This window comes from Epinephelus lanceolatus, chromosome 8 (assembly GCF_041903045.1).
Source record: "Epinephelus lanceolatus isolate andai-2023 chromosome 8, ASM4190304v1, whole genome shotgun sequence".
In the NCBI taxonomy this organism is placed as follows: Eukaryota; Metazoa; Chordata; class Actinopteri; order Perciformes; family Serranidae; genus Epinephelus; species Epinephelus lanceolatus.
Genome location: NC_135741.1, coordinates 4265734 through 4409912, shown reverse-complemented (window position 1 = coordinate 4409912; position 144179 = coordinate 4265734). Strand labels below are relative to the sequence as shown.

The window sequence follows — 144179 nt, the reverse complement described above, 5'->3', positions numbered from 1 at the left end:
GTGTACTATAACACACTGCACGGGATAAAACGATGGATTATCGCACACGACACTCGTTTTTGTTCAGGATCCGAACCGACACCGTATGACCGCTGTGTATGGCTATAATCAGGCTGATATTGTGTAGTCTAAACTATTGTATATGAGAAAAAAGAGCTTTAAATCCTCACATTTGAATGCTTGAAAGTTTGTTTGCAAAATGACAAACTATTAACTGATTATTAAAAACAGCTGGTGATTAATTTTAGGTGCCTTATTTGTTAAACATAGTGTCACGCTGTTTGTCACTTATGACAAACAGCAGATTTAATCTTAAATACTGTTTTAACCATGAATGCTACGAGTCCATCTGTAGAACCAAAACTGCAACCAGTAAATACACAGATAAGAAATAAACTCACAGATAAGTTCCACTTTAAAGTACAAAAAAAGATCAGCTGGAGTTACTGCTCTGCAGGTGACACTGCAAAAGTCTTGTTAATGTAAAATGTATTTTAACTGCATTAAGAGCAAAGAGGACTCCACGCATTCATTCACTGCTTGTTCAACACTACTTTCAGCTTCAGGCCACCATCAGAGACCAGATGTCTCTCAGCAGCAAATGCTTTCTTTGTTTTGTGTGTTCTGTACTGTACTCTGCTTTTGCACCTGCTAAAACATGTGACATATTTAGATACTTTGAGTGTTCAAAGTTAGACCTTGAAAACTGAAACCAGATCGCAGGATATCCACAGGTACAGACTTTTGCGTGTTCAACAACACCAAAAATAAATTGCCAGATCTTTCATACACCTAAGATTATTACAAAACTTATCTTCAAAATGTATCGTGTACCATTTATGCAATAACGCAGATTATTTTGGTTACCACAGAGTTAGAGTCTGAAACCATGAGGCCACTTCCTAATAATTACTTTCATTTATGGCTTCCTGTCTTGATTCAGATGGTTTTTTGGGACAATGAACCGCTTTGAGGCCCAAGGCCACCTGATGGCACCAGGAAATGACAATGGAGCTTTCCTCATACGACACAGCGAGAAAGACAAAGTTGGATACGTTCTTTCAGGTAAGACGAGATGAAGAGGGCTGACTGAGGATGACAAGTGGCGTGCTATGTCATTGGCTTAAAATAGAATAAGGGAAGAGCAAAAAAAATGTGCAGGATGTGTTTTGTAAGAGAGTGAGATAAGGGGGAAGAAATTTGTAAAATGTAAGAAGAAGAGTCGGCCTTAGTTTGTGGCAAGAAAGGTATGAGGAATCCAAGAACTTAGGAAGAGATTCCCACATGCACACAATCAAACGCAGTGTTATTGGAGAACATAGATACTTAATTTATCCCTTGCTGGGACTTTGCCTGTCACAGCAGCAGTACACAAATACACCATATAAAGAAGGGCGCAAAAACAAATCTCAAAAGTACTGACATAATTTCTTTTAAGGTATGCCCTTGCAATAAATTAAACTATAAGTTAGTAATTGAAAAAGTTAAAAAAAAAAAGATTAATTGCACTGTGCTAAAAGATACAGAAAATGTAATTGTTAAGTCCAGTATATCACATTTTTCCTTACCTTACTTCCTGTCACAGGAACAACCAGCTTGTTTGGCCATTCTCACTATAAGAATAAAAATTTAAAAACACGTTTGATAAAGTTAAATATAATTCTAGCTGCAAGGCACTTGGAGAAAACAACCTGACCCAGAGATTATTGCAGTTCAGCTGAACTTCAACTTGTCTGTTAGTTAAAGACATAGCAAGACGTTAGGGGAAATACACGTATTCGCTTTCTGGCATAAAGTTAGATGAAAGATCAATACCACCCTCGTGTAGGATAAATATGAAGCTACAGCTAGCAAAAGGTTAGCTTAGCTTAGCACAAAGATTGGAATCAGGGGGAAACAGCTACCCTGGTTCTCTCCCAAAGACAGAGTCCAACTAACAGAATCTCTTAAGCTTATTCAGTGATTAACACTGGGGATGCACGATATTAGATTTTTTTTGCCGATATCCAATATGCCAATATATAACGACTTATTTGGCCGATAACTGATACTGATAGATATATCCATTTTTTTCCGATCCTAATTTTAGTGATCATCAAGTCTCTTCTGTGGTAGAATTAACATATTATACATGCATACTCTCATCATGACAGCCCACCAGCAGATGGAGACATGAAGTAAAATGCTTGTCAATGTATGTTGGCCAATACTGAGAGTTCATTTTAAAGCTGATATTGGCCGATACCGATGACGTGCCGATCTTATCGCGCATCCCTAATTAACATGTTATAGTTCTGGTCTTTATAGGTTTGCTATGCAGTAATTGTTGGTTCCTTATTGTAAACAGTATTGCTAGTGAAATTGAAAGACACCTCTAGATTCACTCTGCTTGGCATTTTTTTTTGCTTTGCTATATTTGCAATTTTTCAGCACTGTGTCCATGATTCTGCACAACTTCCTCTTGGATGCAGGCTAGTTACAGCCGGGCACCTGGTCGTTACGTTTTTATAAAGCCATAACCTCACCTGTGTACTGAGCCCAGGAATGTCTGAACACAGCATAATAAGAACAAAATAAGTCATAGTGGGTCTTAAGCGATGACGGAGAGGGATTACTTTCATATGAGAGAATACATTGTTTTTTAAAAAAATAAAATACAATCCTGCATAGTATACCTCAAATCACAGGTACGTTACATTTGTACAACTTTTTGTAGCAGATATGTTGAAATTTAATGTTTCTCAAGAACACTGTAGTGAAGGTGTGGTTAGGTTTAGGTACAAAACCACTTGGTTATGCTTACAAAAACATCATGTTTCAGCTTGAAACACTTTGGTTTGGAGGCACGTAAGCCGTTGAAAAAGAAGGGACAGGTTGGTGAAAAACGCTCAGGTTTGGTGGCCTCAACGATGCTGGAAAACACCCCCGTGTGTCAGTTAAAAAACACCCAGGTTTGGTGCTACAATCACTGGTGGAAATGCTGCACTGGTTCACCAGAAAACAACCAGTGTTGTTGTTTGTTGGTCTGTAGTGTTCTACAGCTTGGCAGCTGTCTCACTTAGGTGTCAGTTCCTTCAAGTTGACTAAGAGTAGAGTGGCACATATCCAAACAGAAAAACAAATAAAAACTAAAGAAATGTAATTTGGATGTTACTGTGCGACACCCAGACATGTGCTGACTTATAGGTGTGATCGCTGTGTTAACTAGAAAGTGGTAAAATTCTCTTCTTTCCATCTACGTGCCTGTCTGTGTATTACAGTAATAAGGCATTTTCCTGATGCCCTTTTAAAGAGCAACAGCACAAGCGTAACCACAGAAAATGTCAGTATTTATGTTTTCCATTATTTCATGCAGCGTACTAATCCGCACCTTTGGACATAACCTACAACAGTGGCTTCCAAAGTGACGATAGCCAAACCTGCAAAACCTGCAATAAATAAGATTCAGGTTGTAATAAACTGGCAGAAACTTTCATCAAAGACAAACATTTGGAAGAACAGTAAAAAGGGAATTTAAATTTAATGTCCCTCAGTCTTTTTCATTTCTTTGGGATCTACTGGGGCTGTTTGTGTAGCAGATTGAACTACAACACTTTGTTTACGATTATTAAGATAAATCTAAAGAATATAAATACAGGAGGGGCAGGATCTTTTGTGTCTGACTTTTTTTAACCACCTTTGCTTATGTCTGAATTGTGTTCATCTTTCTGCAGTGAGGTCAGCCAGTCGGGTGAAGCATTTTAAGGTCCTCAGTACAGCTGACAATAATTTTTACGTGGAGCCTAACCAACAGTTCGACTCTCTGATCGATTTGGTGGAGCACTACTGTGTCAACAGCCTGAGCAACAGCGGCACACTGGGAATCCCCTGCAAGAGGGTAGGACAGCCTCTGTTGACTCAGTTTCTGTCTTTTGCTTGTTTGTTCCTCTTATTTCTGGTCATGTAAAAACAAGAAGTGTGGACAGAGAGTTAACTCAGATAAACTTGTTGCCAGAGTGTTGTATATTGTTCATTATTCTGCTTCCTTCTGTTTGCATTATGTTGTTTTTTGCAACTGAGTCTGAACGCAAAATTCACAAATAAATAAATAATAATAATAAATAAAAATGAAATCATGCAACAAAGATGCAGAAGTTGTCAGGGTGTGAATGGATCAAAACTACAATGCATGAAAGACAAAAGCCGCACCAAGTCCCACATGTGTGTCAAAACTTCTACATCAGCTTTTCGCAGTGATGGGGCAATGCCAAAGTGCAGAAAAACCCTGTTACAAGTCCTGTATTCAAAAATTTACTTGAGTAAAAGTACAAAAGTAAAAGCATCAAAATATATGGAGGCAAATCAAATCAAATCCCACTTCAGCCTTAAGCCTATTTCTCTTCTACATGGAGTAACTTAGGAATACATAGTGTCAAAGATCTATATATTAAAGGTACAGTTGCCTCCTTTACAAAACTACAAAAGAGAAAATCAGTAATAGAAAACTATCTTAAAACATCACCAAACCAAATTAACTCCATCTCCTACTTGTATGACATCCTATTATCATCCGTCTCTCCATCTTCTAAAGGTTATAAAGCCAGTTGGGAAAAAGAAATAAGTATTCAAATACCAGATGACATATGGGAAGAAAGCTTTGAACATATACTCGAATGCTCAAAGAACGCCAGTCACTATCTTACACAATCTAAAACATTAAATGTCATTTCTCAGAAGCAACCCTTCATGACTTTGTGTTATGCCCTACAGTTGCATTTTTTGGTTCCATGTCCTCAACAGCATCTTAGAATCATTAATATTTCACTAAAACCAGCACCTATGTCAACATCAAGACAACGCTCCACTGCCCAACAAACATTCTTCTCTTACTGTATCATTAAGGCAAAAAAAGCTATTACTAATGTCATGGAAAGAAAACAGTTCCAGCCTACAGTATGTGACTACATGACCACGCTACATTTGGAAAGGTTAAGATACATCTTAAAAGGGCAGACTCCCACAGTATTTCTCTGACAGCCTCTCATATCCCATCTTGCACAAATGTCCTTCCATCGGGCAGTGCGTTCCAACAGGTAAGCCGTTAATAGTTTCAGTTACAAATCTACGCTCTCGTCAAAGCCACCAGACTACGTTGACAGAAACTGTAATTTTAGGTGGCTGAGCACAGGAGCTGCTGGTCTGCTGCTGCCTCGATCGGTTAGTCAGTTTGTTATTGTGTGAATTTGGAGTTTAAAGGGGTTGGTTTGGATTCACCCCAGTCACACAATAAGACAAATAAACAAACAGATCAAGGCAGCCATACACCAGCAGCTCTTGTGTTCAGTGATGTTAAATCACAGTTTTTCTCATTGGAGTCTGTGTTTGAAGAGAGTGATATAACGACCTCAGTTCCCTGACAGAAATCACTATCTTAGCGCATACTTAAACTGATTAAGAATTTTTTTTAGCAGGCTATAATATGTTGTGTCGCTGCCCTGGTTCACAGCACTACATTGCTTAGTTTTGTTGGCGGTACTCCTCCCTGCTTCTCCAAACTGGGGACTACCGACTGACATTGACTGTAGGTGATACACTAACTATGGATAAGTAGCCTATACAACCTCAACCTAAAAAGATCTGAACTATTCCTTTAATGTTCAGCCACTATAACAGCTTCTGTGTCAACTCAAAATGTCAGCAGGACAATTTGTCACTCACTTGGTCAGGGCAAAACTAAAGAGGCTAATCTCCGTCCCAACAACAAATCAGGAAACATGAACATAATGTTCGGATGAGTCATTCCTGCTCTTCATACTGGTCTCTCTGTTGTGCTCCTAATGAAGTGATGACGGACATTTTTAGTACAGAAATTGTGTACAGCGTTCACTGGGGCACCTGACAATTGTATTGTTTTACCGGAAGAATTGCAAACCTGTCCTGTAAGCCATGAAAGTGCTCTGTCATCACAGCAAGATCTTTTCACCTAGAGCAGAAACTAGTAGTCGATTGACAGGAAAATAATTATTTTGATAATCGATGATCCACTTAGGTCCTTTTTCAAGCAAAAATGCCAAAACATTTCCCAGTTTTGCTTCTAAATTATGAGAACTTGCTCATTTTCTTTGTCGTATTTGATAGTAAACTGAATCTTTTTGGGTTTTGGACTGTTGGTTGAACAAAACGAGACATCTGATGACTCCCCATTAGACTCGATGTATTTTAACACATTTCATATTTCAAAATTTTACAGTGATTCAGAGATTGAATTCAAAGATTGTCCGTTACATATGTATTTAACTTTATAAGTTATTTTTCTGAAAACTGTAGAACAGTCAATGGTATTCACGGCCAAGTGTCAGACATACTCAAATCCTGCCTTTATGCATGGATGTATAAGCTGCATTTGTGTCCCTTTATAATCTACAACTGTGTGCCTGCGTTTCCTCCATCAGAAAAAACCCGCCACACAAGATCTGAATCATTTTACAGTGGATGAGTGGGAGCTCCCGAAAGAGGAGTTCACCCTGGAGGAGGAGCTGGGCAGCGGCTACTTCGCTGACGTCTACCGCGGACGCTGGAAGAACCACATTAACGTCGCCATCAAGATCATCAAAAGTGGTACTTTATCATCTCTGTTAATCCGAGGCTGATTTAAAGTGGAAATAGAAAAGCCTTCCGTGTTAACTTATCAATTTACAGTAAATGGTAATACACAAATGCAGTGGAGTGAAAAGAACAAGGTTTCCCTCTGAAATATAGTGGAGTGCAAGTGTAAATTAAGTACAAGTAAACTTTGGTAAATGTCTTTAGATACTTTCCTCCACAGCTGGGAAAGAACAATTTGTGGTTTAAGGTGCAACAGCTCAATTTATTACTCTGCTTTTGCTCTGGTTCGCACTGCAAAAGTTTGTTGCAATGATTTGTTGATCGATAAAAGTGTTGATTAGTATTTAGAGTTTAAATTTCAGGCTTAATCAAGATGAGAAGCTTTGAAAGAGGATTACAGTCAGTCAGACAGTGATTCACAGGTGTGCATATCATTTAACAGATACATTTTACTTCCTGTTTGATTCCCATTAACAGAAGTTCGTCTCATACCCCTTTGACACCGAAATTAGCAGGCGCGTGCCGGTATTTCAAACACAGGTAAACCTGCTAAAAATAGACTATAGACTCCTTTATCATTGCCAGGAGAGCAAAGGTGTGTAAACGGACCTGGGGCAGATTGCCTTTTCATTTGGATCGCTGTTTGAGTGCTGCCTGAGCAAAGACAGACAGTATTTTGTGGTGGCACAACACTGCATCTTGCTGGTTAAGAGACTAAAAGTAGCACATTCACCTGAATGTGGTGTTTTGATCAATGCCGATCAGATCTGGAGCTGATAATTACCTGTGACTACTGCAAAGTCATTCGACCTGAGTGTGAATGCTGATTGTAGTCTTTCCCATTACATTGAAAAGCTTGATGTTAGCAGGTGTTGAGTTTTTTTGTGCAGTGTAAAAGGGGCATAAGTGAAGCTTTGACAATGTATTATATCACAGGTAGTGCTGACACAATTTGTCCAAAAACAACAACTTAGATCAATCAAATTATTGTTAAAGCAATTTCATCAAGCAAAATTGGTGCTCTTAAATGTGAAGGGGTTTTGATTTTCCCTGTTTTACATCACTGTAAATTGACTATCTTTTGATTTTGTCTGCTGGTCTGGAAAAAAAAAAAAACAATTTGAAGGCATTCTCTTGGCTTCTTGATGGGCAAATTTTACAATTTTGACATTTTATAGACTTGCAGATGAACCAAAAATTGTTAGTTAAAGCCATAGTCTCTATATACAGACTCTACATTCAGTGAATGTAGAGTCTGTAGGCAAACCCTGGAGATCTTGCCTCCGGAAGAAGAGCGGAAGAGCCCTGGTGTCTGGTTGTAGGCTGTTTGAAGTCCGCAAGATGTTGACTAATCACGTTTGAGCCGGCTGTAGTTGTTGCCAGGTTAAACGTAAACGGTCCGTGCGGTGAACTAACAAGGTGGAACATAATTGGCGTCACTGCAAATCCATCGCACTGGTTCAGCATATTTACATATATATAAATGGAAGTCGGAAACGGAAATTCGCCTCCTCCACCCAAATCAAACCGGAATACCAAAAAATCGGGGGTCTGCCCCCAGAGGCTGTATCGCCGTCTGCCGGAAGTCAGACACCGAATACAGCCGATGGGTTCCGAGAATGGTTAAAGCCCTAATTGCAAGCTCTAAATGTTTTGAGTTTTTGCACGAGGCATCTGCATTGTCTACAACATGTTAGACCACATTTAAGTGAAACTGGATGAGAGACAGAATAAGAATGTAGACATCCATCCATCATAGTAATCCCCACTGATAGACCTCTTTGCTGTCATACATAATTGGCTTTACAGGCAGTGTTGTTATGTGTGGAATTGCAGACACGATTGTATTGTTCATTAAGTAACTGCCCCTGTGTTGTGCAACTATCAGTAAAACTCTTTTCTATTTGAGTAAATATATCATATTGAATGAGCTAATGTTAATCTCTGTCTTTCTGATGTTTAAATAGTCACAATGTAGTTTTCATCCAGGACAAATGGATGTCTCAAGCTGAGATTGAACCATGGATGTTGTGATAATTTTTTGTGCATTAAATCAGGCAGACACTTTTCAAATGACACCACATTTGAACCGTGAAGTGGTTGCCCTCAACTAATTTTAGAATCCAGGTCAGATATCTGCAACATGCACTTTGTGGTCACGACACCTGATTATTTGCCTGAACAACTTTTAGACTGTCGGCTGGATTTCTGCCATGCCAGAAATTTTGGATGGCTGTCTAGAGCATGAGACAAGACAAAACTTTATCAATCCCACACTGAGGAAATTCATTTAACAGCAGGAAAATAGAAAACAAGGTAAAATGAGACAAGATGAAAATACAAATATGATCAGAATAAAATATGAAATCTATGTACACCATTCACTTATACAGATACTGTATGTCCACGATTAATAGCTGCAAATAATCATATCTTGATAGATATAAAGGACAACTATCCGTAGTCCAGTATATTTGTTTTCATCCAGAACAACTGGATCAATTGTGTGTAACAAACATTTGTAAAAGTACAGTGGGAGTGGTCAGGTGAGCCATTTTAGAAGCATAAAGCAAAGCCACAAAATGAACATGTCAAGAAGCTCCCTTATCTGATTAACCTTCCACTGTACAGTAATAATGTAAAACGCTTATGTGTGTCATCATTTCCAGGAATCATTGTTCAAAGGCTACCTTTAGACTGAAACTCAGGCCAGTTTATTGTTAATGATTCTTGATATAGTTTACGTCGAGCTAGTTTACAGCAGGAAACAGCCCTTCAAAATAAAAGCTCTGTGCCAGAAATTCACTGTACTTTGAAATAAAGTGTGTTTTGTACAAATCTGACACATTTACAAGTCACTTGTGGTCCATTCAGAATGGACCTGCAACCTTTTTTTAGACCATGACCCACCAGTTGGGAAACACTGGTATATGACCATTTCGACATAATAAAACAGGATTTTTTTAATCGTTCTATTTGTCTGTAAGGTCATATTTGTGTCGTAAACCTAGTTATTAGATTTGAGGTCCTTGAGACAAAAATGGTGGAAAAGGAGATACTGCTTTAAGAATTGATTAAACAATTGAACACTGACCCTATACAATGTCACAAAATTGTTTGTTCTGTCCAACCAACAACAACAACCTCTTTATATTTTTGGGTCTCGTCTCGATTCCTGTAGCTGCTCAGTCAGCAGCAGTTGTAGTAGGCTGCATTAGGTATGTTAGCCTCACCCTCTGCACTTTCAGTGGTGGTTTCTGAGGTGGACCACTCTGTCAGAGTCTCTTCTTCGAAAAGTTAGAAAACAATCCATTGTGGCTCACAAGAATGTCCATACAGTACACTTAACGTACGCTGACTAGTTTACCTTGACATTATGAACACACTAAGTGCTGCAAAGGATTCATGGGGAACAGTTAGCCTCTACTTAATATTGTGTACTGAAAATTAAATGCTTTTTGTTGTTGTTGTTGTTGTTGTTGTAAATAGGCCAATTTATCTTTGCTAATAATGTGTTGAATTCATCTTAATGTGTACATGTGACAACGCCTGAACGCAACACAGGTTCCACTCCATTAGTGCCCTGCTCGGTTATAATTGTCCCGGATTCGGGTCAGCTTCGGTCTGGAAAATGCGGCCCGAGCTGTGCTCTAGTGCGCTCACCTGTGTGTGTGTGTGTGTGTGTGTGTGTGTGTGCGCGCGCGCATGTGTGTGCGCATTGGGGCGAAACTCTGCCATGCGCGATACAGAGAGCAGAGAATTGTAAACACGCGACCATGTAGAGACAGAAATGAGAATGCAAATAAGATAAATAACATGAGGCTATTTAGTTTAATAAAAGGACAAGGTATAGACCTGTTCTAGAGGCCTGGATATGAAGCGTCCGTAGCGCCAAATAATATAACGGTAGTTTCTAAAGAGCTAAGAAGGGAAAAAAATAAATAAATAAATCAGCAGCGGTGGTCATATTTCAGCAGTGTCGGTGTGCCGCTGCTAGTTGCATATAGGGGACACACTGCTCTTTTTGGTATGAGTTCTTCTGGGTCATCGTGTTCTTTTTCAGCAACGTGTACAGTTGCTTCGCTTTCAGAACTCTCTCCGGCAGCCATTCTCGCCTCTATACTTTTCTCTATGCTCTTACACTCGCCGGCTCTAGAACGCCTGCGGTGTGCAGCGGTGAAACGGGTCCCCACTGAAACTCGTTGTTTGGGCTATTCACCAGTATTGTGGTATATGAAAAATTCATAACAAAACGAAAATAAATACCGGTTTTCAGTACGAACCGGTATACTGCCCAGCCCTACTTTCAGACACATGTTAGTTTTTAAAAACAACAACAACAACAACAACAACAACAAAAAAAGACCTAAATTAAAACTTAAATTATCCAACAGTAATTTGGCGCCTCCCTGCAGTAACTCTGAGGATCTCCTAGGGGTCACGGACCCCCTGTTGAAGACCCAAGGTGTTATAACATAGTAAGTATATTATGCATATATTAAATACATATAACACATGTACACTAAATGTGTATTATAATAATAATAATAATAATAACTGAATAATATAATTAGCCATTTAGCTGTGCTACATAAAGCAATAAATGGACCTATATAACGCCTGAAAAGCACCTCTCTAGCCCTCCGTCCACTCAGAGCGCTTGAACATTACATATCACACTACCATACAAGTTGTACTTACACACTGATGCAACAGCCATTGGGAGCAATTTGGGGTTCGGTATCTTGCTCAAGGATACTTCAACATGGCATGCGGGGATTGAACCGCCAATCTTCCAATTAGTGGAAGACATGCTCTACCGCCTGAGCCACAGCTGTTACACATTATGTTCTTCTTTCTTCTTAAAAAGTCTGACAAGTGTAAAAAGTTTGAGAAGCTCCATGGTCCAATTTTCCACACGGCTGAAAACAACGGACACCATGTTCTCTGCATCTTCTGAGCATCTGCAGCTCCATATGTTTCTTCTCTTTCTTCATCTTTTTCATTCTTAGTAGAAGCGGAAAGTAATGTGGCTTTTCTCTCATTTTGTCAACATCGTCGTTTGTTATTTTAATAAACTTTACCAACAAATCCAAAGATATTTCCAAGTTTGCACCATGCATTGTATAATCACTACTTATGATTAGCATGATTCAATTAAAAACAGATAAAGAAACAGTCGCAATAAAATGGTGCCACATGAACATCTCTGCTCTAAAATCATCCACTTGTTTACGAAACAAAGAAAATCCCACTGCTACAAGTGTGTCATGTTTGTTAAACAATCAGATTTCACTGTGGTTTCCATGGTTTCCTTCTGTTTGTTTCTTAATCTTCTGTTCCTCTTTTATGTCTGTTCCTCTATTTCATCTATCTTATTTTTCTCCATCCTTGTAATTCTCTCTTTGTCTCTCCAGACTCGGAGTTGAACCACCGTGAGTTTCAGAGGGAAGTTCAGATCCTGAAGAGTCTCCGCCATCGTCACCTCATCTCTCTGTTTGCTGTCTGCACGGCCTCTGCGCCTTACTACATCATCACTGAGCTGATGGAGAAAGGCAGCCTGCTCAGCTTCCTCAGAAGTAAACCTCAGTTTACCTTCCTTCTTCTTCTTCCATCTTATATGACAACCAGAGTTTTGTGCCCCAGGATTAGGTCAGAGGGTTAAAGCTTGTGCATGGTTACTTTTTGCCAGCTGTGGTGTGATCAGTCTGTCTGTTTTGAAGGTCATAACTTCAAAGCTTGGGGTCTGATTCTCGGTGCTGATTGTTTTCTCTGTTATGATTTTTCCTGTTTCAGGTCCAGAGGGGCAGCGTCAAGATGTTGCGTCACTCATTGACATGGGCGCTCAGGTGGCTGATGGGATGTCATACTTGGAGGAGAAGAACAGCATCCACAGAGATTTGGCGGCACGAAATGTCCTGGTGGGGGAGGACTACATCTGTAAGGTGGCCGACTTTGGACTGGCCAGAGTGATAAAGGTAAGGGAGGAAGGAAGACATATGAAGAGTCTTCTTCAAAGCCAAATCAAGCTTTTTAAGACAAAAATTTCTCATTCAGGAGCCGTTCTACATCACAGAAGATAAGAAGATTCCCTATAAGTGGAGCGCTCCTGAGGCCATCAGCCATGGGAAGTTCTCCAACAAGTCAGACGTCTGGTCTTTTGGTGTCTTGCTCTATGAGATTATCACATATGGAGGTGTTCCATACCCAGGTTGGTGAAATGACATGATTTTTGGGCTCACACGTGTTAAAATTATAATTAATGGCACTCAATCAATTACAATCGCTTTCTTTCCTGTAAGAAAGCTTTCCATTCCTTCTCACTCGACAAAGCCCCATGTGATGTCCTTAGTTGGGACAAACTCTTAAGCCTTGTTTTCAATAAGCAGTCTGGTTCAGTTCAGTTTGAAACACATTAGAACATTTATTTTTGCTTTTCAGTTGTCAAAAGTGATGGATCGACCAAAAGAATCGTTCCATATGCCCCCCGTTTATGTTACCCCTCTATTGAGGTACCCAGAACACTGATCCAATAAAAGACGGTGATGCTAGAAACACTGCAGTCCTGTTCCTGCAGTGGCAGGTTTACATACGTTAGTCAATAATAAATTAAAATTAAAGAAGCAAACAGTATTTATTGTGGTGCAAGTGGACTGCAAGCACATGAATGCCTCTTTCTTTTTTAACTGACAAGAAGTTTGGAATGTAAAATGTCTAAAAGTTTAATTGATTGTAATAAGTCATGCCCACTTAAAGCAGTCATTACCAAATTTTCAGTCATGACCCTAGATGGTGCAAACCAAATTTCGTATGAATCCTCTAGTGGAATTTGAGAGGTAAACTTTTGGGATTTGTAGAATCCTCTAGTGGCAGAATATCCCAAGACTGCTTTGGTTTGGTTACTATTGCTTACGCCATTTTTGATTTATGAGTGTTTATATAAAATGGAACTGAAAGACAAATATTTAATGTATTATTCCCAAATGGATTGACAAATCAAAATTTTCTTGATAACTTTAGACCAGCAATGTCTGTAGACAATCCTGCAAAAGTTTCAGGACATTTGGACCAACAGTTGAGTTTGCAATAATATGATTTAGACAAAAATTACGGAAAAGTAGCAAAATTTGAAGTTGACCAAAAAGAAGAAGAAAGAAAAATAATTATAACCAAAAAAAAAAAGTCTCCAGCAGCAAGTGTCGCTGCCTACTGAAAGGCTTTTTTGTTGCCTTTTCATCTTTAGTAGCTGTGCAATGATTAGATATTCAAGTAGATGTGTGGTTTATGCAAACTTTCATGCAAACATGCAACCTGTTCCGTGGTCAATCAGCGAGGTGCTGACATTGTTGGTAAAGAGGCAATACAGCGATAACAGCATGGAGAAGTGACGCGGCTATTACAATCTGGTAGCAATCTCACCTACATTAAGAGTACTGTCTACGGTGAAACAAAACAATTCTTTAGTTTATGTACACATCCATACAGGTTGCGTACAGTCTAAGGGTACAGTAATAAAAGTGTTAAGTGGAAACGCTGCTTTATGGTATCTTTATTTATACACTGTTCTCAGCATTCCTTGAATCATTTGTTGTTAGACAACTTTAAGTCACACAGAACAAACAACATGATTATTTCTGGTAAAGGACACAAACTTTTTAAACGGTCCAAGTACAGTGTTTTCTGTTTCTTTGTGTTTTTTGTGTTTTGCTTTTTTAAACCAGTGGTGGAAACTTTTATTTGTTCTTATTCACTATTGTATATTGTGTTTATAATATTGTTTCTTTAGTTCTGACACCCCTTTGTCTCTCACACACATTAGATTTATTAAGTCTGTCTCAAAACAATAATCACATACCCATATGAACATTGAAACAGGCTTTGTTTGCTGTAATCATCCATCTTATCCATACTGATCGATACAAAATCCATAGCAACATAGCATCATCTCTGTCACATTAAAAGGCCTGAACTAATTGAGACTGTGATCTTAGAAGAGTTAATCCTGCCGCCCTCATAAGGCGACTCATAGTAAGACTAACATGCTGCCCATTTCAACTTCCAAAGTGCTTTAATATAAATAACAGCACTTGAGGTTTCACAAGATGATGACATAAAGAAACAATTTCCGTATAAAGTTGCACCATTTTGATAGATGTGTTTCGGGAACTGAAAGTCAACCACTGTGCTTAACAAATATATTTATACATTGTGTGGTCTGTGGTTTAGCAGAGAGGTGCACAGTTGCTGCGTAAAAGCAATGATAAAGGACAGACTGTATCTATGAGTTTTAAGGGCCAGTGTAGAGATGCACCGATCCAGCTTTTTCAGTTTTGATACCGATCCCGATGCTGTGGCTTTGAGTATCAGCCAATACCCGATACCATGGTTGACCTAAAAAGCTATATACCTTTACATGTAGAAGAGAAAAGACTAGAGGCATCAGGCATTGATGACTACACAGTTCTTTCCTAAGATAAAATGAAACAAGATGAAACAGATTAATGCAATGATGAACGCAATGATTATTTTTAGCAAAAATAAACAATTGTGCAACAGCAGTTGAAATAGTGTGAAATACCTCCATACAGCAGATTCTCTCCTTCGCTCCATGACGTATGACGTAGCCCGCGTCGCAATAGATTTAAAGAGAAAGGATCGCCTCAGGTATAGGTTGCATTTTCCGATACCCGATCCATCTATTTTGATGATATCGGATCAATGTATCTGTAGGCCAGTGTGTAAGATTTAGAGGAATTCAATGGTATCTAGCAGTGAGGATTACAGATTTCAACTAGCTGAAACTCCTCCTGGTTAGAATTCCTTCAGTATTCACTGCTCAGGAGTTTTTTACTGGGAGCTGATTTATCCGCAAAGGTCTCTTCCTCTCTAAAACAAACAGACAAGGACATTAAAACTGGTAACAAACACTGAATAAAACAGTTTCATGTTACAAATCAGTGTTTCTCCTACTCTGTTTGGCATGTTGGAGATGGCCAACTTGCCCAGCACCTGCAATTGAGTGCTCACCTATTTTCTCCGATAGCATAATGTTATTGTTGTCGAATGAAGCAGTTTCATGTTACAGACCGTTAGCAAAGCACCTGTTAGCATGTGCTACAGTTTCAAGATTAGTGTCACCAATTCAGTATATGACCATATGTCTCCCCGTCTGACCTTGGACCTTTGACTACCACATTCTCATCAGTTCCTTTGAATGTCTAGGTGCACTTTTGTGCACCTGAAGAAAGTCCCTAAAGGCATTCTTGAGATATTGCGTTCACGAGAATGACATGGATGTAAGGTCATGGTGACTTTGACCTTTGACCACCAAAATCTTATCAGTTCATCCTTGAGACGGAGGAACAACCTGAAAACACAATGCCACCAGCCACAGCTATCTACTGCACATGGGGCATGAAAATCTGTGTTTTTCTGACGCCCTTGCTTACTATGATGGCCGATGCAAAAACTTAAATGTCCCTATCTAGAGTCAGTGTTTGGTTTGTCTGTTCTGGGCTACTGTAGAAACATGTCGGCGAACGCAGCGACCTCTGTAGAGGAGGACCTAATTTCTCAAACATGCTATCATAATTATACTCAGAAAGCCTCAAGGTGTATCTACAGGTATTTCATCGGAAAGAAATATTTAACCTCTCATTACTGTTTCTGCTCTCCCTCAGCCTTTAGCACCCAGGAAGTGTACCAGCAGGTAACCAATGGCTACAGGATGCCAGCTCCGACCAAATGTCCCGACTTTCTCTACAAAATCATGCTGAAATGCTGGAGCTTCGAGCCCGCCAACAGGCCAGATTTCAAGTACCTCCGGCTCAAACTGGACAGCGCCTCCTATGAGTTGGATCCTGACTTGTCTGACATGGTGCAGGGATCGTGATCAGTTTTTCACTGAGGACTCTTTTTTTAACAAACTGATTTTACAGACTTTTGCATGGAAAAACTTGTGAGTGTTTGCAGTCGGCAAACCTGCAAAGCCTGATGTATTTTGTTCCGTCCACTAGGGCTGCAACTATCAATTGTTTTTATTATCAGTTACTCTGATAAATTTTTTTTTGGAGCTGTAACCTTTTGAAACGAACTGGCAACAATATCTATAATCAATAAGCCATTTTAGCTGGGGGGTTTTTGGGGTAAACTCCAATAATTTCCTGTTTCCAGCCTGTACAATGTGAGAATTTGCAGGTTTATTAAGTCCTCTGTGAAAATAAATTAAAATATCTTTGGTCCATATCCTTTTGGTTCACTGGTAAGACAAAAAGACATTTAGATATTTCATTTGAGCTCTAAACAAACTGTCAAGGACAGACCAAACAATTAATCAGTTAAGTGCACAGTATGTAATTTCTCCCTCTGCCGGTCTCTCGATCAAAACATTAACAAAGACGGACTTTGATGACACCCTGAAATAGCATGGGATTATGGGAGTTCTTTTCTCCAGTGTTAAATAACCATTCAGAAACGCTTCTAAATCTATTTAAACAACCACCAGTGCCAATGAAAATCTATCTGATGTTTTATTTGTGTTATGTTTAGTCACCTTTAGTCCTCCATGTTAATGAAACTGTTAACTTGCTAACTTATCATTAGTATTAAATGAGTCAATAACCTATACACTGAAGGCTACAGCTACTATAGCTAGCAAACCAGCTAGCAAACTGAATAATGGGGTGGCCCAGTACTGTTATCTGTGCTCAGAACAGGTCACAAAATAACAACAAACTAGCCAATCCAGGAAGCTCCCGTGCTTTGTAAGATATTTATTTTTTTAGTTTTAGTAATTTAGTAATCTTTATTTCGAACATGCAAACAAATGAATAAATAAATAAAAGCAGAAGAAAACAAAACAGAAACAGTATTTGTAACAAGAACAAGTGTAAAGCTACTGAATTAGAAAAATAATGTATAAATAAATAAGTAATAATAATACAAAAGCAAACAATTTACAATACAAACAAAAAAACAAAAAAGGGGGGTCTTGCACGAAGTGGTCTTGCATTTACATGTCCGAAAAGGAGTGGGCTGAAGCAAAAACGTATTTAATCCCATATATGTGTATGTATATGTATATATATATATATACATACATATACTGTCATATTAATTATCAATTTAACTAATCTAAATATTTAATTCAGATATTGAAAAACAAAACAAAATCAAAACAGATAGACAGTAACTCAGAAAAGAACAAATAAAGTAAACAAATACACAACACCCAGCTGTGATCAATCCCCTTCATCCCTGTACCTCGTGAAAATCAAATTTTTGTACATCTTCTTAAAACACTTCATACTTGGACATCCCTTGATCTCCTCACTCAAACTGTTCCACCGCTTCACCCCACAAACAGAAATACAAAAACTCTTCTTTGTTGTGCGCACCCTATAATTTTTGAAATTAAATAAACCCCTTAAATTATAACTCCCTTCTCTTTCAGTGAACAGTTTTGAATATTATGTGGTAGTTGATTATTTTTTGCTTTGAATAATATTTGTGCCGTTTGAAAGTCCACCAGATCTGCGAATCTGAGTATTTCTGACTGTAGGAATAATATATTTGTATGATCCCGGTAACCAGCCTTGTGAATAATCCTTATTGCTCTTTTTTGGAGGATGAATAATGAATGTATTATATTTTTGTAATTATTGCCCCATACCTCTGCACAGTAACTTAAATAAGGTGAAACCAGTGAACAGTAAAGAATCCATAGTGAATTGTGATCTAGAAACTGTTTGGCTTTGTTTAATATTGCTATACTTCTTGATACTTGGAATGTATGGTTCTTATATGTGGTTTCCAACTGAGTTTTTCATCAATAGTTGTTCCAAGAAATTTGATTTCCTTAACTCTTTCTATAATAACCCCATTTATTTGAATAATTATTTGTGTTTGTCTTGTTGTTACCAAATAATATTACTTTGGATTTGTTCAAGTTTAATGATAATTTGTTACTGTTGAACCATATTTTTAATTTACTTATTTCTGTTGTGATGTCCTGCAATAATTCCATTAAATTATCTCCAGAAAAAAAGGATATTTGTGTCGCCAGTAAACAAGACAAATTTCATTACTTTGGATACATTACATATGTCATTGATATAGAGTATAAAAAACTTTGGTCCTAAGACTGACCCCTGGGGGACACCACAAGTTATGTCCAAGCATGAAGAGGAACAATCTCCCAGCTTCACAAACGGTCTCCTGTTACTTAAGTAGCTTTTAACCCAGTTTAAAACTATACCCCTGATGCCATACCGTACCAGTTTTTTTTATTAATATGTCGTGATTTATTGTGTCAAATGCTTTCCTTAAATCAATGAATATTCCAACTGCAGTTTTTTTCTGCTCTATGGAATTGGTGATTTCTTCAATTAATTCTAATAAAGCCAGTGATGTTGATCTGTGTGCTCTGAATCCACACTGACTGTCAGTAAGTAGTTTATGTTTATCAATGAATTTGTCCAGTCAGTTATTGAAAAGTTTCTTAAAAAGAATTTTGGAGAATTGCGGAAGAAGTGTGACAGGTCTGTAGTTTATGAAGTGGTGTTTGTTCCCGGATTTATACAGAGGAATGACTTGCTGTTTTCATTCTGTTTGGAAATGTACCGGTTAGGAATGATAAGTTACATACATATGTGAGTGGTTTTGATATTCCGTCAATAACTTTTTTTCAGTATCATCATATCAACGTCATCACAGTCAGTAGATGTTTTGTTCTCACATTTCCTAACAATATCAACAATTTCTTTTTCGTCCACAGCTGTGAGGAACATTGTTTGATTGTTTTCTATCAAATTGCCCAGTTTTATATTTGGGATAATGTATGTACCATAGAATTGGTAATCACACAACCCAACTAACAATATAACATACCAACATTCTTTTGTCCAACCAAACGAACAAAACCCAAATTTAATTTGATATTCGATATAATAGTTGACATTTTTATAAGAAAAAAAAAAGACTTTAGACAATTAATCAGTTTTAGATGCTGATAAATTTTCTCTTTTCAATTGAATAGTGCCAGTTTCACCATCCATGCTGCAATACAAATTTTGAACATCTGTATTTCCATGACAACTGGCCAAAAGCTTCACAACTGGGCTATTAAAGGAACCCTGAGCTCAGACTGTCTTCATTTAAAACTCTGTCAATTAGGTCAGTCTTTTTCTCGGCTTGACGTTCCGACAAAATCAAAATGTTTAATATTATCGTAAGTTTTCAGTCTTGGCTGAATTTCTATGGCATGAACATTGTCAACAACCAATAGCTGAACTCAAAAAACGGGGGGGTGTAGGGGACTCCAGGGAAGAACAGTAATGTGAACAGGTCTTGCTTCTCTTGTACAGTGGAAAAGGAGGACACACTAGTGGAGTTGTGAAGTAAATGAGAGTCAGTGTTCAATCTAGCACTTATTGTTGTGAGAAATCTTAATTTTTGTCATTCCCATGGTCTCCTTCCACTGTAATACCACAGCTAACCAACAGAGACTAGTAGAGAGTTGAGGTGACAAAACCAAAATGTAAAGTTTGTACATAAATACAGTTTATCTTTATGGATTATGAAATACAGTTGACATATGATGCCTTTCATTTTGCATTTCTCTATTAGTCATTACTTGTTAATAAACCTGTTAATAAACTTGCCTCTAAGGTGTCTGCAATGTTAATATTTGGCCAGCAGGGGGCAGCACAGTCACAGTATCTGAAGCTCTTCTACCTTTCTTTTTATTGTACAAATTAGTCTCAGTTCAGTCGCTCTCGTTCAGTACATACCCTTCCAGTGTTTCATCAGTTTCTCTCAGACACAGACATAGCTGCTGTTCACTGGAAATGAAGCAGCAAAACTGATGAGTCATCACATGAATCATGCACTGGCATCTTTCAGGTACTTTCTGCATCAGTGCCACAGATCAACATGGAGTAAACATGCTCAGTAGTCTTTCAAACAGAGACTGATTGTTTCTTTTGTTTTATAGAAGTATTTTTAGACTCCTGAGGAAGTAAATTCATCCAGTTTAGAGGGACGTGTGCTTACATTTGTGTAATACAATGTTATCTCCTACTTCCCTTATCTGTTGATCATCTGATGAAACACTTGGTAAGACCGTTTTCAGTGTCACATCCGTAACTGATTCACTGCAGCAGCACTTGTGAAACATCACGTAGTACTGGTGTCATCTGGTGTCTTATCGAAGCACCTGCCTCCCCTAAACTGTAACTGTGACAGTGCTGAGTGAAACCCTCATGTCTGACCTGATGTAAACACATTATGACTCACTGAATATTATGTGCAGTCGTCTGTGGAGGATTATTTTTGTATTCTGCCTGTTTTTATGTCATTTAATGGCCAATGATGTCATGAATATATACATAATGTCATAATAACGAATAAGTAACTTCAACTGTTTGTTTCTCATTGATTTTAAAGACATGTTCAGTGTACGTGTGTATTTATGTGTGTTAAGGAAAGTGTCTCGCAGCCATAAATACACTCTTATCATTGTGTGTGTGTGTGTGTGTGTGTGTGTGTGTGTGTGTGTGTGTGTGTATCAGTTAACTGGGTCAGTAATGCCTAACATACATGTGAACCCTATATTTTCCGTCTGCCTCCCTGCTGTTCATGTTTAAACCTGTTTTGTTGGCCATTTTTAAAATACAGGACTGCCTAACACTTTATCAATACTGACTTCAATCAGCACTGACAAACTATTGATCACTTGTTACAAGATATTAACAAAAGCTCCGGAAGAAAAAAGAAAGGAAAGAAAGAAAGGAAAGAAAGAAAGAAAGAAAGAAAGAAAGGACAGAATGAAGGAAGTAAGGGAGGAAGGAAGGAAAGAAAGAAGGAAGGCAGAAAGGAGAGAAAGCTATATATATGGAAGAAGAAAGAAAAAAGAGAAAGAAAGAAAGAGATGAAAGGAAAGGAAAGGAAAGGAAAGTTAAATAATGGAAGGAAGGAAAGAAAGGAAAATAAAGAGAAGAAAGAAAGAATGGATGGAATAAAGGAAAGAAAGAAGGAAGGAAGGAAGGAAGGAAGGAAGGAAAGAACGAAAAAAGTAAAGAAGGAAAGAACAGATGGAATGAAGGGAAAGAAAGAATGAAAGGAAAAGCAAATAATGGAAGGATTGAAAGAAAGGAAAAGAAAGAACAAATGGAATGAAGGGAAAGAAAGAATGAAAGGAAAAGAAATTATGGAAGGATTGAAAGAAAGGAAAAGAAAGAACAGATGGTGTGACAGAATAGACTCACAAGTCAGTCATTAGACGCTTTGCTTAACTACAGACTGATGACTTTCTCCCTGATTTTGTGTTTAGATGGGCGGATACGATTTCAGAGATTAAAAAAACTCCCTACGTTGCAGAACCAATAGTAACTCTGCAGGGCGGTCCTTCGGTGGCTCGCTGAACTCTTGTGCTTGTAAACATAGTCCCACTAGAAACACGTGTAGCGGTACAAAATGGCTCAGCCGTGCTCGCAGAAAACTCCGTCAAAGTTAGTGGATGTTTGTCGCGTTTGCAGCGACACATTCTCACCAACTAAAAGAAACAAACATAATCTTTTACAAGGCCATGACTCATCCGTCCAGCCGGACTATAGAGTGATTCGCCCTGTAAACAACAAGGCGATTCCCTCTATAGTCCGGGTAGAAAACCAGCAGAGCTTTTAGCTATATATATAGCATATGTATCACATTTTTCACATCACTGTATCACCGTTTAGACTAATCCGATGTTTGTAAAGTCTATAAACACAATGATTGAACAAACATTACTATTTCTGTGTGCACGTTTAGCTGGGCTAACCGTTAGCTGTTAGCCCTGTTAGCCGTTAGCTGTGTCTGTAATAGGTAATAACTCATTAAACAGTCCGTGAAAAAAATATCTTTTCCAGCGGATATCTTAGTTACAACATGATTGAGCTAGCAAAGCAGTTTTGTGTTGTTATGTGTGGTATTTATTCAGTTTCGGGAAATCACGATGTCTAGAAAGCATCAGCTGACATGGACAGCTAACACTAGCAGCAAAGCTAACATCAGGACGTCATCTGTTAAAAGCCTCCCGTTGTCGGATACGACATGAAAATACTCGAGTTAGCTCGATCATGTTGTAACTAAGACATCCGCTGGAAAAAATATTTTCTTCACGGATGAGCACACGTTTGATAAAACGGAATTTAATCTCTCGGCATCCATTTTCAAGCTCTCTGTGCGTTTGTTTCCTTGCGGACGAAAAAATGGGCAGCGCACATTTCCGAGAAGGCATGTCCTTTTCAAAAATACAAGAGGCGTTGCTTTGTTGCCGGCCATTTTCGCCGGTGTGTTAAACACACTTTAGAAAGGAGTGTCCCCAGACTATCAGAAGGCGGAGATCTCTGATTGTCTGGTGGCGAGACTAGTGACAGAAAGACAGAAGGCAGAAAGGAGAGAAAGCTATATGTATATGGAAGAACAAAGAAAGAAAGAAAGAAAGAAAGAAAGATAAATGAGATGAAAGGAAAGGAAAGGAAAATAATGGAAGGAATGAAAGAGAGGAAAAGAAAGAGAAAGAAGGATAGAACAGATGGCATGATGGAAAGAAAGAAAGAAAGAAAGAAAGAAAGAAAGAGAAAGAAAGAGAAAGAAAGAATGATGGAAAGGAAGGAAGGAAAGGAAAGACAAAAGGGAAAGAAAGAAGAAAGGGAAGAAGAGAATGAAGAAAAAAGATAAAATATGGAAGGAAAGAAGGAAGGAAAAGGGAGATGAGGAAAAGAAAGAAAGCAATATTATATTACGTTTGTAATAGATTAATCTGCCACTTCTTTATTTTGTCATTTTTCTTAATGTTTTAAAAATGTCCAAAAATAAAGGAAAACACTCATCATAAGTTTCAGACTCCACAGTGACAGGAGGAACACTGAGAGATTCAGTTTACAGAGATTTAACACAGACAAACAACAAATCTGAACATATAACAAGCTGAACACTGAGAACTTAATAAATTACTCTCAGATTAATAAATAAAATATAAATGATTCATCTGTGGCCCGTTTCAGCTTTAAACTTTAGGAAAATTAAAATATTCAATTGTGTCTCTGGTTTCTTTTCCTCCTTTTCATACACACTAGTCTGATTTTTCTCAACACACACACTCTTTGTCCTCCACAATGACACCTCTGTGCTCCAGTGATGATGCAGCATTTTTAAAAAGTACACACATGCGCAAAACACCCCGCACATACATGACACCACATGTAGGCGGCCACACAAGTGTCACTTACATACAGTGTGTACAGTAGGTCACTGAGGTCTGTTGGGTCAGTGCCAGGACTTGCTGGTGTAACAAAACTGTGTGGGAACATGTGTGTGTGTTTGTGTGCATGCTATATGTGACTCCTGCAGAGTTATGCTGCCCTGTTAACCCACTTCAGCTATATGAATGGAGGTCGGTCAGAGATAGAGCCAGACCTTCAGTTTACTCCGAGGCGGACCCAGTAACCTCAGAAACAGCTCAAAGCCTTTTGGTGTCGAAAGGATGGTTACCATGTTTAAAACAGCCGCACAGGTCATAGAGACACCTCACACAGAATTCAGTTCCACACCTGTGCGAGGTTCACTGAAAAGCAGGAAACAATAGAAACAATATTTCTGCTGCCTCAGTTATCTAACTGCTGAAACTAAAGTTAAAATATCGCAGATACAGTGGCTGCCATCTTGCACTGGTGACTTGGTGATAACACGGCTGATGGCGAGCACACCAACTGGCACAGCTGTCAAATCTTCCTTTTACAGCATCTAATAACTAATTAAAATCAAACCTATCAGAAACATGAACACTTGGTCTTACATCAGCCTGATAAGAACTACCTAAAATGACCAAGACCATCTTCGGGAAAAATGTATTTGTCGTGAACTTTGAGTTTTTAGTTTGGCCCATGTACCATCTGCTAACTTGGACAGGGCAGGGTTTATGAGCTATACTGCAGCCAGCCACTAGAGAACAATTGAGATATTTTGGCTTCACTTTTAGGAAGCTGTCATGTCGTCCATCTTTATTACACAGTCTATGGTGGGAGCTATGGAGCTTGAGCTGTGAGAGAATTAGCCTAGCTTACCATAAAGACTAAAAGTGAGGAAAACTGCCTCCCTGGCTCTGTCCAAAAATACCATGGATGTATTAAGAGACCTGGACACAGCATTGGCAGCTGGGCTGCATTCCTTTCTATGAAAGCGGCTCACATGAAGCCAAAATTGCTCGAGGTCCACAGTATGAAATTACTCGGATGGTCAACGCTACTTCCACGTCACTGGGCCCATCAAGCAGGCGCACTGGAGACCTACGGTGGCCAAGCAGCTGACTTCTGGTTTAGCGCTCCGTTAACTTAAATGGGGACAAAATAATTTAATCTTGCAGCTCTTCTGGACTTTCCAGCTGTTAACTGACCAAATGAATTACATCTTGATAGGGAGACGAGAAATTTCGTGAGGGGTGAGACGCCTTAAAAAAATGTATCCACTGATTTATAGACATCTCTTACCCAATGTAAGTCTATGGGAAAAAGTCTTTTTGGGTCCAGTGGCGTCACGTGACAGACCCCTGAAATTGCAGTACCACTGTTTGGCCACTGTGAAAATTGGCTTTAGAGCCCGGTGCACCACCTGGTGGCCTGAAAAACACCAACATGCTACATTAAGACACTGAACATGGTAAACATTACACCTGCTTAGCATCAACATTTTAGCATTGTCATTATAGGCATGCTGATGTCAGCATTTAGCTCAAAGCACTGCTGTGTCTTACTACAGCATTGCAGAGCTTCTAGCGTGGCTCAAAGGCTATGTTCAGACTTACGGCAATTCAGATTTGTTTCTCAAATCAGATCTTTAAAACACACTGTGATTTACAAGTGATCAGATCCGATCTGTGTGTCCAGGCATCAACTACCTATATGGATGGATTGCTGTGGTAACAACATAGGCGTGACGCAGCTCTCCGACACAGAATGCGTGACGCCCTCCAAACAATTGCACTGTCAAGTCACAGTGTAGAATTTCTCAGTGGCACCCAACAAACTGGCTGGTATACATTGCAATGTTCTGTGTTGTACTTCCATCGCTATGGATTTGACATCATCGTGGTTGTGTCACATTACAAGTAATGCAAAATACACTTTGAAATTTGATTTGAGTGCCCAGAGCGTCGAGACTGAGACACATCTGGAGAAATCTGACTGAAATCACATTTATACCTCCAAATGAGGTCTGGATCTAATTTGCAAAAATCACATCATTTAGTAGAGGTTTGGTGTCTATACTTTCTAAAATCCATCTGGATACAATCTGGACATACCAAACAACTGATCTGTGTAAATGTCACCAGCCACCACATCAGCTAATAGCAAAATTCAATTGCAACAACCAGGACTTAGCCAATAGAGGGCAGTCGCTAAGCATACAGAACCTCCAAACAACAAACCAGCTAAATATAGAGCTACTGGTAGCTCATGTATTTTAGTGTCTACACTTGTAATGTAGCATACAAAAGTTGTAACTTCTTAAATTATACAATCACCACCTCAAGTGTCTCTTGTTCTGTCTTTAAACTGATCATGTCAGAAAACCGAAAGCTGTCAGGGAAAGTCCCAGTAAACACAAAGTGTGACCTATATTAAATTTGTGATCATGAGCTCAGGGTGTGTCTGGCCTTCGAACAGGTAAACAGCCAACACTGTGTTTTGATATCACCCGGGTTCAGGCTGCTTTGAACCTGTTCACCCTGAGACTGCTGGCAGGCACCACGGTAGAGTGCCATTTAAAGTAAACACACAGACACGGCTGAGTGTACAATATGTGAGAGCAAGAAAAGTCGGTTTGGGACTGTGGTCCAACTCTATTTTAAAACTAATCCTAACTGATAACTATAAACTCATTCTATAACCTTAAGATTTCTATTTATATATGGATTTACTGACATTATCTGCAGTTGACAGTGGATATATCACCATATCTGAACAGTGGAAGTCCCACTGAGTCTATATATGTGTGTGTGTGTGTGAGGTTCAAATGTTTGAGTCCACAAATTTCTTATGTGGAACATGTTCATCAGCTGAGAGTTCACAGTTTTTGACTTGTGATTATGTACACTGATATTAATGTCTACTAATTCCTAAACACACCAAATCTTTCAATGGTTTAAAAAAATGGACACATGACAACATCCTTTTTTATTTCAGTCACCTCCTCAAAGCGTTTCTGTAATTTAACCCACCTGAATGCCAGTAAACTGTGTTCTCACATTCCCTTGGATTCTGGCAAACAAAAGATAAACTTATAAACATTAGTTTCAGAAAAAAAAACATTTGCTTTGAGTTTTATTAAAGCTATAGTGCGTAACTTCTACATGTCCGTAAATGTCCGTTTCACCCAAGGCACAACTAGAGGAGATGACACAATGCTGATTAAGCCGATCGGCTCCTCTAACATATCGCGGTATTTTTCAATATATATCATTTTTAGTTTGCGTGTCAACCAGTGACATTTCCGCACTGGCGCACAGGAAATGCTGTGGTTTACCTCACAACAAGAAGGGAGGGGGAGGAAGAGTGGAGAGTCTCATAGCAAGAGGTAGAGCGCAGGTAGAAAGAGAAAGCAACATGGCGGCCGAGACACGGTTCAGAAGTGAATCCTACCACAAAAAAAAAAGCCTGGACGTTAGGTTGAAGGTCTATTCAGGTCTATATATAAGGTCTATATATACATATATATATATATATATATATATATATATATATATATATATATATATATATATATATATTTACTGCTGCCAGTGACAGTAAACTATTAGTTTGCTCAGATTACATGTCGAGCAGATTTTGACCATCGGCCGATATAGTGAAGATAGTTTGGAGCAGGATAAAGCCCATTAATTGGCCGACATCACCCTCATCTGTATGTCTGACTGGTTTATGTGCCTATTGTGGAAAAGAATTCTCCTCCTTCAACACGAACACTAACCTTTCTGTGTCTCTATCTCAGACAGACTCATCAAATGACATCAAGCCTTCTTTTGTATTTAAAGATTTCCTGAAATGGCTCAGAGTTCTCAGACTACAGTTACACTGGCAGAAATCTTTTTACACTCTGTCTCCTCCTCCCGTCTGCTGTTTTTCTGCTGCCCCAGCTTCCCGTCACCTTTATACAGACTGACCTTTATACAGACTTAACTTCATACCAGATGATGTCGCAGAGAGGAAAAACAACGCAGCTTGGCGCTCATGTGCGATGTACAATCTCTGTTATTGTCATATACTGTGAAATATGAGTGCGGCATGCAGCTGCAGCTCACACTTGCACTGTGTAATTTAGTGTCTTGTGTTTGCTGTTGACAGCACTGTAGAGACATTTCCTGGTTTGGAGTGAAACATTACAGCTCTGCAACCAAACAAAGCACAAAACAAAAATACTAATTTAAGCCTCAGGAATTGCAGAAATGAGTGTGGCAATGTCAACATCCACATTGCTTACTATTTAAATATATTGTGCAATGTAAAATGTTTGAGCAGGAAGCGTATCAAATAAAAGGAATGCCAACAGTTTAAAGGGGACCTATTGTGCTCATTTTCAGGTTCATATTTGTATTTTGGGATTCAACTAGAACATGTTTCCATGCTTAAATGTTCAAAAACACTTTATTTAACTCACACTGTCTGTGCTGGAAAAAACGCCGTCTTAGCGCCTGTCTCTTCAGACTCCCCTCCAAAAAAAGCCCAGTCTGCTCTGATTAGTCAGCATTACCAGGTTTTTTTGTATCTTGGTGTCTCTGCATCGTCACTGCAGCTGGAACATTAGTAACCAAGTTTTCATGTCTCCCTGGTATTAGCATGTAGCATCATTTAGCAGTGTAGGCTACATGTCAGTAATAAGCCTGGAGCAGATGACCTCATAAAGATATCCTGCACACTTTGACTCATACTGTAGCCAGAGTTGAAAAAACTGTTGGAAACGCAGTATTCAGAACAGTCTGAAACCTAAAAATCACATTGGTTGAATGCAGGGACCGTCACCAATAAAGTAGAGCAAAACTCTCAAAGACTGAAATCTAAAAAGCTGAACAAATATAACCTCAACTATCTTTGTTTGTCGTTTGTTAGTGAGAATATATCTATCTATCTAACCTTAAAAAGGCCATTTCCAACTTAATATATTTTCCAAGTGTGTGGGACTTAAGGTTAAGGAAAGAGACACAAAGGACATGTCTCTCCGCTGAGGATGAAAATAGAAAAAGACCCTTTCCAGGATGTAAAACACTGCAACCCTGTTTTTCAGACAGTCAAACACGTGAGGAACAAACACCTGCTCTTCCTGTTTTCCAGCTCGTCACATTTTTCATCTAACTGTCTCCTGAGGGACACAACATGTACGATCCTTTCTTTACTGTGCATGTAACCACAGCTGAATCACTCTCACCTTCACTTTCTATAAAATACCAGGAAAAAGAAGACACAGTAAAAGGACCACAACACTTATAACATAGAAATACAACAAATGTAGATCCTCACAAACCTTCACAAAGCTGAATCAAAACCTGATCTGGAACATTTTCCTCTTTCAACATCCTGTCTCCATATGATGCAAACAGGTCAAACGTGTAAAAGAAAGCGTGAAATACTATTTCATAACATGTCATGACAGAGAGAGAAGTAAAGAGGTGCTCAGCAGTCTGCAGTATTTACAGTAAACTTAAGTGTTTTTGGTGTCATGCCCACAGAAGCAAAAAGTGAAGGCTTTTTCTTCTTTAGAGTCGTCACACAAAGAGAGAAGAAACAGAAGAAGACAGATCCAACTGTTGACATTACAGCTGCTGACCTATAAGTTGCCCCTTTTACCTTGAGCTATTGTCTTTTTTTGAGGGAGAAAATAAACTGTTTCTCTGTCAACATCCTTCTCGTATTAGGGATGCACCGAAATGAAAATTTGTGGCCGAAGCCGAAAATTATTAAACGCTTGGCCGAATACCGAATATCATTGTTTAGTTTTTCATTAGTTTTTGCAGATGAACCCCCTCCAGATTAGTGTTGTCACGGTACCAAACTTGGGACCCACTGTGCGATACCAATGAAAATATCATGGTTCTGAGTAGTATCACGATACCACAGCGAAAATGAGGCAGATGTGCCTTTTGTCATTCATGAAAAGATAAATCACTTTTCTATAATACATCAATGATATTTCAATGGAATAAATTACTTATTGACGTATTCATACTTCAAAAACAGCATCAATAAGTGATTAACATAGGGGGGATCAAAATAAAATAAAATAAATAAATAAAATAAAAATCAACCAGCCACCCTCCTCCCCTGACAAGTCCCTTCATAAGTAATGAACAGTCCCTAAAGTGCGGTGAGGTTTGTGGGCCGTTACTGCCAGAAAGAGAGAAATGTGAAAGGCTCGTTTCTCCTCTGACACATCACATACCTGTGTGCCGCCATGGCTCGGCTGTTCAGGTACTTCTGGGCAGTCATGACGCCAAGAAGAGGATATTATTGGAACCGACTTCTGCGTCGCCGGGTAAGCCGATGGCTGCCGTATTTGACAGGAATACATTAACGTTACTGTCTGTGTCTGTGACCCCCGTTCAACCCACAACCGATGGGATTCGCCTTTGGTTTCTGCTGCTGGTTGAAATCTGTAGGCTGCTCGCACAGCGTGCTGAAATATTTAAGCCTATTTTGCTCGCTTAAAACTATTTTTAGTCACAAATGCGAGTGCCGTGACGGACGGATCGCCACACTGCCGACATTTTACTCAGTCCGTCACGGCATGCTGTTTGATTGCGTTACCAAAACACGCCGCTATTATTCGGCCTTGCTTTTAACTTATTCCACCGAATACCGAATGTGTGTTTTTTTGCAATATTCGGCCGAATATATTCGGTTACCAAATATTCGGTGCATCCCTATCTCGCATACTACGCAACAAGCTCTAACTTGATCCAGAGTTTGAAAATCAGATTAGTCAAACTTATCTGGAGGAGAAAACAAAAGGCGAGTAGTAAAATCATTACCCAAACTGTCTGTTAAACATTCATTACAATGACCTACTGTACTTGTTGTTCAGGATGGGAATTGATAGACAGAATCATTGACACTGTTTTTAATAAAATCGTATTAGTACAATTCTTTATAGATTTCATAATTAGTTCCTGATTCATTTTCTGTGTGGGGAAAAAAAAGTAGGCCTATAGCCTCAATGCAAGTGTTTTTAGATTTCAGTATCAATGCAACAGTTTTATTGTCCCCGAGTCTGAACACAGCATCAATGCGATGAGGGCTAACAGAATCTGCTGCCAGGTCAGGTAGCCGATTTGGCCAGAAAGACTGAAAGGTACATTAGTGATGGCTGTATCATTTGTGTTAACATGATTTGGGCATTTAATAGAGATGTTTATTCATGTATTTATTAGATTGAAAGAGCTCAGAGAGCTTGTAGGACGCAGCAAACTCGACGCTGATACACAGCGGGCGAAAGAAACAACACCGAGGCTGTGGGTTCTGAAGGCAGTAGTAAGTAGTAGTAAGTAGTAAGTAGCAAAATTGTCAAGAAGTTGAGTGTGGAACTATGAACACTTCCCGACCTCAATGGTCGCCATCTTGGCTACGTAGCAGAAGGGGAGGGACTACTTTTCAAACTGGAAATAGCGGCCGAGGACTGTGCGACCGTGAACGTTGCTGCATTGTGCAAATACATGTGTTTTTTGCACTAAGTACCACTATACTGTTGTCGGGTATAAACCAGCAGTATGTTTGTTGGGTTAATTTAGCAGTCTGTAATGATTTGGTACCGCGAACAATAACGCGAATGCTAATGCTAGTTTGCTAACTAGCTAATTTGTGGTTGTCATTTCCGGTGAGTGCACAACGGCCGTGTTTGGTTTGAGACAACACTACCCTGTCGAAATTCGCTCACTACCTCAATGAGTACATAGTGCACATAGTATACTACATGGAAGTGTACTAACGGAAGTATGTGATTTGAAACACACCAACAGTCTAACTCGGCAATTAATCACTACACAGTTTCCTGTCATTTCACGTGTTCAACAACTGTATTCTAACATGTATAATGTGTTTGGAAAGAAATCAAAGATTTTGCTTTACCACGATTTTAACAAGCCTATTTCAGCCAGACCACAATTCCTACTTTGTACCAAAAAAAGACCACACAATGTCAGTTTTCATACATTAAAAATTTTAAAAATTTAAAAAAAAAACACACCAGCATTGACAAAAGCAACAGATAAGCTCAGAGGCAAACAAGCCCAATGGGTTGGACAACTTGGAACCAGTTTTCAACCAGAATCAGTTCTCATTACCATCTCTACTTGTTGTATTTGCACACCTACAGGTTTCCAGAGCAGGATTGTCACAAACATTTGCAGGTGTGCTATTGGATGCCATTATAAAGCTGCAACTGGTGATCATAATACCCTGTTAAATGGTTAATAAACACTGTGAAGTACATCTATAAACATTATTTGGGTGGCTATAATAAAGCTGCAGTGTTTATAGATGCACACACAGTATTTAACAAGGCATTATAATTATTAGCTTCAACTTTATAATAGCCATCCTAATAATGCGCAGTATGCTCGGGCATGCCTAGGCGTGCTAGGTGCCACTGTTCACAGAACATTATCATTCATCAGTGTGGATGCTCAAATTGTTACCTTTATTGTTACTGTTCTTGGTGTGGACGGCCCTTTATTCAGACTACACAATATCAACATGATAATATCCCGACCAACAGACGTAAGGCGCTGAGAACAAAACTGTCTGTTGGGCGCAACAATTGATCATTGTGATCCTGAATATATTGCTGAACCCTGTTCAAACGCTCAAACTCTATAGGGGAAAAAGGAACGAATAGTCGAATACTCATATTGAACAGCTAAATCCGATTCCACTGACATAGCTTGAGTTGGGTACAGCCCATAGACAAATATATAAAATAATGGACGCAGTCACTGTAACATAAACCACTAGTTTGTGGACTTCTGTTTTGAAGCCTTGAGTTCTGCATTTCGGCCATCACTATCTCAGTTTTTGGAAGCCAGAAGTAACTGCATTTGGACAAAAGGTTGGGGCTGTGGAGGCCTGAGGGATCTGACTCATAGACAGTGGCGACACCTCGCAGACAGCCTGTCAGTCAAGCAGCCCCGCCCTTGAATATGCATAACTTTAAGCCTTGATTAAATGTAACCGGGTGAGTTATAACAACTTTCACCCCCCTGTACAGTTGTCAGGATGCTGAAATTAGCCATAAAGACCTAAACTGTTTTTTGTACCAGGCTGTTGGGCATTTTAAAATGGGGGTCTATGTGGGTTGACCTAACTTTTTCAGCCAGTCTTAAGTGGTCATTAATGAAACTGCTGTTCTTTGCAGTTCTGTACCAACTTCATTTGTCAGCTTCAGAAGTTGCCCCTTGGTGCAGCCGTAGACTCTATATTCTCACAAAGTTACCATCTTAACAGACAGAGATATTACGTAGCCTGAGCCCACAACCCAGTCACCAGAACAAATGCTGGCATTGTACATTTCTGCAAACCATTGATAAGTTACATTTGTACAGTACTATGTAGTGGATATGTTGAACCTTTCCATTTCTTTACCTTTCAATAACACTGTGGCTCATCTGTGCTTATGCTTAGACAAAAAACAGTTAGTGAAGGTAAGGTAAAGATCATGTTGTGAAATACTTGGTTTTGGGGGCACAATCCCCACAGGAAACACAACTATGTCTATGTCTAAAAAACAGCTGCTTTGTGTGGCACTATCCCAAGGGGAAAAGGCAACGGATTGCTAAAAAACACCATGTTTGGTGCCTAAAAAGCCGCTGGAAACGGAGCAATGACTAAAAAAACAACTGGTTTTGTTTGTTGGTCTGAAAGAGTGGTCTGCAGCTTGGCATAGGTGTCACTTTAGAAATGCTGAGATATGTATGAAAGGTGCAAATGTAACATATTCATCCAGCTCTCCACTACATCCCTCACCACTGAAACTCAGTCCACTCTGACCACCTGCCTCAACGGCCTGGATACAAGCCTCAAACTGATGTGTGTAAAATCAGACATGATCATCATCTGTCCCAAATCCCTCACCAAAACCTCACAACTTCTGCCTCACCACTGACCATTCCACTCTGCATTCGTCCCCACACATCCACAACCTCGGAGTAATTTTCATTAACAACCTCTCTTTCAAAAAAAAAAAAAAACAACACGTCAATCACATCACCAGTACTGCCTTCTTCCACTTGAAAACATAGCTCATCTCCACCCATTGCTCTCCTCCTCTGCTGCTCAAAATCTCACCCATGCCTTCATCACATCCAGCATTGACTACTGTGACAGCATTCTTTATGGTACACCAACCAAACTCCTGAATCAACTCCAGTACATCCAGAACTCTGTTGCCCATCCGATCACCCATTCCTGATTTCGCAATCACATCACCCCTGTCATTCGGAACCTCCACTGGCTTCCTGTTCCACAACACACTCATAAAGCCCTCCATAACCAGGGCCCCTCCTACCTCATGGACCTGCTTCACCGCTACACTCTCAAATCAGTCATTAAAACTCACCTTTTATAATCACCTGTATTTTATTGTCGTCTATTTTGTGATTGTTTTTAACCAATGTAAAGCGTCTTTGAGTACCTTGAAAAGCATATTATTATTATTATTATTATTATTATTATTATTATGGTTTGCAGAAACGTACAATGCCAACATTTTCTTTTGGTGACAGCGCTGGAACCTGGCGTTACACTGGAGACTTAAAAACCGCTGTTCCCTCTTAATTTTATTCTACGTGATGCACCTTTGCTCCTCCTGTGAAGCCCCATGAAAAGCCAAGACTACAACTAAGTCTGAGGAACACTGGAGGGTGAGGGAGGGGGTGAGGGAGGGACGAGAGTCTGCCTCCTCAGCAAATAAAGCTTCAGGGAGGTGAGTTGTGTGGAGAGGAGGAGACACAGTTCACAACTCAGAGGAAGTGAAGCTAGAAGCAACTGATTGGCCTGTTGACGCTCCATCATCCGTCCATCCATCAACCTATTATCCCTCTGTGTTTCACGCCATTACTTCTTTCTGCTTCAGGCTTCTGATCACAATATTCCTCTGGATTTACCTGATCTTCATCAGCATCTTTACTGATCTGTGATTGGATCTAAAAAGCCTGATTACAAGCAAACACTAAGCAAAGGTAAGACTTTTAAACTGTTGCGGCTTGTTTATGCGCACAACTTCAAACACTGTCAGCAGATATATGAAATCGTCCTTGTGAAAATCTTGACCTTTGCTATTTCAGTCTTACAGGAACATCGTGTTAGCAGTAAACACTTGAACACAGCTGGTGTCTAACTTGCTGCTGAGTGAACGTAATGCTCCAAGGCTTCCTTGTTGCATAGTTTGATCACAAAGTGCAGAGGGCAAGGAAAAATAAATATTCCCAGGGACAGTATTAGTTTTATTTCCTCTTCTGAAAACTTACATGATCTATTTCAGTCAACTAGATACGATGATAAGCCAGTTTTTTAAGTAACAATCGTGTGCACAAAAACATAAAATCACATTATTATCATCAATTATTTAAGAGGTAGTTGTAGTCAATGATCGGACCAGATTCACTAGGCTTTTCATTTTAAAACATTCTGAAGCACATGGTAACCTATTTATTTGTGTGTCATGTTTCTTGCTCCTAAAATTAGACTCCTGACAATAAACTAGAACATAAATCACTTTTTACAGCAACACACTTCTGGTTGAGCAAAGGTCAAAAAATGTGACACATCTATCTCATGTTTTCAGTTATGTCGAAGCAGAATTTTTTATTTTTGACACTGAGCTTTCATTTGAGAGTCTTAACATTTGCCCTTTGGCTTTTTTGGCTGGTGACCTGAACGGCAAACTCTTGGCTCGAGTGCAGCTCTGCGCTCCACCAGCTCCAGTTACATCGATACTCCATTATACTCCACCCAAGACTGTGCCTGATAGTATCCTGCTTGATGTGTTTAAGAGATATTGAAGTTTTTAATATTCAACAGCCTTTGATGTGATTTTCATAAATGTATTCAGTCATGATAATGCTCCCTTTTTCCCATGAGGGCATGACACTCAGCAGTCAGAGCATCAGACATGTCGTAATTGATGACATAAGCAATGTTGCTGTGTCACCAGATCTTAGAAATTATCTTGGCTGTCAGGTTTCCAGGAATTTTTTACAACCTTTTCTTATCATTGTTAGGACAGAGTCCAGTGGGTCAGGTAACCTGATAATCGTGATCTTAGTTTTACTGAGCTCATAAATAGAGCGTACCCTGGGACAATTAGGACATGACTGGATATCGTAGCTGCCCTTGATAATCTATAAATGTAAATTATTTAACCTCAGCCGCCACCTCCACCCTCCCCTTTACAGTTGTTGTTCTTGTTTTGGCCTGTTTGTCGATATATGTTGTGCCTAAAAAGAAAAAGTTTTTACCGAGCTAACCCAGGCCCCGAAGCTCAGCCGTACTTCTAATTCTGTCAGTGGCCACTTGCAGTTTTGCAGCAAAAAAATTCTGATATGGCCCAAAAGCAATCCCCCATAGACTTCCACTGTAAAAGAGACATCTGCAAAACTGTTGAGGACACCCGAAACTGCACACAAGGTCAATTATGCCTCTTTTAATAGGAATTTTTGTTCCATGGAGGTTTTATATTTGTTCGGGCTGAGCTGGTGTGAAAATGTTCAAACTAGTTCAACAAACACGTGACCGGATCAGTATATCGAATTCTACCAGGTGACCCACTTGTAGTGGAATAAGGAAGTATGAAGTTGATGATACCTCATTTCAACTTTGTGAATCAGCCATTTCTTGTCCACCGCTGAGCTTTCAAAGCGGGCAACAGGAATCAATAGAAGGCAAGGCAATTTTATTTATATAGCACCATTCATACACAAGGCAATTCAATGTGCTTTACAAGAGAAATACATTAAAAACAATAGATCATTAAAAACAAGAGCTAAAAGCAAGACAATAAATAGTTAAAAACAGTGCAGAAAATGCATTTAAAAAGCAAACATAAAGCAAAAGCAACAGTAGACAAATATAAAAACAATAGCTACAGATTATCCTAACAATAAGTCACATATCTAGTTCACTGGTAAGCTGCAGTAAATAGTAATGTTTTAAGCCCTGATTTAAATGAGTTGACAGTTTCAGCCGACCTCAGATATCCTGGAAGTTTGTTCCACAGACGAGGAGCATAGAAACTAAAGGCTGCTTCACCTTGTTTGGTTTTGATCCTGGGAACACCGAGTAAACCTGTTCCAGATGATCTGAGGGGTCTGGGTGCTTCAAAACATACAAGTATATCAGAGATGTATTTAGGCCCGAGACCATTTAGTGCTTTATAGACAAGTAACAAGATTTTAAAGTCTATCCTTTGACACACAGGAAGCCAGTGCAGTGACTTAAGCACTGGTGTGATGTGCTCCACTCTCTTGGTGTTGGTGAGGACTCTGGCAGCAGCGTTCTGGACGAGCTGCAGTTGTCTGATTGATTTTTTACTCAGGCCTGTGAAGACACCGTTACAATAGTCCAGCCTGCTGAAAATGAAAGCATGAACAAGTTTTTCTGTATCTTGTTTAGACAGAAATTCTTTTATTCTTGCTATGTTTTTAAGGTGGTAGTAGGCTGATTTAGTAATTGTCTTAATGTGACTATTGAAATTTAGGTCTGAGTCCAGAACTACACCAAGATTTCTGGCTTGATTTGTAGGTTTTAGTGTCATGGCGTCAAGGTGAGCACTGACTATTGACCTTTGTTCTTTGGGGCCAAAAACAACTATCTCAGTTTTGTTTGTGTTTAGTTGTAGAAAATTTTGAAACACCGTGTCAGACGAAAGTTAAGCTCCAAACGGCAGCAGATGGGACACCTCTTTCGTTGGCTTGAAATCCAAAATGTCGTCATGTTGGCTCGGTTTTAGTTTTAGTTCATTTTAGAGACTAACTTCCATGTCTCCTTTCGTCACCCCAAAAAACACATGAACTTCAGTAAACAAACACAACTTGCTCCACTCCTCCTCCCTCCCAGCTCCACTGAAATTTTATCTCATTCACGTTGCCGACAACGGCCTTGGCTCGAGAGTAAATTGCACATGGCCCGTCAGACCCTAGCTCCTCCAGTTAGTTTCTAAACAAACATAACATTGGGTCAATCACGTTGTCATATTGTTTATTACTGATGCAATACAAGTCTCTGCTTCAGACTCCAGGCTCCATTAGCCACGACTAGCATAACACACCTGAATCTTTGACTGAACTGTTTAGTTGCACTGTGGGTGAGGCAGCAAGGAAGAAGAATGAGTGGAAAAAAAAGATGAAATCTATGGTTTGGGAATTTGTTTTTTCTAGGATAGCGAAGGCATGACTTACCCTACTGTCCCTCTGATTGGCTATACTTGTTGCCTTTATTGGTTATTATTGGCAGGAGGAGTGAGATTGGTACCACACACCTAGTTTATTTCACTCAATCCCACACTCACCGTCCTGCTGCCAAAAATTCTTGGTAGGGCATCAATCCTCCGCTTAAAATAGTCCCTAATAAATGAGGTATTTCCTCCTGTTCGTTTGATAAAATCTACAGTAACCAGCTATATCAGGAAATCACTGAGCCTTTTGAACATGAAACGATGTATCTGTGACCTGTTTTTAAATATTTACATCTTCAGTAGAAGCCAGTTGTTTAGGGGCTGGAGTGTCACAGACAGGCGGGGGAGATCGTAAATTATTGAGAGACAGACAAAGGCCTTGCTGGTTCTGATCTTTTCATATCACCAGCTTAATAGGCCTCGTACACAGACAGGTATTTTTGAAACATGGGTTTTTCCCTCGTTCATTTTCAAAACATTCCCTTCCACACACTGCCATAAAAAAAATTTCAGTCCAAATGAAAATGAAAAAACAACCGAAAGGCTGTACAGAGCATGCCAATAGGCAGCGATGTTACTTTAACCCTAAAGCCACACAAAGAAGAAGACGATGTTGGCCAATCAGAAGCCTGAAAAAAAGCTATAACCAAAAGGCTGCCTGGAGCTGTGAATTCTGTAGGATATTTATTGGCGCCTCTGTTCCTCAGTATATTGTAATAGTAACTACACACTATATTTATGCTTAAAGATGTAAAAAGTCCTGTTAGCAAGGTCAGAGCCAGCACTGTTTTGGTACCACTGCACGAAATGATGCCTCATTTTTGACATCTTACAAAGGAGATAACGACGCACGCTCTGACGTTACAAACCAAATACTCCTTTTCTCTTTCTACACGTAAACACCGAACATAGAGTTTCTTCACCCTGGACAGAGTTTTACAAAAGGACCATTTTCATTTGCATGTTGACAAAAGACCAAAACTGAAAGAAAAAGCTGCTTTCAAATATACCCGTGCACATGTGGACAGGGCGTTAGTCAATAAAAATGTACCACATACTGCAGCTTCCTACTGGGTCAGTTAGGTCAGAGCCAACTTGTTCTACTTAGGACAAAAGGCTCACTTTAAAAACTTTCCATTTTCTGATGCAAACAAATAATGCACTACAAATAATGTTGCTCAAAACTAAACTTACTTAAACTTATTGTAGGTGACAAACAGCATACTGCACTGCAAAAAACAGAAGTTGTGTATTTAGCCATATCTTAGAGACTGTGAGTGTGACTGGAAAAAACATATTGAGCATATGAATGGACAGAGGAAAATTAATTTACGATGCAGGAGTGGTTGACATAGTTTATAGGGGCAATTTCACACTTTTTCCACTTTGACACTGGGTCACTGTTGGAATCCACTGTAACTAACATGAACCTCAACGAACTGCAGCTGTCACAATCAACGAAGGGAGAACTACCAACCTTTCGGAGCTACCTTTCAAGCTATACAAGCAGTGACAGTTTGATACTCAAAAAATAAGTGAAACAGTGCTTTAATTATTGACCATGAGGGCAAGTATCACCATCTACGACAGCATTTGTTAAAACCTAATGAGAGACAATTTGAAATGTGCAAACACCGAATGTACCTGATGTCCAACATTTGTAAAGAGACAAAAAAAAGCAACTCTGCCAATGAAGGTGTAGGGTCAAGTATAGGCTACTTGCTCTGCAGAGGAGAGGCTGCACAGACCCCAAGCTGTTTAAGTCTTTATGAGTGTGTCTACAGAGATACAGTTTGATGTAATCCAGCAGAGGGTAAAGTGCACTCTGAGGTCACGGGATTTAAAGCTTGCTTTTGTAAACTCTCTGCCTTCTAAGACTACATTACTCTGCTGTCTGCTGACGAGGCAAATCTCCTTGGCTTGCACGTCATTACGCAGGATTAATACTTGTTGTTTCACAGGCAGCAGAGCAAAATCTGCTCTTACATAACCAAGAACCCCTGTTGAATCAACGTTTACAGCTGCAGGAGGTGAGATTTTTGTGACAAGCACTACTTTTTCCCATATCAAGTGGAAGTGTCTTTACAGTAATGCCGTCATCTCATGTGCAACTTCACAAGACACCTACTGAGAGCTCCCACAGAAAACTCTCAAAATAGAAATGTGATAAAAAGAGGTGATTAGTGAGATTATGATGAGGATGGTGCTTAACTGCTCTGTATGAACCAGTGCAGCTTTCTCCACACAGGTCAGAATGAGAAGTCAAAGTGGATTAGAGACTGAGACAGAAAGAGCTGTTGCTCAACAGCCAAAACCATAAGCAACTGTTACAGAGGCTAAAATGTGATGTTTGTTCCCTGCAAAGAAGTAATTAAGCTATACAACTCTGATGAAACAACTGATATTATTCATAGTTCAGTCAGTGACGTGTCAAGGAAATTACCACTAATTCAGAGTAATGGAGAGAAGTGGCAGTAGTTGTTAAAATGGCCACACTGTACACCTGAATGATTATAATTCGATGTTGCTCATCAGCTGGCGATCAGGCAGCTAATGTAAGCAGCATGACATTGCTCTGCCTAAACTAACTTTATTTAACTTAATTTAATGATTTAAGGAGAGAGCCAACATTTTCTCATAAAAATGGTCGTCACCAGGGCTGACCTGAATCCTATGAAGGGCAGTCATTGATTGCTGCTTCAAGCAATTAAATTGGCTTTCCAACAAGGAAACGAACAGCTGAGATACATTGCAGACTGTCAACGGGAACTGTAGTAAAGTGCTTGCTTTGCATCTAGTGACGTGGCCTGACCGGAGACGTTACAGTTATTAATAACTTACAGAAACACTGCGTGCAATAGTCCACCTTCCACCTTCTCTTCCCTCGCTCTATTACACACTCTCTCTCTCTATCTCTCTCTCTCTCTCATGTCCAAGCCCTACCAAAGTCAGGTCGGGTTCAGGTGATAGATTAGCATATGATTACAATTGATTACCATTACCCCTCCCCATGTTCCCGTCCTGTCCTGATCCATCCCGCTGAAGCTTCCACTATTCATAGGTACTTATCAGTGAAGCTGAAAAGCCCCGAAAATGCTACAGAGTGCTTCAGGGATGACATTTTTCTATAGGCCAATCCGCAAGTTAGTGTCACCCTGGTTCCCTCGTCAAGAAGCCAATGGGATTTTGGATTATTGCAGAAAATAAGCTCTGTGGCAAACACCAGTTTGATATTTACACAGTTTGTTCAGCAAGATAATCTTCACAAATGAACACAGTTTCCTGATTTAGAAGCCTAAATGCATTCACCAGAAGTAAAAGATACTGTTTGGCTATAAACAAACTACACAATAGTCACATTTTAGCGTTGCCCCCACAGCACGGCTATAAAGCCATGTTCAGCGTGACGACATTCTGTAGTCTCAGTTAGCAGTGTGTTAGCAATTTTTTAAGCTTCAAAATTCCTGAGTTAGGCATTTATTGATATATTTTATGACATAGAACAAACATAAAGTCTCTTAAGCTTGTGTTAATCAGACCTTATTTCAGGCATTTAACCAAAAACACTTTAAAAATACACTGACTTTAAGACGAGGGAACCAGGAGCGGAAAAATGCTAAGTCATTTTGGGGTTTAAGGACTCATTCCTAGGGCACTCTATTCAGGACAGCCGTGGTCATCTTTCTTCATTACTATCGATTAAGTTTGAGGAGTTTGCACAACAAGTCGGAATCCTTCATACGTGTTCATGAATCTACTGTTAGTTCTAGTTCCAACCATATTGCCCAGCCGTAGTTGGCCAATGGTCCTCTAACCCAGCCAACATTTTTATGTGGGGCTCATGTTGGGCTGAAAAATGGCCACTATATGGGAATGTCCCCTGATTCAATAATGGTCCCATGCTGATTGCCAACATGGATGATTTTACCCAAGTGGGCTCCAGATAAAGTCCCCATGTTGGGCCCATACCCATTTGGTACCCAGGTAGCTCTGGCATAACCCATGCATGGCCCATTTGGGTAAACCCATCCAAGTGGGCAACTGGCATGGGGCCATTATTGAACCCGTGGACAATCCCATTTTTAGCCCATTTACTCCCCACATGAGCCCCACATGCAAACATTGTCTGGTAAAGACCCATTTACACGAATTCTTATCATTTTCTGACAGTACAAACAGTATAGAATAATATCCTGTACACTATAACTCCAGTCCACTACCAACATTAAAACATAATATAAGCAAATTTATTTGGAATAAAAATGAATACATTTCCTCCAAAAAAGCAGTTTGTATGAGTAATGATTGGCATGATGTAGGGCTGCAAACTGAACGCTGCTGATATGAATCCAATAACAGTCCTTTTGTTTTATTTAGTTGCATCATTGTACACAGAGCAACAATGAAGAATAACATCATGACAAACTTTAAACTTTATATAAACTCAGTCTCAAGATTAATTAACAAGGATTTTATGACTCATCTGCTGCTCTGCAGGTACAGTTGAGACCAATGTTTAACTGAGCAGATATTACTGATAATAAAGTCTGCACTGTCACACCAGTGGAAGGAGACCCCCCCCCCTGTTACGTAACTGTGGCCTCTGACCTACATCTGCCACAAATGTAGGTCACACTGGAGCTAAAAGAAGCAGCTGTGTGTGTTTAAGGTAAAAATGGCTGCTGACCTTTTGACTTGGGACCTACTTGATCCTCTGGCAAAAAAGAAAGAACACAGAGGCCTTCTGAAAAACTGCAGATCATTCCCCCTCAGAGGGAAACATGCAGAACCTGCCGGGGTTCAGTTCCTGCACAGCTCTGTCTGAAGGCTTCAGGATTCTGCAGACGAGCAGTGAGTGTGTGGTGCAGCCAGTTTATTAAACTCAGGGTTAAGGTTTAGATTAGATGTGAACATTTAACCTGAAGGTTAAGATTTAAAAGATTTACACCGAAAGTTAAGGTTTAAAGTGAAGGTGAACATTTACACTGAAGGTGAGGATTAAAAGTCAGGGCGAAGACTTAAACTCAGACTTAAACTGGGGGTGAAGACTTAAACTCAGACTTAAACTGGGGGTGAAGAGCTGACTGCAGGTGAGTCTCTGCACGAGAATAAAAACTTTATTGTCAGTATTTTTTTATTTTAATATCCTTCTTTATTTCTTCCCTTTGCTTTTACTTTCTTTATTAACCTCTTTCTATTCTTCTTCCTTTCCTTACTTCTCTCATTTCTCTATTTACTTATTTCATTTTGTCTTTCTTTCCCTGTTCCCTCCTTTCTTTCTGTCTTTCCTTCTCTTTCCTTCCTTCCTTCTTGCCTAACTCACTTCTCTCCATTCCTTTGTTTCATTTTCTTTCCTTCTTCCTTTTTTGTTTCTTTTTCCTTTATTCCTTCCCCACTTCCTCCCTCCCATCTTTCCCTATTCCCTTCTCGCCTTCCCTTTTTCATTATTTCTTTCTTCCTTCCTTTCCTCTTTCTTCATTTCCTTTTTGCCCCTTATTTCCTCCTGTTTTTTATTCTTCATTCGCACCCATCTCTTCTTCTTCCTTTATTCTTGTTCCTCCTTTCCTCTATCCCATCCTTCTTTCTTTACTTCCTCATTTCCTTTCTTCTTTTTCTTCCCATCCCTCTTTCTGTCCTTCCTTACTCCCTTCTCTCCTTCCCTCTTTCTTTCCTAGATTCCATCTTTTTTCTTTCCTTCCCTTCATTTTCCTTTTCTTCCTTTTTCCTTTTCTTTCTTTCTTTCCCTCTCGTCCAGTCTTTGTTTTATCTTCTGTCTTTTGTCCTTTCTTTCCTGTTCAGCTGATGCTTTCATTCAGACCTACTGATAGATGCAGCTGTTGAATACGGAACAATGACTTTTTTCCCTTTTCATTTTTCTAATCTAAATCTGAGATAATCTTTGAGCTCTGTGTGCATTCATGTGACACAGATGTAGAGATAACGAGAGACACAGAGAGACAGACTGTTCCATGTTTGACTAAGAAAAGCAGAGGCAGACTATAGGGGGATTAATCAACAGTGGGCAGCAGAGACCTTTCCCCTACATCTTGCACCCCTCCATCAGCCTTATATAAGATGTGTTTAGGTTCCCCCTTACACAACACACAACTGTAGAGTTTCACCCACACTACATGTGTCAGTTTCCCTGATTCAGAGCTTTAATCCCCTTTCTTTATCATCTTCTAACTACTTAACTTATTCAGCTCACGAAGCTCGTTGTGACCCACATTTGATTATTCAAGCACTTTCACTGGTTTAATTCACAGTTGCATGACAATTATTTCATCATTCCCAGGTTGAGTTAGCATTTTTCGCTTTCTTCGCAAATTAATGTTCAAGTTTTAAGAAAGTCACCAGTTTGCATATAAAGTGTTAAGGCTTGAACTGAAGTTTGGATATGAAGTGTAGAGGCAAAAATCGGTGCCTGGAAGTGGGCCTGTAGGCTCCCGACCTTTTCCTCCACTTGACTTCTCAGTTGCCCTCTGATGTCGATCTGGTACCTTGGATTCAGCTAAGTAATACTCAAAGAAACACTGGAGACAGGCAGAGTCCGATGCAATCGAGTTTAATGTGTTCACAAGTTTCAACACATACAACTCATTGAGTCAAGCTCCGGAGCAGGACTGAAAATCTACTCTCAGAGCATCTGTTTTTATGCTGGTGGAGACTGGAGAGAGTCTCCACCTCCTTCTGCTAATCCATCCTACTTCAATGCAAAGCTATTGGTGGCAACCTTTTTCTTTTTGTCCAGTTGTGAACAGGCCCGATTTTAATGGTGTATCACTTTCAATTTGAGCCTGGAAGTTCCCAAATTTTCCACCCTTAGCTTCAGATTTGCTTTCACTTTATTTTTAAAAAACGTGAATTTTAGGGACTTTCTTTATGCAGCCCCTTGTGCTCTCATGTGCTCTCATGCAGTATAAACCTTTAATGTGCATCAGGTAATACAAACATTTGGGTGTATGTGTGTGTTATCATTATACAAAGCATGATAGGGTATATGTGTGTTCTTTTAGTATGGATACAATATGTATAACAATGACTTAACACATATAGATGCATCTCAATCAGTTTTATAGGCCCTTATACATAAAACATGGTTATATGATGATTATGTAGCTTTTGTTCCTTAATCAACTTGATCAGGAATTAACTCTTTACACTACAGAAGCTTCTTTATTATTGCTGTTCCACTATAATCAATTCATACTGGTAAAAGATTTACAGCGCTGTACTTAAGAGGTTTTGTTTTGCTCTGGTTGTTTTGGATCTACTCCAGCATACTGGACTGATTTTAACTTTAAGGTTAGCTGAGGTGATTGGTATATTCTGTGAATGGTGTCGGACTCATTTCATACTTCCCCAGTTTTACAGCACGTAGTCTTAACTCTAAGCAGTGGTCCAGAAAATACAGATGGGAAAAGGGCTTTCAGAGTAAAACAGTCAAATGTTCTCGGTTGGGGGCATCAGTCATTTGAGAGCATCAGCAGGGAAGACGTTTTGTCTGCTGATGTTTGTGGGTCCAAGACTTGACACCAAATATCAACTGTGATAATGAAGTTTATATTGACTTTGGAGGACTTGGAGGACTACGTATTAAAAAAGGCTACATTTCTAAACTGTAACCCTCAGATCACAGCTGAGAGGTGGCACTTTAAAGTCACAGTTATTGGTTATGTTTTATAGCCAGTTGCCTCTAACGTTAAAACTTTATGTTTCTTTACATTTCAACAACACTATGCTTAACGTTTGGTTAGGTTTAGGCAGAAAAAACACTAGGATATGCTTAGGAAAAGATAACGTTTTGGCTTAAAATATCCCATTTTGGTGGTACTATCCTGGCACAAAACGCAGTGGAGTCTCGGTAAATACACAACTGCTTTTCGTGGTGCTATCCCAGTGAAAACAGCATAACAGGTCACTAAAAACACCCATGTTTGGTGGCTAAAAAGCCGCTAAAAAAAACTGTTTTTGTCGTTTGTTGGTCTCAAACAGTTGTCTGCAGTAGTCTGCAGCTTGGCAGGCGTCTCACTTTAAAACACCAAAATTTGGGGCATCGGTGGCTTAGTGGTAGAGCAGGCGCCCCATGTACAAGGCTGTTGCCGCAGCGCGCCGGGTTCAACTCCAGCCTGTAGCCCTTTGCTGCATGTCACTCCCTCTCTCCCTTTCCCCCCCTTCACGCTTAAGCTGTCCTATCAATTAAAGGCTAAAATGCCCAAAAAATATCTTTAAAAAAAAAACCAACAACACCAAGATTTGGTGGTACTATCCTGGCAGGAAACACAGCAATATCTCAGCCACTAACCACTTTTTGTGATACTATCCCCAATGGAAACACAGCAACAGGTTGCTAAAAAAACAACTGGTTTTGTAGTTTGTTGGTCTTAAATAGAGGTTTGCAGTAATCTACAGCTTGGTAGGTGTCTTCCCTAGGTGCCACACCATCCACAGTCCACTACACTCCCCATGAAAAAGTCAGTACATATAGGCTACTACTTCACTTTAGGAACACTGACGCAATATGTGTGAAATGTTCAAATGTAATCAGTATTGCAGAAATCTGAATGCCTTAATTTTTTTATGGCGACTGGGTTTGCATCATACACACCTCAGATACGATAAAGCACAGCAGTCAGTACTGTGTGAGAATTGAATCAGCCTCAGCGTGTGAAGACGTCAACTACATATGAAATACCACACAGACTCGGAGCTGTGAGATATTTATCTTTCCAGCAGGAACATATTTATGTAACCAAGACTGTAACTGTGCCTCTTATCTCCAACACACTTTAAATGTGTCATAAAAACATTCATTTGGAACCAATGTCCTTAAATACACTGCTCATATTTACTGACCAACATGAACACAGCTGCATAGTTCTCAGGTGTTCTGTTCGTTCTGTCTCTTATCTTCAGGTATTATTTGCACATATAAAAGGCTTTTGGGTCACAAAGCTCCCAGCAACCATAACTGAATTAGCATGGATTAATATCTTCCTTTCAAAGGTCCAGTGTATAGGATTTAGGGGGATATATTGGCAGAAAGGGAATATGTAGTATATTAAATATGTTTTTTTCTAATGTATAATCACCTGAGAATAAGAATCGTTGGGTTTTTGTTAACTGAATGAGCCGTTTATGTCTACATAGGGAGCAGGTCTTTGTTTATGAAGTTTGCCACGTTCACTGCCATGTTTTTACAGCAGCCCAGAACGGACAAACCAAACACTGGCTCTAGATAGGGCCATTCACATTTTCACACCAGCTCCTCCGCGACAAGCAGTGTTGGAAAAACTGCTTTGTTCTGTGTTTTACCTGTTTAAATCACCTGATCTGTTTGTTTTGGAGTGGAAGAGACCTCTGCAGATAATTCAGCTCCTGGTAAAAACCTCCAGAGCGATGAATACTGAAGGAATTCTACCAAGGAGAAGTTTCAGCTGGTTGCAATCTGCAATCGTCACCACTACATGTCACTAAATCCCTCTAAATTTTACACACCGGACCTTTAAGGACACAGCTGATGCTTGAGGACAAAAGTAAAATGTGTGTTTACAGCTCAGAGAAAATCAAACGCAAACTCAAGTTTTTCCAGACAGGACCATGATCCCTGGAGCCTCAAGCTAATCTCATCTGTTTAAATAAATGAGCAGCTGCTTCCATGAAAGCTGTCACCACACACTCCACGGTCGAAGATTTCGACAACAAAGCAAATATTTTGAGGGTTTCCATTTCCAGAAAAAGTAACACTTATCTAAAGTCAACAGGGCTGTACTGACTGAACCAGGACAGGAAAGACCTTAAACAAACAAACACGCAAACAGCCAAAAACACACATTTCAGATCCAAAGAAAAAGGCCTGATTTCTGACCCACCTAACAGACCGTAACCACAAATTGAACACCAGGTTTAGGTATCAAAGGCCCACGAGGTTCAGGGTGAAACAGATGAAGATGTTATCACTGACAGTTCTGGCAGTTTGTCTTTTTTTACCCAGCATTCACTGGGTCCTATCTTACACCCAGCACAAAGCAGTACACAGCGCAGTGCAACTGGTGTCACCAGTTTCAGACTGACACAGTTGTCATTTTCACAGCCAGTTTCCATGTTGTACAAAAAGCAAATGTAATAGTGCCATATTGCTATTTTGAAGCAACAGAAAGCAACTGTGCCATTGACCAACGAAACCTTGTCAGAATTCAGAATGATGCAGTATTTTCCTGTTATTGAAAGGGTGCATTATTCAGCTACCATTTTGCTTGTTGAACACAGAGACATTGAATGTGTTGCAGGTTTGTGATATTATTCATCATTATTGGGGAAAATATGATGACATTGTGTAAAATGTGAACATAGCAGAGAGCAGAGCAGAGCTGCTGTCCGATTCAACATGTTGAATGGGTGTCAGTACAGCGGAGCCCATTTGTGAATGAAACCACTCTGACTGTCAGTTCAGCGCACGAGAAGAAACGGAAGTGAGCAAAGCAAACAAAGAGCTAAAGTCAAGACATAGTGAGATCAAAAGAAACTTGTTACATAAGGTAAAATTAGTTTCCTTCAGCCGTTGAGCTCTTTAGCAAAAATGTTTCCTAATGGTTTGTCTTATTGTTCATCGGTGCACGGTAACTATGCTCTGTTCTTTCAAAATGATGTGCTAACTGGCTAACACGCTAACTAGTGTCAAGACGATCTTTCGGTTTCCCTTTTTGTATGAAGACTGCCATTAGCTGGTATGGAGGGGTATGTCCTCTCAACGGGGGCAGAACATATGTGCTTTTTGGCCGTTTGCCTGTTTGGTGTGTTCATATGCAACTTTTTGGCCGGCAACGCAGCAGGGTGCCTTCTTCGCTACTAGTTCTCTGAAGTTGGTGCCTTAAGAGAGACGCTGTGCACATTTACACACAAGGACCAGCTAACTAGTTATTTCAGAAGCTAAAAGCTCTGTTTCCTCTGTCATATTTATAACTACAGCTTTTAGTTTTGCTGCTTAAATGTCCCTTTTACTGCATTACTCTCAGTAGAAAAACGCCCACTTCTCTGCCAAATCTGCCAAATCCCTCATGTAAATATCGGTGCACCAGATGCAGGTGCACCTGGCTTTTAAAAGGAATGGCAGAGGACGTTCAGACCGTTTCATGTTTCAGTTTTTTAACTGATTAAGTAAATGAAATGCTGTATTTACTAGCCTGTTGTGGCATTTTACTTGCCCCCAGCAATCACGCAGTCCTAATTGTTGAGCCCTGTGGTTGAATTCGTGCTACGGTCAATTCACTCTCATGATTAATTAGGGGACTAAACACAACCCCTTTGCCCCTTGCGCCTACTTGCAACCAGATTTTGCACCGTTTAACTAGCACAAGTGGTTTGGACACGCCCTAACTGCACTTGCTTACTTTAGACCCTCAGAATATTTAAACTGGACCCATTAACTTTTTCTGGCCCATGATTTCATGTGTAGGTCTCTCTTTTCGGTATTTCTACAGCAAACTAAATGATTTATACAGAAACAGTAACAAATTCAAACCAGTTTAGGTTTTGAAACTAGAGGCACTGAGGCATAAAAATATTAAAACTGCAATGCCAGAAATATTTACAGATTCTGTAGAAACTGCAGATTCAACAGGGACATGTGTTTTTTGTGGTGTTTTGCTTATTGTTCCTTCATAAAAAGATCAGACAGCAGTAAAGTGATGGTATCACTCACACACACACACACACACACACACACACACACAGAGTATCTAATAATAGCGGCATTAGGGTATCAGGTGAAGGGTTGAACAGTCCCTGCGCTCACTGGAATAAATCGCTTCCTCTATTTGCTCGTTCGGACATTCAACTCAGCTCAGTATTTACTCTCCCTCTTTCCTCCACGTCTCCGTCTGACTTTATTCTTTGGACTCTGCTGGAGTCTCCGTAGGTGGTCTCTCCTCTCAGTCTGTTCTGCTCATCATTGATCATGACAACTCACCGGCGCATCCTCTGACTATAACCAAATGTATGTACAAGGTTCAGCTTTATTGTGATGACAGGACTGCACATTCAAATGCAGCTGTAACTCTCTCCACACTTCACACACTAATCCTTTTAAAATATTTTAAATTAGAAATGAATAAAACAACAGAGCACATAAAAGTAGCACTTAATTATTTAGCAAGGGAGAGGTGTAGATATTACAAATATTGACAGAGAACTTTGACAGTATCAGAACTAATTAATCTGCCATTTTTACAAAGAGGAAACAGGACATGGATTCATTTGATAAATTAGAGCTAAAATAATTCTAAGAGGACAAGAAATAATCGTTCTATTTATCAATTGATTATTTAAGTTATGTTTCAACAGTTTAGACCGAGGGTGAGTACATCTGTCAGTCAGTCTTTCTTTACTGTCAGCAAAAGGGGAAATTAGGTTTGCAGGCAGGTGGCATAACTTCCGTGGAGTTTTAACAGAACAGGAGATTGGAAAATGTCTTATCAGGGAACTTTACCCGTTGTCCTCTTCATTAACAAGTTTTCATCAGATTGATCAATCAGTAAAATAATCTTTAGTTGCAGAAATAGATGCTAAATCAAAGCTGTGGCTATTTCAAATTTAAAAACATCACAAAATGCTCAAAAAATGTCTTTCCTCTATCGCTCCAAAATCAAGTGATTATTTATGTCAGGATGAGGATGTGTTTACAATTAAAACTGGATTACAATATGTTAAACATATTAATGTTACTTACTGATTTATGCTGCATCATACTCCATTTATATCACATTTCTACAGACAAATACTATTATTTAATCTTATCATTAGTCTGGTGTATTCTGTTGACAGACTTGCTGACTTTGCTGCTATTAATTACACTACTGTGACTTTATCTTGCATTTTTTAAAACTCCATTATGACCTTGTATAGATTTCTATTTTAATTATAATTTAAGCTGTGTATATTTTGTTTATTTTTATCCGTATTTATTTGTGTCTTTTTGCTGCTGCAACAACAAAATGTCCCATCTGGGGATTAATAACAGTTTATCTTATCTTATACTTTGCAGAAACACAGCTTCATTGTTTGTAATGATTCTGCTTCTTTTATTTATCATGATTTGTTCACACACTGATATCCAGCTGATTAAAACATATAAACTCCTGCTTTAATCATGATATCAGACAGCTTTGAGGTTTGACCTGCGTCATGACCTCATTCCCTCATTCTGTCTGTCTGTCTGTCTGTTTCTAGGATGCTGACCCTGTAGGTCAGCGACCCCACACATCCGACACACCATGACCAGCGTCAATTCTCCAGCCTGTCTGCTCGCCCGCAACCACTTCTACAGAAGTATGCACACACACACGCACACACACCAAGTATCCATGCCTATCTAGTGTTTTATGTGTTTCGTGTATGTGTGTATGCACGTGTTGTCTTCAGGCAAAAGTAAAGGTAGGTAGGTAGGTAGGTTCACATGTTTTTCTAGGAAAAAAGTTCTGGGCCTTCGACCTTGCTGACTGAACTCTGTTCCTCCAGGAAAGATAACATCCTGTTATCTGGTCGAGAACTTTCAACACTCTTTCTTCTCTAAAAACATTAGCAGCATGAATGTACGTGCATCTGTGCGGAGCTTAAAGTCTGCTATTCTCATAATATTTACAACTAACGTGGACTTTGTGGACGTGACCAGGCAGGTTTGTGGTGTGAGACTGAGCAAAAGCATAAAACATTAAGGCACAGATAGTTTGGGTTTTATAGGTCAAGGTTTTACAAGGTATAGTTTCCATTCTACAAAGAAACTGTCCTCACGAAATGTTTGACTATATTCTAGAGCTGAAACAAATAGTCAATTAATTTGATTATTTGAGCTACAGAAAATTAATCAACAACTATGATAATCAGTTATTTAATTTAATCATTTATTAATTTTTTAAAAGCCAAAATGAACTCTTTCCAGCCCTTGAAATGTGAATATTTGCTGGTTTTCTTGTTTTCTGATTGTGAACTAAATGTCTTGGGGTTCTGTCAGTCAAACAAACAATTTGAAGAACTTAAGAGAATCTGTTTTATTTACAGTTTATTAACTAAACAAATGAGTAAATAGAAAATAATCGACCCATATAATAAAATGTATCTTTCGTTTTTGCGTTATTTATCGTAAAATTCTACAATCGCCAGTCTGGCCATTCTCCTCTGACCTCTGGCATCAACGAGACATTTTGGCTCACTGGATATTTTCTCTTTTTGGGACCATCCTCTGTAAACCCTAGAGATGGTTGTGCTGAAAATCCCAGTAAATACTCAGACCAGCCCGTCTGGCACCAACAACCATGCCACGTTCAAAGTCACTTAAATCACCTTTCTTCATCATTCTGATGCTCCATTTGAACTTCAGCAGCTCGTCTTCACCATGTCTACATGACTAAAACGTTGGTGTGCGTTAACAAGCAGTTGAACAGGTGTACCTAATTATGCGGCCAGTGAGTGTAAATATTAATGTTACTTACTAATTTACGCTGCGTCACACTCTATATTTATATTACGTCTCTACAGACAAACACTAAACACTTACACAGAAACAAAGCAATTTGAAGATGTCACCATACTTAAGATGCAAATGCTTTGATGATTTTATCACATCTTACGGACCAAATGATTGATGAGCGCCTCCTGTTAGAGGTGTTCCAGGCATGTACAACTTGTAGGAGGCCCCGGGGCAGACCCAGAACACACTGGAGGGATTATATATGTCTCATCTGGCGTGGGAACGCCTCGGGGTCCCCCAGGAGGAGCTGGAAAGCATCGGCGGAGAGAGTACTTTGCTAATCCTGCTGCCCCCATGACCCAATAAGCAGATGGAAATGGATGGGTGTGCAAAACTGAGTAACTAACTGGCTCATTAATAAATGACACAGATAGTTGTGAGCTGTCATTAAAGTTTGTTCTGTGGACAGAAGAAAGGACGGCAGAGGAGATACCAGCACATCAATACAGCTGGGCAGGACAGCCACAAAAAAGGACTGAAACATTTGCTGCTGTCAGTTGTTTTTGTTTTTGTACTTTGAGCACCCTTCTTTTTGTGCATTGATGTCCTAATAAATTGACTTTTCTTTACATTGATCTCAGCCTGTGATACTTTTTTGTTGCTGTCCAGCCCAGGTGCATTGGTGTACGGGTATCTCCTCTGCCGTCCCTTGGATGCCATACTACCGAAGCAAATAACAAACTTTTTTTGTTGTCCTACGTAGGCGCAGTTTCACAGCAGCCCCAAGATTCTATGGACAGAATACAGCTTTTTTTAAAATGTTTAAATGCCATATTTTTAACACTGTGTCACAAAAACATAAATAAATGGTTGTTTTTAAGTGGAGGCAGAAATCTCAGGAACAGATTTCTCAAAATTTCTGCAGATGAAACTAAAACATGTCGAGATATACCAGTAGAAGTTAAGTGAGAAAACAGAGGTGAAAAATTATAAGAAATTATAAAAAATGCTCACACCGCACAAATAACCGTGAACACACACGCTTTAAAACATGCAGATACCTCCCAGACACACATGCCACCACACACACTGTACACTCAAACACTGAATCAGCATGTACAGAGCACTCAAGTCTGGCTTTGTGTCTCACTGCACGTGGCTCTCACTTTGTTGTGAAAAAACATTCTGTGATTGGAGTGCCCAGAACATTGAAGCAGGTAAAAACTTGTCTCCAGATAAGAGCAGCGTGATAAACATCTAAACAACAGCTGGTTGGATGCTCTAATGAATTCTTCTGCTACGGTTCAACTACAAGGAGATTAACTTAGCGCCTCACTGACAAAATTAGTCACTGATAACATGAGTATGAGTAAAACTACACTGAATACACTCATTAAAAAGATAAGATAAACCTTTATTGATCGCCAGAGGGGAAATTCAGATGTTGCAGCAGTGCAGGGACAGAGGTACTATAGTACAGATAAATAGAGAAAGTGAAAATATAAGTAAAAATAGAGACTATAGAAAATAAATTAAAGACAAATTTACAAGACAAGTAGGCTAACGCAGTGGTGTGATTAGTAGCAGCAAAGTCAGCCAGGTCAGGTGTAGTATGTAGTCACTGTAGTGTGAAAATGTTGGCATTGTAAGTTTCTGCAAACCATGAATACCTTACATTTGCACATTTTATACATATCATGTCATGTTTCACCAAGGTGAGACAGTTGTCAAGTCATCACTTTGTTTCTTGTAGCTCTTAGTCCCTAAACATGAGGGATAGTGGCATGAAAACCAGTAAAACCCAAACCAGGTATTTTAAGTCCAAACCTGATCTTTTCCTGAAAAGTAAAGTAATATAGAGTTTCAATATATCAGGTATACTAACTAACTGGGTTGGAACAATATATAATATGATTAAGTATTTATATTTAGTGTTCTTCAGCATTAATATAGAAATATAATAAAGTGTATACACTGTATAATAATGACTAAAGAGTCTTGTCATTGGAGCAGGAGACAGAAGCTCGCTAGATCTTGATTTTCAGTATGAATACAGACAGCAGGAGGTGTCAGAAAAGTTACCACAGGGATAAGCATTCATAGCAACTTCACTTTTTGATCCTTCGATGTCGGCTATTTCTATTACTGTGAAGCAGAATTCACCAAGCGCTGGATTGTTCACCCACTAATAGGAAATGTGAACTGGGATTAGACCATCGTGAGACAGGTTAGATACAAGAGTCTCGTCATTACAACTGAAATGTAACTGAAATGGGTTAATTTATCGATAAGTGCATCGAAAGAAATGAATACACAACTATTAAATCATGTGTTAATTGTTAAATTAGGCTAAAATATTGACTATTTTCTAATTCAAGCATCTCAAATTAGACGACTTGCTGCTTTAACTGCAATTTAAATACATTTGGGTTTTGGTCATTGGTTGGAAAAAAAATTAATAATTTAAAGGTGTGACCTTTGGTTCAGGAAATTGATGATGGGAATTTCTCACTGTTTTCCGATATTTCATTGACCAAACCATTAATCGCAAAAATAATAATAAGATGAATCAATGAGGAAGATATCCGTTAGCTGCAACCTTTTCAAACTATGTCTGCTTGTGTTTCTATTCCTGGTGATTTTCCCTATATTGACATGATGCAAGACTCATCAGGGCATGTTAATCAGAGTATGCACAGCTACATGTAAACACAAATATCAGTGGGGTATTCATTTCCATTTACCATGTAAACTGCTCAGTAAGGATACAGAATTCATAAAAACTGGCCTATTTTGTGCCTGTAAATGAACCCAGTGGAATTATCTATCAGTCAAACACCAGCACTGATCAGTACATGTGTTCCTTTCTCTTAGATTTGTCCCCCAGTCCGGAGCAGCCTGTGTTCAGCTGTCAGAACGACTCCGTCAGACACAGACAGAGACAGAGACAGATCACCGTCTGGGTCACCATGGCCACGCCCCCTGGTAAACCTATACACATAGACAGTAAATATAGTACAGTTCTGAAAGGCTCTCTCAATACGGGGATTTACTGCCATTCAGCTACAAAGGCTCTACTGAAGTGGGCCACTGATGTTGGGTGATAAGACCTGACTCACAGCCGCCAATCCAGTTCAGCCCAGAGGTAATGAGGTCAGCGCTCTGTGCAGACCAGTCAACCTCTTCCACAGCAAACTGGGAAGCCATTTCTTTATGGACCTGTGCACTAAACAGGAAAGGGTCGTTCCCAAACTGTTGGTGCAAAGTTGAAAGAACACCGTTGTCTAAAATATCACTGTATCATTGTATTGTATATCACTGCTGTGGCGTTAAGATTTCCCTTAAGTGCAAGTGCCCACAGCACACATACATCTGCAGAGATGAGCGTCCTCATACACATACATGAACGTGATATTAGGTGAGAAGCTGTCAGGAAATGAAATGAGGGAAATTCATCCTGATTCACATTTTTCTTTGTGGAAATTTACCTAAAAACCTTAGATGAAAACATAAATAATTAACCAGTGAGGGTTTTATCTCTACAAAGGCATTTCCTCAACATTACTAAGGGCTTCTGTGGCCCTGGTGTGTAAATATGTACACGGGTCTACGAGCAAGTCGACATATACGAGCACTCATGCTATATATACAAAGACATGACTGTCCACTCAGTAACTAGGTCACTATACAGTCTATTCACACATGTTCACACATGCAGTCTCAAAGCCAGCTGCAGGTAAAGTGGTCTTTTTAAATTAGGTCAAGGCCAACTGTTTTTTTCAGACATGGTTTAGAAGAATTTGGTTTCGACCTCTCAACACTTCCCCACCTCGTCTGTGGCTGTCAACACCAACCTCATTATTTCCTACTGTAGATATAAATCACTCAGCAAGAGGTCACAAATACAAAGTTTCCTTTCTTAAAAAAAAGGCAAACATCTGGGCATCAGCTGGGGTGAAAATACTTTTATTGCTTTGGTATTCCTTTATAGCAGCAGGGTGTTGTATGTGGGATTTACTCAAAAATAAAGTACAGTAATCTACAACTAGTATCAGTCTCAAAAATAACCAGGGACCCAAGAGCGGAACAAGCCCATTCTTATTCCCTGGTAGACAAGTACAGACGCTTCCTCACATCCCTTGGCAGGTGATGTTGGCGCCAAAGGCACACTTTAGCATCTTCATGAGACGCACCAGGCTTCAACTAACTCTTAACAAACTCCTCTAAATGTAGTTTTAAAAATGAATGAAATACATATGTAATGATCATTTTTAAAGCAAAACCTTAAACAGAGTGTCAAGGCTGTTTAAGGTTTTGCTTTAAAAACTCTGATGATGGCAACAGAGTTGACATCATAAACAGAGTTGAGAACCCATAGTTAAATGACACAAAAAAAAAAGTTCAGCCTGACTCTGGAACTTTTAAAGCCATACTTAAAATCTAAAACCAGTTATTTAATTCTGACAAATACATCTGAACATCTCTGAAACTTTTAAAACCCCTTTGTGCTGGTGTCATCTCAACAAGTCTCTGTCGTCTCGCTCTGCACTTTGGCTGCCAACAGCGTAAACAGTGATAACAAGAGTAACGCGGGGGGAACAGGAGTGCCTGTGATTAGCTAGCCATGGGAATATCAATGCAAAAGGCATCCTTTAGTGTCATTATGTGATGCGGAGCTTTCAGCTAACTCTTATGTAACCCCATCTACTGCAATACTTGACGCTGACAGCAAGTGACAATAGTATGAAGACTGAGGAAGTCCTCGATGAGTGGGAGGGAGGTGTGGTGCAGTGTTTCCCACAGAATTGGAATCTATGTGTGGTGAACGCCAGATAAGTTTACGTTGTTTTTTTCTTGCCTGTTTCCTTGCATAACAGTCTCTAAATTCTGAGGTTTTTGTGAGTCAGTGAACGCAGCGCAGGTGCAACTCCTCTTTTTTTCCCGAGAAGCAGTTTGTAGAGTTTTTTACTGCAGGGTAGATTACTGATGAGTCGAGCCGATCAGCTCTGATCGGATCGACGGAGGAGATGAGCAGCTGTTTGTGAGTGGAGGCAAACATTTAGCCCCAGTGCAATTAACAGTTAAGCTTCACTTTCACGGCGCTTGATGTTCTGCTGCTCCGTCTGTACCCACAGTACACTCTGCACTGTGACACTGTGGAGTAATGAACGGTAAAAATATATTCCAACAGCCCACCTCCAAAAGTAGAGAACCTAATATGGTGGCAGATGTTTTAATTACGGCAGGCCGCCACAAATAAATGAATCTGTGGTAAACCCTGTGGTGAATGGGTCGAATATGAAAGCACACCAGTTTGAATCCTGCGTGAAACCGAAGGGCAAGGGTATTTTAACATAACATAATTTTGTACGGTCGTTATGTACTGATGTCACTCAAATGGCGTATTTTACATCAAGTTACATTATTGTTAGGTAATAAAATTACTTATTTCAACCAAAAACATGATCTTTTTTTAAACTTAACCAAGTACTTTTGTTGTCTAAACCTAACCGCAACTGTTTCACAACATTAACCATGTATTACAATGGGTTTCACATGCTGTGCGTCACATAGTGAAGCTAAAGGGTCCCCTCTGTGTTGCTATGAGACGCAGTGGGGCGTGACAAAGTGTCAGTGTTTGACAACCTGGATATGAGAACAGGTTGGCAGAACAGATGTTGAGAAAGAGAAGAAGAATAAGGAGGGGAGAACAAGAATGAGTGACTGAGGCTGAGATAGAAAAGAGAGAACCTGATACTTCCCTCCCAGTTTGTAATGACCAGCGCTCCCAGTGACCTGGAAAAACTGCACTGTCAGAGGAAACCAGTCACTGAGCTTTTAAAATGAGCCTCAAACATTGAACTTTCTACTTCGTCAGACGTATTAAATGTTGACTTATATGCATACTAAGCATAGAACAAAAACTCACATATCTTATACAGGAGGTTTATCTTACAAAAATAAAATAGTTTTATGACTCAAATGAGACTCTTTGTGTTTTGCTCTCTTCCCAGGATTCCCCGGCGGCATCAGCACCAAAGGATTATGGGTCAACATTGTCCTGGGCTCTCCCTCCCTTCACTCATCCACCTCCAAACCACCCAGCCCTGCTGACCAGGGCGTCAAGTAGGAGGAAACAAGCGCACCTCATTGGTTCACAGACTGAAAGGAAGTTAAGAAATCAGGATGCTTTAACTTCCCCCTTTCTGACCCCACTTGGCTCCTCTGGATTTAACAGCCTGGGTCAAATGGACAATTACAGACAAAGTGGACAACTTCCAAGGAAAAAGACACTTCAAAATCACTGTTGATATCGAAGCCTTTTGATGAAGTGAAAAATTTTGATTGCATAATTGCAATTTTTTTAAATTGGAGGTTTCAAGTGGAGTCAAAAGTTACCAAATATCACCAAACGTTGCCTTTTGGCATCAAACATTTTCAACCACTGTGGAAATTCAGGAATGTTTTGTAAGATTGTTTGCAGCTACAGTAAGGTTGAATGTTTTTTTATTACATAAGAAGATTCTTTTAAGGTTTTCGAATGAAGATTTGAGTGTCTGTTGTCACGTTTTAGAGTGATGTCATCACCCTTAAAAAAAATCCTCAATTTGAAAAAAGTGATTGAATGTTTGTATTAAATCAACTTTCTTTAATAAATAAATGTAATTTTTGGGCCTGTTAGATTTGAAGACATCAACTTGAACTGACCTTTTCAGTTTTTTCATCTTTTATAGACTAATCAGAAATCAATTAATCATAAAAATAACAAAAGGATCGATAGTGTGAATAATCAAAAGACACAGCACTACAACATGGGAGACAAAAGAAGAGCAGATGTTGAGAAACAGAGAGAGGGGAGTCTGACAACAAGTGACTGAGATCCAGACAGAGGGAAAATCGCCTCCTTCCCTCCCGATTTTCGATGACACTACGAGCACCCGGTGACCTGGAAAAACTGCAGCGTAGGAGGACGGGCGGCTGCAGAACAAACCCTCTTTTCAACCTTTCAACACGGTCATGCAGAGGAGCCACTTTGCAGCATTGTTTGTCTTTCCTCTGTTTCATAGAGACACACAGAGGCTGAGGGGGTGAATGGGAGACAGCGGTGCTTACACAAACCCATTTTACAGTCAAATGGGAAAATCCGTGCGTCAGGATTTGTGCTGCACTACAGTCAGCAGGGAGATTTTTCTCCACATGTCAGGATAACTTGTGTGCGTCAGAAGATAAATGGAGTATGTGGAATTGTACTTTTTGGGGAAGGGCAAAAGTTAGTGGATGTTTGCTTTCTGCATCGTCATCATCCCATCTGTGTGCAGGGAGCAGGTGGGCCTCTGTGACTCCTCGTAGGATTTGGATAGAAATTTGGTCAGAAACGTAGCTTTTTCATAGCAGTTAAAGGAATAGTTTGGATTTTTAAGCGGGGTTATATTTATCCATAGTCAGTGTTTTACCGACAGTGATGGTCGACGCATCCTGAGATTGGAGAAGCAGGCAGGAGTCTCACCACAGAAACTCAGCAATGTACTGCTGTAGACGGGAGAACAGCAAAACATAATGTAGCCACCTAAAAAAAAGTTTAAGTGTACACTATATTTAGGTGTCACGGTGGAGCAGTGGTTAGCACTGAACCCGTTGGCTAGCTGGGGCGAGTTTGCATGTTCTCCCCGTGTCAGCGTGGGTTTTCTCCAGATCTCCAGCTTCCTCCCACAGTCCAAAGACATGCAGGTTAACTGGTGACTCTAACTTTGCCGTACATGTGAAATTAGCATGAGTGGTTGTCTGTCTCTATGTGTCAGCCCTGTGACAGTCTTACCACCTGCCCAGGATGTACCCCGCCTCTCGTCCTATAAAAAAAGAAGTGCAGCAATCAGCTCTTTGATGTATGAGATTTCAAGTTAGTGTGACAAGACTGACCTAAAAAAGAAGAAGCCATCCGTGTGTTCCAGTACCCATACTGTCATACTATATAGCATGCTGGAAAAAGATTTAGTATGTCTCAGTACACAGTATGTCAAATGCAGTATGCCAAAAATATCAGAATGTTCCACTACATCCGATCCAATGTTGGAAAATGCAAGCCAACATGCTTCTCTGGCTATTCTGACCCACAATCCTCTGCACAGCAGACGATACGTCACATCGACTGAGCCACAAACAGATGATAGCAGGTTGACAGCTCTCAGAAGTCGCAATGACGGATGACAGCACATTCTAGTAACTGTTGACCAGTGGAATAGTAATAAATAGAAGTATTAACTGTTCAAGTCAACAAAATGATTGAATATAAACAACAATAGGACATAAATATTAAAGTAACAATGACGGAGAATTGCAGATGTATTTCCACTGTTGAAATTGTGCAGTTTTAACTTCAAAATTTAACTACACACATTGTAAAGTAACAACAGCAGAGCTCTCCGGGTTCATCTCTGTCCTCGGCGAACTTGGTAAGTGCCGTTTGTTTTATCTCCACGGTAACAGACATAAAGCAAGAGGGTAAAAGTTCAGGGTGTAATGTCCTGATTGTGTGCATCCTGCATGTAACTGTACGTACTTTTAAAGGGCAGCTGCAGTAAATGCTGACAGTAAAAAGGAAAAGGTATGCGATTGGGAACACACCCCATGTATGAAAAAACTGCAAATGTATTTCAGGTAGGTAACACACATTAAGTATGTGAACGCAGAATATACACTGATTTGATATTTGATGTTTAGGCTCTAGATTTCCTCACTACCTGCAAGCTTTTCACCACAACTCGGACCTAACTGTATTGCGGAGTTTTGCACAGCGGCGACCGGATCTTTGCTCTCAAAGCACAAAAAAACGTGATGGCACAACAGTCTCCTTCAGTACATTATTCTATGCTTTCTTTTGATTTTCACATTGGCTGGTCATCCTGTTTAATTTGTCTTCTGATTAAATCGGAACAGTTGAAACAAGTTGTAGGAAGCCTCTGCAAGTAATTGGTTGCTGGCAGACACTCTGTGCTGCAATATAATGGTTAATCAGCAGTGCCGTGTACTGTAGAGCCGATGCGCTGCTGGTTCTGCCGGCCTGAATAGAATATAATGTCTATAGCCTTACTGTTGTGTGTACAGCCTTTATAGACTGAGTTGAGTAGTGATGCGCGGGTCAACCCGTAACCCGCGGGACCCGCAGATGGACCTGCGGGTCGGGCAGCAGTGATCGTCTGTTGAATCGGTCTGTAAATGATATTTTGACATTATTGGCTATTACTGTCATGGCATCCGAAGGTACTGATGCGTTGAGCAGGTGACAGTCCGCGGTCGTTTTCAAAACACACTGTGTCACGCATTCCAAAAGAAACTTGTTGAAACTTTAAATAATAATTTATTGTACAAAACGGGGGAAACAAACGTTGACAAAAATGGTTCCATAATTCGTATTAAATTCAAAAGATAACGAAAAAACAGCTACAAGTTAGAGGGAATAGTGATAAAGTGGTAAAACTTGGCATTGATCCACAGCCTCAGACGGATGCGCTCAAGCGTGCCGTGTGCACAAGCTCAGTTGGTAGGCGATACTATATTTTCACATTTTTAACAATGCAATTTAAAAGTTTTGATTTTTATTGATATCCTACATTTACCAACAACAAAAAGACTACATTTAGCTCCGAATATTTGGGTACAGCCCTACTAAAGACACCAACAGTATCTACGTCAACACAGAAGAAACACATCTGATTTCTTTGTTACTTGCATGGCCCTGTAGTCATCCCTAAATAATGCACCTCCAACCATTACAGAGAATTTACCATCTTGACACGTTTGCGAGTCACTTGCGGTCCATTCAGAATGGAGCAACGACCCACTTTTGGACAACGAGCCACCAGTTGGGAACCACTGTCCTGAATCATCAAATAAATACTATGCTTAGAGCAACATGCCGAGACAACAGCAGCCACCTGACAGAAAACATCTCATAAATCAAACTCAACTGTATTTACGTTCCACATGTCTGGTTGGTGTTTATGTTCTTTACAGGAAGGAGGTCAGGTGCTCCTCTCTGACCTACTAAAGAAAGAAACAGGGTTGCGACGGTATGACATTTTCATGGTACTATAGCCATCTCAGAAAATATCACGGCCTCATAGTATTACAGAGTGATTATAATTACTGTCAGTCAGAATGACCCTTAAAGAAAACGGAAGGGTTATTTTTGGTTGAGCTCACGTTTTATTACTAAAATACAAACTTGAAACCATGTTTTAAATAAAAGTTTGTGTAAAAAGTCTCACCTTTGAAAAAAAAAAACAGTTTTATAACAGTCAACTCACAAATCACAGCATACCCTCAAAACTGTATACCACTGCAACCGTAGATAGAACCCAACAATAGTACAACAAATCTGGTTTGTTTGTTGTTTGTATGACTGCAGAGAACACTACTAAGCGTAGTGAGATGGATGACTTTAAACCCAGGAAACACACCTGATTTTTATGCAGCAGATTCAGATAATTACTTATATATATTTCACCTTGGAAAATTTCTACGGCAGATTCTTGCATTTTGATTGACACAAACCATTTCAAAATACAATCACAACAGCAGGTACAATCAACATCTCCGTCAGACCACCAACAAACACACCACTGGGCTACGAAATTGACTGCTGTTGCATCATCAGCAGACTCCATGGACTCCAGATGGTTCAAGGCTGTTATTTACTTTGGTTAAGCCTTGGATAGGCATTTTAGGCTAAATCTTATAAAAAACAAGCTGAAAACACATGACACATTATGTAGCAGATAAGCATCAGAACATCAATATAGGCTTAATGTTGGCTGTGCAGCAGCAATGATAACCCACAGGACAACAATGAAAATAATTGTCGGCTGCAGCCCTACAGCAAAGTGATAATGTAAATGTAAAGTGTATCAGTAGTTAAGCTAAGTGCCTAGATAAGGGGTTAGAAAGCGTTAAGGAAGTCCTGTACCTGTACTTAGTTTCCCCTTTTATTACTTTTTCTTTTTTCCCCCTTTATTTACTTTACGTGCATTTAATACACCTATGTTTTGTCCATGTTACATTTTTTGTTACATGTTCATGTTCATGTTTTCCTGCATCTGTGTACCTATTATATCAAAAGTCTCCTTTGTAAAATGAAATGAGCGCTGACACTGCAACATGATATGTGTATTTCATCTTTGGCTCAATGAAAATACCTGGAAAAAAACACAAGTGCCTAATAAAATAAATAAAAATTTAGTTAAATCAGTAAACTAGAATAGAATAGAAAGTTAGCATTATACCAAACAGTAATAAAACCACGATACTGAAATTAACTGAACATGATATTGATATTATTGATCTCAGTGTCGGATATTTCAGTATTCTAATAAAAGTATACTGACTTTGCCACAAGTGTGATATTTACAGAAAAGTTATGCAGGTACAAGACACCCATGAATCAGATGTTTGATAGTATTAATTAAAGGTGGCAGCCAAAACAACAACAATCTCCCATAAATCAAACTCAACCCTCCCACTCATGATACTCACACATCAATATTCATACTGTATGTCTCCACTAAATCAACAGCCAAGCTCAAGACAAAAGACAAAATGAAAAAATTAAATTAGTGCCAATGCAAATGTACAGAAGATAGGAGCATTTCAGCTGCAGATGGCACAACACCAAACTTAAACAAGACTTGAACCACATTCATTAAGCAGCTATTAGCATTGGTTAGCACCCTCAGAGCTGTTTTAATTTAACCAAGCAAAGATATTTGCACATACAGGCACGTCAGCAAAACATCAGCAAACATTAGCACAAGCAGCTCTTACCTCAGCAAAAAGAAGCACCTCCACGTGAACTGAACATCTGGAATCATCCATTATGGCCCCAAACAGCAGAACCGGAAGCTCCGGCCTCCATCTTTGCTGCCGCCCGTTGATTAACGGATTAGCATTAGCTTTAGCATTAGCTCGTTAGCTAATTTTCAGTTGCTAAAACCGACACAAATATAAAGATTCCTCTACAAAATATAAACCCATCATGAAGCAATGTCGTGTAACTGTCGTAGGTTAGTTATTTCATGTTACTAAAGTAGCTGTAGTGAAAGTTAAAACCGTGTTTACAACTGTATAATAAGCTATTTAGCTTCAGCTGCAGGTGAGCAAACAAACAAATGCAGAGGGCGGAACCTTGACGCGTTCAAATTACCCGCCTCGTTACGAAAGGTGCGTTTGATTTATTCACCAGGGCGGGGCGTGCAGGATGGGAAGTAACTCCTCTCCAACCAGGCTAATTAAATACAGTTAAGTACAAGGCTACAAATACTTTTACTCTGTTTATTTAATAACTTTCTTTACTTAGCAAATTAAGATTATTAATACAAAATGTTAACAAATAAATCATGATGTATTATTAATGCTACCATGAAGTATTTAAAATGAGTTCAACCTTTACCTGCTGCAACATGAAAGTGATGAACACATGAATGCAGTAGAAATTATAATATTACAATGTAATATAGTATTCTGAAATGGACCATTCTGCATTATGAGTAAGCCTACTTTTACTTTTGTTACTTTAAGTAGGCTACATATTGATGCCAATACGTTTGTTGCCTACTTTTTTTAAATAAAATTTCGAATGCAAGACTCATTTGTGAAAGAATATTTTTAAACCATAGTACTGCTACCTATACTTAAGTAAAATGTCTGAGTTTCTTCTACCACTGAGTAAAAGTAGTAATACCATTATGTTAAAATACTCTATTACAAATAAGTCTTGCATTTAAAATTGTACTTACTCAAATTATCGAAAGTAAAACTACTTGCGGCAGAGTAGCTCCTGTGATAGGGTTATATTTGGGGGTGGGACTCACCGGAGGATCCACGAAATATTATCACGATAATTAAGTCACAATACAATGTTACTGTGATTTTACATATGTTGCCATATGCTGAGTATTGAGATATACTGTGATTTATTACCTTATCAAAACTGTAAATTATGTCCCCAAAGGAAAACTTTGTCGACATCTGCTTTATTATAACATGTATCTAGTGGACTGAAATAGCATTTGGTTATATTATTCTAGTAGGCAACCTAAAGTTTAATCTGTATTTGTCATATTAATAATGTATAAAGTAAAAAAATCGATCCAATATTGCCACGCATAAATATCACAATATTATGCTGTATCATTTTTCATATGAATCAAATAATAGGAATATTATAACCGAGGTATTGTCACATAAGCAGAGCTTTACTACATTTTAAACAACAGTGTATCATAAGATATAAAATGAGCATATGTTTTGTTTATAAAATCATAAGTAAAGTAAAAAAATATAATGGAGTACTTCTAAAATGTAGTAGAGTAAAAGTGTTATGGAGAATAAAATGGAAATATTCAAGTACAGGTATCTGAGCAAATACGCATAGCTACTTGAAGTACATTTTGCTGTTAATATTTTTGTACTTTTACTTAAGTGAAATCTTGAATTTAAGACTTTTACTTTTAACAGTGTTTTTACATAGTGGTAGAGCTACTTTTAGATAAAGTAAGAGTGAGTACTTCTTCCACCTATGGATGATCGGCATTTTACTTCATCTGATCTCCCAATGACTTTGGTCGAATGCTTAATTTTTCTCTACCGTCACCCAGAAGTGTTTCGTAGCAGTGCCAACTTTTGGTCCAATGCAGGTCAAACATAACCGAGCTGTTTCAAAAATAGGCCAACGTCGTTTTCTGATTTTTAGACAGTACAAAAACCTTGCATACAGTATCTTTAGAACCAAAAATAACCCTGCACAGAGATGGACCTAGACTGTGGATCCCTGAAGTTTTTTCATTTTCAACATTCATTCGTGTTTCTTTCACCTTAAGAAAGTATTACAAGATATTTAATGATTTTAACAGCCCATTTTGTGCCAGTGCTAACTCATAAAAGAGTGATAAATGTTATAAATGTGAATAGTTTGGAAGCAAAAACATGTCTTAAATTTAAGCCATTCATGACTTTGAAATTTTACTTCAGCAAGGCAATAAGTTGGAAGTGGGACATGGGAGCTGAGCCGAGTTTGACTGAAATTGCAGAACTCTGTTTCCAGATGTGGTGGGTGTTTGGACGCGGAGCCAACAGTTGCATAACCTCAGACTCTGGCTTCAGAGCAGCAGTTGGGAGACATGAAGTACCGTTCTCTCAGTGTTTACTCTGTTCCTAGAATAGCACTGTACAAAACCAGTCAGCCACTCCCTGGCAAACACTGACTGCCCTTATAGGGCCAATTTAACCAACAGCTGTGGACACATCACTTGGAACATTACTAAATTGTTACCAGAGCTGACACACAGTCATGTTCTTAAACCAGAGTGAGCTGTAGGTGTGCTGGGACAAATGCTGAACTCAAGCTGAACTTAAATTGTCACATTCAAATTCATGTTTTTGCATTGCTAATTGTAAGCTGAAGGAACATTTCTGCTTTACATAACGTGTGTGAGAAGAACAGAGACATGAACCCAACACAGAACTTTAGGCTGCAAGAGTCTACTTTATTGCATTTGCAATCACAGGGTGACAAAAGTGAAAAATGTTTAACAAAGGCATGTGGATGTGTATGCACCACAGTGTCTAAGAAACACAGTATAACAAACACTTAACAGTACAAATGTTAAAAAAAAAAAAAAAGAAAAAAGAACACAAAGGAGCTTATCAGTTGCATTATCGTCCTTTTTTTAAAATCCTTTTTTCTTTTTTCTTGGTAGTCAATAAAAAAACACAAGGTTACAGGAACAAGTAAGGCAGCCTGTCACTACAATGAATAAAAAAAAACTAAAGGCTGTAAACGGGACACCCTCCCGTCACCTAGCGTTGGTCGTTGGTTCAAATCCCCCCCGAGGTGCGGCGTGGGTCAGAGTGAGACTGCAGGATCAGGAGGAGGTGGGGCTTCCTGCTTCGCTGCTCTCACTCACCTGGCGTTGCATCACCATCTCCCTGGCAACGCAGGTGATCTGACCATTTGTTACTGCACCTGTAACCCCCGCCCTGAGAGAGACAGAGAGACTGTGAAAAGCTGTTCTTTCTACTGTTTAACAAAGAGGTGTGTGTGTGTGTGTTGAGGTCAAGCAGTTAAACCTGGACAGATTTCAATATCTACACCAGTGATACTCAACTTGCGGCCTGTGGGCCAAATGCCCCTAACCATTTTCAAATACACAATATACATTTTTTGGTACTTCTGATATAATTACGGTTCCAGGGTGCATGAGACGCATCAAAATAGAGCTTGTTTATTAAAAAGTTTCAGAGTCATTAAGGTCACATCTGAGTTGTTGACCCAGCTGGCCATCTTGTCTGTCGTTAGGGTGAGATGGGTCCAACCCTGAGACCTTAACGACTCTGTAAGGTCTCACACCTACACTGAGTTTAAAGCCTGCGACTCTGCGACAGTCTGTCAGAACTGAAGGTGTAACGTCTTCAGATACTCAAGCAAGTCTACGATATCGCACTTATGATTACCATGACCTGGATGATTGAGTCTTCACTGACATTAAAGGTCATGATCTGAAGCCCTGCAGATACAAATATACACACCTCGCCACCAAGGAGAGATCTGGATAGGCGTGGGAGTGTGTATGATGCATCATGTTTGTGTTGGTGGCTTACAAAAAACGGTGTGACAATTTTGTCATCTTATACATCCCACATGGAACAAGCCGTGGTACACTGAGTGTTATCAATGTCTTGCCAAGCCCTAGTTTTAAAGTTGTTAGATGGCGTGACATCATCCCAAAAGCAACCCCAGGAGCCATTAACTATTTTTGGTGTGTGCGCTGGGAGAACAACTGACTGGGTGCCTTTTTTTGGTCCCCAGTTTCTCTAAAAAACTGGCCTGGACAAGTTAAGGACTAGAGAAGTAGAAGAATGCAGCTCCATGTTGAATCTCCACTGACGTCAGAGAGAGTGGCAACTGGGCATTTTTAGAAACTAAGGATTATGACCAGGATTAAAATAATTCAAGACACAGTGGCAGCATTAGAGGATGAGTCAGCGGTGTGTGTGTGTGTGTGTGTGTGTGTGTGTGTGTGAGAGTGTGTTTTCTGATACGTACTTCTGCTGTGCCTCCTCAGTCAGAGGGGTCATCCCTGGCTGCTTCCCAAAGAAGAAACTTGACCACCAATGGCCAGAGTCCTGCTTGGGGAGTCCTGTGGAGGCAGATAGTGAAGAAATGTTTATACTGGTAACACAGTGCCTACGGTCCATTTAATTCAAATTTCTATCTGTGGAGTTTGTGAGTATTACAGTGTATTAATGTGACATTAAACCCTCCAGGACGGCTTATTTCATTTCTAAAATTCCTCATCAGATTAAAGCTACTTTGCTCTTCGTTATGAGCTGAAGAGAACTACCAGAAACTGTAGTCACACAGACGACAGACAGCAGACTGAACATCACAGTGACAGAGTGTAACACGTTTGTTTGAGCTGAGTCGAGTGTTTCTTCAGTTTCTCTCTGAGGGAGACGTGACTCAGGTTTCCCTCCCTCAGGACTCGCATTTGGCTCCACGTCAAACTGTATGTGACACCTCGAGCAGCGTCCGTCAACAGCTGCATTTACATACAGTACAACTGCTGTGTGCTGTAAATAGTTTCTGGGTCAGGACATGAAATGGTGCCAGTTAGGGACATATGTAAAGTATATATTCTGTTTGTGTACGTGTATATCTGAGCAGTCACCGGTCTCTGCTGAAACAGTCTGACAGTCTCCAATGGAGACTAGTTTCCTATATTTTTTTTATATTTAAAAGACAATTAAAAGAGGTTAGGAAGTATAAACCAATCAATCATCTGAATATTTTTATCTCAATATTTTCAAGTCTCCTCTACAATATGGTAGACTACTAAAATACTAAGCTACTAAATAAATTGTTTTAATAAAGTTAAATTAAGTGCCGTTCTAGTGAGGTTAAATAAAGGGCTGTTATAATAAAGTTCAGTTTAAACTGTCACAGCGGCACTGTAAAACGTGAGGATTTAGTCACCATGAGTGGGAAACAAATTCACAGCTGTTCTGGTTATATATCAATATTTGCAAGTTGCGCTGGTGCTCCATGGTAGCAAATTGCGACAAAATCATTGCAGTCTTTCCATGCGAAAGAGCGAGAGAACAGAAACGCCAATGCTAGTCTCATGTCAGTGGCTTAAAACATCAACCCGTGATACACTGAGTATAATCAACATATCGCCCACCCCTTTACAAAACTAATAAAACTCTTTCCTATAGTTTTTCAGTTGTTTTTGGCTGTGAATAATGCCACGATTTTATCTTTATAGTCATGGTTTTATTTATTTTTTGTTAATTACAATCAAATTGAGTTTCATAAAACTGACGGAATAAACAGTAATGAAAGGCACGTGAGCAGCACAGTCTGCGTACACACACAACCATATTTCCCCTTTCACCTAATTTCATTTACAGCACTGTGGTGTGTGTATGTGTCTATGAGTGTGTGTGAAAATAACAGCACCCTGACACCGTTACAAAGCTGACCCTGCCGACACAAACCCTGAGGCAGCACTTTGCCGTCGTCACCAGATGGGTTTCCAATAAAGCTGCGCTGAGACGCTGATCCAGGATTACTGGTGCAGTCAGGAGATATCAACTGGTGGACCAGGGGCTGGCTGACGCACACGGTTCTTATTCCTGTTAATACTGACATCTGAATCCTAACCAAGGAGCTGAATGGGAAGTTGCTGATGCTGAGAGGACAGTGACTTCTCTACTCTTGACTAGAAAGAGCCAGATCAGACTGGAGCTGGGTTTACATCCAGATGACTCAACCATGGTGACTGTGGTCTGAGGCAACAGCTGACTCAACCACTGCAATCTGAGGTTACAGAAACCAAAGCTCTGCCAGCAGTGTCACCAGATCAGTAAGCAAGGGTATGGTGCTCATTCATGTTAATAAATGTTGAGATGTTGCTCAAACTGCACACAGGATGTGTCTAAGTTCCTAAGACACTCTCCTGTGGTTGCTGTTTTGACTTTTGAGCAGAACACACTGTCCTCTCCAAATTCACAGCCCATTAAATGGCTCATTTATTTACATGAGAGCTGTCTTGCATAATTTTCTGACCAGATTACCCCAAACTCAAAATCCTCTGAGCGGTAGCTTTGACTCAGTTAATTTGGAGAATCAGTGTTGAACCAGTAATACCTCGTGCTGACTCAGATAAACCTGTTATATACGGTAGGACAGACGCATCAATGGTGACATTTTTTAATCAGCTTCTGAATATTGTTCTCAGAAAATAGAAAAAGTGTTTGTCAGGCGACCTCCTCTTCAGACTTAACACTACTTTTAACTGAGATTTAACTTCCTGTGAGGGTCTCAATTCTGTTTAAGAGGTTTTTCTACACTGATTGTGCAGTGCAACTGGAGGGTTTTTTGAGTAAAAACTTTTAATCTCAACAAATGATTCTTTGTTTCACTGATGCAAACACACACCTGGATGGTGAGGGATGACCTCTCCACTGTACTCCGAACTGCCACAGGAGCTGCTACTGGACGTAGAGCCGATGCGCCCTGCAGGAGGAGAGAATGAGCAGAATAAGAGTTTAAGAAGGAGTTTCAATCAAACTAACACGGTGAAATCTAACAGGTTTATTCGTTTTGCATGACATCTATGACGTTTTTCTATTTGTTATATAACCCCAGCCTGAGGTGCACCTCTGTGGTTACAACGCACACTTCTGATTTGAGTCACTGAGACAGGTTACAAGTCTATCTGGCACTCTGGGGAACATTAATAGAGCACATACTGTGTAGCCATCTCACCATGGTCTTGCATTCATGAAGCTACAGATAAGACCTCTTATGACGTCAGATCTTAAAGCTTTTGTAGATGTGTAAACAAAAAAGGGAACACTGGAAGGGCGTCGTCTTGAGAAAACCTTTGTAATCTCCCCCCTCACCCACTACTTAAACAAGTCTGGCTGGAATCTGTCCGGGCCTGACGCAGCATTACACCAAACTGCTGAAGGGGGAATATTCCATTAGTTACAAGACAAAAGCATCACTTAAGGCCCCAGATTCTTCCACCCTGAGCACAGCCCATACATAACAGCCATCGACTTTTCAAACACAAACTAGGTGATTCATTACATTTAAATCATAAGCACTTCAAAGGACCTTATCAAGTGGGAGCACAGTGTAAATCCATCAGCAGAGTAATAGTTAGTCACCAGACAGGACGGAGGAGTCAGTTTGACCACTGGTGTGAGAAGGGAATAAAAAAAAAGGAGAGAGACTCACTTCGGTAGTAGTCAGTGGTTGCCACGAGAGAACCGCCTGCTGGAATAGCCGCCATTCTACTGTAGTTGGTCGCTGTACACTGTGCTTGATGGAAACCTGGAGAGGAAATTACAGTATGAGCAAAACCACACTGGAACATTTAACTCAGCAAAGAACTGGAGATGTTTTATACTCCTTTACAGACAAATGCCGGACATTATGATCGTTTCATTACAATAGCTTCAACTAATTATTAAGTTACATGTCAGTGTCTCATTTATTAGTGTTGTAATGCAGCAGAATAACTGTAGTGAACGTTAACAATTAAAGACAGCGAGAAAGCGCAGCTGGTATCGGCATGTCGATACTGCAGAAAATGAGCACTGAAAACATTTCATATATTCAGAATCAATATGTATCGATAAACCGATATAGTCGACACACATCAGGGCTTTAACTACTGCTTCAGTTCTGCTTCATGTGCAGATGCCTGTTGACTTGTGATGTTTTTTTTGTCCAACCAACAGTCCAAAATCCAAAGATATCCAGTTTACTATTATAGAAACATGCAATATATTCACATATGAGAAGATATAACCACTTAATTTTTGGCACCTCCGTTGAAAAACCAATGATTTAACCATTTTTAATGCAGATTATTTCTCTGCAAATGTACAAGCTGATTAATCACATGGATCGTTTCAGGTCTAATTTAAAAATACATATATTTTAAATCAGCTAGTTGTCTGATCTTTAAACTAATCCACTCTCTGAGCATTTGTGTATAAGTAGCTGAATCTATTGTTTTAGTTCATCTTCTTATTTTAATATTTTTGATATGTTCTATGTGTGTGTAGCATTGAGAGGCTACACGATTTCATTGTGCAATCCTTTTTCTGTAAAATGACAAATAAATGAACAGATAACCTTGTAATTCCGGTTTGTATGAGGCTACAATTATTATTTTTACCATGATCAAATAATCTAGCTATCATTACCTATCCTCTAACAGGTCAGAAATCACAAACAACAGTCACTTTGTTTGTTTGTTTTGCTTGATTAATGGCTTGAACTGTTGATTTCTACACAAAATTGTGGAGATCAGTCAATCGACTATCAAATTAATCAACTAATCCTTTCAGCACTGATTGCATGCAAAAAAATGTCACCCAAAGGATCTGAGAAAAACATGCTGGACATGCTGCAGCCATTACGTGTTCCGGAAAAACAACAAGCTCGAGGCTTTAGTCAGAAACACACAAATAAACTGAGCATTAAGTGCACATAAACTGCTCACAACCAAAATACATCATTTATAAACTCAAAAATATGTCCATATATTTTCTGGTAGCGTTACAGCACGGTCACATCTCCACTGTAGTGACGTCGCCCCATGTTTTGCAGGGGTCCTGTTGTTTACATTAGATGGTCACTGCGCCAAACCGACATTTTGATGTTATTCTGCTACATGACAGAAATGACAGTGTAAGCAGAATCTCCAGCAGACTGTGATGGAGACATGAAGTCTGTTTTGTAGTGAATAAAAGAGTAAAAATCTTAAACTTCCTCTTAAAACGACGACATTTTACCTCTCAAACAAAGACAAAAACAGTCTGTTGGTATTAAAATTAGCAGTTACTGTGAATGTGTCGACACCAGCTGTGATGTGACCGTTGGTACTGTGAGAATTAAACAACTGAACAACAAGAAAAAACTCAAAAACATGACGATAATTCTCCTGCGTTAAAAACAAACCAAAACAAAGACTGTAACAGCTGCCATTAGGACACGCTAGCTAGCTTAGCATCGTTAGCTCGCCCCCCATCCACCACCATTTTCTAACACCCCGCATCATGGGGGGGGGGGGCACCCTCACCTTTTAGGGACCCAGACGTGCTCGATGTTCAGAAGCACCCAATTCAACTCAGTCGGCGAGGCTGGGGGAGTAAACGCTAGGCGACGGGGCCCATTTGAAATTAAGTTTTGGGTAAATGTAACCCTCCAAGGTCCGAACGGATGTTAACGCTGTTTCTTGTTGGCAACAAGAACGGCTCGCGCTTATATAGGGAGGGATGGTGACGTAGGTACAGTGAGGGGGCGGGGCGTGGAGATAACTGCTGTGTGTCAATGTGAGCTCCATATGGTCACAGTGTGTGTGTGTGTGTGTGTGTGTGTGTGTGTGTGTGAGACAGGAGGGGGAAAGACATATTTCTCTTTGTAGAACTGATTTTAACACATCCACAAGAAGATACTGAACTTTGCTTTCAATGACTTCAACAAAATGGCTCCACAACAAGAGGCTTTACTGTGTTTGATGAATTCCACATGAACTGAGACAGTACTTTGACTTTTTCATCATTTTTCTTAATTTGTTTTCCTCTCTTAATTTTTTCCTCTGTTTGCATGAACCCCTGGTATGTTCAAATTTTGGTGTATATAATGTTATTCTATGTAATTACATTTGTTTAATTAAAAAAGTCATTATCAGTGGCGGAAGGAGTAAATTAAACCTTGTCATTGCACAGTCAGTGTTTTAATATTATATCCTCCTCACACTCGGATTTTTGTTTGGTATGCATTTTTAATTTCTCCTAGCTATTTGGGATCAGTAGGACCTGATAAGTATAAAAAAAACTAACATTGTCAACGATAATAAAGTCCCAGTGTCCTCAAATGAGACAGTAAGAAAGTCCCAATGTTCATCAACAACCTGATGATGAATTCCCAATGTCTTCAAACTTACAGCATCATAAGGTTTGTATGGCATATCAGACAACAAACATTTTTAATCATAAATAAACATCAACCATTACATGTGATCAGGTTTTGCACCTTGTCCACTCTTTTCCTTGACTTTGCAGAGATGGCTACCATCTTGTTTTTATATCAGATTATTGTATTGTGGTCTTACTACTATTAGATGGCACAAAAAAGTGTCCATGAACGAGGACAACAGGTCTAAGTTAAACAGAATGAATAATGAGGTCCAGTAAATCCAGAATGTGATGTCCTCATGTGGACACGGGGTCGTAGAAGGATATATGATGGTTTGGGATTAATATCACTGCTGCATTAATGTGTATGTTACATTTTACCACCAAACTGTTGGCAGTGTTGGGGATTAACTAGTTACATGTAATTAAAGTTACAGTAACAGTTACTGAGGAAAAATAATATAATTATTCACCATGCAGGAATGCCTTTTATTTTATTTCTGACAATTTTCAGCTTTATTGCCTGGTTTAAAACATTTGTTAGAAAGTTACATTACTTTGATGAAGTAATTAAAATAGTTACATTCCTTATTACGGTTTAACAGGGTAGTTAGTAATCTGTAACCTAGTGAATTTCAAACGTAACCCTCCCAGCACTGACTGTTGGGTAGTTTAATCAGCAGTGAAGCATCATACAACATATTCCATAAGATCATCAGATGTTTGTAGCAGTGGTGTCCTGTGAGAGCCGCTATAAAAAGTTAACTTTCATTAACTCAGAAAAGTGTGTGTTAAACACTTCTGGTATCCTCCTTTTTAATTGGGTTGTTTTGTTGTCTTTTTGTATTTACTTCAATTTTTTTTACTCTTTTTAATCTTTTGTATTCTTTAATCTTTTTCCATTTATACAGTTAAGTTTTGATCTGAACTTTTGATGTGGTTCAAACCTCAACCTAAGTTAATATACTCTACTGTACTCTCTGCCCACTCACTGACTGTCTCCAACACTGAGCACTGTGCATCGAGCGCCCTCCTGTGGTCACATCTATGAATTACAGTAGTGTATTACAGTAGTGTCCTCAGGGATGAGGACACTACTGTAATTCACATCTATGAATTACAGTAGTGTCCTCATCCCTGAGGCAGTGCAGATAAAAATAGAATAAATATAGATGAGTAAAGAGGAGCACATACATACATATGTTTTTGTTCGCTGTAGTTGTGTGCAGATAGACACATGTTGAAAATCCTCTTTTGTCATCTGTCAAAACAAAAGCTGATCAAGTGTCATTTGTTAGATCGGTGTGACTAAATTTACTGAGATGTGCATCATTTATTAAGCATGAATCCTCGACAGGAGCTTTTAAGATTTGACAGAAGTCAAGATATTTTTTAGTTATTTAGATTCACATGGTAGGAGTTACTGTTTACGTTCGCTGTGACGTTTTGTATGAAAACCACCCAACGCTTTGTCCCTGTTTTTATATGTTGTATATATGATTTTTAACACTTTCAACGAAATCTCGGTAGAGTTTTAGGAACACTAGATGCGTGATACAGACAAAACATTATTGCGTTGTCGGCAGGATTCGAACCTGCGCGGGGAGACCCCAATGGATTTCTAGTCCATCGCCTTAACCACTCGGCCACGACAACTTAATACGTATATTTGTACAACATGAGATCAAATCTCGCGATATCTCGTGATAAAGGAAGAGAGTGTATTTTAGCTTCCGCTTTGAATCAGAAAATTAGCTCGCTGACAGAAAATCGTTGACAGTTAACTGCTTGAATTGAAAACTCCTGACTAGTCATACGTTTATAGTCCATGTGAATCGTGACTTTATAATTCAAAAGGGACACACTGTCCTTGACCTTCCCTGGTGGTCTAGTGGTTAGGATTCGGCGCTCTCACCGCCGCGGCCCGGGTTCGATTCCCGGTCAGGGAATTACCTTTTTCGTGCAGGACACTTTGTAAGTGGGGTTAAGTGTGTCTACTGAACAAATTATGTGTGATAACAGCCGTAGAACAACTCGTTTTCCATGATTAGACCCAAAATGGACTAAATTCAGTTTTGGCTGATCAGTCTGTGTTATCCTTTAGGTCTGGGTCAGATGCTAGAGGGAAGGATACAGGATCTTATTTTAGCATCCCATGGCTGCCATGTTGTGTTTTTTCCTTTTAAATAAACTTCCAAAATCATTAAATGTCACTTTGTGCCACTCATTCACTTCACTTCACAGGAAAAGGTGTTTTCTTTCTTTGGCCGCATCAAATTTGTAACATAGACCTGGCTGACACCTGCACGACTATAATCTATTTAAATAAAATGTTATCAGAAAATCACAAAAATATCTGGTTAAATTTAGGTTTTAGAACAAAAAAGTAAGACAGTAGCTTCAGTTTCTAGCTTCAGTCATGTTTAACTAAGTCAAATCAAAGTCATTTATAAATTCTGAGTTACCTTTTGCAGCTTTCAACTTGTAGAAAAACTCCTGCATGCTGCTAACCTGCAAAAATGATTTTAATGCGGATACGTTTTGATAACTACATCTGTGCTTGATGAAGGTCTGGTTCCCGAAATGTGGCAGCATTGAAATCAAAATTTTTGCAAGTTGGAGTTAAAATCTGCCTGTTCCTTTTCCTATGCGTCTGTGTGGAAACAGATGTGTGAAGTATTATTTTGTTCCAAGAACAGATTTGAACCAAACACCAAGTCTTCATTTAAAGGAATGCTTTATTGATATCCAAACATATACAACAAAACCAAAAACATGTTTTTTAATTAATTCACCACGATCTTCCAAATCTGATCCCTTTTGATATTCTACATCAGCTAGGCCCAGGACCTAATAATAAAGCTATAAGTACTCTACTGTCCTCCAGCCTCTGCAGAGCACGCTCGCTGTGTGCTGTGCTTCCCACTGACACCCAACACCAAAATACACCAACCTTTTCTATCACTCAGTCTCCTAAAACTGATCGCAGCTTTAAACAGGCGACAGCTTCACTGCAAAAAAAGTTTCATCCTAACACGTCATTTAATTCAGTGTTTAAAAACTAAAATTTTCTTGCACAGAGTTCGTCGCCCTGCACGAAGCATCACGCACGAGGTGATTTTTCCACTTTGTGTAAGAAAAATATGACTTCAGGAGTCAAATCTGAAGTAAATGAGTTTAGATTCATATTTCTTGTAGTGTGCATCTGCGTTTTTCATCTTGGCAAAGCAGAAATCAGAGTCCATGAGATTCAGAGGCAGAAAAAGAGAGATTTCTGTAACAGATATTCAAACATTGGCAACTTGCTTTTAAACTGATGGCAAATCATTTGTACAAATAACAAATCTTCTCTGAAAGTTCTCTGAACAGAAGGAAAAAGCCGAAAGGAAACACGACAAGTCACCTAACGGGAATATTTTAACTACCAAAAGGATCAACACAAAAAACAAGGCAATACACGTATGATACACTGGCAGCAGTTCTGAAGCTGGGAAGATTTGTTTATGAGCTGCGTTACTGTTTGATCACTGACGTCCGGCTCAGTCACAGAGAGCTGGTTCAGTTTCACCTGCTCATCTGTTTTAATGTTCTGCTCGTTTCTTGCTCTGTAACAGAGTTTAAATCTTCCAGGAAAGTTTTGGCATAAATCATTCAACGATTTCAAACGTTAAAAAGGTATATAACTTATATTTACCCTTTTCTACTGCCTCATTGACACACTTGTCCACCCACGACATGTTGAGTCACTGCACTGAAGCTGAGCCAGGACACGAGCAACGTTTTGCAGCTGCAACGGGTGCAAAAAACAAAATTGGCAACGCGAGAGGCAACATTGATCGGCCTTAACAGCAACTCAAGCTTCATTTTGAGACAAATTTTGGCATTTTTTGAAGAAGTTGCCTGTATGTTTTCCAGGAAAATCACTGTAACGTGTTGTCAAACCACCAGAGGCAATGTTGCCTTTGTATCAGCAACTTCAACAAAATAAAAAGAGAGAAAAGTGATGGTGCTGCACAGCTCTGTGCTCTCAGGTTTACTGTCACTGTTTGTAAGAGCTTCTGTTTTTAAGAGCAACAGTGATTTGGTACAAAGTGTGTTAGTTTGGCCTCATGCAGCGTGTGTCTGATCAGGGCGCTTAGTGTGTGTTAACAGGAGTGCATTCGTGTGTGCATTAAGGGTTTTTTTTTGTTGGCAACTTTTCTGCTACGGCAGCGACATGTTTTCTTGACACATTCTGTGGCCCGTTGGACTCTAAATATTTTAACGCTAACTGCCTTTCCTTCAATCAACCAGTCTGTACAACTCAACAAAAGAAAAAGAAGAACATAAACGGAGAAAATCTTTTCTACCAGCTAAATTATAACAACAGGTGAACTATTAAAGTGAGTAAGGCCGATAGAGAAGCGTTGACATTCACCAGGTAGTGTACACAGCAAAGCATCGTCTCACATTGAGTTCTGTGTGTTAACGACAGGAAGGGAGCCGCAGTCGCACCAGGAAGAAGAAACACAGTCAAAGTGGTTTCAAAGCGTTTTAAATCTTGAGGTTTTAGTTTGACTTGCAAATGGCGGCGTCAACGTGCTGAGATCAAACACACCTGCAGTTTTTTTACAATGAAAACCAGTTTGATTATGTTGCTTCTCGTCTGCCTGGCGCCCAGACGGGTACCAGACGACTGCAGCTCATTAATGAGTCAGTTTCACAAACGTATTTCGACCACGACAGACTTCAAACAGAAATAAACTCCTGACAGACAATAAGTCACGTCTGTGAAACTGACTCATCACATTTAAGTTTGTTTCGCCTCCCCTGCTTATTCTCAAACCTCCCAACCTGATCACTACCGTTCGGCAGCATCAGTGACAATATATTTATTCATATATATTTATACATATTGATAAAAGTTATGTAAAAACATTATGCAAAGCAGTGTAAAATAGTTTGTAATACAAAATGGTTTAAGGTTTTTTTTCCTGTTTTTACATCCTGGGTGTGTTTTTTGTTTTAAGGGTGTTACACGAGACCTCGGTCTTCTTTGCGCGGTCGGTATGGTACAACTGAGATGAGATATGCACATGCATGTAGCAGTAGAAGGTCTAAAGAGAGGCGAGATGTACTGGATCCCCCGCCCGCCCTGCCCACCCCCCCACCAGTCAAACCACTGACCTCTAACCTGCGAGTGAAGCCTGTGTCGAGCCTCCGCAGAGCTGTGGAGAACTCTACAAGTTTGAGAAGAAGGTGGGGTTGCTGTGGTGACGTGCTCACAGTGTGAATGAGTGATTTAAGTACGTGATAGAAGTTGGAAACACGAAGAGAGAAACAGTAGCGGTATAAATCACCATCTCATGCCCGTTAAATGCTCCTCCACCATCCGTCTGCAGATATTCTGGCTCCTAAACTCTGAGTTGGGCCCAAAAATCCGCCTGCAGAGCTTTGTTTGATGCATCACTGCAGCGATATCTGAACAAACCCCAAACCATGGAATTAAATGTGAAGTTTCTCGTTTAGTTTAAAAGCCTGACGTCTTAATTTAGCCTTTATTTGCTGACACAGTAAGAACCTGCGCAGGAGTTATTTGGACTAACGGAGGGGTGGGGTCTAACTGGGGAGGACGTGGCGATGTAACAAAGCAAGGTCTGTAATTTATTCAGGTTTAGGCATCAACAAAACATTTTCCTTTTCCCTCGACAGCGTGGCAGAGGAGTGGAGGCCGTGGGACCAGCAGCGATGGGAAAGCTCGTCCCACCTCAAACCCACGAGTCCTTCACCTCCGCCTGTCTGCGTCTACAGACCTTGGGGCAAAGTGAGTGGCAGCGAGTCGGTGAGGTGGAGGGTCAAAGGTTCGGGGCTGACTCTGCGATGTGAGGTGATAACAGTACAGTCTCAGGTCGTGAGGAAGGTGGCAGCAAGGAGGAGGAGGAGGAGGAGGAGGAGGAAGAGGAGGAGGAGGGGGGATGCATTCAGAAAGGCGGGTTCTCCTGAGTGGGGGTGGTGTCAGTGGGGGAGCTGACGGCCTCGCTGTTTCCTTTGGGGCCGACAACCTTATACTGAGGAGACAAGAGAGACACAGGAAGTAGAGCAGAGTGTTATTGATCGTTAGCGTTAATATGTTGACTCATCACAGGTTTACAGGGAGAAAAACACTTTAGTCATATTCAGATGGGACGAGTATCACCAGGGCACGTCATGTGATTTAGAAATTACGCTGCCAGAATTTTCATTTTTAATCACCAATACAGCATCCGTAATTCTAGTGTTGGAACGAGAGCCGAGAAGAGGTGCAGAGAAGACAGAAGACCATGAGAGCAGCTGCTGTGTGGCCATGAACACGGCCCCCGGTGGACAGAGGCCCCTGAATGGGTACGTCCCGTCTCACTGCCAGTACTGACAGTATCCAGCAGAGCACCAGCAGAGGATACATGAATGTGTTATTTAAAACTTTCAACTCAGTGAATCCTAACTAAACAAAGATGGCTTACAGTAGTGGTTTAACATTTCTTTAAAATAGATATTCTTTCAGCCAAGCAGCCCCTGAACAGCACCAAACACTTGGTAAACACACAACGTCAATGTGAACATGATTGTGTTTGTCGGCACTTTGGCAGTTATGATTGCAATGAAAATACTGAAAATAAAATGTTTACGTTTACTGAACTTATGTTTCATTGAACCTATTATCATTATTATTATTATCATCATCTTGGCAATTATGCATGACTTGTATTTTTAAAATTAACATTTTAAAAAAAATCTCACATATCCTCTGCAGTACCCTCGAGGTACAGGTACGCGGCTTTAAGGAACAATGGCTCATAGAATAAACATCTTATGTTGTTTACTGATGATACAGGTTCATTTACCAAAACCAAGAACCTTTACATTTATTATGACATTTTGTAACACATATATTTTTGAGGCGAGAGGACCGCCGTGGCAAACTGTTGGTTAAACACTGAATCTTACACTTACATATACAAAGAAATCGTATTTAACGTACGTCATTGTGGCCTACAGGTGCGTTCCTCACCTTCAGGTTCCCCACTTTGTCCTCAAACGACTTGAAGGTCGCAGAGTTCCTGCAGAACATAGACGTGATGTTACATTCACAAAAATAGACATGTTAACATTACATGCAGTGATGTCAGGGTAATTAAGAAGGCAGGTTAACTGTAAACTCGGCAATAAACTTGAAACCTCATAAAAACATACGACAGAAAACAAAATAAACGACATTTTCTAAACTGTTAATTTTTATGTACATCTTTATGTTGTGTCAGACTTTATTTACTAGACTTGCAATCAAAAGTTTAACTGCTCATAAACTAGGTAATCACATTAAAAAGACTTATGATTATTTAGTTGTTTCATGTTCCACTGCAGCCGTATTAATCCTACACTGTCTAACACTGACACATGTTTATAATATGATAGAATATAATTTCATTAAACATGTTAATGTGACATCAACTGAGGAACACAGGGACACGGAAACAGAACCTTTCTGAATTATACAATAAATACAGAAAACAACACACAAGTTAATTCACCATTTCACAGCATCTCACCATGTTCAACACATCAAAATCAAAAACAAAAAACATTCTCATGCCGTCTCAGGCTGGTAAAGATTTCATTATTTTAGGTATTTTCTTGCCAGTTAGTGTTTGACCGGCTACAAATGAATAAGAAAGTTGTAACTTGATCAATAAGCTGAGTCGACGAGATATAACGACCTGCTAGATTCTATTTAAACTCCTCATCGATTTAAGGTTGAGTGAAAAGGATTAAAAAACTGAAGTAAGAGGACAGTTCACTCAGTCTTTTTCCAACCTTTACTCAAACTAAAAGATCTCACAGTTTAAAAATCTCTCAGAAAGAAAACCAGCAGTAACACAGAGTCACAGTGATGCAGGTAAAGGTAACGTATGTGTTACACAGACAGTTAATAATACAAAGCAGAACAGAGAGCAGGTTTGTGTGTTACTTTACCTCATGGCCGGCATACTTATCGAGTGGCGAATGGAATAGTTGCTACTTTGTAAGCGTTAAAGAGAGGAGACAGAAGTGCAGGTGTTAAAGCAAGCAAGCAGTGGCACACACAGACACACACAGACACACAGACACACACACACACAGACACACACACACACACACTCACACTCACACTCACAATCACAATATAATGCAGTGAATACACCAGTTAAAGTGCTGTTGGTGATTAGGTGCCCTTGACACATTAGCTTCATTTCTCATTCACATGTATTCAAACAGTAAAACCTAATTTAACAGCAGACAAAGAAATGTCCTTGGTACACTGTCAAAACTTCAGAAAGAAAACACTGTTGGAAATACTTTATTTTATGGGTCCAAAGGTTTCCTATAAATTACAAAAAAAGAATGAATTTATCAAGTTTATGAACTGAAGTTTAGAGGCAGTGTTCAGCTGTTACAGCTGCAGACTCTTTTAGTCAGGTCGGCTGAAGACACAAAAATATAAGATTTGTTTACAGGTAAGTACAACCTCTATTCCAAAAATATTGGGATGCTGTGTTTAACATAAATAAAAACAGAATGCAATGATTTGTAATTCTTTTTTTAAAAACCTGAATTCAGTTGAATACAGTACAAGATATTTAACGTTCACACTGATAAATTTAATGTTTTTTTGCAATATACAGTCATTCTGAATTTGATGCTGCAACACGTTCCTGCTTCTCTTAATATCAAATAAATTTCACTTAACATGTTCAATACTTGTTTCCTGTGTCAGTCCACTTCATTGCACGTAATTTTTATGTCTTGAAATGTTATTTCTTTATCAGAGCAGTTTCTGGTAGGGGTGGGAATGTGGGAATCACCAGAGGTTCCATGATGCGATATCAGGATACTGGAGTCACGATATAATATTATTGCTATTTTAAATATGTTGCAATATGCTGAGTATTGCCATAAAATTAATTGCGATGAATTACCTTTTTTCAACTGTAAATTATGTCCTCAGAAGAAAACTTTGTCAACATCAACTGTTTTATCTAATAAGATAAAGTTTTCAGTGTGTTCATCTCACCTCAGCCATTGTTTGTAGCACCATTCTCGGAACCCATCGGCTGTATTCGGCATCTGACTTCCGGCAGACGGCGATACAGCCTCTGGGGGCAGAACCCCAATTTTTTGGCATTCCGGTTTGATTTGGGCGGAGGAGGCAAATTTCTGTTTCCGTTTATATATATACATATAAGTAAATATGCTGAACCATTGCGATGGATTCAGAGTTTGCAGTGACGCCAATTATGTTCCGCCTCGTTAGTTCACCGCACGGACCATTTAACCTGGCAACAACTGCAGTCGGCTCAAACGTGATTGGTCAATATCACGCGGACTACAAACAGCCTACAACCGGAAACCAGGGGCCTGTATCACGAAGCAGGATTAATGTCTTAGCGAGGTAACTTCAGGGTTAACCCTGGGTTTTCGGTCTCACGAAGCCGGTTCAGTTCTTATCGGGGTAGATCACCATGGTAACTTACTCTGAACGGCTATCCTGCTCCGGAGCAGGGTAAGTTCAGGGTTGAATCTGATCCTATAAACAGCACCACCCACTGGCCAATCAGCTGTTTGGAAAAAAAATGACTCCGCTGACAGAAATGCAGCCCAGTCATGACGGGAAGTTTAATTAATTTGATTGATTTTGATTTGAAAGTTTATTTTGAACATTAAAAAAGAAAAGAAAGCAACAACAACAGACAATGAAAAGATTGTTCAAAAAGGAGTGGAAAGAAGTCGAACTTTCATCCCACCCCTTCATAAGAAAGAAACTGATCATTTGCGGACACTTAATAGCACCATTAATTAGTGCCAACATTTTGTTTTGTTGGAGGAAATGATCCCTGTTAAAGATAATGGGCCTAACTGACAGCTTTGCTGCTGGAAATGTGGAAAGTAGCCTGTCACGTCTACACTTGGTGTTTGAGGGATTTTCCTTTATGTTTTTTAAAGAGGGAGACTAGGTATATTTTTGCGCAGCTGTTAATTTCTAACACAGCTCAATATCAGGATGATTTTATTCAGACTATCAATTTGGTGTTGATATGATTTAATTGTGGCGTCAGCTTTAAGCTTTATTGTAGCATATATAACGTTATGACAAAGAAGACCAGTTTATCAGACGCAATGATGTTAGATGATAATTGTAATACACGCAATTCATCTGCGCAGCATTGATTTCATGGGATTCAAGGGTGTGATCAGTGTCAGATGTACAGGCACAGGTACTGTAGCTACTTGAACCAGTGATGAGTAATTTAACCTACACATCATTTTATTTGCTACCTTGTTCTGTCTTGATTTTTCCCTCTCTCCTCCTCTATTTCTTCTTTCCTCACCCGTTTTTTTTTCTTCTCTATCATGTGATTTCATTGATGTTCTGACAGGGGAATTTCTTTGATAAGCTTTTAGTGGCTTCTAACCTCTCCGGCACTTTTCTTTTTTTAATCCTGTAAATTTTATACTGTTTTTAACATTATGTGCAAATAAACAAATCTAAACTAAAACTAAACATTATTCATCCCGTTATGTGTTGCCACGCATGTTTCCTCCTCCTGCAGCTGCCACGGTGTTGGCCTTTTGTTTAATGTTGCTTTTCTCCTCCTCATATTTTAGTAGAATTAATCTCTGATCCTCACATGAGAAATACTTTTTTTTCTCCTCACATACAGCGCTCTGTGAGGACGCTCAGTGGCGCTCAGTGACGCTGCGCTTCTAGCATGATTGTGATTGGTCCACTGCGTGCGCGTTCACGGCTTTTGATAAAGCAACCCTGGGTTGAGTTACCGAGTTGATATCCAGCGTCGTGATACCGATTATCCTGATTGCCATTGTTAGGGTTAGTCAACCCAGGATAGGTCTGGGTAACCCAGGAAAGGTTGATCTCGCTTCGTGATACAGGCCCCAGGGCTCTTCCGCTCTTCTTCTGAAGATCTCCGGGGTTTTATAACACATTTTATTTACTGACTGTCCGAATATGTCTTTTATTGTGTGTTGTGTTGTTTTGTAGGCTACTGTCTGTTCTTACTGTATTTATTTTATTGAGCTATGAGATACTCTGAATTTCCCTGAGGGGATGAATAAAGTATCTATCTATCTATCTATCTATCTTCACTGAATGCAGAGTCTGTATATAGAGACTTTGTAGCAGTAAAATGTCTCTAGTGGACAGAAAAAGAAATTGATTACATTTTCTAGTAGGCTACTTATTTGTAATATTAATAAATTATATAATAATTAACAAAATCTATACTTGACACTGTGTGATGATATGATATTGCCACACAAAAACACTGTGATACTAACTCCTAATGTCTCGTCTAAATTTCACGTGAAAAGCTGCACTGGAAACGTTTAGTGACAAAAGTGTGGTGTTTTGAACACTTGTTTCCCTCACTGTATGGCGGTAAGAATTTTCAAATTAATGCATTCGGTTTTTATTTATGTTTTACACAGTTTTTTTGGAATTGGGATTGTATATAATAATCATCATATCATATCAGTTTTATTACATCAAATCTTCCAATTATAAACAAATTGTGAATGACTATGTTGTTAAGTTTACATAAAATAAATTCTTCTGTAAATCTAACTAATTAAACTCATAACTGCCTCAGACCAAAACTAGATTACCATTTCCAGGAAAATCTCTGGGGAAATTAACCAAAAATGTACGATGAAACGTTACAGAATTTGTATAAAATAAAGTGTTACCACAATAAAATACATTTCAGTCTTCTTTTTTGAAGCACAATGTGACCCAGGAGACTTCACTCAAACTTTACATTTAAGTGTTAATCATTAATACCATAATAAAATGTTATGTATAATGATAAGAAATCAAAAATCCCTTCAAAGGTTGACATGCTACAGTAAGCAGATATGTAGTGGGTAAAAAAACACATTCAGGAAATCTAAATCAATAAAATAATCGAGGATAATAAAGCAGTTTAGAAAAAGCAAGAGTTAAAAGAATCAATAGAGAAAATGGCAGAGCTTAACCTCTATGATGAGCAAATTTCATTTTGTGTGATTAAACTCTTGGCTGTTCTAAGCAGACATGTTAGTCTTACCTAAAGGAATTAGAGAAAGGTAGAGCTCTGCAGGTCAAACCAAGGCAGCGATTAAAAACAAGAAGGAGAGAGAGCGTGAGCCAAAAGCAGCAGCAGCAGCAGCAGCAGCAGCAGCAGCAGCAGCAGCAGCAGCAGCAGCAGCATCAGGACACAAACACAAACCAACAACAGTCAACAGGGACGACACAGGAGAGACAGAGCAGAGTTATCAGCAGGGGAGTCAGGATGAGGAGGGGAGTCAGAGCAGGGACGTGTTTGCTGTGTCACTAAGGACACTGAGGTCATGTTCACTCCATGTTCACACAATATTCACACTGGACATGGAAGCAGCCTGATACGACAATTGTTTCGCCTGGCTGTTCAAACCAGAAGCACATTTCTCTGCACTAGTCAGCGAGCGATTCTGCTGCTCTGATCTTTTCTAATCATACGTAAAGCTTTCTGTGTGTCTGCTCATCTCTCTCACTCATTGTTTAGACCCAACTGAGAAATTTGTGAATTATTATTGTAAACATGAGATGCATATTCTATAACTTCTAAGAATCAGATCATTTATATCACATATGTATAGTTTACAAAAGATTATCAGTGTGTTTTGTTCAGACTGTGTGATTTTAGAAATTAAGAACTGAATCCAGGCAACATTTAGGAGGTGCTTACTTAGTGGATGGCACTACACCTCTCTCTTCACATTGGCCCACCATGACTGCACCATGAAACATCACAGTGTATATCAGCCTCCTCCATCACAGAGTTTGTCTGGTTCTGAATCGCAACTTGACAGTGCAACTGTTTTGTTTGTTTGGCGAAATGATAGACCTCTATTTCTCATGCTTCAGCATTGGAAAGCTGTGTCAAGAGCTTAGCTACATAGTTAATGATGCCTATGTCGTTACCACAGCAACCCATGCAGATCTGATCACTTGCACCTGCACTTTCCCTTTAGTTATGTTTTATTACTCTAATTAACTACAGCTGTTTCTTCTTTGCTGACAAAACTTTAATACTTTCCGCTGTTTGTCACATTAAAAGTCAGGCTTTAATGTGAAATTTCTGGAGGAAGTGTTCATGTAATTCATAGTAGCTTGACAATACTCAGAGGAACAAGGTAACAGTGAAACCTCTGACACGACTGTGTTGTTGTGTTGTTTGGAAATGGACATTACACTGAGTTTATCAAGAAAACAGATAAACTAGGAGGACATTTTGAGTTTGCAATAACGGGGGAAATCAGGAATAAAGGCCTGTTTCTGTCCCAAATAAAGGCCTGGATCTCTCTGACACTGAGGTAATACGTGGCACTATTTGAGATTTTAAGGGAATTCAAAGCACAGACATCTTATCCTTAATATTTTGTTTCAGTTTGAGCTGAATGAATTCGCAGCTCCAGTACTGTGTGTTCACCCATTCTCACTTCCACAGTAATTGTGTGAACCAACAAGTGTAGCTGAAGCAACATGTTTCAGAAGCACATCCTGCAATGAAAACATATCTAAGAACAAAACAGGGACATTCAGAATAATACAAATTAAATATGAGAGTACAGCTGTTGCAGCTGCAGAGGAAACACTGTGGAGAAATTAATGAATACATGCAACATGCAGGGGCGAACATTACAAACACATGAAGAGTAAACCAGATCAAAACTAATGAAATATATTGGTTACTGTGTGAGAAGCCAGTGAACAAAGAGGGCACACACACATTCATCAGCACACTCAGACAGCTATGTATTGCTTCCTCACACACGCCCTTGCATATAGAGCAAATATGAATGTGGGTGGTGAAATGGAAACATTAAAATAATTGCAGAAGGTTGTGTAAGTCAACACGGCGCCAGCAGAGATGTTAGATGTGAAGGAGGCGGAGATGAGTGTGTCTTCACTGAGTCTATTTGTTTTTCTATAGCTAATGTTTTCTCTCTCTCATCCATCAATCACACTTTATGAAGCGTTGCTTTGTCGCTCAACTTGAAAGGTAAGATCAGAATTTGAAGCTAAATGAAAACACTACAAAGTGTGATTTCAGGGTAAAAGAGTCGTCGATATTACAGGGATGGTCCAACAATTTTAAAACAAACCAAGTTTCCTGAAGATGCAATTTTGCGTTCAAGAGACTCAAATTAAAATTTAGCATCTGGGATTTCACTTTAAGGATGTACCAGTGGACTTTACTTTGACTGATGTCAAAACATGTACGTCTCTTAAAGACAGATTAAAAACAAATTAAATCATGTTGAATCACCCCATGAGTTAGTAAAATACACTTTTAGGCAATAACGGTGTTAATTAAAAAAAAATAATAATAATAATAATGATAATAAATGTAACTTCGCAGCACTACTAGTTAAGACTAGAGGAGAGAAGTGGCACAAGAAGGTGATCACAGACGAGCATGTTGAGACAAATTCAGTGCTACAAGAAAAACAGAGCAGTGGATGGTGTCAAATTAAAATATTCAAGTGGCTTCAAACTCATATTAAATACTTTTATGATAATAAGTACCCCAGTTTCCAACCTTATCCTAATTTTGATCATATTTGAGGCACGAAGTTCACAGTTTCCGTCTTTGTCTCCTCACATCCAGCTACTCTGTTCAAGGTTCCCACACATTTTTACCAATTAATTTTCAAAACTTTTCCATAATATTTTATCCCAATTCCACAATTTAATTTCAGTCGTTATGTCTCTCAAGCCATGTATTATATTTGTACACTGATAAACACGCACTTCCCAGGTAAAACTGCTGCCACATGTTAACTTTACTAGACTTCCTGCCATCAACTAGCTGCGTACGCCAATGTGTATCACATGTTACAAGTGATGTTTCAAAGGTCAGGAAGTTCAGCACTAGATTTTAAATCAGTAGGAACATGTTCCACATAATGTTAGACATGTTTTGGGATTTTTCTGAACATATTCTTAAACAATACCCAAAACAATGTAAATTCAAAGCTTTTCCAAAGCATTCTGCAGACTCCAAACCATTTCTAGGCCTGGAAAACTGTTTTTATAATTTCATAAATTTCATTACAGTGGGAACTCTGTCTGTTATCTCTTCATTTGAAGATGAATGGACACAGCTGAATTTACTGCTCTGGTTTTCTCTTTTCCATCTCATCACCATTAAAAAAAAATACATCCTCCATTTTACCAGAGTCACCCAGTCTATCTTTATCATTCCATTCATGATGTTTTTAGTTTTACTGACTAAATACTGGTTAAGGATGCATCTGTGCTAAAGGCAGACAGTGATCAGACATCTGAATAAGGTGTTAACGATGTTTATTCAGGTTTCTGAAGTGAGGATATTGTGTTTCCACACTCAAACACACATGGGATACTCCCAAGAAAATTATGTAGACTATATTATCTTGCTAAGTTCAAAGCTCCATCTGCTTTACCCTGCTGTCACAGAATAAATATGGATCTGTTGTTTGATATTCTAAGTTTGGGATCTTTTTGTTTCAACACTGTTTAGTCTGCTCGTTTGTTCTTGTAGCCTACTTAGAGTGTCAGCCATTTTGGCTCTGTGTCATCGTACCTCATGTCGCCCAGTTTCTTGCTGAGGGTCGTGCCCACTGTGGTGAGAGCTGCACTGGTCTTCTGTCCCGCCTGGAGGAGAGTCTCCTGAGTCTTCTTGTATCTGCAGAGAGGAGAGAGAAAGAGGAGGAGGAGGTGGGATGGATGGATGAATGGATTGAAGGTGGGAACAGGAGAATGGAAAGAGAACAATGGAGAAAAGAAAGTAGGGAATGAGAGAGTAGGACAGATGGTTGGATTGGAATGAAAAGAAGATGTGGGACGGCGAAAATAGACGGAGAAGAAAGAAAAAGGACAGAACAGGAGAGGTGGGCCGAGAGAAAATGGGAGGAGGATGGGAAGAGGAGTGAAAAGACCACGGACAGCAAGGAGAAAAACAAGGCAGATGGATGGAGAGGGGAGGGATTGGAGGGTGGAAAAGACAAAGGTAAATTAGACCAAACCATTTGACCACAGCAAACATGAGCACAAAAGCTTACAGTGATTTAAGTTACTGCTCCATCCCACGAATAAACTAGTGCAGTGTTCACTAGCCCGATGGTTAGTATTCACAAAGAAATACAGTCAAAGGAATTTAGGCCACAGCAAGCGTCAAAAGGCTGGTGTATCATAAACTAGCCACCAGCCTCCTGTTTACCTGTTCTGTTTGCTTTTTAAATGCTTTTTTTAAATCCACATTTGTCTGAATTTGAAAGCTTACGATAACTTACAAAACAAACAGAAGAGAGATTTCTTTTTTCAGCATCTAGCGTTTCCAAGAAGAGTTAGTCAATTTCAGGTTTTTCTCCAGGAACGCCCCCAAGTACAGAAGCACACAGACAGAAACCCATCAGTATTAATGGCAGATATGATTCAGCATGTCGTACAGCAGCCAAAGGCCGGGGATGGTGAGCGTCTGTTTATTTCAGTGCAGTGGAAGAGAGAGCATGATGGCAAAATCAAACACTCAGGCTGACAGACCCATCACTTAGGGTGTGGTTACACAGAGTGGTGCAGGAATGAGGCTTTAAATGAGGAAATGAGTTAGCAGTTTTATCACCTCCGGTTCCTTCGTATTGATGTCAGTGGGTTCTCTGAATGGGTTTTTGATTAGAGGCTTGAAATATGTTTACACAAGCTTAGGTATTTTCACGTTTTGATCTACAGAATAAAATCCGTCAGTAAATACCACACTTGTGAATTTTGAAGCGGTCTTCAAAAAGATGGTTGCTAACAGGTGGCTAACTGAGACTACAGAGCGTCATCACACCGAACATGGTTTTACAGCTTCATCGTGCTCACGACATTGAAGTCATGCAACCATGGTGTAGTTCGTTTATCGCCTAATGTCAGCTTTTTACTTCTGGCGATTGCATTTACGCTTCACAAATCATAAAAGTGGTTAATCTGTGAAGATTATCTTGCAGAACGAAACATGTACGTGTCATAAACTTTTGTTTGCCACAAAGCTTATTTTCTGCAATAATCCAAAATGCAATGGAAACATCCCAGTGACTTTTTGTTGACAGAAACAGGGCAATGATAATTTCTAGGTTGGCCTAAAAAAAAAGATCCCTGCAGCAATCTATGCCAAGTATCACAATACAAAAGCGCTGGGCGATCGTTTCTATTTTACATATCGACCGATCGTGGTTACTCCAGGGGGCTGCAGGAGTAGGAAGGGTTGGGGGAAACATGCCAGTTACTGCGTTAAAGTTTTTGTCTGGCTGCCATTCGGAGACCCCTCAGTTGACTGAGATTGATTCAAGTCAAGGAGTCCTTTTTTTGTGTGTGTGTGCATCTGGGCACATTTTGGTCCCCAAATTTTGCGTGAGCACTGTTGACTTTCACACTACTCAGGGAGCTGCAGACATGATGCATCGACACAGAGGAGGAGAAACTTTCCACTGTAAGGCTCCCAGATAACTTTATCTTGTCTCTTCTGCTCAGAAGTAGTAAATTCACAGCTCACAGCAACTTATTACGAAACAGTCTCTGGCTTTTGTTGGATATCTAGTGTAGGCAAAAAATGTTGCACAGTTTCGATCGGTCGTTAGCTTGTTTACTATATTACATAAATGCCATGGTCTGAAAAAAGTCTGAATGTTCCACTGAGTGTGTTTCAAACTATATATGGGACAAAAAAAGAATTGTTGAATATTCCTATTAAACAGCCAAATCTGATTCGATAATTCTGAGTCAGGTACAGTAAGAGTGTGAATATTTTATTTCAAATATTTAAACATTAAAACATATTTGATAGTGGAGGAAATGGACTGGGATTAAGAAGGTCTGAAGGTGTGGTCAAACTACACCTGCTAACGTGCACACACACATACACACACAGATACAAACACAAATAAGCTCATACATACAAACGCTCAGAAATATGCACATCAACACCCACTCAAACAAAAAGCTACAATAAACACTTTCACTGGCTGTAAGCACACACACATCAAACATGAACACACATATCTTGGGTAAAAGCCAACATCGTGATCAGCTGATCCACGCAAACACACATCAGGTCTCAGTGGCAGATGGTTCACAGAGGATGAGCAAACACAATTTTGGAGATTATCTGGATGTGGCTGAGTACCAACACACACACATAACTGTGTCTGTCCACACTGACAAAACACTTACTGAAGTATATACTGTACTATGACATCATTTCAGCGATGTGCATTCAATATCTGGATGATCCAGTTCTTATAACACCAAAATAAATACGAAATGTAAAACTGTTTGAAGCAAGTTTGGAGGTCTTGCAACATAAAGCAGAGAAACTTTCCTGAGTACAACAGCCACTGACACACGAACACCCTCACCATCACAAGAGCAAAAGGAGAACAGAAGAAAAATGATGGATGGTTGAAATAGACAAGAAGCTAGAAGAAGAAAAACTCCCCAAAAAATCAAAGCAAACTTAAAGAAACCTTAACTTATATACAAAAACAAAACAACAACACAAAAGAGGAAGGGGTCAACTCACACTTCAGAGTGGGTAATGTCATCCAAAGTGGCTGAGGCAGACAGATATCTGAAGACACAACAGCAGGATAATGATACAGGGGAAGAGACATGCACTCACATTACAGTACAGTAGAGCACAATAGAGTTCAGTAGAATCATAGAGTTACACTTCCAACTTCAACACCGACTCAAACACCAAAACATTTCCATGTGAATCATGAAGGTTATTCACATGTGAACACAGTTTGTGAAGGTTTATCTTCACAAGAAACGCACAGGAGAAATGACAGCATTAACAATATAACACAACACAATGTAAAATCATAGCAAAACAACCATTTCTTTGTCTCCTCCATATATTTAATAATGAAAATAAGACAAGAAAATGATCATCTGGCATCTGATATTTTGCCACAGAATGGGAAGAACTACTTAAATAGAAATTTAAGTGGTCAGTTAATATAACATTTCATTTTGTACTGCAAAATACTGAATATGATCAACACACATTGAGGTCAACGGGATGGGAAACGGTTTACATTCGATAAAAGAGCATTTGTTAATCAAAACTTCAAGACAATACTATTGCCTTATGGAGCCAGCACACATTTAGATTTATTTTAACTGTTTAAAATTAAATGAACAATACTTTAAAATGTAGATGCTATAACCTATCCATATTACTTGACTATCTGTGTAACTGCTCCGATGATATCAGATTTTTTTCCACTGTAGAAGACCAATAATAACACGTTGTTTCTTAAAGGTGCTCTAAACACCAACACACCTCTGCAACATGTGACTCAATCAACTACATGTGCAGGACGAATCGGGCGCTTGTAAAGACAAAGTTTAGGAGCTGAAGCATCAGTGAGTTTGAGAGCAAGGTGGATAAAACAAGGTCGTTTTTCAATAACCACTTAACCATAAAACAATTTGTACACAGTAGCTGCCAGTAAAAATTGACTTTGTGCAGTAGATTTCTGACTCACTTGCCAGATTAGGGAAGAACAAAACAAACAAAAACATTAACTGTGAACCCTGGACAATGCAAGAGGTCACACGGAAGTGAAGCTTTGTTTTAAGGTGTGACGAGCCAAAAAAGATGGGGAACCACTGATCTATATCATATCTGGCAGTATTGTGTAACTGTAATCACATTACCTCTTCCAATAAGTTCTTGGCTACACTTCTGTGGCTGCTGCTGTTCAGCTGACCAGATGAAAACTACACTGCTGTGCTATTTTTTTTTTTTTAGCAAAAATATGCTACAGTGTACTAAAGTAAAACCAAGTAGCAACCTGCAGGAGTGAAAAACAAAACCAATGTGGAAGAGCCAAAAACTGCATTTCCTCTATTGGCCCCTCATGTTACAATGCCCAACTTTACAAGAGAAACTAACATGTTCACAACCTGATAAAAACGTTGTTGGTCTCTATATCTGTATTCCCCATTCATGAAAACAATACAGGTGGTGGATTTTTATATAACTCAACCTTTCAAATGTTATTAAGGCTTAAAATTGTGCATAATTAAGGGCGTGGTCAACTGTCAGTTGTCAAGTCACCACAGCGACAAGGTTGATGAGGTAATCTAACTGTGGCATAACCCCAGATTCACAGAGCATGGGCGTAGCCATAGCAGTCGCTATCTCAGTGTGTTTTCAGTAAAACAAAGTTAACTGTAAAGTTTTGGTCGCCTAAAAAAGTTCAGCATTTGGTTGCACTATAAGACCCTCTGAGTAGTTGGATGTTCAGTTTTTCCAGTGAATACATTTTGTATTAATGCTTTAAAGCCTGTTTTTGGCTCTTTCCTCTTGGCACAGAATCCACGGACTGTTGTGGACAAGGTGAAATATCTTGGTCACATCATCAGGGATGACCTGTGTGATGATGATGATATACAGCGACAGTACTGTAAGTTGTATGCACAAGCAAATATGTTGGCACGTAAATTTTATATGTGTTCGGACAATGTTAAAATTGCTTTGTTTAAAGCCTGTTGTACTCCACTGCATATTGCCCACTTGTGGTGCAGTTACAGTAAGGCTAAATTCAACAAACTTCGGGTGGCATATAATGATGCACTGCGAATCCTGTTGAAGCTCCCTAGATGGACGAGTGCCAGTCAGTTGCTTGTACACAGCAATGTTCCCACCTTGGATGCTCTTCTTAGGAATTTTATGTGTGGCTGATTATTGTTACTGTTTCTTGTAGTTGTGTGTTTTTATGGACCGAACTGAGTCTGAAATAAAGATTGATTTTGATTGATTGATTTTTTTGGCTAGCAAAAGTTTGCATTAGAATTATCAGAATTAACTACCCAGTAATAAGTTCTCTCATCTCAAAGTCAATGGGTTTTAGGTTAGATGCCTGAAATAAGGTCTGTGGTTAATATAAGCTTCACAGACTTCCATGTTTTGTTCTAAAACATAAAATACATCATTAAATACCCACAGAGCTTATTTCCGGCAATAATCCAAAATCCAATGGAAAAATCCCCGGGGGTTTTGACGAAGGAACTGGGGTGACACTAACTTCCATGTCAGCCAAAAGAAAAACATCATCCCTAGAGCACTCTATTACAGTCGCTTCTAGATCCAAAAACCCAAGATGGCGACGGTCAAAATGCCAAACTCCAGGCTTTAACATTGGAGTCCGCCATCCAATGGGTGATGTCACAGTGGCTACGTCCATTATTATTATACTGTAAGTGAATAAAACCTGCGTTAGTGTCTATGAAGGAAAACTATTTTGCACTGTGCAGGTGCACAGAAACTACAGACACAGATGAGAGTAGATGGGCTATTTAATGGAGATACTCTATTTAAATCTATCTATCTAAATTTACTAAATTACTGTAAAACCTACAAAGCAACTGAAAAAACACTTCCAGTTCAAACTGGTTAAATAAAATGGTGATAAAGAAAACACGTCAGACTTTAAATGAGACCAAAGGAAATGCTGCCCAACACTACAACTGATATCACCATTTATAGAGACATGTTAGATACCAATGACAAGGATTGGTATGACTTTTAAAGAGTATCCCATATTTCAATTTTTCATTATTTAAACCAATCTTAATAAATGATTTGGGAGAGCAATACTTAGGTACATAGATGGATCACATTTTCTTAGTAACTTTACTTATTTAGATGAAAAACGCCTCTCACAAACTAAACACCACATTTGCTTGTACCAGTTTGCTACAAGTCACTGTGTGCAGCTGATTGTGTGTCTACGTCAGTGTGGTAAGAGCAGTTGGTCAATCCATTTTCTACAGGAAGCAGTGAGGGCAAAAGGATGCAGGCGCACACTGTTAGTGGAAAAGCTGGAAAACTTGATGCCGTGGTGTGGACAACAGTCCCATAGTAACTTTCAACAGGTTAAGAGCACGACCTATTCATGATTAGCAACAAAGCGAGCTTAATCACACACACTCAGAGTCCTGCCTGCACCGTTTCTGGAAAAAGAGAGGAAGTGTGTTTGTGCTGAGTGTTCTGTAAAACAATAGCAGAGCAGATATGAAAGCAGAGCCAAGTCAAAACAAGAATGACAGGAGATCTAAATTTATATTCATCTGGTGGAGGCTTTGAACACCGGTGGTCATGAGACTCCTGATCCAAACACTCACTTAACACAGCGAAGAGAGTTAACAGCTTAAATATTCTTTGTATGTTTAGTGACTGCACACACAGCTATATACGACTGTTAAGAAGTTTATAACCTCCTGTAGTGCTGGAGATGAACTGGTTCATCCAGTATACCGGTTTTTTAGTTCCCATATGTTATGAATTTTCCACCACACCGATGCATAGCTGAACACCTGATGCACCTCTTCAACAGGCAGCAAAGTATTTTATAGAGTTCACCGCGAGGAGAACCATGGAGTGCAGAGTCTCTTGAGAAGGGAGCCTTATTAACTGCGCACCCTTCTTACAAATGGTTAACTCTACAACACAACAATTAATAACCCACAACTACGTCTCCAACAAGGCAAGACACCATGATACACAACAGAGTGTGACACAAAACATTTGTGACACCATTAAATGTACACTTACATAAATACACCATTAAACAGCATGCAGGGTACAGCTTGCTAGCTTGCCAGTTAGCATAACAGCCTGTTAACAGCTGGGAGAAGCTCTGTCAGTACTGTACATGCAAGAGCAGAGAAGAGAGATGGAGGATAAAGGGAGAGACCAGAGAGGCACCAGAGGATTATGTGCACCAGAGAGGGGCTGTGTCTGCTGTTTGGAAGCTTTTTTGGTTAAAAAAAACAAAAAAAAAAACAGACTTGCATGCATCAGAGGAGAAAAGGCACTTCAAAGACGTCACGGTAGAGCCTACTAGTAACGCTAGGCTTCAGCTGCGTTTTCCAGACTGAGATAAAATAAGATCCAAAATAAGATAATCAAAATCAACCCCTTTCCTTTAGAGTGGTGCACTTTTACCCCTCACTAAAAGCCCAAACTCAGTCTCAGCCAGACTGTGACGTGTTTAGTTCACCTGGAGCCATAATGATAGACAGAGAGCCTGTGGTCGATGAGTAATCATGTTAAAATTGTGATCATAATTTTTGCCATAATGGATCAGCCCCATTAACAGGAGGCTGCTCTCCCTGTAGACAGCTCTGCTGCTAACAAGGCCAGTCTCTACATCCTGACCCACATTAGCACAATGCTGCTTACTGTACAGCACAGTGACTTCATACACACCAGCGTTGTCACATTACACTGTCTGTCTATACACACTTCAATGTGTGACTGCTGTACTTGTTTCACAGCAGAGAATACGTCCAATAGAAACAGGGTTTTTGTCTCCTTTACATTTCAATGTTTCTTTGTCTCTTCTGTCTTTGTCAAGGATTTATTTTCAGAAGCAGAATTAACAAGCTGATGCACTAAAATTTACCAAACAATGTAGAGTGTAAAGTCAGAAGCTCCTTTTACACAGCCTGCTCAAGGCGGGAATATCGTGCTGTTATGCCTCCTCACTGTACTGTAAATAAGGCACAATCAAGGAATGGTGGGACAGAATAGTCTCGCGGTTAAACTACCACAGGAAGTTGTAACAGAGCCGAAACGGCGTTTGTATAAACCGGACAGCTGGCAGGACGTGTTAAGCTTGCGACCCAATGCCTGAGGTTAAAAAAGCAGATGGTAGCAGTTAGTGGCTAACTCAAAGAAGAAGCGCGTCTGAAAATGTTCGCAAATTGGGGAAACAATGAGATTGGTGAGTTGTTTACTCTCTGAGCAGAGGACGAGATCGGCTGCCATGTAACAGAAACCCTTTTACATTGCCAGATTTTCGGCAAATGTTGGGCCGTTTTGCCGGCAAGCTGCGAGCGTTTAGACACACAGAGCCGGATTGGCGAGTTGATCCGGGGTGCCTAATTTTCCACTTCGTAGGGTAGTCATATTTGCGAAACCCTTTTGGTTTAAAAACGACCGAGGTGGCCTTCCGCCACGGGAGGGGCTGTTGATGACACCGCACGTGTGACCCACTGGCAGTGGATAAACAGGAAACAGCTGATAGCAGGAATTAGCGAGCAGCTAGTAGCAAGAGGGAAACACAAACCTGACAGACACTACAGTTAAGATGAGCAACTGAGGAGACAAGGAATTGCGCGCCCTCCTTGTCCTCGCAAACGAAGAGGCCATTAATCGTCAAGTGACGGGAACGGTGAAGAACGGGCCGACTTATGAGAGAATCGCCGAAGGACTGACCAGCCGTGGCTTCCCTCCCACGTCACTGTTTACGTCACACGCTGAGCTACACATTTTGTTACTTGCTCACGCCCCCCATTGCCCCGAAAAAGGCTCTTTCTGTATAAACAAAAGTAGGTAGGCGGCATTTTGCTGCACTCCCCGATTTTGTCTTTATACTGCCAATGCTGAAAAAAGACTGATTGGGCTTTCCTGCAAATTTGCACAATTCCTGTTTAAAAAGGGCTAGAGACAGTAAATGATTGTTACTGCCATGTTATGCCATTGTTTTTGTTTACAAAGCGCTGCTGATACATATGTTATATGTCACACTAGAGGCTGACGCTGTTGTGTTAAATGTCATCACACCTCTTTTGATTCTGTGATGCTGGCATGCTGTCTGAAATCACACACCGGAGCAGAATGATGCCACGGTCGTTTGGTTTCGTATAAAAATGCAAAGGAGGCATAAAGCATATAGCACAATCTTTGTGTTCAAAGGGCCAGAGTGTCATATTTGTGGAAAATACAAAGGGAACAACACTGCTAGGTGAAATACACACATGGTTATAGGAAAGGTGTTGAGATTTACTTTCTCTTTCCTCTAATATTTTGTGTGAAAAAAGCTGATTTTTATTGTCATTCTGATAGAGCACACTTAATTGAACTGAAAATAGCGTATAAAGCCGACTGACTCTCTCCACCCACTCCAATTTTCATAGCAACCCACTCAGTCTTTGTGCCTCAACGTATTCATAATTCATAACCCATTTGTATCTTTGTTTAGTTCAGTTTGTGTGCACCTCACAGCCCATCTTTCTCTCTCTCTCTGCACATCATGTGACCAAGCAAAACACCATCTCTCTTTCTTCCCCTCTCCTCCCTCCCTCCTTCCCTTGCTCACATTCCTTTCCTCTCCTCCCACTTGTTACTGCAGCAGCAAGCCTGAGCTGCCCGTCTGGTCGCCAGGCACGACCAGGGCGCATGCATACGTGAGTGTGTGTGTAAGAGATACAGACACACTTTTCCTGCACTGTACTTGGTATTGTGTGTGAGTTGGGCTGAACCAAGAATAATGCAGCAGCCTGCTTGTGTTTCTGCTGTTGCAGACATATATTTCTAATGATCCACAGTAATCCTGGCGGTGTGAGCGAACACATAACTGAAGGACAAAGAGTGTGAGAGATGTGTGAGCAGACATGAATGTCCATTTCCAAGTGCAGAAGCAAATCAAACACTACAAACCTAAGACCAGTGCACCTGCTGCTGTTTGTGAAGACATGTGTGTGTGTGTGTGTGTGTGTGTGTGTGTAAGAATTCAAGAACAGTGTCAGCATCCTCACCCTGTCAGGTTGGGCTAACTAGCCGAGTGAGTTTGCCAATCCAGTTCATATCGGATGCAGCCACGTGGAAAATTTCATTAGCTTCAGACCTCACGGCAGCAGCAGCAGAAAACTCACTGATTTCATGTTTTTTCTTGCCGACTACAAAGTCTGGATTCTTTCAGAAGCAGAACATAAGCTTCACCTCAAACCGACTGCTGAGGAAATTTAGCCAAGTCAGACAGTTCACTAAAAGGTCAGAAACACATGGGGAATTATGTTCTCCTTTTCCTGATGCAAGTCAAAAGTCTGTCTCTGGTTATGGAGAAAATTTTCTTTGTGTACTTGATGCAAACTTGTAACCTCACAGCATTAATAAAACAACCATGAGCGTAGCAAGGCACGGGGCCTTTCCATGACTGTGATCAGGGGCCCACTGTCTCATAATGTGTCTATGATCATAGTTAATTACTACTGGGCAACAGCTGAACAGTTGTTAGGATATCATTACATCACTGCTGTGTTTCCATTGTGTGCCAATTGATTTTATTTAGCTAACCAGCCCTCAGGCTGAAATCATTATGTAATGGGCAAACATTACCAGAGTGTGGCTAAATGGAGTCTGATTTTCAACACATAAATGGTCAATTTGTACCATCTAGTTGAACAAGACCATCACGATAACTGTTGAGGACGGTTGTAGCCTTGCTAGACTGGCTGCCAGACAAGCTTAATAACCATCTAGTGGCATTACTATACTATAACCCTGACTTTTACCTCTAAACCTCTGTGCACGAAAATCCTCAAGTGTGATTTTCTCTTTGCAGATGCAGAATCAGACACAGCTGTGTCAGTATCAGCCTGGCCACTGGTAGGCTGTCACGATAAGACTTGACAAAGGCCCTGTGCCAAAACGTTGTCCTAAATAAAATTCCTTTTTTACTTGGAGCTGAGTGTGTGGCGTTCCCTCTTTTTTCCAAGTTTCGCCAGCACCTCAACAAAACAATCTGCGGTGTGTGTTACTTTGCTCCTACCTAGGCTCTCACGAAAATCACCTCATCGACTTATCGTACCATATACAGACATGACCTTGATCATTTTGCTGACCTCAATGTTGCCTGTTGTGTTAATATGTCTGTTTTTTTACGTAAGAATGTCACCAATATTTTAACATGATGCCAGAACAAACAGCAGGAGTTTCCCATACAATACTTGGGTGCAGCAATTCTCCTTTTTTGTCTCTCCACCTGTCTACTTGCTCAAGCCTGATGGAAAATGAACAACACTATAAAGAAGACAAAGCGCAACATTAGCTTACCGCTAGCCTACAGCTGCACTTCTGGAGTGGAAGAGGAACAGTCCTTATAGCTTGTCAACCCCTTGCAATGAGGCAATAAGTCTGTCATATGTAGTTTTACCCTCCAAAAACTTCATCCTCCACTTCTTAAATCCACAAGCAAACCGCTTAGCTTCCAGTCCGTCCATCCCCGGGAGCCGGCTGCAGCAAACTGGTGCTATTCCGGAAGTAACTGTAGTGTTCCTGTAGCTTTACATGGCTTGTCTCCACAAAAGGCATTGTTTGGTTTTGATTTGTTGGCCAAATTTTGTATTCAGCCCCAAACAAGTAATTTTGGGCTACTCGACACTATAATTTTCTGTATACTTTTTTGTATTAACAGGTGTTAATTACAGGGCTCTCACACATTTTAACGGACAGAATTTCGAAGCTTCTGCATGACCTTTCAAGAACCCAAAATTGTTTTTTTCCCTTGCTCCACTTGCTTTCTAACACATCAGCTTCAAACTCCATTCAAACATGATTTAGCTAAGGCGGTATGCGTGAAAGGAGAGATGGAACGTGGGGAGAAAATTAAGAAACTTAGGTGACGATAAACACAACCTTGTGACACATCAACGCATATTAGAGCTATATTACATCATTAGCTCCAGAAAATAAAATGTGCCATCATGTTACATTACGTTAAGTTATCCACGGAAGATTACTACAACAATTTCATGATACACAATAAAATCCTGTGATTGTTTTCTCAAAACTTTCAATACATTTTACTAATTCCATGACTCTTCCAGGCCTGGAAAATGTGACTGGAAAATTTCATGGCTTTTCCAGGTTTTCCATGAACGTGGGAACCCTGTAATTACTTAACAATATATATTTTAATACAGATTTTTTAATATTTGAATCCCAATGTCTGAATATTCTTAAGAATTAAAAGTTAATTTCGCTTTGACAGGGTGTACTTGCATTATTATTCTATTATATTATTACATCAGTTGCATTAAATGCTCTCAAAATTACAAGAATGTAGTTAATCGCACTCATTTCTGGGACAGTATATCAACAACAAAAGTATTTGGCACAGTGGTTCCCAACTGGTCCAGATTTTCCCTCAGTCATAAGTTCAGGGTCCACACAGTGTGATACATTCGATGTCATACTTGGGTTTGGCCATCTCTGTCAAGCAGGAAACAGCACATCAAAACAAAAGCTCTGTGCCAGAAATTCACTGTACTTAAAAGGAAAGTGTTTTTTATAAACTTGTAAACATGTTTGAAAGTCACTTGCAGCCCATTCAGAGTGGACCCACGACACACTTTTGGACCACGACCCACCAGTTGGGGACCACTGATTTAGCAGACAGGCCTTGCCACTGGTAGAAATAAAAAGAACGGAGGAAGCGTTTGAGAAAGCTGGAAACATGGAAGAATTTGGAGAGGAAGTAGAGAGGAGGACGTGTGTCATCACTTCTAAGTGGAGGAAGAGAGGACACCTGACCTCTGAGAGAGGAAGTACAAACAGACGAATAATACTGATAAGAGGGAGGCAGCGATGGAAAACTGAAGAGGATGAAAGACAACTAACAGATAATGATAAATGTATGGTAAAAGAAAGTACCATACATTAGTCCTCTAGATCTACTTCTGTCAGCCCTGACTTCCATATAAGAAATCGTGCCATGTCTCAGCCTACAGCATCTCCTTAAAAAGTCTGATTATCAAACACCAAAAGGTGAGTCACAGGCCACACTGGACAAACACAGACTCTGGTGAATCAGTTATGTAACTCTTGTTGCAGTAGTTAAAACACAGACACACACTAAATCCCACTTCAGTGCTACAAGTCTAGCCACACATGCAACCGGCTCCGACAACAGCAGGAGTACTGATCCAAAATTTATCACAGTAGGTTCCTCAGACCCCGAAAAGCTCCTCAACAAAGTCAGACTTTCTAACAAACTACATGCAAATCTATCATCTGTGAAAACGCACCTGAGACATGATTTCATTTACCAGAAATACAGAACTTTAAGCTCAATCACACCAGAAACAGAAACTATTTCTCCACTAAAGTTGAGCAGATTAACACACAATCATTTGGAAACATTCCTTCAGAGCATCTCACTCAACACAAGCAACAAACAGACTACAGATATCCGTTTGTCCTCCGAACAGACACACAGTTAAACACCAACTGTTGAAATGTAAGTGTTGTCAAACATAGTTAGAAGGTGAGAACGGAGACACATAGAGAGTGAGCAAAAGTCAGAGCGTGAGAGAGCAAACAACACAGAATCTCAGACATCATCCAGTGAGCGAACAGCAAACAGTGCACGGACTCACAACTCCAAGCTGGTAACTCTTTCATTCCACTCGCCCAGTTTCTCAGAGGTTCTCACATAGCTAGAAACAGAGACATGAGGGTGTTACACTGTAGAGGTTCAGCAAGGACTCAAAGCAAGCATACTCAAAGAGGAAACCTTAAGCAACAACTGACCAAACATTATATTAATGTAAATAATTATATGACTGTCCTGTAGAGAACTCTGCTTTTCTTGTCATCATTAGATAAGGTCAAAATGCAGTCTGTCAGGGATTTATGAACACAATCATGAAAGTCACACTCTGGAAAAAGTCAGTTTTTTAAGCCTGTGTTCCCTGAGAACAAAAATATTTTAGCATCTTATTCACTAAGAAATTAGTATAAATCAAGCTGCACGTCAATCACAATGTCCCAATGTTACAAGTGAGCAGCTGTGTTTATCATTTATCACAAACTCCGTGCTTCACCTTTATGGATGATTCATCGAGGACGCCACGCTGAAGCCTTAAATGCAACAATCTCAGATCTGATGTGACATTCAAGGATTAAATTTCTCTCCCTTGTTTGTCAGACTTGCTTCAACAACTTGTGTGTTCTCCAGCAACAAAAGCAACATTAAATCTGCAAATGTTAAACTGTGACAGGTAAGTTTTCAGTTTTGAGTTGGATCAGTAGCGTCCAACAAAGTAAAGTGTACTGTAAATACACAGATGTTGATATTAGTTTTGATGCCAGCAGGTCAAACCTTTTCTCTGTCCACTGTTGGGTTCTGCAGTTTGTTCAAAAAGCATTTCCACTGTAATATTTTGTGCATTTTGTTGGTGTATACACAGGGATGTTTGTGACTGCGATATGAAAGTGTTAGCTTTTAAAAAATACCACACCAAAGTATCTTAAAACTCTTAAATACCCATTTAATTTGCATGACCACTAAATTAAATGTAAAACATAATCGATTATTTACCCTAAAGAAAATGTCAACATAAATAAAATAAAGGGTTAAAGAGGCAACAGATAGCATCTTTTCCTTAATATATCATTATGAAATTAATGTGGGCTGCACAGGGTAGTGGCCACAGTAAAATCAGACTATCAGCGTTTACATAGGTTACTTAGTGGCTTTGCAATAAGCTTCTGACACTGGTGCCAAAATTTCGCAAAAAAAATAAATAAAAATAAAAAAAATAAAAAATCTGCTTTACGGCAGGAAACACGTCACGTATTGCGAAATTGGTCGATCAGCCAATCAGGGACTGGAGCTGGAGGAGTTGGGCATGAGATAGTTGAGTCACGAGCACAATGGCAGAGGGACAAAGTTTGGAGACAAGTGAAAAACGGCCTAGCAAAAGAAAAGGAGCTCCTCTGTGTGAGGAGGCAAAGAAGAGCAAAAAGGAGAGTGATAAAAGAAGAGGAAAAACAAGAGTAAACCTCAGTCAGGTGTTCAAGAGATGGAGGGAGCTCCGTGACCAAAGAGGCTTCAAAACCCATGTCCAGCTAGCAGCATCACAAATCGCCGCAACCAGGGAGCGGGTAGCGAGTGTTGGTCGGCTGACATCCTGGTTGCCATTCTACGGCAGCCCATTGGACAGTGATAACCCCCTCCCTTCCTTCTGTTCTCTTCTCACGGAGTTAGTTACGCCCAGCTAAGTGAACACTGGACTTTGTTTCCCATTCAATTTGAGCTCCAACCGGCCGCATGGTTTCCATACGGTAGCGTTTATTCTAGAATGGAGACTGTTTACATGTGCATATTGGTATAATTCCACTGTGTCTACTGTTGTTTGTACTGATACTGTACATATTGGTATCATTTACTGTGAGCTGTTTGTACTGGTACTGTGCATTCTGCTATAATTATTTGCATTACTATTTGTTTTTTCTTCAGATAAATCTGATAATTGTTGCTCTGTCTCTTCACTCATTTATTTAGTAGTGTCCACACACCTTCTCATTCTACATATACATAGAGGTATACTGGTGGCTTTACAGCCTACAGTTTATTTAATTTAGAGTCTAATAGAGTCATGTTATTGATTATCTCTGATCCCCACGGTCAATTTGGTCGTTGCGACAGTACGACGCAACACCACTGACGCTAGGTGGCGCCAAGCTAAAAAAAAAAACGAATTCTATCTGTTGCCTCTTTAAGAGACGATTTATGAATCCCTGTTGACAGATACACGCTGTCATCTTCATAATGAGCCCAGATGCAGCGCAGTAATTATCTCTTTTTTCCTGCAAATACTCAATAATTAGTTTCAGCAGTATCATTTACCAGAAGAGTTTGTTATGTGCTCATTAAGAGTCTTCTGTGTCAGCACCTCCTGCTGAGGTTAATAACCACGGTTACTTCATTAATCACGTGTAATCACCATATCTTACCATTTAAGTGACTGAAATTAACTGGCAAAGTCTGATGATGTTGAAGGAATTAAATCTAAATTCAAACAGAGCAGCAGTTACAGGAAGAAAAAGGCTGCAGTTAAATATTTGTTCTCCAACTGTTACTTGCTTGATTAGCAATCATGATCTCAGTATCTTTCAGAACATGATGATTATATCGGATTACGCAGCACCTTCGCATCTGTTACAGTACCATCTAAAAGGTTTACAGTCATCCTTCATAACGTAAACCTCTGCAGAAAATGATGTAAAGACTTTAGAAGGCCAGATGCATCACCACAGGGTGAGTCACTTTGTTACTCACTGTTTCTGATACAGTGGTTACTATCAGGGCGTGCTGAATCATCTCACTGGACTTTGCAAGTTAAAAAAAAATCTCCCTTCATTGTTTATTGTTCTATCTTTTTAAAATATTTTAAAAGGCTGTATGTGTGGTGATTCTCTTTTAATGTGTTCCTTTTTAATAGTAGCCTTGGTTCACACAGACAATGCATTTTCCCATAGACAGAATATTTCATTTGTCTTTCTATGAATCCAAAACATAACGGTAGGGCTTTCTGTCCATATCCTAAACCAAAGGGGCATCCACTACAGTATTGGACAGTAAAATTAAAGTAACAAATCATCAATTATGTTTTAAACATTTAACAACTACAGCTCTGTTCAGACTGACAGAAAGTTCCCTCGTTAGTTTCAATGAGGCCACAGAGAAAAAAGGGTATAGCTCAACAAAAAGTTGAACCAATCCAGCAACACGCTGTTTGTTTGAGGTTCTCAGGGAGAGAAAATCCACTGAGAAAGCCAGTGGAGCAGAAGCTACACAGGTCATCGACTCTCTATATGATTGAACGTTCACAAAGAGACTTGAGAAGCAAGTTCTTGGTGTATATTTTAAGTTTCTGATGAATACATACGCGTTGGAGGTCTGTACGTCTTGCCAGCTCTTGGTGAGGTTCTGCCTGAGTTCGGTGAGCGGACTGAGGCCAAGTTTCCTCTTCAGCTCTGTGGCGTGTCTCTCTTTGGCTGACAAAACCTGACGAAGGGTGTTGATCTCCTCCTCCACCTGAAAACATAACAGTCCCAGGAAGAGTTAAGTCTGGGGTTTTCGTCTTCATTCATGGTGCTCCATCTGGCTGCAGCCACAGCTGGATTTATATTTGCATTCAAATGAGAAACACAAAGGTGCTTTCTATCATCCACCGCAGGATCAAACTCAAATCCTCTCTACTCAGTCTTGTTTGCAAATAGGGCTAGAACCAATAAGTCAATACCAAGTCGATGCCAAACTTTGAAAGCATTATGGAGCTCATTTGTCTCCAGTACCTTAGGTACCAGGGATGCAACACATCCGGACATGACAGAGCAACATATACACCTACAAGTCTGCCGTTAAATGCCAAAGAAAAAGAACGGCGACACCAGCACAGAAGAACGACAAAACGTGGAACCCAGCCAACAGGACACAGCGACGACTCCACCTCGACTCCAGGAAAAAGAAAAGAACGTTTCCTGGGTCCAGCCTGTTTTGTCCTTTCTGTGCATTGGGTGCGTCGTGTATTTACACTCTGCTACAAACGCTCGCAGCATGATGAGAGCTGAAAATGTTCAACTTTGGCCAAAATGCTCCGATTAGCTGGATTTGCATTTCAGGTGGATCATCTGGGATTAATAATACAAACTGAATTTAATTTATATGTTGTTAAAAAAGGCGTTTATGTCTAAGAACATGGGATTTATCACGTTGTTGTTGTTGTTGTTGTTGTTTTACTGTGGTATCGAACTGGGGAATGTGAATCATGAATTTTCACAGATCTTAGTATCAACTACTTAAAGTCTGATATCGGAATGTGCAGATTTGCAAACATTTTGAAACCCAGGAAAAGAACAAATTCATGACTGCTTTGCTTAATAAAGTACTCCAGCTAGCCAAGACAGTGAGCGAGCATGCACGATACCTGGACCCTAACACTGATATATCTAAATGGAATGCAGCCATCATTTTTGCCGTTACAGTTGCATGTAAACACCTGGTGATTTTGGAACATCTGGTCTCTACCTTGGTGAGCTCTACGCGGAGCTCCTCGGCCTCCTCCTCTGTCAGGCCGGGTGGAAGAGGGTTGGCTGCGTTCCCCACCGCTCCCTCCACCGGAACGTCAGACAGGGTGTCTGCATTATCCACAACAAGGCCCTTGTTAGGAGAGTTCAGGTTGATATCTGGAGAAAGAGAGAAAGAGACAGAGGGAGGTGATGGGATAAAGGGAAGGGAGGGGTTAGAAGACAGGGTTAAGAATAGAAGAAGTCGGGAGGCAGCAACAAATACACACTTAAATCAGTTCAATTGTTAGGGGCCTGGAGTGGTTTAAGAAGATGATCCTTCTCTAAGTATCTATTTCACACACACAGAAACCAAAGCCAGGAAAAGGCTAGTGTTGCCAGCAGGAGATATCCGACAGGAAGAGAAAGTGGCAATTAGCGGAGCAAGGAGCTGAACTGCACTCTGGGAGAGTAACTCAAGGCCCTCTGTCTGAGAACCATTAAACCTTTTGCTTTCTGAAAACAGTAATGCCACGATGCAGCGGACCAGAAACAATGCATACAAACAAAAAAGGGCGCAACAATTCCCAAACAAGAACAAAACACAGCCATAATCTTTTCTTGTATAAACCTTAATCGACCCAGAAAAAGTTTGAACATTGAAATCTGCCACTGTCAGCATTTCTTCAACGGTGAGTTCATCTTTCATTGTTCACCTAAGGACACTGTCATAACTCTGGCAGCTACAGGAGCTTGGCACAGTCAGAGCTGGCGTGGAGGACACAACAGGGGAAGAAAAAACAAACTGGAGCCCCTGCCTGAAACACTGGGTAAAAATAGACTTTATGCTGTTATAGTCCAACATTCAAAGAGCATTTATTCAGTGGGCGAATCTCCTATGAAGCTAAACTTACACCTCACATTGCTTACACATCCACATCAGTGAACAGGCAATGTTCTGGAGCATGGAGCTGTCAACCCTGATTTAGGAAGCAGACTTATTCTAGTGCACTTTTAGCATCTTATACTGAATATTAACTGTTTAAGCATGAAAGACGTTATGAATTTAAACACTAGGTTTGCCCTCTGATTCACAGAGCAGCATCCATGTCTGCATGACTGATTGCACAACACGTCAGACAACACAGCAGACAAACACATAATGGTATTGCAAAAGACCATGATTAGCATTATCTGCAGGTAGCGCCGGCGATGCTGTGCGATGCAGAGTCTTAACAATAACATCCGCATACAAGCTGGTGGGTAAAATGACTGCTCCACCCTCAAGGTATATTGATTCAGCCAAGAGTGATTCAGACCGGCCCACAGAAACAACAGCAGCAAGGTTAAAGAGAAGCACGGCTCATATGAGAGCAGATAAGAAGGTGACGAGAAAAATGTTCCAGGATTTGGAGTTCAATTGCACATATTCTTTTGTGATGTGAATTTGGTTTCAGTTAGTGATTTCCTACACTTCCCAGAATGCCTTGTCACGACACCAAGTCACGTTCTGTTGAATTAAAAGTCATAACTTGCTTCATATCAGCTTTTTTTCTGTAGCGGTCTGACTAGTCTGTAAACACTGAGGCATGTATGTGATCATGGCCACACCCCTCACTTGAAAAGTTCACGCTGCATTGCATCCTGGTCTATTTCCTGCTGATATGGATGTGGAAATTAAGTCTCTGTGCTACCTCTATGATGGATCTCTATCCATTGTTGATGTTTTTAATTTTTCTTATAAGTGTTTGGCCAATTATTCACAGGAAGATATAAAGATTTCACCATGAAAAGCAAGCAAAGGCACGTCATAGTGACTGTTAATGTTTTTCACTTAGGATGAACTTTAAAGAAACAATGACAGTGGTGTCATGTGAGAACGCATCAGTTGGGAAAAGTCCCCTGCTCAGCCAGAAAATCCTATTCTCATGTTTTGTGTCATGTTAAGGTTGTAAGGTTTTGACAAAAAAACCTCAGGGTTTTATTTGTCTGGCTTAGATTTGGGTATCATGACAGGAAATACCATGAGGCCATAGAAATATGTTTACCATTTGTCTCTATTTTTGGCTGTGAGATTTTTCTGGTTGTATTACACAACAGTGGGCATTGCTTTACTTCACTGAACTGGACTGCTTCATGGCAAATTGTATTTTTGAAATAACTTGCTTAGGTCAGGCGTTTTATTCTGCTAAAAGTGCATATCTCCCTCGGTTATTTATACTAACATCATGAGATTTAAGCCATAACTTTCACCTATATCTCTCTATTACTCTCATCTATTAACGTATGTTTCTGTATGTTTGCTGCCTGCAGTACAAAGCATCTTAAAACAAAAACAGTCAGCCATTAGGTAAGAACAGTGAACAATGTCAGACACGGTTTAGTGATAAAGCAGAAGCACCAGTTTCTACTTCTTCAGCCACTGAGATATGATCTATCAGGCAGCTTACTGGTCAGCTGGAGGCAGTGGTGGAAACTAATTACACTTCCTCAAGTATGTGCTAAAGTACAATTTTGAGGTACTTGTACTTGTACTTAAGTTGAGTATTTCCATTGTACACTACTTTCTACGTTTTCGCAATCTTTGTAATTTTCACTCTACTACATTTTGTGACCATATACTGCTTACTTTAAAGATCAAGGTTTTATGTATGAAATTTGTTCAGCTGATAAAATGTAATGCATTTCAGATTAATTATTAGACATTAAACTACCCAGCAATGTTAAAAAGTACGCGTAGTAATACAGAAATACTGCCTGTTTGAAACACTGATTTTAAATTAGACCCACTGACTTACATGTTAGGCGCAATCCCAGATGGAGCGATGGATAAAAGAATGGTTTACTTGCTGTTTGTCATTTTGTAGGTGGCAAAAAATGATAACTTTATCTTGACTCAACCCACCATACCTCGACGGCAAGACAGGATAATGAAAGTGTACTCAATGGAAACAATAACACCAAAACTCCATGCAAAGACAGGAGTGTTTTTATTTTTATGGGCTCCTGTAATACCTTATTTTAGATTACTAAAATGATAAGTTGCTGTAGAGATACAAGTGTAAACTTGGGCATAGCTAATATCTGTTTGTTTTAATGTTCTTTTATTATGTACTTTTTATTTTTCCCTATTTCCTGAAAGAATAACTATGTATAATTAAAATTAAATCAACATTTTGTTAAACAGAAGTCCTGATAGTAGCTTAATGTGGACCAGCTACAACGAAAAATGCTTCTTACACAGTAATTCATGAGTAATAAGAATCCAATAATATGACAGGAGTCATTCTGCTGCCTAATGAGTACTCATACTTAAAATACAGTTTGCTGGTAATACTTCTGTACTTTTATTTGAAGAGGATTTTGAATGCAAGAGTTTTACTTGTGGTGGAGCAGTGTCACCCTGAGGTAATACTCCTTAAACTTATGTAACAGATCTAAATGCTTCTTCCAACACTGCCTGAAGATCTGTCAATAGTGTCAATAGTGACAATGACGAGGCAGCAGTTAGCACGCTAGCAATAACAAGGCTGTTATGAATGCTCAATTAGTCAGCACATTTGACTGCTGTCAGGCCCAGCTAACAGAGTGTGATGAAGACTGACAGGGAGGCTGATGAACACGCATTCAAGTCGGTGCTGCTCTGTGTGGAGCCACCACAACAACCTGCTAACACTCGCTTTAGCTAACATGACTCCGACCGTTTACAACATCTAAGCTCTGCTAGTTGGACATTAAACGCGTCTCACGTCTCACAGAGAAGAGGACGCTGTTCACTTGTTAGCTGAGTCAATGTCATTCATATCAGATGAAAGTGTGTTGGGAAGTTGGTGACATTAGTAACACGATCCTCCTTCCTTTGCTTCCTTCACTTGTGCTGCTCCTGTCCCTGTCATTTACACCAGCGGGCCCGTGTTGTCCTCGCGGCTGCACAACAATCGTGATTTATTAGCTATAAACAAATCAAAACTTTCCAACAAACAAGCAAAAAAGACAAAGTTAATATCTGCTATATGGGAGGTTATTTATTTATAACCGTACGCTGTCTGCTTGACAAACAGTTAACGCATTCTAGAGCTAAGCTACATGCTAGCTAACTTGCCCGCTAAGCTAACAATTAACGTTACCTTGACTGGCGGGGTCCATTTCGGCGTCGATTTCACGGAGCTGGACTCCTTTTACTTTTGTTAAAACTTAAACTCGACTGGTGTGACGTGTTGACGGCAGACTGCTTCAGTGTGCTCTCCACTAGGTGTGTAGAAATCTTCCTGGTTTTGTTGGCTGCTCCCACTCAGAGTAAAGTCGTCGACAGAAACCCAAAACAGCCCAACAGCCAGCTCAGCTATAACAGCGCTCTGTCAAGCTAATGGCGGGCACGGCGGTACTTCCGGTGAGGGACTTCAAAATAAAGGTCATATCATACTTACAATGATGATGGTGCAACTTTATAGTCAAGTATGTGTGCATTCAGTGGCTTTAGCTCTGTTTTAGCAAAGCTGTAAATCAAAAATCAAATATCTATTCATTTCTTACACTGAACTGTAATTTGTATTATTCAAATACCTTCACTGATTTTAACTGCATTGTAGTTATTCTTGTATTTTATGCCTGTCTTAGTATATTTTAACCTCAGTTATTAAATTTATTGAGTCCTACCACTTCTCCATTAGTCACTGAGTAAAATGAAACAGTTTCCTCATATACACAGAGCTATATCTAAGACTTTTCTAAATATACAATTATTATCACCATTTAACTTTGTCACGCAAAAATAACCCATGTAAATGTACAATATTAATGACCAAATATCTGCTTACAAAATACAAACCTTTCAGTGTATAATATGAATTACTAATTATCCATGACTTACAAATATAAACCAGTTTAAATGTATGACATATCCACTGCTCATTATTATTATTATTATTATTATTATTATTATTATTATTATTGTTATTTATTGCTGTTTCTTGTATTTTTTGTACTTTTGCATACCTAGTTTTTAAGTTTTTAAATTCTGAAATCTTGAATCTGACTCTTTCCCCTTGGCTGCTGTAACACTGGAATTTCTCAATTGTGGGATCAATAAAGGTATATCTTATCTTATCTTAATCTTATCTTATCTTATCTTATCTTATCTTATCTTATATTACCAATCATCTTTGCTTTACAAAATAGATATCAACATTACATACAGTATATATCTTAATTAAGTTGTACTGCTTTCGTTTTATGTTTTGATAAATCAATGCTTCAATGTGCATGCACAATTTTAGATTACACTCTTATTTTAAAGTCGTGTCCTCCAAACAGGAAGTTATGTTCCTTATCATTGGAGTAGTGAGAATTCCCTTTCAGGCGTGGTCAAACAACGTCACAGAGACAGCTGTTGACGAAATATGTTGTTTTTTTTCTTGGATTTTTTTAAACAAGTATATATATATATATATATATATATATATATATATATAATACTGCTATCATCTTGTGAAATCTCCGGTCGTTGTAGCCACACACACACACACACACACACACACACACCTCATAGTGAGTAAAATCAGATTTATTTAATCAATACATGTATCAAACAAAACCATTATCTTATCTGATCCACTGCATTATAAACAGACACCAGCCTACACAACACCAAACAATCAAAAAGAGTCCAGACACTCACTCACAAATACACATGAAAGCTGCAAAAGAAAGATTGCCTAGAACAAAAAAAAATAAAGAAAAAGAAAGAAACTGAACATTATCATTATCCATACCAAACCAAAGCACTCTGAACCACATGTGCCATCCAAAATCACCGTTCAAAATGTCTCAAACTCGGTGTCTGGGTCTTCTAGAAGACTTTTAAAACTTGTATTAACAAAACACATGTACTTCTTCTACTGTAAATACTGCTTCTCTGCTTCATCCTGCTGATTCCTCTGTTACATTAGGGACTATTTTTGATCAACTTCAAATTTATATTGATTTAGTTTTTATTAGGGATACACGATAATATCAGTACATCATCGTTATCGATCAATATTGGCTTTACAATGAACTATCAGAATCAACCAACATGCTTTTTCTTATTTTGTACAGTGATGAAATTTACATACATTGAAAAGTATTGTATTTCAAGTCTCCATCTGCTGGTGGGCCGTCATGATAAGAGTATGCATGAATAATATGATGTTCATTCCACTGCAGAGGAGACTTGATGATCACTGAAATTAGGTGGGGAAAACCTGGATAATAAATTGATATCTGTATCAGTTATCGGCCAAATAAGTTGTTATATATCAGCATATTGGATATCGGCAAAAAAATCCAATATTGCGCATCCCTAGTTTTTATGCCTACATGAGTTATGTATAACTTTTAAGTGAAATTTGACCACAGCACAAGATGTTAAACGTTTAAGAGCAAAAATGTCTGAATGATTTAGTTTCAATGAAACACTAAAAATACTGTGATAATTACAGCAACATAATTTTTGTTCATATCCTGCATCTGTACCAACAGTTACAGGCATACAGTCAACACAGTACCATCATTACAATTAATACTACTTCTGCAGTCGCTGCTACTTCGACTACAAGTTTTGTGAAAACTACAAAAACCTGTACTTTTACTAACACTGCAACTAACTAAACAAATACTAGTGCTACTTCATTTATTAAAGGGCATTTTTCCTTATCACTACAACTACTACTAGTAGCAGTGGTGGATGAAGTACTTAGATTCTAAAACAGTAAAAACCACAGTCTAAAAATACTCCATTACAAGTAAAAGTCCCAAATTCAAAATGTTACGAAATAAAAGTACCTGTCATCAAATTGTACTTAAAATATCAAAAGTAAAAGTATTCATGCTGCAGAGCTTATTGTAATTATCTGTTTTATCACTGACAACTACACATAAGAGTATTTTAATGCTGTAGTTCATCAGTGTGGAGCCAATGTTAGATACTTTGTCTTTTACAGGGTAGATTAAAGTACTGAAAGTACTGCATCGTATCATATAAGCATATGTTTTATATGTAAATAGTAAGCTGTCAGATAATGCAGTAAAAAGTACAGTATTTGCCTCTGAATTGTACTGAAGTATAAGTATGTACGAAATAAAAACCATTCAAGTAGAAGTACCATAAAATTTCAGTAAACATCCAGTCCCTTTTACTAGCCTTGTGTAGCTACACAGTTTGACAAATAAAGGCCTGTCTCAATTAGAGGCCTGGTCTGGTTGCTAAGCAGTCATTCTTGTAGAAGTTCTCTGGATATAAATATATACCCGGATTGTTGACTGCTCACTTGAGCTAACATTAGTTAGCTGTTAAGATCGCACATACAAAAATGAATGTTTAAACTTTTATCAGTATGGATATGCTACACATTGTTAGCTCAGTCATTTCATTTGATCAAAACCAGGAGCGCCAGACAAGACCATAAGTCATTCAGATTTACAGGCATGATGAAAAAATAAGGGCTGACTCTACCTCTGAAGCTGTAATAAAGCTGCCATGAAACAAGTGTCAAAATAAGTTCGATCATATTTCCCATCTTTGCTGAGCAACAGTTTTATGTAAAGGAATTAAAGGCCTGTCCTAAATATAGGCCTGTTCACTGCAGTGATTTAGGCAAATAATAGTGTGAGCTATTAATTTAAGTTTTATGGTATGTCAAAATTGTTCCTAAGTACAGTACTTGAGTAAATGTACTTCGTTACATTCCACTGACTACTTCTTTCACCTCTACTACAACTACTGCAATAATGACTTCTGCTACTTTTACATACACTACTACCTCCACACTACAGTATGACTTCTCCTCTGCTACTTATTAAAAGCACAAACTTGAAAGCTGTGAAGACCTTTGTTGTGAAAGGCAACAGCTTCCATAAAATAAAATGAAATAAACTTCTTAAGTCATTCTCAAGTTTTCAAAATAAGAGCCCAACAGGTCAAAGTTTTTCCCTTCAGACACACACAGATCCAGAGCAGATCACACAAGTGCTTTTTTTAAAAAATTTCAAACTGAATTAATATTAGGAACAAAACAGACCGTTGATAAAATGACTGCAACTGAAGTTTTATCAAAGATCAAGTGTTTCCAGTCTCAGGGCAGCACTGAGCTGATTAAACTGACTCTGGAGTGCATCTTTCTCTCTTTATCTCCTCAACAAGACAACACCTCCAAACACTTCTCTCCTTCCTCTACTTCTTCTTGTGGAGGGGGTTCAGCCAAGAGAAGCTGAAACTGGGCCGACGAGGAGCCTCGCTGAGGGTGAAAGTGGAGGAAGGGATGGAGGAGGAGAGGGGAGGACTGGTCTGAGCAGGACTCGTCTCAGTCTCCGTCTGTAGCAGAAGAGGACAGCAGCTGGTTTTATATGAATATCAACAGAAGACACGACAAAAACAGAAACTTGCTTCGTTGGTGTTATCGTGTGGCTTTGGTAAATCCAGCCTAACCCTTTAAAACACCAAAGTCACACAATAACATAAACTTACTACTGATGGAGGCAGCGGTAGAGCAGCAGCTCCTGTGTTCAGTGAGGTAAAATTACTGCTTTTGTTTATGAAGTCTGACTTTAAAGAAAGCAGAGATAAGTTTAGCTTTCAGTTCTGTTCCCTGTCGGAAAAGGCTGTCCATTTCTGAAGTACTAAGCATACGACTGGATAAATGAGAGTTGGATTATACTGCATGAGTTGTGTGAGATGTAAACCCATGTTTCAACTTAGACCCTCAAAGGGCAACGTCACAATGACATCAGTTTGGTAGCTGGAGGCAAAACAGGAGTCTTAAAATGTGTTATTGGGAGCCAGAATAGAAGGAGTCATGGCTCAAAACCAGCCGCCACTGCCCGTCAACAAAAACAAAGACAACTACGGTTAAATGTGATAAGACCAAAGGACTGGACGGAGACCATCATCAAAAATGCTCACATGTGCAGCGCACACTTCATATCAGGTTAGGGAAAAAGTATTTCCTGTTGTAGGGATGAGTAACGTTATGTGTATTACGGGTTATCATGTCCACCTCATCAGAAACTGGGGAGGGATTAAGAGGAATATTGGATTTCTCTGCAACGCTAACTTTTTAGCACATTAGCTAACGTTAGCTTCCATAGCAAAACAAACAAGTGTGGTCCTCCTTTGTAAGATTGGCTTCCTGTGACATCATCCATCCACTGAGTGAGAGCATACGGGTCGGCCAGTCTGGTCCCGTTCGTCAGTGTTTACTTATTCAAGTAACACTGGCGGTCCCGGAGAGTGAGTGACCTGACATGGTGCGTTGGTAAATTCAGTCTGACGCTCTACACTAAAATGAGAGCCCTGTTGGTGGAAGAAACGCAGTGTTATATCAGAGATATTGGATGAAGCGAGATACCCAACTCAGCTCACATCCTGATTCAGTGACGTCAGCGCCACGCCCCCGTAGGAGACTTGCGGCAGCTCTGAATGTATTGTCGTCAATGAGGAAAATGAACGTGATCACAATTTATGGTCAATTCTTTCGCCCTGTAGTCACTAAAGTAAATATTGGGTTCATTTTCCACAAGCCACACATCTTCCCAGAGAACAGGCTCTGATTGAGGGAGACCTAACCACACCCACTTAGGAGACAGGAAGAGTAACCGTTTTCTTAACATTGGATAAGCCTACAGTTGGGTATCTCCCTTCATCCAATATCTCTGGTTATATTTCTACATGAATGAACCAACAGTTAAGTTAATCACACATTCACTCCGCTCGGCACTCTGCTGCTCCATCTCCACAGACAGAGTGTCCAGAGTGCGCTCTGCCACTCTGAGAGTGCGCTGCACTGGATAACCCAACGCTACATTCAGACAGCGCTCCCAATTTATCAACGCTCCAGTTTGTGCCAGAGTGCGCTCCAGCACTCAGAATGAGTGTTTCCGAATGCACAACTCACATCATCTTCCTCCATCGTCTAAAATAAGCCAACAGAACTTGCTAGCTAGAGCTGGCTAATGTCTGTGGAGAATTGTTTTGCCTCCAGCTAAGCCCCGCCCACCAAGAAACATCATTCTATTTACTAACAGTAAAAGGGTCCATAGTTTTGCTGTTTTTAAACATGGACTCCTTTTACTTCAGTTCATCAAGAATTTTCTATGTTTTTGGGATTCTTTGTTCACCATGGAGACGTGAGAAAAACACATTTTACTTCATGAATTCAGCGTAATACGGGGTTAGTAATTGATATACAAATGGTCATTCAGGGGGCGAAGTATTCCTTAAACAATTAATCACTTATCAAAACAGTCAATGTTAAATATTTTTATAACTGATGAATCAGTCCTTTAAGCTCAAATGTAATCCAGTGATGGCACCTTTAATAACTCACAATGCATCATATTTTCAACTGTCCTTTATCTGTTTTGAACATTAAATCTTAATCTGTAAAGTCACTGGTTTCCATGAACATGCAAACACACTTCATGGTGCAGCAGAGGGAATAATGAGTGATGTTAGTGATGCTGGAGCACAAAAACTGCAAGAATACAACTATGTCATAAAGAAAACAAATAAAGTTGTTAACAGATAAAAATCAGACGGTCAATCTGTCATTATTATTTTTTAGTTTATTAGTTTTACTTGACTTAAAATTAAGATAAAATGTTTTTAAATGACTGATGACTGTAATTACACAGTTTCACCACAAGATGCCAGCAGAGGCAAAGTGGATGCTGAAGAGGCCACAAACAAGGGTTTGACTTTGTTGTTTTGTGTTAATAGAAAACTCTCACTATCATTTCAGGTGTAACTAGTTGGTGCATTCAGAGCATCAGTGATACACTTGTATAAGAGCACAGTGGTAAGAGGACAGGTGGTTAGGGAGTAAGGGGTTAACTTTGTGTGGGATTTTTGTGAGGGACTCAATTAGTACAAAGAAAAAAAGAAGAAGACTTGTACCTGTCTCATTATCAGACAGGTTAATCTGCATCACTTCCATGCAAGCATTTATAATCACTTAAATCTGCAGCTCTACAGTTGATTCTCTTGTTTTCCAAAATAAAAGCCCTGAGCAGCACTTCCAGGTGGAGGCAGCAGGTGTGTGTGTACCTGAGCTGTGCAGCAGTGAGGGTGGAGGTGTCTCCTGTTGGTATTATGTGCAAATGAAGCAGCCGATGTAAGCCCACACCCTCTGCAGGATGACCAGGAAGGCCAACAGGTAGAAGAGCAGAGTGACAGCCTGGAGAGAGATGGAGGGATGGACAACAGAGAGAGACAAAGAGAGAGGTGGATGAAGGAGGTGGTGAATGAGGAGAAACGTACAGGAGGGACGAGGAAGGCGGTCAGAGTGATGAGATTTGGGGTGAAGAACAGAAGGAGGAGAAAGATGGAGAGATGATGCTGCAACAGAAAGACTGTAATGTACAGAGGGAGGGAGGAAGGAATGAGGACTGATGACTGGACCCAGGGGAGAATGTAACTAAGTAGATTTACCCAAGTGCTGTACTTAACTACATATTTTGGGTACTTGTACTTTTAAGTATTTTTTTCTCATGCCACGTTCTACTTCTGCTCTTCTTCATCTCAGAGTGAATTATTGTACTTTCTAGAAGGCAGATCATTTCTTGTTGATTGGTTGATGCATCCACTGCATTTTTTTGAATACAACAAGAAAGACTACTCTCCTGTTTCCTGTCATTTGTCTGTCCACTGCATTTATTAAACAGTTTTAGTTACTCACAAATTAAGACTTTTGCACAGAAAACACACAAAAATGTTCAAGTAGAGCTGAAACGTTGACTGAAATGAACTGGCAATGAATGTGACAATTTGCTGCTTTTTCTTCAAATTATTTTAATAATGTTCATTTATTTTTAATCATTTTGAGGTATGGACTTTTGGTTGGACAAGATCAAATTTCTGAAGGTGTCAGATTGGGCTCTGGGTAATTGTGACAGCATTTATTACTATTTTCTGAATATTTACAAACCACACAATCAGTTAATTAATGCAATAAAATAATCATCAGATTAATCCATAATGAAAATAAACTTAGTTTCAACTTAGAACATTTCTGATCCATTCACAAATTTACTAACATATGTTTGTATGTCAAACTGTCCTAAGGTTTAGTTTTAGCACATCCTCTCTGTATATATTCAAGGAATTATTTTTTTTTTAAAATTCCTTTGTATGTGTCTGTGTGCTTTTCCTGTCTGTTTGTTTTGTTTTTGCCTCTTTTTTATGTTTTTGAATGAGTATCTTTGTCCCTTTACTTTTACTTTTTCTTTTTAAAATAATATTTTCAAATGCATGAATGGAAACCTGAAACTTTTGTAACTGCTCCTGTCATTTGAGAATCTCTTAATAAAACAAATCTTTGCAAAAAAAAAAAAAAAAGTCGTAAATCTATGAGAATAAAGCTGTAATTCTAGGAGACATTTTAAACATTTTCAATGCAGAACCTTTACTTTAAAGGGGAACTAATGTTTTTTTCAACCTGGGCCCTATTTTACAATCTACTTTTGTCTAAATGAGTGATAGGATGTTCAATATTTGACATTTCTCCAGTACGAAGCTAGGGCTGACCTGTCTGCAGCCCGTGAGCGCGCGCTATATTAAATAATAGCGTCAAACAACATCAAAATACGTCCACTAAAAGTGCATTTTTTTTTTCACACAAATAGGCTCAGATTGTTAGTATAATTATCCAACGACATAACGGAAAGGAGAAATGAATGTCTGTGTTTACCTTTAGCTGGATTCAGACATGTTCCTCTGCCTGTTGCTGCTCCCTCTCTCTCCTCATCCGCTCTTCAATTTCAATGAGCTCTGCGTCCGTGTACATCCGCGTACTCCGTGTTCAAATAAATACGGGTGGTCATCAAATTCAAATGGCTCATCCAGATCCAGCTGGTCAAAATCGGGTAAAAATTCAGCCATGACTACTCCAAACAGAGTAACTCCAGTGGTAACTTCCTGCGACAACTCAAGTCTCGCAAGAGGTGATATTTCAGAGCCAGACTTTCACTCTGAGTGAGTGTTCTGACTTGCCACAACAAACATGTCCGAATTTTTACCCAATTTTGACCAACTGGATCTGGATGAGCCATTTGAATTTGATGACCGCCTGTATTTATTTGAGCACGGAGTACACGGACGCACACGGACGCAGAGCTCATTGAAATTGAAGAGCGGACGAGGAGAGAGAGGGAGCAGCAACAGGCAGAGGAACATGTCTGAATCCAGCTAAAGGTAAACACAGACGTTCATTTCTCCTTTCCGTTACGTCGTTGGATAATTATACTAACAATCCGAGCCTATCTGTGTGAAAAAAATGCACTTTTAGTCGACGTATTTTGACGTTGTTTGACGCTGTCTGAGTGCCCTATTATTTAATATAGCACGCGCTCACGGGCTGCAGGCAGGTCAGCCCTAGCTTCATACTGGAGAAATGTCACATATTGAACATCCTATCACTGATTTAGACAAAAGTAGATTGTAAAATAGGGCCCAGGTTGAAAAAAAAACATTAATTCCCCTTTAATGGATCGTACTGGTACTTTTACTTTAGTAAACAATTTTAGTACTTCTTCCATCACTGTTGCTGAATGCTAAAAGAAGTGTTTTATTTTGTGCCATTTTGTAAATTAAATCAACAAGACTCGCTTCAGAATCTGAGAGAGAGTACTATTACCTGTGGGAGTTAAACTGATGGTCAAAAAATGGTTTGCTTTTCACTGAAATTACTTTTAAATTTGGGGATGAAATATCTTTTGAAATAGTTTCCCCCCTCTGTCTGTCCTTCCTCCCTTCCTTTGATCCTCCCTTAATTTCCCAAAATGGTAAAAACACAGACACCAAAGTGAAGTGAAGCAGCCGAGTTGCAAAAGTGACTCTGCGAAAACATAAACAGCAAAACAACCCAAAATAACAGAGGAGAAGAAGAAGACAACATGGAGGCCGCATCAGCAGGTGGGTGAAGAGCGCAATAGCCTGGTTGATGATGATGATGAAGGTGAGACCGGACGACACTGACCTGGAGAGACACAGAGGAGCTTATGTTCTCTTCAGCTTCAGCAAATCTCATTTCCATTAAGTCTTCAGGCTGCTCGCTGTTCTCTCCATTCTTCTCTTTCTTTCCTGCAAACTCTGAACTACCAGCCTCAAACTCTGCGTCTCCTCCTCCTTCTGTCAAACTTTCAATGCTCCCCACACCCAAGCTGTCACTTTTTGGTTCAGAGCCATCCTCCCTCACAGATGCATCTTTTTCTTTCCTGTCAGACTTCATGCTTCCTTCTTCCAGCCCTCCTTTCATTGCCTCAGCCTCTAACTCACCCTCTCTGTCCTTCAGCTCTGAAGCACACTTTAGATCTAAGTTAACCTCCTTCTCCTCTGCGTCCTCCACCCTTTCATCACTGGACTCAAACTTCTCTTTGTTCACCTCCAAACTCTCACCCTCAGCCTCCTCTGGTGCTACAGATGACGGACTATCATTGTTATCAGACAAACTGTCTCCAAGATCGAAGCTACCCTCCACCAGGCTGAAGCTTTTATCCACAGCTCCGGGCAGACACACCCAGTCCTGCATTTCCTCCTCATCGTTTTCCTGCTCTGTGACTCCAACCTCTCCCACTGCCTGGGTTTGAGGAGCAGGTGTAGAAGCACTGCCCAGCTCAATGGGAACATCAGACAGAGGTTGGGTTTCTGTCTGAGTGTGAAGCTCTTGAGGACCAGGTGGAGGTTCGCTGGGGTTTGGCTCCAGACTCCCCGTAGGTTCTGGTTGTACCTGGGCCTCAGACACCACTTGGACTGCGCCTCCAGTCTCAGTCTGGACCGCGGCCTCTGAGAGTGACTCTCCAGCTGGTTGTGAACACGTCGTCTGCTCTGCATCACACACCTTTGTCAGGATGTCTGCAGGGTCGGGGCTCATCCTGCGCCAGCTGCTGGGTTTGTACCAGCTGGGGTAAAACATAGCATTGATCTCCTCCTTCATCATTTCTTCTTCTTCATCCTGAGCTTTCTGTTTGTCCTCTGTCTCAGTCTGTGCCGTCCGATCACCTGCATCACCTACTGCCTCACACTGATATGTGAAGGAAGACAGTTAAAAAGTCATACGGAAGATTTTGCATTTTTTTTTTTAGCCTTTAACCTGTAACAACTTCATTTTTCAAAGCATACAATATGTTTTTAGACAATATAATCTTTGACAAATCTTCAAACTGAGCCGAACAATCAGCTGGATTTAGAAGGATATATTGGCAGAAATTAAATGTAATAAGTATGTTTTCTTTGTGCGTAATCACAAGGCTTAAAAGGCCTTTTTGGGGGGGAGTTTAGGCAAATTGTGATATTTGTGACATTGGTCTTTATCTTTATTCTTATTGAAAATAAGAATAGTTTCGCAGGGAGCGGGTCCTCATCCAAAGAGTCAGCAATGTCGCACCATCGTGTTTCTACAGTGGAAACAGACAAACCAAACACTGGCTCCAGGTAGGCCCATTTGTGCTTTCAGGTTGTTCACCATAGTTAGCAGCCCCTCCACGATGAGCCAAACAGCAATGAAAAACACTGATTTGTAACATGAAACTGCTTTATTTAGTGTTTTAAAATCAGCTCTAGGTAGAGCCATTTGCGTTGTTGCATTTTTGTTTTGCTTCGCCCACCGTTAGCAGCTCCTCCGTGATGAGAGCGGCAGTAAAACACCATTTTTTAACATGAAACTGCTTCATGCAGTGTTTTTACCAGTTTAAATCACTAAGTCTGTTTTTTTTTTTGGAGTGGACAAGGCCTCTGTGGACAGTTTGGCTCCTGGTAGAATCCTCCTGAACACCTAGCTCTTCAGTTATCGCAGAAAAAAGGTGAGCAAACATTAGCAGGTGTTTGGCTAGTGGTCTGTCTGCAATGAACTGGGCGGCATCTGGAGAACACTGATTTGCAAAATTAAACTGTTTTAGTTTGTTTTGGAGAGGAAGAGACCTCTGAGGATAATTTGGCTCCCAGTGAAAACCTCCAGGAGTCCTATCTGCGACTTCACACCTGGCACATGGGAGAAGTTTCAGCTGTTTGCAATATGCAATCCTCACCACTAGATGCCAGTGAATCCTTCATAATGCTCCTTTAAAAACTTATTAAAGGACTGTGAAACAACCCTAATATGATAACTCATTCTACAGTAGTTAGCTGCTGAGCTATAAACTCAGCAAAAATTCAAACTAAAAATTTAGAGCCTCTTTATTAACATTCTGCCTTCTTTGGATTTAACTGACGACAGAAATACGACTCTTCCTGGACCAACCTTAACTTTGATCATTTTTGATCCATTCGTGAGTTTATTAACCTATTAACAATAGCTTTAGTTTTAGTACCTCCTCTCGATTAAGAAATGCTATCCTTATAGTTAATATGCGTATGAGCGCAAGAAGCTGTGGTACTCCATCTTAGCAACTGAGGCAGAGGACAGAGGCTGGAAAGTAAAGGTGCGCCCGGTGGAGGTGGGGTGCAGGGGCTTTGTAGCCAATACAACAGCAAAGCTCCTTAGGGAAGTTGGAGTCAGGGGACAGGCTCACAGACAGGCCATTAAAGAGCTGGCCAACACTGCTGAGAGGACGAGTCATTGGCTGTGGTGGAAGAGAAACGACACCATCTGGGCTGCTAAGGCAAACAGCTAACCCCGGGACACACACGCAGGCATGATCAACCTGTGGTGGGCCTGCCTCAGTGGAGGGTGTCTTGTGTTAAATGGCTGAAACACCTGTCGATGCTGAGGTACACAACTGACGATGTGTCCCGGCGGTAAAGCCTCATAGCAGCCATCTTTCAAGAACTTCCCATGAATTAGAAGTGGTGCTACAAGAGGGATTGCAACATCTAGTCCTTTCAACGAACTTCTGTGCATTTTTTTGTTTTGCTTCTTTTCTTTTTTTTTTTTTTTTTGGATAAGTGTCTTTGTAATTTTAATTTTTCTTTTTCAAAGATTTTCAAATGCACAAATGGAAACCTGACACATTTTTGGAACTGCACTCGAACTGTAATTTGAGCATTTGTTAATAAAAACAAATCTGAATAGCAGTTTTTGCGATGCACTTGTTGCACAGGGGCTGCGAATGGCGGCCAACGCAAAACAAAAATGCAAAAAATGCGAATGCCCTACCTGGAGCCAGTGTTCGATTTGCCTGTTCTGGGCTACATAGAAACATGACAGACTCCACTCCACAGACAAGGACCTGCTCCCTATGTAGATATAAACTTATTTTATTATATTCCATTTCTGCCAATTATCCCCCTGAATCATCCACACTGGAGCTTTTACCAAAAAGATGTAGTCCACAAACTACTGTGTCATGACTCACCTGCAGCATTTTATCAAATGTCTCATGTCTGTGAGTTGATTTAAAGCTTACAGACCTGAGGCTGCACGGAAAATAGGAAATCAATCTAAAAAACAATTATTAAAAATCTTAAAAAGTGGTTTGTAACAATATGAAGATAACACACACTGTAGTCAGTGAGCTCAGGGTTCCTTTAAAGTGTTAACATATGAAAGAGAGGAGTGTCGGCTGTGTGAGACTGAAGGACAGAGTGTGTGAAGATGAAAGATTTGTTCAGTCAAGTTCATTTTCACAGCGGAAATTAATTTCCAATTAACATTTGCAGTCTCAAACGAGCATTAATGTAATTATCACTTAGAAATGAACAGTGGAAAATTAGCTGCTTGGTCACGCTTGAACTATCGTGTTGAAGTCTGTCTGTGTATGTCGACTGTCAGCAGGTCTGTAGCATTAAACACCTTCTAGTTTCAACAGAAATACTGACACTGTACCTGCTGCGTGCTCATCCCCTCCTGCTCCTCACAGATGTTTCCCTCTTTAACAGGAACAGGAGCTGCACATCTCTCCTCCTCCACCTCCTCTTCCTCCTCTGCCTCCTCCTCCTCCTCCTCCTCCTCCTCCTCCTTCTCTGTTTTGTTCTTCATCACACTTGATCCTCTGTCATCTAAGTCCAGGTCCTCAGTCTCTGGCAGGAGAACCGCCCCTGCTGGTTCCACAGAGTCCCTCACCACACCTGGAGCTGGTGTTACTGCAGCCGGTTCCACTGGTGAGGATACCAGCACTGGGATTGGCTCTTTGACTGGTTCTGAAACAGATTCAAGGTTCTGGGTGGAGGTTTCCTGATGGTGTTTTGGGTCTATGTTCTCCACTGATGGCTCTTTGGGTTCTTCTGGCTCTTGTTCCACCTCCGGTTCTTCAGGAACGTCTTCCACAACTGCAGAGAGACAACAAGACGTGTTGAGACTGAATGAGTGTTTGCGTTTTGCTTTATGTGACATTTAAATTGTTGAATCTGATCTAAAGTCCATTAGATGAATGTTAGGTTTTCTTGATCTTTATCTATAAACTCATTGAAATCATAATAACATCAGCAATGCACCTGACCCTGATTCCTGTCCCTGAGGGTGGTGGGCCCACAGGGCAAATGCTGCATGTTACTTATTCAGGTTGGGCCAGACTGGGGCCCCATGGCCCAAGGCCCGGCCACCAGACACTCCCTGGCAAGCTCGGGGATCTCAAGGTGCAGCTGAGGGGAGGAAGAGGTACAGTTTGGTTACCTCAGAATAGCATCTCTGCTCTTTGCAGATGATGTGGTTCTGTTGGCCTCACCACACCATGACCTCCAGCATGCACTGGGTCGGGTTGCAGCCGAGTGTGAAGCAGACGGGATAAGAGTCAGCACCTCCAAATCTGAGGCTATGGTTCTCTGCTGGAAACCAGTGGAATGCCCCCTCTGGGTTGGGGAGAGTTATTAAAGTATCTTGGGAGAGAGTAGAATGGAGTGTGAGATGGATCGGCCGTTTAGTGCAGCGTCTACAGTGGTGTGGGCGCTGTGCCGGACTATCGTCGTGAAGAGGGAGCTGAGCCAGAGGGTGAAGCTTTCAATTTACTGGTCCATCTACATCCCAACCCTCAGCTATGGTCATGTAGTGACTGAAAGAATAAGATCACATATACAAGCAGACATATACAGGATGCCTTCTCTGTGCCTCCCATTAGAGGTGTTCCAGGCATATCCCACCAATTGGAGGCCCCGGGGCAGACCCAGAACACGCTGGAGGGATTACATATCTCATCTGGCCTGGGAACACCTTGGGGTCCCCCAGGAGGAGCTGGAAAGTGTTGCTGGGAAGAGGGACATCTGGGGTGCTTTGCTTGGCCTGCTGCCCCCGCCCCAGATAAGCGGATGAAAATGGACTGATGGATGGATGTGTTGAAGCGCATCCACATCATATCCTACTTTTCAAGTCAAAGACTTCTCGAGACATTTTCACAAACGCTGACAGTTTTTAAAAATGTTCAAGGTCCAAAAGATATTTGTCCTTCTCTTTTCATGTAAAGCATGCTAACATGCTTTCATACGGGGAACAGCACACTGTCAGTGCCTGAATGATGTAAATATTATGTCAAGAGTGTCTTGAATGTCTGAAGATATCACTTGATCTTTTTAACAAGCTGGTTACTTGTTGGACTTGTTTTAGACTCACAAGTCAGTCTTTAGACGCTTTGCTTAACTAAAGACTGATGACTTTCTCCCTGATTTTGTATTTCGATTAGTGATGTGATGTTTGCGAACGAGCTGAGTCTTTGAACCGGCTCTTTGAAGTGAACGAGTGAACCGGCTCTTTAGAGTGAACAAACCCCCTTGGTTAGAAACGAACGGTAGGAAGCTAACCCACTATCCGCCAGCACTTGCTTGTATTGACAGGCTTGTTGTTTATAAATGGATGTTGCTATGGCTACACCAAACTTTATATGTGCGGGGCCTATTCTGGGTCCATGTTACAATATCCAGATCACGTGATGCGATAAATCAGCAATGCGATTCGTCGTTGAACCCACTAACACTTGCCCTCCACACACACACACAGCAAAAAAAACCCAAAAAACCCCTGAACGAACGAACCGCATCTTTGAACCGGCTCTTCAAAGCGAACAAGAGCCATAGAACCGGCTCTCAAAAATTAATGAGAAATCCCATCACTAGTTTAGATGGGCGGATACAATTTCAGAGTTTAAAAAAACTCCCTACGTTGCAGAACCAATAGTAAATCCGCAGGGCGGTCCTTCGGTGGCTCGCTGAACTCTTGTGCTCGTAAACATAGTCCGACTAGAAACACGTGCAGCGGTACAAAATGGCTCAAGTCACTGTAAGTCCTTTATTTCCACAATCCTGTGGACTGAGCACACGTTTGATAAAACGGAGTTAAATCTCTCAGCATCCATTTTCAAGCTCTCTGTGTGTTTGTTTCCTTGCAGACGAGAAAAGGGGGAGCGCACATTTCCGGGAGGGCGTGTCCTTTTCAAAAAGAGGCGTTGCTTTGTTGCCGGCTGTTTTCTCCGGTGTGTTAAACACACTTTAGAAAGGAGTGTCCCCAGACTATCAGAAGGCGGAGATCTCTGATTGTCTGATGGCGAGACTAGACTTGTTTAGGACAGCTAGGGATAGAGAACCTGATTCCTACTAAATCCATCTCCTAACAGAAAGCAGCTCCACAGCCCCATCTGAAAAGTTCCCTCCTGGAGAGGTGGGTACTGGTCTAAAAGGGACCAGCCACGTCCTATGGGTCTGATGGCGGCCTAAGGCAGGCTAGAGCAAAACAAACAAACAACCAAACAAAAAAAGTACAAGGAATCTGCCCAGAGCCAGCTGTCCTGACCTGCCTCAGATTCACCCCTGCACCTCTTCGTCCTTGGGACCCAACCAGAGATACAGTCCAAGAGCATGCTAAATTCCCTCCCCTTTTATTTATCTATTCATTTATTTATTTGTTTTCAGGCCGTTACCAACATAAAGGATCTGAATACTTCCTTCACCACTGACACTGAGTCCACCTGATCAATAACTCTATTTGCTCTGTTTCTTTTGTGCATTGAAAGATTCAACTCAATCTTTACCTTCTGCAGCTTCCAACTATTTCTGGATGGGGCTCATAGATCTCAAATTAAAATCACTCACACAGATAGTGCTACTGAGTCTATATTACACTCACACAGCCTTACAGATAAGTCTCTACACACACAGTGAGCGTGTTGTTTGTTTAAAATACCTCTTTTTCATCCTATAATGTTATATGTCAGTCAGGTATCGTGCTGCTGCAGACGTAGAAAACATTTTCACAGATGATATAAATTGTTGTTGTGCAGCTGAAATGCCTCTCATGCAAAATAAACGGTGTCTTATAAAGATTGAGTTTCATTAAGTGGTTTCCCAGGCAGCCTCTCTTCTTACCTTTGGGGAAGTCGATGCTCCTCAGAGCTCTCTCCTGTCGGCTGAAGTTAAATCTGTAGTGGCTCAAACTCTCATAACCTGGTTTCAGTGTCGCAGCTGGACACGAGCCGGTCGCTGTTATCACCCTGAGGAGGAGGAGGACGAGGAGGACGAGGAGGAGGGGGTACATGGGGAAAGAAAGGAGGTATGAGGAGTAAAGAGTGGATGAAAGAAAAGGAAGGGCGTTCAAAATCAAGCAAATTATTCAGTTTAGAGCAAAACAAAAATACATTATAGGGAACAAACAATTTCTATACTCACTTTTTGATCAGCTCTCTTGAATTCTAAGGAAAGAGTGGCAGAGGAGGGGATAATAAAAAGATCATTTTAGAGATTCAGGTCTTAGACGAGTCAGTTTTAAATAATTTTAACTGACCTTTAACCTGACATTGCCTCAGTTCTGCACAAGATGCACCAAAAACAGTAAATCAGGGCAGTAATTATAATTTATATTTAGATAAGCTCAAAATGTAACCCCCAACATACTGAAAATTTGCTATGCTACGACAGACCAGTTTTGTGTGGGATTTGTCCAAGTGGTGTTGCCGTACTATCTCGTTATTTCAGTACTTTCAAGTTTAAAAAAAATGGGGAAAAATCTGCAGCAGCTTTATTAATGTTCTAAATGTCATAGAGCTCCTTTAAGTGAGATTTTGCATGCTGAACTTTTACACCTTGGTACAACGAGTACTTCCTCCATCACTGATAATGAGCAGCAAAGCGTGAATTAAAATATCAGGCAAAGGGAGATCATTAAACCTGCATGTTTCTATAGTTACAGAAGGAGTACCTGACTGTAACTGTGCAGTGATCTTTGACTTGTGGTCAGAAACATTTTTCACATGAGCTTCCACACTGTAGTTTTCTTATGAGACAATAATGTCTGTATTCAGGTGTGTATCGTCACCTTTAGACAGCCCCAGGATTCAGAAAGTGATTTAAAATGTTAATTGAGTTGCACATAAGACAACCAGATTACACACACACACACACACACACACACACAGCACCTGAACGAAAGCAGCCATGTCCGGCTCCTCCATGCTGCTCGTTGCTCTCTCCACCAGCTTGTTGTTGGCCTCCACGCTCTCTCCATAGCAACGCACCAACGTCTGGGCGTGGCCTGTCTTCTCTTCCTCCTCTGAGCTGATTCGCTGTGTCATCGCCTTCAATGTGGTGATGATGATGACGATGATGATGAAGACAGTAAGTAGGAGAGTAAGGTTACTGCAGCTATGACTTTTACTGCCATCAGAAAGTGCAGAGTAAAGAACTTAAATAACCTGCACAATGTTCTGACGTGTTTTTATATATTAACTATTTTTAGATACTATATTCTGCAGTATGTGTCAATATTGTGATGTAAAACATATGTGAGGAGACCGTCCACATATTGAAATGCAGTTTTTATGTTAAATGACTTCATGTTTGTGAACAACATGCTGAGAAAAGAACATCTGACCTTCTGTCTCTCCTCCAGGATGGAAAACACTCGGTCAAACGTCTCACACACACTTTGTTTCTGAGTTTTGCAGTTCTCCTGCAGAGGGTAGAACAAACTTTAGTGCACAAAACAAAATGCATGCTTTAATGTAGAGTGTTTGCACTATATGTAAGAACTAGAAACCATGTGTGGGTGACAATAAAATAAATGATTGTACGGCAGTTCTTTCAGCAGCAGATTTATCCACATTTGGTGCTTTAGTGAGGATGTATGGCAGCAGGACGGTGTGTGTGCGACTGAGTCAAACAAACAAACAAACACACACAGACACAGACACACACACACACACACACACACACACACACCTCTATGGTTCTGCACGTCTCCTCGAGGCCATCGATCAGAGCCTGGACTTTGTCGTTGAACGCCACCAGAGAACTGATGCCTTCACTCAGCTCATCCTGAGAAACAAAAGGACATTAACTTGTTATAAACACTTATGATTACAAGTTAATCACAGCCTTTAGTTATTTAAAGCCCAATTAAACATGCCAGGTTTTGCATTTTAACCCCAATAGATAATTAACACGATACTTTTGAGACACCAACTTTCTTTTTATCTTTTGTTAGAAGTGAATGTTAAAAAAATTAGTCTAATTAATAAGAACATAACACAACATTGACCTGGATCAGTATATATCTGTTCAGTCATCAACAATCCACCAATCACGCCTTTATTTTGAAATTCGAAAGGCACATCTTTGTTACCATTTCCATCAAGGTGCACCTCCTTCCTAAACTCTCTCCCTACGGAGATTCGCCATGCTCCTTCTCTGGACACTTTCAAGTCTGTGCTGAAAAGACACTTATTCACACAGGCCTTTGGCAGCTAGTCTGTTTATCTTGCTCTGTCTTGTTTTGTTTGTTTGTTAAGTGTCCTTGGGTCTCTTGAAAGGCGCTATAAAAATAAAAGCTATTATTATTATTATTATTAAACATTCAAACTGTGTTAGCGGCCCGGTGCCAGGCAGATGTTGGTGAGCAGCCAAGACAAAGACAATAAGGATATTTACTGATATCGTGTCTCATCGATCATGAAATCCTGGCAGACTTTCTTATGAGCAAATATTGTATTGTGATAAAACTTGTGATTTTACAGTGTGTACAGTAAATTTCCAGCACAGAGCTTTTATTTTGAAGTGCCGTTTTCTGCTGTAGAGTTAGCCTCGCGTCACCAGGCTCTTCAAGCGAAGAGCCTGGTGTCTATTCACTCTGAATTTTGTCTGGATTCTGGTTCCGGTCTAGGGAACGGATGCGGTATTCACCAAATTCACCAAACTAAAAGTGTTCACCATAGTAAAACTTTAAATTCTGGCGCACCATCGATTTGGGGTGATGAGGGGTGTAAGAAAATCGATTAACTTAATGGCTTAGGGCTTTTCTTGTAAATTATATTCTTTAAATTAAAAGTTTCACCGCATTTTTATTAGCTTGGTGCTTTTATTTTTACGGAAAGGCACATTCATCGAATTCCGGATCCTGTCTCACTCGTCCTGGTTCCGTTTCCTTACCAAAACGGCCACTAACGGCCCCAGACTATGTAGAGTGAGTAGCTAAGGCCCTGATCACACAGAAAGCATTTCAGCAGCTGGAGGTGCCGTTTTGTAATTGTTTTAATGAGAATGAAGCTTTTTGCTTGCAGTTTTTGCGTTGCGATGCGCCTTATGTTTCTGCGCTCTAGGCACCTGGCGTTTTTGCCAGAGCGCTCTGAACTCAAGTTGTAAAAAATCCAACTCGGAGCTGTAAAATGCTCCACGTCATCATTTATTCCCCTCCATTGTCCAGTCAGATGATTTGAGAGGTGGGGCTTCTGTGGTGGTCACGACAACAAGTTTACAGTTGGTAAACAATGGAGGAGAAACTGGTGGTAGCGGTTGCTGGATACCCAGAGCTATACGGCCCGACGATACACAGCAGGTTGTCAGACTGTCCCTGAGTCATCCTAAAATCTGCCTGGAAACGTCCATGATGGAGGAGAAGCTCCTGGACCAACTGGTGGTACTCCCCATGATCCAGCCTCTTTTTTAGGGTCTCATGTACCCACACAGATCTCTGTTTATCTGCTGACAGTACCCTCTGCCTCAACATGTCAGCAACTACACACTGATTACTGGGGAAAAATAGACAGTAGATTGATTACAGAGGAAGGTTAGTGTAAGGATGTGATGGAGTGGTTGCCCCTTTTTCTTATGTGGTGCATTTTGTGTTTTGCAACCTGCAAAATGCTTCCTGTGTGATCGGGGCCTAACGGACAGCTACTTGACAGACACAGCAAACTGGCTCAACGACATGGCCAAACACAAGTATGACGCTGAACGTATTAAACTGTGGGACCTCGAGTTAATAATGACTACGGAGAAATCTGGACCCCGTGGCTGGACCAGTTGGGAACCACTGTTAGAGTATTGTTTACCTTCTTCTGCTGGTGGACGTCTGTCAGAGGAGCCACCTGACAGGTCTGATGAGCTCCGAACACTTTACAGAGAGAACACGTAGGAACCTGACAGGTGAGGCAGTAGATGTTCACCTTCTCCCCCTCGTGGTTTGAACAGGTGAGCTGAGCAGGAGAAGGAGGAAGAGGGAGGGGGCTGCAGAGAGAGGAAGACACCACGTCTTTAAACACCTGTGAGTACAGAGATATATTTTATATAATTCTCCTGCAGTCGTCCTCCTTCACCTCGAGGCGTTGTTGTTGTTGCTGACTTCCTGTTTGTAGACGTCGATGATGTTCTCCACCAGCAGGTTTCGTTGCAGGCCGTAGACACCGTGGCGATCCAGCACCACCTCATGTCTGCAGGACGGACAGCGGAAGCGGCCGCTGTTTACCATCATGGTGGTGCGAGCCTGGAACAGGGACGGCTGCACAGGAAGAGAGGATAATCATATGATGTAAATATTCATACATTGTGATTGATTTGCTCTTCAGCCCTCAAAGACTGCCTGTCAACACCCAGCAGTTGGAGTTTGTTGTCTGACAACACAGCTGCATGCTGGGATGTCAATTAGCAACAGTTTTAGTATCAGAAGGGGTCATCAGTGGAGAAAAATCTTCCCTGGGTGAAGTCAGAGCTGGTTCAGGACGAGTCACTGGGTAAAAACAAGACCAGAAAATCCCCTGTTCACCATCCAGCATGTTAACACTGTGACAACACACACACACACACACACACACCAAGTACCTTATGGTAACTGTCCATGTCTCCAGATGAAATAAAAATAACACACTGCTGCTCGATGAGCACAGATCTCAGATCTTAGATTCAGTGTGTTTTAAACAGTGTGGAAGTTGGATGATGTCATTATTTTAATGCTCTCAGTCTTAATGCTACGCTAATCAGCTCCAGGGTCTGGCTCCATACTTAAAGGGACAGTTCTTCCTATATAAAAATATATTTTCCTCTTAAGCGTTGTGCTGTTTATTAATCTAGATTGTGTTGGTGTGAGTCGTAGAGTGTTGGAGATATCAGCTGTAGAGATGTCTGTCTTCTCTCCAGTATAATGGACCTATATGACACTCAGCTTGTGGTGCTCAAAGCGCCAAAAAAATCAATTTGATAAACTCAACATCAGTGTCTCTCTCCAGAAATCATGACCCAGTTACTCAAGATAATCCACAGACCTTATTGTGAGCAGTTTCATGTAGGAAATATATTCTTTCTACCAAACATCACCCGTCAACTGTCTCATTGTGCAGAAGGAAGTGTGCATCTACTCAGAGACGAGATGCTCAGGCTTGTGACAGGGCTGGATGTAAACATTAATGGCCTCCTCAGCTGAGCTGTAATGTCAGCTGGTTCTGTAGTGCTAATTGAGCTAGCAGTAGATACATGCTTTGCTCTGCACGGTAGCCGTAGTAGCTCTAGTGCTAACTCTGGGAGCTAACGCTAACATTCCTCTCTTCTCCGTGAGCCCGCCAGGCTCACGGGCTCACGGAGAAGAGTTGGAACGTTAGCATGGCAGCCGACTAGTGCTAACGCTAACGCCCCCACGCTTAAGCAGGCTCCCAGAACGTTAGCATGGCAGCCGACTAGTGCTAACGCTAACGTCCCCACGCTAGAGCTCGCCGGGGCCGAGAAGCAGGCTCCCGGAACGTTAGCATGGCAGCCGACTAGTGCTAACACTAACGTCCCCACGCTTCTCGGCTCCGACTCACTGAGCCTGGCGGAGAAGCGTGGGGACGTTAGCACTAATGGGCTGCCATGCTAACGTTCCAACTCTTCTCCGTGAGACCGTGAGCCTGGCTCCCAGCTCAGTTGGAGTTGGAGCGTTAGCGTGGCAGCCGAGTAGTGCTAACGCTAACAGGAAAGCAGGGAAATAGCTAAACACAGCAGAGACCGAGAGTGAGTGAAAGACATTGCTAACTGCTAAACTAAGTTGGCTGTTTAGGTTTGATTTCCTCGCCCCTGTGGCGAGTGAATCTGCCTGCAGTGAAAGCGGGGGCTAACCGGTGCTTCCTCCTCATGCTCCACTTCACTCAGCTGCTAACACAGCCAGTTAGCCTCTGCTAGCTTCCCAGCTAGCAGCTCTCCGTTTGAATCCAACCGGAGCACCGAGCCCTGGGTTGTTATTCAGGTTAATGTGGGAAGAAGCAGCGGGTATATCGGGCAGCTGAGTGAAGCTGAGTGAAGCTGAGTGAAGCGGAGCCTGCGGAAGAAACACCGGGACCGTCTGGATGTGATAGTCCGTGTTGGAGAGCAGAGGTAGAGGGAGGAGTGGCTCATGACACACTTTGTTTTGCTCTAAAGGCAGTGCACAACGGCGAACCTAGCGGTGAAACGATTTCGCTTATTGCTCCTTTAACTAAATTTTTGAAAGCAGGATTTTTACTTGATTTCTACACTTTGGTATCATCACTTGTACTAAAGTGAAAGATCTGAGTACTTCTTGAACCACTGACGTTTCAGCTCAGCAGAGGAGGACGCCATTCATGTTCACATCTTGTGCAGTCTTGAGCACGAGCCTCTCGTTCATGAGTAGATGCACACTTCCTTCTGCACAATGATACAGTTGACAGGTGACGTTTGGTAGAAACTGCTCACAACAAGCTCAGTGGATTATCTTGAGTAACTGGGTCATGATTTCTGAAAAGAGACATTGCTGTCGAGTTTTTCAAATGTATTTTTTTGGCACTTTGAGCACCACAAGCTGAGTGTCATCTACTCCCATTATGTTAGAGAGGAGGTAGAAATCTCTACAGCTGATATCTCCAACACTCTGCAACTCTCACCAAAACAATCTAGATTGATAAACAGCACTACAGGTAAGAGAGATATGTTTTTTTATTTTTTATTTTAGGATTAACTGTAGTTTTTAAACAAAGACAGAAGAAAAAAGTTGGCATATAAACCAAGATGTCACCTTATGAATGAGGTCAAATACCTAAGCAGGGCTTTCAGCTGTATATTAAGACAGAAATATGGACGGATATTTCAACAGGTGAAGATGAAAACATAAAACAAGAGATCACAAGAGAAAACTGAGCAGAAATGGAAACCGATTAGAGAATTGAGAGTTACAGAGACAGACAGACGAGTGAGGAAAAGGACAGATGAGCGGAGAGAGACGAAGGGAAGGTTAGAGGTGTAACGCGTCCTGAAATAGTGGCCTTTAATAAGCCTCAGCTGCTGCTGGGCCTGACGGAGGGATCAGCTGGTAGAGACAAACACACAGAGACAGAGATGGTTTACAGTGTGTTTACAAGCAGCTCGAACTCATATCGATTATAAAGTGACACGATTTCACAGTCAAGGAAAACGATTAGAATGTTAATAAGCAATTTCTGACACCCCTTCTGTTGTATAATTTATTTTCAAGCTGTCAATCTGTGTTACAAAGTCATTGTCTATACAAAATATTTAGTTTGCTTCAGCAGGGTTTCTGCAGGCTTCATAAGATATGTTTAAGACTTTTTGAGGCCTTTTAATTCCCACTTAGAGCAAAGTTTCACACCAGTTTCACAATCACAGCACCTATGAATGTATGGAAAATGTTTGGGAATTTTTCAACACTTTCCAACAGTATAGATCAAAAATTCCTGACGATATGAAAGTTGAGGAACAAGAGAGAGAGACTGTTGATGACAGAATGAGCTCTTGGATACAAACAGTATGTGGTCAGGTGAGAGTTTGGCGAGACCATAATCTCTTTCCATTGCATGTATCAGTGTGAGTGTGAGTGTGAATGTGTGTGTGTGTTCTGCAGGACAGACCTCTCAGTGTCAGAGGTCACGAACATGAGCATGACAGTGAGGGAGAAGTCTATAAAGCTTCCATCTCACATTCCACACACACGCAAAAAACACACGTGAACATGCAACCTAACATGTTAAGTGTGTTTGGGTGAACATGTGAATGCCACTGAGTGGTAAAAATATGTTTATGCATTTCAGGTTTGGAAATGTCAGGGTGATCCAGAGTGTGGGAAAAAAAGATCTGGATCTTTCTTCGAAGAACACGTACATAGGTCGTTCGTACAGGAAGAAAAGTCATGTGCTCATGACACCATCAGTGGCATTCTGGGGACATGGTGGTGCAGTGGTTAGCATTGTCACCTGACAGCAAGAGGGTTCCTGGTTCAAACCCTGGGTGGGGGAGTGGAGTCACTGTGTGGAGTTTGTGTTCTCCCCGTGTCAGCAAGGGAGTTCTCTGGCTTCCTCCCACAGTCCAAAGACATGAAGATTAGGTCAGTTGGTGACTCTAAACTGGCTGTAGGCGTGAATGGTTGTCTGTCTCTACCCCATTTCCAACAAACACTTTCGGTATAGTATCTTTGGAACCAACAGTAACCCTTCAGACATGGCACCTAGACCCTAGTGGGTGGGGTTGTTGTCACTCACTGCTCCGTCCAGCACTCGCTGTATTTCCTCATCAGCGGTGACACAGATGGAAGTCTGCACCTGGTTTATCGTCCACAGAACGAAGCTGCACGCCGACATTTTCACAACAAAATAGAACAGGCTGCAGTGAGAGTCTCTCTCCATGGGATATTTAAAAATAGCAGCTTTGTGCATTTAGTCCTTCTCAGGCAAGCTCAGGGGTTTAGTGTTGCTGTAGCCCACAAGAAGTGAGGATTAGAATATATGACCTTCACATAACCTGGCCGAAATTAATATATTTAAACACTTGAAGATCCACTCATTACTAAAAGTGTTCAAAAAAGGTCATACAAAAACTAAAGTGATTGTCAAAGTTGTCACAGTGAAATTTAAGGTATGCTGATGGATTCATGTCATCAACTCATGCATTGAGTAACATTACAAGTTAACGTTCCACCTTAAAAGTCGCCGGCACAACCATTCTTATTTTCAGGTGATTATACACTAAAGAAAACTTAATTATTATATTATATTCCATTTCTGCCGATATGTCCTCCTAAATCAATATGTCCCCCTGAGTCCTCCACACTGGAGCTTTAGGAAGAGTTACTGATTAAAGAAAATTTAGTTGCATTTTTAGTTTCATGTCACCGCAGCAGGGTCAGCAGGAACGACTAATGTCAAGTTCGGACTCAAACACATGCACCCAGGGTGAAGATAGCCCAAAAACTAATAAATAAATAAATAAATAAATTAAAACCTACAAAACACACACACGATCTGAACAATAGCAGTTAATGTAGGTCAGGCAGGTGATTTTCATGTGCATGAGCAAACCAGCTGAACATCCACTCGGCCCATTTTAGAAACTGATAATCCACTACACACACACACACACACACACACACACACACACACACACACATCTGACGTGGGCTTTGTTTTAAGTATGTGTGTGTGTTGTGAACAGTGCAGTACTGCAGCATGTCTGATGAAAGATAAGCGTGTTCCAGGCAGCACATACAGTACAGACATGTACAGAACTGTGTGTACAAACACCTCACTTGACTATCTCCACTTTATACTACTTTATGTTTGTACTCGATTACATCTCAGAGACAAATACCTTACCCTAACTGCACTACATTTACGTGACAGCTGGTTAAATATCTGCCCAGCTGATGTAACATGATGTATTACACATGTATTTTGGTGGCGGCCCACGTGTGTGCTGCTGTGTCACAGACCTGATAAAGCTCGTTGGCACACTTCCTGCAGAGGTTGTGCTGGCAGGGCAGGATGACCACCGGCTTGTTGAAGAGCTCCAGACAGATGGGACAGATCAGCTGTTTCTCCAGCGTCGCCAGCGCCTCTGCTCCCCCGCCGCCCTGCAGGCAGCTCAGGTCTGCAGGCAGAGACATGGCCGCTCCGCCAAACTTCAGCTCCTCCTGTTGACACCAGAACACACACACTGATCAGCTGTCAGCAAGTCTGATTGTTAGTGAGGGACTGATGTGGTGCCTTTACACATTTTATTTTATTTTATTTTATTATTTATTTATTTATTTTTTTTTTTCTCTTTCTCTTTACACATTTTAGAACATAACTCTAAACTGTACAGACTTGAGTCACTGTTGAACGGTTTCAAAAACATACTTTGGATGTTGAGGGTTGAGAAGTTGCATACAACTGAACTGGGAGGGAATCATTAAATCCAGTCATCTTCTTTTATATCTTGGTGTAGCTTTAATGTTGGAAAAAAGATAATCTTTTGCCACAGCTCTGTCTGACAGTAACAGGTTGTGTATATGTTCCCTATCACCATCTTGCAGCTGTTCATAAAAGCTATATGTTTACACTGAGTGAACATCATATAGCTTCATGTTTTTATGGCTGCATACTTTCCATTAGACTGAGATATTATAGTTGTTGTTTTGCATCTTTATATACATTTGTCCTAACAGTTATCATCGGGAAACTATTTTCTCAAACTGGTGAAACCATGAGAAGTTAAAATAAAGTTTATCTGCATGTGTTTGTAATTATTTACTCAGTGGTAGATCAGCTGGGTTTGAAATATTTGGCTTGATTTTTACAAAAACACTCAAAGTTCAGATGTCGAAGCTTTCATGAACACACCTCCTGCTTCCAGCTGTATTATCACAATACTGTCATGTATGTTGTTTAAAAGGGAACCTGCAGCTTGTTCTGTATTGTTTGCTACCCTCATAGCAGAACAGCGCATACTGTTACAGTGGAAGAGCCCTAACAACCACAGCACAACTTCTTGGTTCAAGGATTTAATGTCTTTTTTCCACCTAGAAAAAAATCAAGTACACCGTCAGAAGATCTGGAAAAGATTCTTGAAAGAAAGAACTTGGGACGTGTTTCTTTCCTGTATGAACTCTCTAACTTATAGATAGACAGTTAATTTGCTCAATATCACCTTGTCTTTTTTATCTGAAATTGAATTTTTTCTTTGTCTCTTCTGGCACTCAAGAAAGTCTGATTTGTGCCACGTGGACATTTGGGAAGGTGGGAGGGTGATTTTGATTTCATTGGTTTGTGATGTGTTGTTTGTTTCTTTGTTTGTTTATGGGTTGAAAAATTTAACGCTCAAGAAAAATGTCTGTTTTGCAATGAGTGCGGTACTGTCCATTACTCTGTTTGATAATTATACTTAAAATAAAAAAGTAACCTGCACTAAATGTTTACTGTTATGGATTAAAGCCTTATTTGTATCTCTGGGTGATTTTTCAAAATATAGTGTAACTAGAAAAGCACTCAGAGAGTGCAGACCTCTGCCAAGTAGGTGATATTCCCTCCCCCTCCGCATCAGATTTTGCAGCCTGCATCACAATTAGGTTATTTGCATCACTATCATTATTAGGTTGTATATGCCTTCACCATGGAGACACTGTGGTGTATTTATTTTGTTTTTATTTTGTACCAACACAGAATATAATATGTTTATTTGTATTTTTCACTTTCTTTTTTCCCAACACAGAACATTAATTCCAACTTTAGAATTACAACAATATTTAGCAAGTAGAAGATGTGCTTTCCGGCCACCAGATGGCGCTACTTTCACCGTCTTAATTGCTGCTGAGGCTGTCAGACTTTATTTATTATTTTATCGAATTGCTTCAACCGATCACCACCAAAATTTTATCATCTGTTCCTTGTCCCATTATCCACCTTTTCTGAAAATTTCATCAAAATCCGTTCATAACTTTTTGAGTTATTTTGCAGACAGACAAACAAACAAACAGACAAACAAACAGTCAAACAGACAAACAAACAGACCAACACCGACAAAAACATAACCTCCTTTGTGGAGGTAATAAGTATAAATGCATATAAAGTGAAAGTAGATAGAAATCTAAAAATGTGCTTTCTGAAAAATAATTTAACGTTAATGGGCGAAAACATGCAGCCGAGTCGTTGGCATTGTACATTTCTGCAAACCATTGATACTTTACATTTGCACGTTTCATACGTATTTTATCATCATACGTTTCTAAAGTGATGTAGTTTATGACCTGACTTTGTCATCTGGAGGTGGAGGGGACGGTGGATAGAGTAAAGCAAGACGCCTACCAAGCTGCAGACCACTGGCAGAGACCAGCAAACAACAAAACCAGTTGTTTTTTTGGGAGTCATCAATGTTTTTCCAGCAGCTTTTTAGGCACAAAAAGTGGGTGTTTTGTAGAAAACCACAAATGTTACATGTTTCATACACACATTCCTATTTTGACCTTGTCACATTTGGACACTTGGACTTTTCACGTCCACATATGACGTCCAAGGTACCCTGGGTGTGTTGGTTGTTGACATTCTGGGGCGCCATGTCACCTGTTACATGCATTGTCTTCTTTCAAAATACACTTCTGTTTTCACAGGAAATGTCCAGTTTGCATACAGTCTCTTTCAAAATAAAAGCACTACAACAACTCAAATATTTTTTTCCCCTTCAACAACAAAAGCATGTGGTTGGGTTTAGGAAACAAGAACAGGGTTTGGCTTTATGATGTTACGGGGGGTGAACACTGCTCACTCTGGTGAAAGTCGATGTTTGTTGGACCCAATCACCATCCCTACCACCGGCCCTGTTCAGAGTTTTGCTGTCTTAACTTTCGTTCATGTCCTGGCCGTTTAACCCTGACGGCACCAAGTGACGTTAAACTATATTGCTAAATGGCTGCATATCATGCGGAAGTTAAAGCACAGCTTTTTTCGTCAGTGTCCAACGCCAAAGGTCACTGCCCAAGCGGCAGATTTCAACGACTTTGGTGCAAGTTCGTACATATGTTATCAAAGTTTCTAAACTGATGTAGTTTATGACCTGTGGAGGAGACAGTACATGGAGGGACACCTAGGCGAGACGTCTGCCAAGCCGCAACAACAAAACTGGTTGTTTTTCAGTGAGTCATCGCTTTGTTTCCAGAAGCTTTTTAGGCACCCAAAGTGGGTGTTTTGTAGTGAGTTGTTGCTGCATTTCCAGCGAGGATAGTGCCACGGAAAGTGGTTGATTTTTACGAAGAATAACCAGGTGGCTTTTGTGCCTTAACTTAACCACACATTAACCGCAGCGTTGTTAAAACGTAAAATTTCAATGTATCTGCTATATTATAATATACAAATTTAACGTATCCAAGATTTATAGAAACGTACAATGCCAATATTTTTCCTGCATGCAAATGGCCCCTTGAAGATTTTTTTTAAAGGTAAGGTAAAAGTTAAAGGGAAATGAAACACGCAGCATAAGAAAACTCAAGAAAGACATCAATGACAAAAACACAAGAGTAAAACCATGACAGGACATTTCTTTAAAGGAAGGCAACATAAGAACAGTTTGAAAATCTGTTTACTCACCTTACTCTCCATCTGCTGATGGTTGATGACGGTCGGTGGATAGTTTCTCTCTGTCATTAAAAGTTGTAGGCAGTTGGTCTTCGTCTTCCTATTTGTGGTCTTTCTGCTTGTCTCTACATACAATCAAATACTCATTTTACTGAGACGTATTTGTGTCTCAAAGAGTAAATCCAGCTTTGTATTTTTCCAAAATCCTGCAACTGTGAGTAAAGCACCAACAACCAGAGTCCTGCAGGAGGAGCAGGGCTGAACTTTATATTTGGAGGTCCTCAGGGTGAGTTTGTTCCGGTTTTAATTTAAAAATAGTCAGTTAAATATAATCATTTATCAGAGTAAAGTGTCTCTCAATATTGTCAGCTGCAGGTTTTACATGCACACAATAATCTAGGATGTTGCAGTTTCATTTCCAGGATTAATTTGGCTTTAAAACTTGTTGGGTAAGTTGTGCATGAAGCTGCTGACTGCACAGACCGCAGAGGGCAACACTGTGTCTCAGATCTGGAAATCCCCGACTCACTCACTCACTCAGTCACTCACTCAGTCAGACAGTTTGACTTCAGTGAAGCACTTGTTGCTGTGGAGAGGCTCCTAATGTCCAGTTAAGTGGTGAGAAGAATCACAGACATCGCTGAAGAAATCACTATCAAAAGTTGAGGTCCAGACGTCACATCCAGGTCAGTCAGTTCAAGTAAAAGCAGTTTCATATCCAAGAGGTTTGATCTCCACTCACAGCTCTCCTCTTCAGCTCCGGTGACACCGAGCACTGACACTAAATCTGCTGGACGGGGACATGAAGCCAACTTCTCCACCTTTTCACCTTCCAGTGCTCGTCCTCCTCTTCCTCACACACCCTCCCTCCGGCTCATCCAACACTCCATTCCTCTTTTTCCAAACAAGTAGCCGACTGCTGAGTTTGTTTGTTCGCAGCTTCCTCACCATCCACAGCAGAGTGTGTGTCTGAGTGAGTGGACCCATGGAGGGGGCTGCTGGGGGTGGGGGGGCTGATCTGAGATGGGGGAGGGCATCAGATTTCAGCCCAGTGCCTCTGAAATGATCCCAACACACACACACACACACACACCATATCGGGCAGTGGCTGGTATGTGGACGGATTAAGACCATGCCAGGCTGTCCTCTTTCTACTGTTACACACACTCACTGTCCTCCTAAAGGTGCTAACTGTGGCCTTTTGATATCTACTATTAATTACCACATTAAATTTTGAGACACATTTATTACTGTAGGTCAATGGGACCACTGCAGAGAATTCAGTCAACTCTTTACATGTCGCTGTCACCATGTTTACATTGCACATTATAACCTGATTACTGAGACTGAATATGTTAAAAGTTCAATTCAAGCGTTGGTTTTGCTGCAGACATTCTTTAATATGTTTATTAATGTCCAGTATTTTCAACAATCAAAACATCTCTATTAAAGACATATTTTGTGTCATTTTCTGTTTTACT

General features: G+C 40.1%; 4 protein-coding genes, 1 long non-coding RNA gene and 2 other non-coding genes across 26 annotated transcripts in view; 3 read left to right on the top strand and 4 right to left on the bottom strand.

The window, feature by feature from the left end:
* The window catches only part of LOC117258223 (protein-tyrosine kinase 6), a 23298-nt gene extending 4299 nt beyond the window's left edge, over positions 1–18999 (top strand). The window contains exons 2-8 of the mRNA XM_033628874.2: positions 944–1065; positions 3714–3877; positions 6432–6597; positions 12003–12164; positions 12382–12563; positions 12643–12796; positions 16266–18999. Of these exons, the coding sequence (XP_033484765.2) occupies positions 944–1065; positions 3714–3877; positions 6432–6597; positions 12003–12164; positions 12382–12563; positions 12643–12796; positions 16266–16477 (1162 nt within the window). The 3' untranslated portion in view covers positions 16478–18999. The remainder of the gene's footprint in view (positions 1–943; positions 1066–3713; positions 3878–6431; positions 6598–12002; positions 12165–12381; positions 12564–12642; positions 12797–16265) is intronic.
* Positions 19000–34596: 15597 nt separating this feature from the next.
* Positions 34597–59203, top strand: LOC144464118 (uncharacterized). Of its 5 annotated transcripts, none has more exons than XR_013491916.1 (4): positions 34597–34846; positions 51286–51384; positions 55397–55507; positions 58537–59203. It is a non-coding gene; the product is annotated as an uncharacterized LOC144464118 (long non-coding RNA). The 5 variants fall into 5 exon arrangements; XR_013491918.1 differs by lacking the exon at positions 34597–34846 and adding an exon at positions 42769–42909; XR_013491917.1 differs by lacking the exon at positions 34597–34846 and adding an exon at positions 42955–43148.
* Positions 59204–67038: 7835 nt separating this feature from the next.
* On the bottom strand, positions 67039–73838 carry ppdpfb (pancreatic progenitor cell differentiation and proliferation factor b). Its single transcript, XM_033629677.2, has 5 exons — positions 73678–73838; positions 71823–71918; positions 71016–71093; positions 68619–68712; positions 67039–67552 (listed from the first exon to the last, which is right to left on the bottom strand). The coding sequence occupies exons 2-5, from the start codon at positions 71875–71877 to the stop codon at positions 67438–67440; spliced, it is 342 nt and encodes a 113-aa protein (XP_033485568.1). The 5' UTR covers positions 71878–71918; positions 73678–73838; the 3' UTR covers positions 67039–67437.
* A 2251-nt stretch (positions 73839–76089) lies between these two features.
* trnas-aga (transfer RNA serine (anticodon AGA)) lies at positions 76090–76171 on the bottom strand. Its single transcript has one exon. It is a non-coding gene; the product is annotated as a tRNA-Ser (tRNA).
* Positions 76172–76392: 221 nt separating this feature from the next.
* trnae-cuc (transfer RNA glutamic acid (anticodon CUC)) lies at positions 76393–76464 on the top strand. Its single transcript has one exon. It is a non-coding gene; the product is annotated as a tRNA-Glu (tRNA).
* A 3005-nt stretch (positions 76465–79469) lies between these two features.
* Positions 79470–112585, bottom strand: tpd52l2b (tpd52 like 2b). Of its 16 annotated transcripts, none has more exons than XM_033628288.2 (9): positions 112353–112518; positions 108248–108405; positions 107106–107254; positions 93151–93198; positions 90175–90276; positions 86632–86658; positions 82505–82546; positions 81543–81591; positions 79470–80562 (listed from the first exon to the last, which is right to left on the bottom strand). In XM_033628288.2, exons 1-9 carry the CDS (start codon positions 112369–112371, stop codon positions 80476–80478), a joined length of 681 nt encoding a protein of 226 aa, XP_033484179.1. In that variant the 5' UTR covers positions 112372–112518; the 3' UTR covers positions 79470–80475. The 16 variants fall into 16 exon arrangements, with proteins under 16 accessions (XP_033484179.1, XP_033484187.1, XP_033484185.1 ...); XM_033628280.2 differs by lacking the exon at positions 93151–93198 and adding an exon at positions 103809–103868 and having other exon boundaries at positions 80329–80562; positions 81513–81591; positions 82505–82549; XM_078169750.1 differs by lacking the exon at positions 93151–93198 and adding an exon at positions 103809–103868 and having other exon boundaries at positions 80329–80562; positions 82505–82549.
* A 2608-nt stretch (positions 112586–115193) lies between these two features.
* On the bottom strand, positions 115194–143660 carry trim101 (tripartite motif containing 101). The gene is made up of 13 exons (XM_078169749.1): positions 142711–143660; positions 139083–139283; positions 133699–133880; positions 133435–133609; positions 131327–131422; positions 130980–131057; positions 130528–130683; positions 129779–129801; positions 129479–129603; positions 126018–126460; positions 122235–123278; positions 119306–119435; positions 115194–116575 (listed from the first exon to the last, which is right to left on the bottom strand). The coding sequence occupies exons 1-12, from the start codon at positions 142765–142767 to the stop codon at positions 119349–119351; spliced, it is 2667 nt and encodes an 888-aa protein (XP_078025875.1). The 5' UTR covers positions 142768–143660; the 3' UTR covers positions 115194–116575; positions 119306–119348.
* Positions 143661–144179: the final 519 nt, after the last annotated feature.

What these genes read in the sequence shown, in the direction of transcription:
- tpd52l2b (XM_033628280.2), bottom strand. An exon ending in AGAGTTACCAGCTTGGAGTT is followed by an intron (nt 90,277 to 103,808) that starts GTGAGTCCGTGC and finishes TCCTCTCTGCAG; the next exon opens with ATACAAGAAGACTCAGGAGA. An exon ending in AAGAAACTGGGCGACATGAG is followed by an intron (nt 86,659 to 90,174) that starts GTACGATGACAC and finishes TTTGACCTGCAG; the next exon opens with AGCTCTACCTTTCTCTAATT.
- trim101 (XM_078169749.1), bottom strand. Translation starts at nt 142,767, where the DNA reads ATGACAGAGAGAAACTATCCACCGACCGTCATCAACCATCAGCAGATG. An exon ending in TCAAGAGAGCTGATCAAAAA is followed by an intron (nt 129,604 to 129,778) that starts GTGAGTATAGAA and finishes CCTCCTCCTCAG; the next exon opens with GGTGATAACAGCGACCGGCT. An exon ending in AGGGGATGAGCACGCAGCAG is followed by an intron (nt 123,279 to 126,017) that starts GTACAGTGTCAG and finishes TTCACATATCAG; the next exon opens with TGTGAGGCAGTAGGTGATGC.
- ppdpfb (XM_033629677.2), bottom strand. Translation starts at nt 71,877, where the DNA reads ATGGCGGCTATTCCAGCAGGCGGTTCTCTCGTGGCAACCACTGACTAC. An exon ending in AACCACTGACTACTACCGAA is followed by an intron (nt 71,094 to 71,822) that starts GTGAGTCTCTCT and finishes CTCCTCCTGCAG; the next exon opens with GGCGCATCGGCTCTACGTCC. An exon ending in ACTGAGGAGGCACAGCAGAA is followed by an intron (nt 67,553 to 68,618) that starts GTACGTATCAGA and finishes TGTCTCTCTCAG; the next exon opens with GGCGGGGGTTACAGGTGCAG.